General features: G+C 40.6%; 3 protein-coding genes across 6 annotated transcripts; 1 reads left to right on the top strand and 2 right to left on the bottom strand.

Annotated features, from left to right (window-relative positions):
- Nucleotides 1-20,012: 20,012 nt before the first annotated feature.
- LOC134418951 (uncharacterized) lies at nucleotides 20,013-27,433 on the bottom strand. The gene is made up of 11 exons (XM_063157979.1): nucleotides 27,194-27,433; nucleotides 26,212-26,353; nucleotides 25,333-25,457; nucleotides 24,383-24,486; nucleotides 23,911-23,965; nucleotides 23,288-23,391; nucleotides 22,722-22,886; nucleotides 22,249-22,318; nucleotides 21,647-21,750; nucleotides 21,095-21,149; nucleotides 20,013-20,063 (listed from the first exon to the last, which is right to left on the bottom strand). Exons 1-11 carry the CDS (start codon nucleotides 27,431-27,433, stop codon nucleotides 20,013-20,015), a joined length of 1,215 nt encoding a protein of 404 aa, XP_063014049.1.
- A 6,517-nt stretch (nucleotides 27,434-33,950) lies between these two features.
- GSTCD (glutathione S-transferase C-terminal domain containing) lies at nucleotides 33,951-78,346 on the bottom strand. 2 transcript variants are annotated; one of them, XM_063156444.1, is made up of 12 exons: nucleotides 78,322-78,346; nucleotides 75,080-75,511; nucleotides 73,448-73,909; nucleotides 70,312-70,566; nucleotides 69,537-69,630; nucleotides 45,935-46,050; nucleotides 45,668-45,712; nucleotides 45,153-45,281; nucleotides 42,543-42,676; nucleotides 40,796-40,826; nucleotides 36,858-36,927; nucleotides 33,951-34,629 (listed from the first exon to the last, which is right to left on the bottom strand). In XM_063156444.1, the coding sequence occupies exons 2-12, from the start codon at nucleotides 75,488-75,490 to the stop codon at nucleotides 34,493-34,495; spliced, it is 1,884 nt and encodes a 627-aa protein (XP_063012514.1). In that variant the 5' UTR covers nucleotides 75,491-75,511; nucleotides 78,322-78,346; the 3' UTR covers nucleotides 33,951-34,492. The 2 variants fall into 2 exon arrangements, with proteins under 2 accessions (XP_063012514.1, XP_063012515.1); XM_063156445.1 differs by lacking the exon at nucleotides 78,322-78,346 and adding an exon at nucleotides 76,852-77,106.
- Nucleotides 78,347-78,436: 90 nt separating this feature from the next.
- INTS12 (integrator complex subunit 12) lies at nucleotides 78,437-95,280 on the top strand. 3 transcript variants are annotated; one of them, XM_063156446.1, is made up of 8 exons: nucleotides 78,455-78,522; nucleotides 79,768-79,921; nucleotides 84,445-84,608; nucleotides 86,445-86,591; nucleotides 87,117-87,304; nucleotides 91,074-91,233; nucleotides 92,499-92,651; nucleotides 94,332-95,280. In XM_063156446.1, exons 3-8 carry the CDS (start codon nucleotides 84,453-84,455, stop codon nucleotides 94,908-94,910), a joined length of 1,383 nt encoding a protein of 460 aa, XP_063012516.1. In that variant the 5' UTR covers nucleotides 78,455-78,522; nucleotides 79,768-79,921; nucleotides 84,445-84,452; the 3' UTR covers nucleotides 94,911-95,280. The 3 variants fall into 3 exon arrangements, with proteins under 3 accessions (XP_063012518.1, XP_063012516.1, XP_063012517.1); XM_063156448.1 differs by lacking the exon at nucleotides 79,768-79,921 and having other exon boundaries at nucleotides 78,437-78,522; XM_063156447.1 differs by lacking the exon at nucleotides 78,455-78,522 and having other exon boundaries at nucleotides 79,068-79,921.
- Nucleotides 95,281-119,103: the final 23,823 nt, after the last annotated feature.

The following is a 119,103-nucleotide window of genomic DNA, read 5'->3' as shown; positions in this document are numbered from 1 at the left end:
TATCAGAAAAGGAGAGGGGAGATTGTCTATTTAGAATTCCAGTTTTCTTGAACACCCCCATGCCCCAAGACTCCCATTCCTGAGTCCACAGTTCCTGTCCAAAGACAGAGGGGAATCTGTGACTCTGGTACTTGAGCCCACCTGCAGCCCATCCACCCATCCTGCAGCCCAGCCCAGCCCCTGAGCATCAGAAGCCTTGCCAAGAATCGCCTGCCCTCACCTGTACAGTCAGTGCAGAGTTTGGCTCGCAAATGTCAGCAAATCGCTCTCTATTCCCAGCCGGGATGGAGAAGACGGATGCTCCACGTCTGCTGCGCAGCAGAGAATCCGTCAACTGGCTCAACAGAGTCCATGCCAACAGAACCTTGGAAGTGGGAGTGCCCCTGGCAACCAGGGGCAACATTCCATGCCCGGGTAACGGGTGTCTGCTCTGCCCACCCGTGGAGTTCCAGAGCGCCATGGAGGCACCTCAACCATCACCTGCTGCTGCTGCCACCCACCAGATCAGGGTGCTCAGGGCCCTGCCCAGCCTGGCCTGGAAAGTTCCAGGGCATCCACAGCTTCTCTGGGCAGCCTGTTCCAATATCTCACTGAACATCTGATTCCAATCTCCCCCTTCTAATCTAAAACCCTTCCCTTCCCCATCACTCTCTGCCCACTTTGGACACTGCAAGGCCTCAGTGAGGCCTCCCCGGCCCTGCTCCTCCCCAGGCTGGACAACCCTAGCTCTCCCAGCCTGGCTGCAGAGCATGGCTGCTCCAGGTCTGCACACATCCCCACGGCCTCCTCCAGCCCCACTCCACAGGCACATCCTGCTGCTGGGCACAGCTCCACAGGCACATCCTGCTGCTGCTGCTGGGCACAGCTCCACAGGCACATCCTGCTGCTGGGCACAGCTCCACAGGCACATCCTGCTGCTGGGCACAGCTCCACAGGCACATCCTGCTGCTGCTGCTGGGCACGGCCGGGCACAGCTCCGCACGTGGGGCCTCAGGGGCAGAGCAGGGACAGAGCTGCACCTCCTGCTGCCCTCAGCCTGAGCTACCCGAGCATCACTGGAGCCTTCTGTGGCTAAAGAAACCCCAACAAACCACACATCCCTAAATCAGAAATAAATTTAAACCCTTCCTTAATCTTCCTCCTCCAGGTTTATTAGTCTGTTGCTGTTTTAACTCTAATCAGAGTGTTTTAACTTTAACCCCAGTAAACAGCAATTAAAACAAAATCCAAGTTTGTTGGGTTTTTTCATAAGTGAGGAAAAGATCTAAGCATTCAGATCTTTATTTCAAGTCTCTGAAGTCTTGACATTTACAGGTCTTCAACTACTCCTCTAACCAGAATTTCCCAGGAGGGCTGAGGAGTTTTGCTCTGCTCCCGGGGACAGCACCTTCCTCCTGAGGCCCTGCTCTGCTATGGAAGGTGACACAGCAGAAGAAGCAGAATTACTGCTCACTTTTCCTTCCAGCCACTCTGCCATGGGACCTGTGTTCAGAAGGATGGGCTGGGGCTCCGGAGAGCAGCAGGGAACCCATCTCAGCCCTGCCAGGTGCAGGGCTGCTCCTCAGGCCCTGGTCCTGCTGGGTGCTCTGTGCTGTGGGGAGAATGGTGGGAATTGACCAAGTGCTGTGGAGAGCACAAGGATTTGTTCAGCTCATGCTATACCTGAGGAGGCTCATTTCTTACAAAAGTTTCTCTGTTATTACAATCCCTTTGTAATATCCTTTTGGGTAATTATCCTTTTTTTAATCCAAAATTATCCTTTTTGGGTAATTGACTACATGGTGAGTGGTGAAGAATGGGAGGGATGACTTTTCCATTTTTTGAAAAATCCCAAAGGAGAGTTAACTCTTTATATAAAAATGCTAAGATGCTAAAGCAATTCCAAACATACATTTAATATATCAATAATTAAGCACCTTGTATGACTCCCAAAGCACTGGTTATGAGAAATGAACCATGCAAATGTACTCTCTCTCTGGTCCGGGCTTTTAAAGCTCAAAAACCCCACTTCTCCTATGCCTACAGATCAATGAAGAAATGAGCTGAAAATGTGCTACTCCTTCTGGTCACATCTGAGCTCCAAGACTGATACCAATCCTTTGACTCTTCAGTTACTTTCTGCTATTCGGTGCATTCCTAGATCAATCCTTTCTAAAAATTATATCTATATTTTTACACAAGGAAAGGGTTAATTATTACCCATATACCAAAATGTTCAAAGAAAATTGCCTCAGTTTATGCTGTTGAGCCATACTAACATCTGTTTAAACCTATTGTAAAATCAGCTCAGTGCCATTTCATTGCAGGTTAACTTAAGATCCAACTTACTTTACTATGAATGGTTTTCTGAAATGCTCCTTTTACTGACAATACCTGGCCTTGCATGTCACCTAGGAATACAGCTTTGAGAAGGACAATTTAGACAATTAAGAAAGACATTTCTGCTTACTGTCGTTGCATCCACCAAGTAGCTAAAAGTCTAGCAAAAGTGAGGAACAGAAAACATTGCTCTAAACTTTGTGGCCATCCTGTAAGTACATGATTTTATTTGTGTCTGTTGAAGGAATATCTTTGAGTAATTTTGACAACTCAAGTAGTTTTTCTTAAAAACAAAAATCAAAAGATCACTTTATCAGGCTAATACTAATGCTTTCATTTTTTTATTAAGGTCAAGCCACACAGAAATTAAGGGGTACAATGAACCTTGTTTATTACTACCTCTGCCTAAATATGCTGATATTTAGGCATCTTGAGATATGACTGAGGAAGCAGATCAATAGCGCACTAAAGACCAAAATTTAAAAAAAACAAAATAAAGGATACATGTCCACACAGATGACCAACTTTTAACACACAGAGGACCTCAGTTCAGTTTGGTCATCTGAGTTTTCTGTTTCATGGTACAATGAAATTACTGTTGCATTTTTTAGCTGAGATCTGCCTTTGCCTCTTTATTACTTTTGCATAACAGAATAAATTTTTTCCCTCTCTTACGTCCCGTTCATTTATCTCTGGACAATTGCATTTCTCTTCAGTGGAACTTAGGATGGTACAGCTGTAATTGAAGGAACTGGAGCTACAACTCACTTGTACTGCCAGCAGCTCAAAGTCAGTAACCAAGTACATGCATTCAAAAACACGTTCCTTCAAAAGCCTCCAGATTCTAATTCTAATGAAACCTTACAACACTCAAAGCAGCAATTTGTTAATATACCAGTTATTCTCAAAGAACCTTGCTCTCTTTGGATGTGTGTACAACCTGCTACTCTTTCTATCTTCTGAGCAATGAAATCAGGACACGTTCACCAAAGCGTGCACCAGAGTCTGCCCTGAGCAATCGGATCCCTCTCACCTCAAGCAGGCCCTGTTTCTTTTTCCCCGTACAACACACGCTGGCCACAAGAACTACAAAGCTTGTGGCTTTAGCACATTGCCCCCAAATCAATGACTACAGGGAGAGGAAAAGAAGGAGCTTCTGACTGCTCCAACCAAGAGCCTTATTCCCACCTGTTAGACAACATCTTTAGACAACATCTCTGCCTATCAGCACAGTCCAACACAGAAGAGCAGACAGACTATATTTAAATCAGTCAAAATTTTATTTAACATTGAATTAATAAAAAATGAAACTATAAACCAGAAGAACTATATACATAAAGAAACAAGTCTCTACACTGCTTATAGTCCAAGGTCCATCTGAGTCGGTCCTGAGAAGCACTCATAAAAAAATGGTAATATATTCATCTGGATATACTGCCACCCTGCATATTGGACACACATGAGCATTCTCCACGGCAAGAGGGAGGCACTCGCTGCAGAAGACATGGCCACACAGGGTTGCCACAAGCTGTCGTCCACTTTGCATAATCTGGAAGAAAGAAAATCACAACATGTATTGAGAGGAAAGAATTTGACTTTGCTGCTCTATTGGCACCAGAGGCTCTATTTAGAGACTAATGAGGGACCCACAGATGTTCCAGTGCCATCTTGGCAAAGGCTTCTCCCTCTACATTCACCATCAAGAAGTGACTTGCGGAGCTTCACAGCAAGGGCTGTGCTTCCAGCCAGCTGACCACAGCACCCCACATCACCCAACTGACTTGTGCAGCTCCCCTTCTGGCTTTCTCCTCATCACAGGTGGATCCATACCTGTGAGTAAAATTCCATGCAAATGGGACACCTAATGACAATTCCTTGTTGTGCACTAGAGGGAACAGAAGTAGAAAGAAAGTACAGCTGTTAATATCACCACACTTCAATGGTTATTGATACAGAAAATCTCACACAATCATGCAACTGCACTGACTAGCCATGACACATCTCCTCTGAAGACCCCTGCTGTCTTTAAGTCTCTGTGTGCTGCATTTAATGAGGATTTGGGGTCTCCCTGTCCTGAGGGAAAGGGTGTCCTGCTTGTCACCAGGAGAAAGGTGCAGTCAGTCACCCTGCCCTGAGATTTGAAGTAACAGCAGTCTCTAGCACTGGCCAGTTTCTGTATGGCAACTTTGACTTCCAGCAGGTCATCAGTAAGAGCCTTGTAACTACAGCATCCAGCTGTCCTCTGGGAACTCTTCACCCCAGAATATTCATTCCAGGACCCAGTTCTAAACTACAGAGTAACACGGCTCTGGCAAGATCCAGCCCTGGGAAGGAGCTTTTGGACAATTTTAAATGCTGCAGCACTGAGCTCTTTTAGCCTTACCTAAACAGAGCAGTTACATTCAGTCACTGAGAGGCTTGAGACGGAAGGAACAAAATATTCCTTTTGTTATATTAACCAAGTGGTGGGATTTGTTCTCCAACAGATTTAACAACCAAAACTTAAACATCTACAAATTCATTGGCAAAATGCATGATGGTTTAGAATAGTCAGAAGCCCTTTAGTGGCACATTTAAGGCCTGACACCTAAAAGTTCCATACTCAAGTTCTCTCCTATATTGCCTTCCCAAAACGTTCAAAGCACACCAATTACATTAAAAGCTGTGCATTTCCTTCCACCCCAAAACACCACTTTAGAAAAGCTTATAGATAATTCTCATGTTCTTTGTCTTCCCTAGCGACACAGAGAGCTGGTTTTATTTAATCAGCCTAATGAATTGCATCTTTCTTGTCCTGATGGAGTGCTCCTACAGCAGGACTTCCCAGTTTCTCTGCAGAATGGGGATTTTACTGTGAAGGCATCCAACTTCAACTGCAAGATCTCCACCACAGGAGGAAACAAATCAGGGCTTGTGGCATCCAGCACTGGCCATAAAAGCATGACCTCCACAGATGCCTGTGTACAAGTCTACTTTGGGAAGAAGGGCTCCAGCTCCAGAAGAAGGCACCAAGCTGGCACCATTCCAGCAGGGAATTTCTGCTGGAATTTGCCCAGCTGCTGCCTGCCAGTTCCATGATGCCAAGCTCAATTGATAACAATGGAAGCATTTCCATATCTAACATCACTACCAGAGCTTGCCAGAAAAAGCAAATATTGAGCTATGGCCTGTGACCAATCTCCCTTCCTTTCCATACCCCCACACTCATCTCTCAGGTTCTGTGCAAAGTTGTACATCTGCTCTGGGATGCCTTTTTCTCCCAAAATGCAAATGGAATCATTTGATCATCATACAACACGGGAGAAGGAGGGAAATCCATAGAGTGTGGGAAGGCCTCAAAGAGAAACCAGGCACAGCAGAATAACTTAGTGCTACACAGAAAAGAAAGAAAGGCACAGAAAGGCTCTGTGTTTGGTAGGGCAAGAGCCATACATACTCTGAACTTTCAGTGTCCTCCTCCTCTGCTCCCTGTTCTGCAGGGGCTGAGTCAGCCTCAGGTGCATCATTAGCTCCTGTTCCATTACCAGAGCCATCCACCTGTTCCTGGCTGTTCAGTGTAACATTTCTCCTTTCTTGTTCATGCGCTGTAATTTTCAGAAGTTAGATCTATTAGTCTCTCTCTCCCTGGAGCTACCCTTGAAATGAGTTATATAAATAGTCAGCAATGGTTCCAATTTTAAATGGACCCTATTCAGCTGGGTTAAAAACAATCCTAAACAAGCTTCTTTCCCAAATACTAAGGCTGGACTTGTCCAGACATTGTGACCCCTCTGCTACAATACAAGACAACACAAAATATTTGCTCTGTTCAGCCCAAACACAGCTAAAAAAGGTGACATAAGAGATACTCCAGGACAATCCACGGAAACTATAAAATTACTTGAAGCAGCATGCACTTAGAAATTGTCATCATCTTCCTCCTTCATTAAGATAATTTGAGAATGGAGTTATATGTGATGCAAAATGCAGAATATGTAAAAGATTTCTGAAGGTAGGATGCTCTTTGTGTTCATATGTTGTTAGATCATTGTATCCTTTAGAGCCAAATTAGCTGGAAGGGAGATTTATTCCATTAAATAGACAACAACTCACAAACAAGATCTAAGTGATGCCCATCGGCAAATTCCTTGTTGGTAGAATTGCCTTGTTAAGGTTCAGGGCTTGACATGCTTCAAGGAGCTCAGACCCAGGGAAGGATTAACAAAGCCTGGGGAGAAGGATGCCCACTGAAAGTGGACACAAAGAATGCAGAATTGAGGGGCCACTTGGACATCTGGCACAACTCCCAAGATAAGGAAGAAACTAAGAAACCCAACTCTCCTGACATCAGCTCTGACTGGTAAAAAGTATTTCCTGCAGGGGGAGATTGTGACCACCAACTGATGGAGCAGCAACTCAAGAAACTCCCCAGCCCAAAAGAAGAGGGAGACTGAGCAATGCACTGAGTGGACTAATTATAGTGAGAAGTGAGACAATCACTAACCAAAAGAAGACAGAAGACTAGCTAAGAGGATAACCTTGTCACTTGCAACCAATTACAGCTAGTTTCTTGTTTGTTTAAATTTATGAATAATAGAAGTTATGTTGATAGTGGGTGTGTCTGATCTGTGAAATATCACTGAGCACCCAGACTGGTGAAACACTGAAACAAACAACCAATGTCTCTCTCAAGTGTATCATTATTTACCTGTTGCACCCCAGCAACAAGTCCATTTTTTGTGCACAACATATTGACCAAGTTACAGGGAGACCCATTTCTAATGGCCTGGCCTGTAACAGCCAAAGGGTGAAGAAATCCTGTTTGCTCTTTCAGTCTCAGAAACTGCAGGCAACGATCACCTCTGACACTCCAGTGTCCATGTCACACTAATCAAACACCAATCAGTTAAAATTGCAGAAAGTGTTACCACAATAAAGTTCCTTCTGCATAAGTCTTCAGCTACCACTTTTCTTGCAGGGATTTCCCACTGTGACTGACAGAGGCCATCACACGCACATTGCATCCGTTCTCTGAGACACTGGCCAGAGGCTTTAGCCCTGTGCTTTGCCTTTTGCCAAAATGCAGTTTCAATCCCTGCTGCTCGACTTTCTTAGAAGAGAACACCAAAAATAACTATTACCTTTTAGATAAAAGTACATTACCAACTGTAAAACATCAACTCACCTTCAGGAAGCTTCAGTCAATGCACATGGGAAGGGAGAGAAAAGAAGATACAATTAGATTTGGTGAGGCCACTGGTGCTTCACACAAGCCTCAGCTCAGAAAGCAGTTACAGCAGGGGAGGTGAGCAAGGGTAAGGTACCACCCTCTATGTTTGGCTAAGAGCATTCAAAGCAGTAGCACAAAGAGCTGCTGCCCTGAAAAACAAAGTGAATGCTGCTGATTCTGCTCTCATTGCTGCATCAAGGTAGAAATAGAGGCAGCTTAGGAACCCCCTGAACACCCTCCTCCCTGGTCCCCTGTTCCTGTTCCCTATTCAGATTTGACCTGGATCTGTTTCTTTCCCTTGTTCTCCCCAAAACTGGCAAATTCTGCTATGATCACCTTAACACTTCATGTTAGCTGTATGGCTGCTGAACAGGCAGGCATTGGGAGTAAAGAATTCCAGTTTGCTGCTCTATTGGCACCAGGCAAACTGGACTTGGAGTATGTGCAATCTGTTATTTTATGCTAGAACTACAAAGGACACACAGGTCTGCCGGTGCCTCCTGGAAAGGGCTTCTCCCTCTATGGACACCACCAAGGAGACACTTGGACGGATGTTCAAGTTGGAGCCTCCCAGCAAGGGCTGTGCTTCCAGCCAGCTGCCCACCTCAAAGAACTGAGTTATGCAGCTCCCCTTTTGTCCCTTCTTCTCCCACAAATCAGAAATTACAACAATATGAGGATCCTCACCTCTGCATTGTCATCCTCCCAATGTGGAGGACTAACAAGACTTCTTAGTCGTTCACTAGAGGGAACAGAAGCAGGAAAACATGCAGCTGTCAATTTCACAGACCACACAGGGTTACCAACAAAATACATAAGTGAAAAAATTTAAAGAACCCCTCGTTCTGATTTAGTAACATCCCAGCCCAGAAACACAATCAAGTGCAAGAGCTTTTATGTACTGCAAGCATTTCAGGGTATGAGAACCCATAATGTAAGAAACATTTCATAATGATTTCCTGAATGGAGAAGAAAGGTTTGTCCAGGATTTTGCTTTGTTTTTTGGGGTTTTGTTCCCATTAGTTCCCTTCCAGACAGGCCACTATGGTACAAATCAGATCCCATTACAAAGATTCAAGCAGAATCCAACAGTTTAGCAAAAATCCTGTGTCTACCATATATCAGAAATTACACTTTGGAGAGACTCTCCATCAGTCACATACTCATTGCTATCTCTTGGTTCCTCTTCGTTGTCACTCGCCCGCAGCTCAGCTGAACTCTCTGCCTCTCTGGAGCCAAGTGGGTGCTGCTGGCTCTGCTCCCTGTCCTGCACCTGAGAGTTGTCACCCTCCCTCATTGGAAGACTAGCAGGACCAGCTGTCTGTGCACTAGAGGGAACCAGAAAGAGCATGCAGCCATTTGAGCACAGAACCAATAATTTCACTGCAGACAGAGAGAGAGATAGCAACACATAACACTTATTCAGATTTAGCAACATCCTAGCCTGGCTCCACAAGTGTTCCCCAAGCTGCTATGAGCTGCAAGCATTTCAGCATATATCAAGCCACACTGTAACAAATATTCCACCATGACTTCATGAAAAGAAAAGAAAGGTTGAAGCAAGATTTTGATTTTTTTTTTTTTTTTGATCCTTTTACTTTCTTCTCTGCCACACAGGCAACTATATTCCAGGTCTGAAGCTTCTGCACAGACTTCAGCAGAACCCAGAAGCTTGGAAAAATGTCTTCCCACCATGTATCAGAAATTGGAATTTAGAGAGACATTTTACTCTCACATACCCATCATTATCTCTTGGTTCCTCTTCGTCACGAGTTGCCACTGGACCAGCTGAATTCTCTGCTGCTCTGGACAGCTGTGAGTGCTGCTGGTTCTGCTCCCTGGCCTGCAGTGGGGTAAAAATTAAGAGAGAGTAGGAACCGCTCAAAACAACTCCATCCTACTTCCCTTTATCAGTTCCCTGACTGGATTTGGGCTGGAAGCTTTTCTTTCCCTTGTTAGCCCCAAGAAGGGCAACTTCTGCAGTCAAAGCCCTAAACACTTCATGTTGGAGGAATGGCCACTGAGAATAGGAACCACAACAGGCATTGGGAGTAAAGAATTCCAGTTTGCTGCTCTATTGGCACCAGGCAAACTGGACTTGGAGTATGTGCAATCTGCTACTTAATGTTAGAACTACAAAGGACACACAGATCTGCCGGTGACATCCTGGAAAGGGCTTCTCCCTCTGTGGACACCACCAAGGAGACACTTGGAGGGATGTTCAAGCTGGAGCCTCCCAGCAAGGGCTGTGCTTCCAGCCAGCTGCCCGTGGCACCCACCTCAAACAACTGAGTTGTGCAGCTCCCCTTTTGTCCCTTCCCCTCCCAAAGACCAGAAAGGACAAGAACATGTGGATCCTCACCTCTGAGTCCTCACCTGACCGAAATGGACGTTCATTAGTAAATCGCAGCCAATCACTAGAGAGAGCAGAACCAGGAGAACATGCAGCCATTTATTTCACTGGGCACCAAAGGTTACCAACAAAGAAAACGTTGGCACTTAAAACATCCCCTATTCTGATTCAGCAACATGCCAGCCCAGAAACACAATCATTCCAAGAATTTTGATGGACGGCAAGCATTTCAGTGTGGCCAGCCAGTCTCTTACATTCAATGTTAGATGGACAGCTTCTAAGAAGCCAAGGCTTCACAAACACAGAAGAAAGGCTTCTGCTGGATTTTGCTGGGTTTATTTCAATTCTCTTCCAGGCAGGCCACTACATTCCAGGTCTGAAGTACTTGCACAGAGCCGGGCAGAACCCAAAAGCTTGGCAAAAACCTCTTTCAAAAAACCACTTATCTGAAATTACTGTTTGGATAGACACTTTCACATACCCATCATCTTCTATTGGTTCCTCTTCATCATTCCTTGCCAGTGGCTCAACAGAATTCTCTGATGCTCTGGAAAGATGAGGCTGCTGCTGGCTCTGCTCCCTGTCCTGAAATGGGGTAGAAATGGAGGCACTTAAGGGACCGCCTGAACACTCTGCTCCCTGCTTCCCTTTTTCAGTTCCCTAATTGGATTTTGGCTGCAGCCATTTCTTCCTCTCTTTCTCCCCCAAACTGGCAATTTCACCTGTAATAGCCTAAACACTTCTTAGCATGTGAACAACTACTGAGGAGGAAAAACCCCATACCCAAACGTGCTCTTGTGTTTGGTGCACGTGGAGCTGGGTCTTGAAAATTGGGTTGTAAAATTTGAGGCCTTTTCTTTGCAAAGGTTCAGGAACAGCCCGGTCGGGATAAAACTGCCATGCTGTTTGCTGCATGTTTCTGTTTTGCACAGCAGCAGTGGCATCCCACATTTGGGATGATACACTGCACTGTGGGCTGGATCCAAGCATGTTCTTTTAAGATAGTAGCAGAAAAATGAAAAAAGACCAAATGTGAACCTTTTACAGACTTCTTGGAATAAGAAACCAAATTAATGCATAGCAACCAGTCAGCTGCAGTTGCCTTTTACAGCTCAATGAATGAGATTCCTTATACTGATGTTGCAGGTAAAACAACTGCTTACTTGGGAAGTCAAAGACTTCCTGTGCTCTCCTTTAAATCACGGAAGCAACAACCTCTTTTAGGATGTTCACCCACACTCTGCAAGCACTTCTCAGGCATGCTGATGTGTTCAGGAGTGTGTTTGGGGCTGACTGGGAACGGTGTCTAAAGTGATAAATCAGAGCCTTCTTTCAACCTTTGAGGCCAGAGTACTCAGTAATGTTCCAGAAGACAGGCAAGCAAACTAATTTGAAAGGAAGATGGAGAGAAGTGTGCCCTTCACTACTTACCACAGGAGACTCATTGTCACTGAGAGTGATGACTTCTGACTCTGAAGATTCATCTGTGAGATCTATGAATCCTCCACCAGCTGAAAAGAGAGAACATTAGAACCAAGGTCAGAGATTGCAAAGGAATGAAAAGGGCAGCCACTGTAGAACAGGCTGTGGTGGGATTCATTATGCCCTCGGTCTCTTTTTTTAAGAATCTGTGTAACATTCCACTCAAGCTTTTGCCCTCAACAGACCACAGGGAGCATTGCCAGCACTGTTCCTCTGAAGGGACAAAAAAGGAGGAAGAGCAGCTGAGCTCCTCCAAACTTCTGATGAATGACAACAGCTTACAGGATGTTCACATCAACAGATTAGTCATTTCATATAGGGATTTGTTTAGCACACAGGGCAAAAAAATAACCCCAACCAACACTAGAGGGGATACCAATTCCATGGTACAATCCTGTAGGTTGGTTCCTTGAAGGATGGGGCACACCTAATGACAGGCTTCCCTCATCTTCATCCAGCTTGGAAGATCCCAAACTCAGCGTGCCACCCTCCGCTGTGGCAGCTGCAGTGACTGCCAGCTCATCAGAACACACAGTCAGGGCTTTGAGCAGTACTTGAGCACCTTTGCTACACAGATCCTCTCCCACTAGCTGCCAGTGTATCGAGCTCAGTAACACCAAAACAGTTGTCAGAAGGCTTGCTGTTTAGGGATGCCATTCCAGGTGTTCCTCAATCCCAAGGTTTCCCTTCCTCCCCAGTAAAGGGCCTAGAAACTGGCAAAAGCACATGGCCAGATTGTCTTCAACCCTCCAGAAGCAGTTTCTGTTCTCACCAGGCTCAAAGGCAGGTGCACCACTTTCCTCAAGGTCTCTTGGCTCGGTCTGCAAAGTTCCACCTGCGCTGGAGGGCAGCAGCCTGCTCCGTTTCCGAGCTGGTCTGGAACCACCTGCTCCTCCAGGGCGCTTTCGCTGACGCTGACAGGGAACAAAGCCTGAGCACTTTCTGTGGCACAAATCTTAACACGGCCCCCGGGTTTGCAACACCAATGACAGCATACAAGGATACAGAAAACTCTCCTGCAAAGGCTGGAATACACACCAAATGGTGCTATGGGCCATTCCCACCTGAGCACATCACATCAGGGAAAAGACATCACCCCTGATCTCCCACAAGCCACCTCCCCAAGAGCAAGCCTGTCCCAATGGCTTGAGAATGAAGAGACCAGTTCCCAATTCCAGCAGCTTGCTGCTCACACCGTAAGCATTTCTGAACTACTGCTAACACCCACAGAGATTCAAAACCTTCACTATTCCAGAATGTCAAGTTACATGAAGTTTTCAAAGGCTTCTGATCCTCTGCATTTGCTACAAACTCCTGAAATGTTTTCTAGAAGTACCCAAGAAAATGTTTTAAGAATCAGGTTTCAATCGAGTAGCAAAGTACTTACTGAGCTCATGGTGGTTTCTGATCAAAAACCACCAGCAGAATCAGTGGGGCAAACACCAAAAAAGGAACGTCAGGGATGTGATCAATCCCTTTGGTTCCTTCAGGCAGCCCACTGCAGATTTGTAGGAGTGAGAGAAAACTGCTCTTCCAAACCTATCAGAAAAGCAGAGGGGAGATTATCTATTTGGAATGGCAGTTTTCTTGAACACCCTCATGCCTCAAGACTCCCATTCCTGAGTCCACAGTTCCTGTCCAAAGACAGAGGGGAATCTGTGACTCTGGTACTTGAGCCCACCTGCAGCCCATCCACCCATCCTGCAGCCCAGCCCAGCCCCTGAGCATCAGAAGCCTTGCCAAGAATCGCCTGCCCTCACCTGTACAGTCAGTGCAGAGTTTGGCTCGCAAATGTCAGCAAATCGCTCTCTATTCCCAGCCGGGATGGAGAAGACGGATGCTCCACGTCTGCTGCGCAGCAGAGAATCCGTCAACTGGCTCAACAGAGTCCATGCCAACAGAACCTTGGAAGTGGGAGTGCCCCTGGCAACCAGGGGCAACATTCCATGCCCGGGTAACGGGTGTCTGCTCTGCCCACCCGTGGAGTTCCAGAGCGCCATGGAGGCACCTCAACCATCACCTGCTGCTGCTGCCACCCACCAGATCAGGGTGCTCAGGGCCCTGCCCAGCCTGGCCTGGAAAGTTCCAGGGCATCCACAGCTTCTCTGGGCAGCCTGTTCCAATGCCTCACTGAACATCTGATCCCAATCTCCCCCTTCTAATCTAAAACCCTTCCCTTCCCCATCACTCTCTGCCCACTTTGGACACTGCAAGGCCTCAGTGAGGCCTCCCTGGCCCTGCTCCTCCCCAGGCTGGACAGCCCCAGCTCTCCCAGCCTGGCTGCAGAGCATGGCTGCTCCAGGCCTGCACACATCCCCACGGCCTCCTCCAGCCCCACTCCACAGGCACATCCTGCTGCTGGGCACAGCTCCACTGGCCCATCCTGCTGCTGGGCACAGCTCCACAGGCACATCCTGCTGCTGCTGCTGGGCACAGCTCCACAGGCACATCCTGCTGCTGCTGCTGGGCATGGCCGGGCACAGCGCTGCACGTGGGGCCTCAGGGGCAGAGCAGGGACAGAGCTGCACCTCCCGCTGCCCTCAGCTTGAGATACCCAAGCATCACTGGAGCCTTCTGTGGCTAAAGAAACCCCAACAAACCACACAGCCCCAAATCAGAAATAAATTTAAACCATTCCTTAACCCTCCTCCTCCAGGTTTATTAGTCTGTTGCTGTTTTAACTCTAATCAGAGTGTTTTAACTTTAACCCCAGTAAACAGCAATTAAAACAAAATCCAAGTTTGTTGGGTTTTTTCATAAGTGAGGAAAAGATCTAAGCACTCAGATCCTTATTTCAAGTCTCTGAAGTCTTGACATTTACAGGTCTTCAACTACTCCTCTAACCAGAATTTCCCAGGAGGGCTGAGGAGTTTTGCTCTGCTCCCGGGGACAGCACCTTCCTCCTGAGGCCCTGCTCTGCTATGGAAGGTGACACAGCAGAAGAAGCAGAATTACTGTTCACTTTTCCTTCCAGCCACTCTGCCATGGGACCTGTGTTCAGAAGGATGGGCTGGGGCTCCGGAGAGCAGCAGGGAACCCATCTCAGCCCTGCCAGGTGCAGGGCTGCTCCTCAGGCCCTGGTCCTGCTGGGTGCTCTGTGCTGTGGGGAGAATGGTGGGAATTGACCCAGTGCTGTGGAGAGCACAAGGATTTGTTCAGCTCATGCTATACCTGAGGAGGCTCATTTCTTACAAAAGTTTCTCTGTTATTACAATCCCTTTGTAATATCCTTTTGGGTAATTATCCTTTTTTTAATCCAAAATTATCCTTTTTGGGTAATTGACTACATGGTGATTGGTGAAGAATGGGAGGGATGACTTTTCCATTTTTTGAAAAATCCCAAAGGAGAGTTAACACTTTATATAAAAATGCTAAGATGCTAAAGCAATTCCAAACATACATTTAATATATCAATAATTAAGCACCTTGTATGACTCTCAAAGCACTGGTTATGAGAAATGAACCATGCAAATGTACTCTCTCTCTGGTCCGGGCTTTTAAAGCTCAAAACCCCCACTTCTCCTATGCCTACAGATCAATGAAGAAATGAGCTGAAAATGTGCTACTCCTTCTGGTCACATCTGAGCTCCAAGACTGATACCAATCCTTCGACTCTTCAGTTACTTTCTGCCATTCGGTGCATTCCTAGATCAATCCTTTCTAAAAATTATATCTATATTTTTACACAAGGAAAGGGTTAATTATTACCCATATACCAAAATGTTCAAAGAAAAGTTTATGCTGTTGAGTCATACTAACATCTGTTTAAACCTATTGTAAAATCAGCTCAGTGCCATTTCATTGCAGGTTAACTTAAGATCCAACTTACTTTACCATGAATGGTTTTCTGAAATGCTCCTTTTACTGACAATACCTGGCCTTGCATGTCACCTAGGAATACAGCTTTGAGAAGGACAATTTAGACAATTTAGAAAGACATTTCTGCTTACTGTCGTTGCATCCACCAAGTAGCTAAAAGTCTAGCAAAAGTGAGGAACAGAAAACATTGCTCTAAACTTTGTGGCCATCCTGTAAGTACATGATTTTATTTGTGTCTGTTGAAGGAATATCTTTGAGTAATTTTGACAACTCAAGTAGTTTTTCTTAAAAACAAGAACCAAAAGATCACTTTATCAGGCTAATACTAATGCTTTCATTTTTTTATTAAGGTCAAGCCACACAGAAATTAAGGGGTACAATGAACCTTGTTTATTACTACCCCTGCCTAAATATGCTGATATTTAGGCATCTTGAGATATGACTGAGGAAGCAGATCAATAGCGCACTAAAGACCAAAATTTAAAAAAAACAAAATAAAGGATACATGTCCACACAGATGACCAACTTTTAACACACAGAGGACCTCAGTTCAGTTTGGTCATCTGAGTTTTCTGTTTCATGGTACAATGAAATTACTGTTGCATTTTTTAGCTGAGATCTGCCTTTGCCTCTTTATTAATTTTGCATAACAGAATAAATTTTTTCCCTCTCTTACGTCCCGTTCATTTATCTCTGGACAATTGCATTTCTCTTCAGTGGAACTTAGGATGGTACAGCTGTAATTGAAGGAACTGGAGCTACAACTCACTTGTACTGCCAGCAGCTCAAAGTCAGTAACCAAGTACATGCATTCAAAAACACGTTCCTTCAAAAGCCTCCAGATTCTAATTCTAATGAAACCTTACAACACAAAGCAGCAGTTTGTTAATGTACCAGTTATTCTCAAAGAACCTTGCTCTCTTTAGGTGTGTGTACAACCTGCTACTCTTTCTATCTTCTGAGGAATGAAATCAGGACACGTTCACCAAAGCGTGCACCAGAGTCTGCCCTGAGCAATCGGATCCCTCTCACCTCAAGCAGGCCCTGTTTCTTTTTCCCCGTACAACACACGCTGGCCACAAGAACTACAAAGCTTGTGGCTTTAGCACATTGCCCCCAAATCAATGACTACAGGGAGAGGAAAAGAAGGAGCTTCTAACTGCTCCAACCAAGAGCCTTATTCCCACCTGTTAGACAACATCTTTAGACAACATCTCTGCCTATCAGCACAGTCCAACACAGAAGAGCAGACAGACTATATTTAAATCAGTCAAAATTTTATTTAACATTGAATTAATAAAAAATGAAACTATAAACCAGAAGAACTATATACATAAAGAAACAAGTCTCTACACTGCCTATAGTCCAAGGTCCATCTGAGTCGGTCCTGAGAAGCACTCATAAATAAATCTTAATATGTTCTCCTGCAAAATGTTCCAGCCTGCAGATTGGGCACACGTGACCAGTCTTCAGGGCAATAGGGAGGCACCTACTGCAGAAGACATGGCCACACAGGGTTGCCACAAGCTGTCGTCCACTTTGCATAATCTGGAGGAAAGAAAATCACAACATGTATTGAGAGGAAAGAATTTGACTTTGCTGCTCTATTGGCACCAGAGGCTCTATTTAGAGACTAATGAGGGACCCACAGATGTGCCAGTGCCATCTTGGCAAAGGCTTCTCCCTCTACATTCACCATCAAGAAGTGACTTGCGGAGCTTCACAGCAAGGGCTGTGCTTCCAGCCAGCTGACCACAGCACCCCACATCACCCAACTGACTTGTGCAGCTCCCCTTCTGGCTTTCTCCTCATCACAGGTGGATCCTTACCTCTGAGTAAAATTCCAGGCAAATGGGACACTTAATGACAACTCTTTGCTGTGCACTGGAGGAAATAGAAGTAGAAAGAACACAGAGCTTTTAAGATCAGCACATTTCAATGGTTATTGATACAGAAAATCTCATACAATCATGCAACTGCACTGACTAGCCATGACACATCTCCTCTGAAGACCCCTGCTGTCTTTAAGTCTCTGTGTGCTGCATTTAATGAGGATTTGGGGTCTCCCTGTCCTGAGGGAAAGGGTGTCCTGCTTGTCACCAGGAGAAAGGTGCAGTCAGTCACCCTGCCCTGGGATTTGAAGTAACAGCAGTCTCTAGCACTGGCCAGTTTCTGTATGGCAACTTTGACTTCCAGCAGGTCATCAGTAAGAGCCTTGTAACTACAGCATCCAGCTGTCCTCTGGGAACTCTTCACCCCAGAATATTCATTCCAGGACCCAGTTCTAAACTACAGAGTAACACGGCTCTGGCAAGATCCAGCCCTGGGAAGGAGCTTTTGGACAATTTTAAATGCTGCAGCACTGAGCTCTTTTAGCCTTACCTAAACAGAGCAGTTACATTCAGTAACTGAGAGGCTTGAGACGGAAGGAAGAAAATATTCCTTTTGTTATATTAACCAAGTGGTGGGATTTGTTCTCCAACAGATTTAACAACCAAAACTTAAACATCTACAAATTCATTGGCAAAATGCATGATGATGGTTCAGAACAGTAGAAGCCCTTTAGTGGCACATTTAAGGCCTGACACCTAAAAGTTCCATACTCAAGTTTTCTTCTCTATTGCCTTCCCAAAACGTTCAAAGCACACCAATTACATTAAAAGCTGTGCATTTCCTTCCACCCCAAAACACCACTTTAGAAAAGCTTATAGATAATTCTCATGTTCTTTGTCTTCCCTAGTGACACAGAGAGCTGGTTTCATTTAATCTGTCTAATGAATTGCACCTTACTTATCCTGATGGAGTGCTCCTACAGCAGGACTTCCCTATTTCTCTGCAGAATGGGGATTTTACTGTGAAGGCATCCAACTTCAACTGCAAGATCTCCACCACAGGAGGAAACAAATCAGGGCTTGTGACATCCAGCACTGGCCATAAAAGCATGACCTCCACAGATGCCTGTGTACAAGTCTACTTTGGGAAGAAGGGCTCCAGCTCCAGAAGAAAGGCACCAAGCTGGCACCATTCCAGCAGGGAATTTCTGCTGGAATTTGCCCAGCTGCTGCCTGCCAGTTCCATGATGCCAAGCTCAATTGATAACAACGGAAGCATTTCCACACCTAACATCACTACCAGAGCTTGCCAGAAAAAGCAAATGCAATTCTGAGCTATGGCCTGTGACCAATCCCCCTTCCTTGCCATACCCCCACACTCATCTCTCAGGTTCTGTGCAAAGTTGTACATCTGCTCTGGGCTGCCTTTTTCTCCCAAAATGCAAATGGAATCATTTGATCATCATACAACACAGGAGAAGGAGGGAAATCCATAGAGTGTGGGAAGGCCTCAAAGAGAAACCAGGCACAGCAGAATAACTTAGTGCTACACAGAAAAGAAAGAAAGGCACAGAAAGGCTCTGTGTTTGGTAGGGCAGGAGCCATACATACTCTGAACTTTCAGTGTCCTCCTCCTCTGCTCCCTGTTCTGCAGGGGCTGAGTCAGCCTCAGGTGCATCATTAGCTCCTGTTCCATTACCAGAGCCATCCACCTGTTCCTGGCTGTTCAGTGTAACATTTCTCCTTTCTTGTTCATGCACTGTAATGTAATTTTCAGAAGTTAGATCTATTAGTCTCTCTCTCCCTGGAGCTACCCTTGAAATGAGTTATATAAATAGTCAGCAATGGTTCCAATTTTAAATGGACCCTATTCAGCTGGGTTAAAAACAATCCTAAACAAGCTTCTTTCCCAAATACTAAGGCTGGACTTGTCCAGACATTGTGACCCCTCTGCTACAATACAAGACAACACAAAATATTTGCTCTGTTCAGCCCAAACACAGCTAAAAAAGGTGACACAAGAGATACTCCAGGACAATCCACGGAAACTATAAAATTACTTGAAGCAGCATGCCCTTAGAAATTGTCATCATCTTCCTCCTTCATTAAGATAATTTGAGAATGGAGTTATATGTGATGCAAAATGCAGAATATGTAAAGGATTTCTGAAGGAAGGATGCTCTTTGTGTTCATATGTTGTTAGATCATTGTATCCTTTAGAGCCAAATTAGCTGGAAGGGAGATTTATTCCATTAAATAGACAACAACTCACAAACAAGATCTAAGTGATGCCCATCGGCAAATTCCTTGTTGGTAGAATTGCCTTGTTAAGGTTCAGGGCTTGACATGCTTCAAGGAGCTCAGACCCAGGGAAGAATTAACAAAGCTTGGGGAGAAGGATGCCCACTGAAAGTGGACACAAAGAATGCAGAATTGAGGGGCCACTTGGACATCTGGCACAACTCCCAAGATAAGGAAGAAACTAAGAAACCCAACTCTCCTGACATCAGCTCTGACTGGTAAAAAGTATTTCCTGCAGGGCGAGATTGTGACCACCAACTGATGGAGCAGCAACTCAAGAAACTCCCCAGCCCAAAAGAAGAGGGAGACTGAGCAATGCACTGAGTGGACTAATTACAGTGAGAAGTGAGACAATCACTAACCAAAAGAAGACAGAAGACTAGCTAAGAGGATAACCTTGTCACTTGCAACCAATTACAGCTAGTTTCTTGTTTGTTTAAATTTATGAATAATAGAAGTTATTTTGATAGTGGGTGTGTCTGATCTGTGAAATATCACTGAGCACCCAGACTGGTGAAACACTGAAACAAACAACCAATGTCTCTCTCAAGTGTATCATTATTTACCTGTTGCAACACCCCAGTAACAAGTCCATTTTTTGTGCACAACATATTGACCAAGTTACAGGGAGACCCATTTCTAATGGCCTGGCCTGTAACAGCCAAAGGGTGAAGAAATCCTGTTTGCTCTTTCAGTCTCAGAAACCGCAGGCAACAATCACCTCTGACACTCCAGTGTCCATGTCACACTAATCAAACACCAATCAGTTAAAATTGCAGAAAGTGTTACCACAATAAAGTACCTTCTGCATAAGTGTTCAGCTACCACTTTTCTTGCAGGGATTTCCCACTGTGACTGACAGAGGCCATCACACACACATTGCATCCGTTCTCTGAGACACTGGCCAGAGGCTTTAGCCCTGTGCTTTGCCTTTTGCCAAAATGCAGTTTCAATCCCTGCTGCTCGACTTTCTTAGAAGAGAACACCAAAAATAACTATTACCTTTTAGATAAAAGTACATTACCAACTGTAAAACATCAACTCACCTTCAGGAAGCTTCAGTCAATGCACATGGGAAGGGAGAGAAAAGAAGATACAATTAGATTTGGTGAGGCCACTGGTGCTTCACACAAGCCTCAGCTCAGAAAGCAGTTACAGCAGGGGAGGTGAGCAAGGGTAGGGTACCACCCTCTATGTTTGGCTAAGAGCATTCAAAGCAGTAGCCCAAAGAGCTGCTGCCCTGAAAAACAAAGTGAATGCTGCTGATTCTGCTCTCATTGCTGCATCAAGGTAGAAATAGAGGCAGCTTAGGAACCCCCTGAACACCCTCCTCCCTGGTCCCCTGTTCCTGTTCCCTATTCAGATTTGATCTGGATCTGTTTCTTTCCCTTGTTCTCCCCAAAACTGGCAAATTCTGCTATGATCACCTTAACACTTCATGTTAGCTGTATGGCTGCTGAACAGGCAGGCATTGGGAGTAAAGAATTCCAGTTTGCTGCTCTATTGGCACCAGGCAAACTGGACTTGGAGTATGTGCAATCTGCTACTTAATGTTAGAACTACAAAGGACACACAGATCTGCCGGTGACATCCTGGAAAGGGCTTCTCCCTCTGTGGACACCACCAAGGAGACACTTGGAGGGATGTTCAAGCTGGAGCCTCCCAGCAAGGGCTGTGCTTCCAGCCAGCTGCCCACCTCAAAGAACTGAGTTATGCAGCTCCCCTTTTGTCCCTTCTTCTCCCACAAATCAGAAATTACAACAATATGAGGATCCTCACCTCTGCATTGTCATCCTCCCAATGTGGAGGACTAACAAGACTTCTTAGTCGTTCACTAGAGGGAACAGAAGCAGGAAAACATGCAGCTGTCAATTTCACAGACCACACAGGGTTACCAACAAAATATATAAGTGAAGAAATTTAAAGAACCCCTTGTTCTGATTTAGTAACATCCCAGCCCAGAAACACAATCAAGTGGAAGAACTTTTATGTACTGCAAGCATTTCAGGGTATCACAATCCATAATGCACGAAACATTTAATAATGACTTCCTGACAGAGAGGAAATGTTTCTTCAGGATTTTACTGGTTTTTATGTTTGTTTTGTTTTTTTGTTTTTTGGGCTTTTTTTTTTTTTGCTATTTGTTGCTGCTGTTGTTGTTGTTGGTTGGTTGGTTGGGTTTTTTTTCTTACTTCTTTTCCAGACAGGCCACTTTGTTTCAAGCCAGAATTCTCCAAACAGAACCAAGGAGAACCCAAAAGATTGGCAAAAACCTCAGTCTACCGTGCATCAGAAATTACACTTTGGAGAGGCTCTTTATCTGTCACGTACAATTCAATATCTCGTGGTTCCATTAGAAGGTTGAACGGCACTAATTCGACCGAATCCTCTGTTGATGTGGAATGAAGTGAGTACTGCTGGCTCCCTTCCCAGTCCTGCAGTGGGGTAAAAATGGAGACAGAGTAGGAACCGCTTGAAGCCACTCCATCCTGCCTCCCTGTTTCAGTTCCCTGACTAGATTTGAGCTAGAACCTTTTCTTTCCCTTGCTAGCCTAAACATTTCATGTTGCAAGAACAGCTGACGAGAAACAGAAACCACAAGCACAGGAATTTGGGACAGAAAGGTTCGTTGCTCTATTGGCACCAGCAAACTGGATTTCGGGTATCTGCAGTCTGTCAGTCAAAGAATAGAACTACAAGGAACACACAGATCTGCCAGTGCCATCCTGACAAAGGCTTCTCCTTCTATGGACACCACCAAGAAAGGACTTGGATGAATGAGCAAGTTGGAGCTTCCCAGCAAGGGCTGTGCTTACAGTCAGCTGCTTGTGGCATCCCACCTCAAACAACTGACTTGTGCAGCTCCCCCTCTGTCTCCTGCCCTCCCACAAAGCAGACAGGACAAGAACGGGTGATAAGAACATAATGCTTACATCTGTAATGTCATCCTGCCATGTCGGAGGACTCTCAAAACGGTCTGGCCATTCATCAGAGTTAATAGAACTAGAAGAACATGCAGCTGTCAATTTCACAGGCCACACAGGGCTTCCAAGACATACAATTTCAAAAACAGAAATAACCCCTTGTTCTGATTTAGTAACATCCCAGCCCAGAAACAAAATCAAGTGCAAGAGCTTTAATGTACTGCAAGCATTTCAGGGTATGGCAACCCATAATGTGAGAAACATTTCATAATGATTTCCTGAATGGAGAAGAAAGGTTTCTCCAGGATTTTGCTTTGTTTTTTGGGGTTTTGTTCCCATTAGTTCCCTTCCAGACAGGCCACTATGGTACAAATCATTTCCCATTACAAAGAGTCAAGCAGAATCCAACAGTTTAGCAAAAATCCTGTGTCTACCATATATCAGAAATTACACTTTGGAGAGACTCTCCATCAGTCACATACTCATTGCTATCTCTTGGTTCCTCTTCGTTGTCACTCGCCCGCAGCTCAGCTGAACTCTCTGCCTCTCTGGAGCCAAGTGGGTGCTGCTGGCTCTGCTCCCTGTCCTGCACCTGAGAGTTGTCACCCTCCCTCATTGGAAGACTAGCAGGACCAGCTGTCTGTGCACTAGAGGGAACCAGAAAGAGCATGCAGCCATTTGAGCACAGAACCAATAATTTCACTGCAGACAGAGAGATAGCAACACGTAACACTTATTCAGATTTAGCAACATCCCAGCCCAGCTCCAAAAGTGTTCCCCAAGTTGCTATGAGCTGCAAGCATTTCAGCATATATCAAGCCACACTGTAACAAATATTCCACCATGACTTCATGAAAAGAAAGGTTGAAGCAAGATTTTGATTTTTATTTTTTTTTGATCCTTTTACTTACTTCTCTGCCAGACAGGCCACTATATTCCAGGTCTGAAGCTTCTGCACAGACTTCAGCAGAACCCAGAAGCTTGGAAAAATGTCTTCCCACCATGTATCAGAAATTGGAATTTAGAGAGACATTTTACTCTCACATACCCATCATTATCTCTTGGTTCCTCTTCGTCACGAGTTGCCACTGGACCAGCTGAATTCTCCGCTGCTCTGGACAGCTGTGAGTGCTGCTGGTTCTGCTCCCTGGCCTGCAGTGGGGTAAAAATTAAGAGAGAGTAGGAACTGCTCAAAACAACTCCATCCTACTTCCCTTTATCAGTTCCCTGACTGGATTTGGGCTGGAAGCTTTTCTTTCCCTTGTTAGCCCCAAGAAGGGCAACTTCTGCAGTCAAAGCCCTAAACACTTCATGTTGGAGGAATGGCCACTGAGAATAGGAACCACAACAGGCATTGGGAGTAAAGAATTCCAGTTTGCTGCTCTATTGGCACCAGGCAAACTGGACTTGGAGTATGTGCAATCTGCTACTTAATGTTAGAACTACAAAGGACACACAGATCTGCCGGTGACATCCTGGAAAGGGCTTCTCCCTCTGTGGACACCACCAAGGAGACACTTGGAGGGATGTTCAAGCTGGAGCCTCCCAGCAAGGGCTGTGCTTCCAGCCAGCTGCCCGTGGCACCCACCTCAAACAACTGAGTTGTGCAGCTCCCCTTTTGTCCCTTCCCCTCCCAAAGACCAGAAGGGACAACAACATGTGGATCCTCACCTCTGAGTCCTCACCTGACCGAAATGGACGTTCATTAGTAAATCGCAGCCAATCACTAGAGAGAGCAGAACCAGGAGAACATGCAGCCATTTATTTCACTGGGCACCAAAGGTTACCAACAAAGAAAACGTTGGCACTTAAAACATCCCCTATTCTGATTCAGCAACATGCCAGCCCAGAAACACAATCATTCCAAGAATTTTGATGGACGGCAAGCATTTCAGTGTGGCCAGCCAGTCTCTTACATTCAATGTTAGATGGACAGCTTCTAAGAAGCCAAGGCTTCACAAACACAGAAGAAAGGCTTCTGCTGGATTTTGCTGGGTTTATTTCAATTCTCTTCCAGGCAGGCCACTACATTCCAGGTCTGAAGTACTTGCACAGAGCTAGGCAGAACCCAAAAGCTTGGCAAAAACCTCTTTCAAAAAACCACTTATCTGAAATTACTGTTTGGATAGACACTTTCACATACCCATCATCTTCTATTGGTTCCTCTTCATCATTCCTTGCCAGTGGCTCAACAGAATTCTCTGATGCTCTGGAAAGATGAGGCTGCTGCTGGCTCTGCTCCCTGTCCTGAAATGGGGTAGAAATGGAGGCACTTAAGGGACCGCCTGAACACTCTGCTCCCTGCTTCCCTTTTTCAGTTCCCTAATTGGATTTTGGCTGCAGCCATTTCTTCCTCTCTTTCTCCCCCAAACTGGCAATTTCACCTGTAATAGCCTAAACACTTCTTAGCATGTGAACAACTACTGAGGAGGAAAAACCCCATACCCAAACGTGCTCTTGTGTTTGGTGCACGTGGAGCTGGGTCTTGAAAATTGGGTTGTAAAATTTGAGGCCTTTTCTTTGCAAAGGTTCAGGAACAGCCCGGTCGGGATAAAACTGCCATGCTGTTTGCTGCATGTTTCTGTTTTGCACAGCAGCAGTGGCATCCCACATTTGAGCTGATACACTGCACTGTGGGCTGGATCCAAGCATGTTCTTTTAAGATAGTAGCAGAAAAATGAAAAAAGACCAAATGTGAACCTTTTAAAGACTTCTTGGAATAAGAAACCAAATAAATGCATAGCAACCAGTCAGCTGCAGTTGCCTTTTACAGCTCAGTGAATGAGATTCCTTATACTGATGTTGCAGGTAAAACAACTGCTTACTTGGGAAGTCAAAGACTTCCTGTGCTCTCCTTTAAATCACGGAAGCAACAACCTCTTTTAGGATGTTCACCCACACTCTGCAAGCACGACTCAGGCATGCTGATGTGTTCAGGAGTGTGTTTGGGGCTGACTGGGAACGGTGTCTAAAGTGATAAATCAGAGCCTTCTTTCAACCTTTGAGGCCAGAGTACTCAGTAATGTTCCAGAAGACAGGCAAGCAAACTAATTTGAAAGGAAGATGGAGAGGAGTGTGCCCTTCACTACTTACCACAGGAGACTCATTGTCACTAAGAGTGATGACTTCAGGCTCAGAAGATCCTCCTGGGAGATCTATAACGTCTTCACCTGTGAGATCTATCACTTCTTCACCTGTGAGATCTATCACTTCTTCACCTGTTCAAAAAGAAAAAAGAGTCGAGATCAGAGATTACGAAGGAAATAGGTAGGCTGCCACTCTAGAACAGGCTGTGGTTGGATTCATTGTGCCCTCGGTCTCTTTTTTTAGGAATGTGTGTAACATTCCACTCAAGCTTTGCCCTCAACTGTCCACAGGGAGCATTGCCAGCCCTGTTCCTCTGAAGGGACAAAAAAGGAGGAAGAGCAGCTGAGCTCCTCCAAACTTCTGTTGGATAACAACAGCATCTGTTGGATGACAACAGGATGTTCACATCAACAGATTAGTCATTTCATATAGGGGAATGTTTAGCACACAGGGCAAAAAAATAACCCCAACCAACACTAGAGGGGATACCAATTTCATGGTACAATCCTGTAGGTTGGTTCCTTGAAGGATGGGGCACACCTAATGACAGGCTTCCCTCATCTTCATCCAGCTTGGGAGATCCCAAACTCAGCGTGCCACCCTCCGCTGTGGCAGCTGCAGTGACTGCCAGCTCATCAGAACACACAGTCAGGGCTTTGAGCATCACTTGAGCACCTTTGCCACACAGATCCTCTCCCACTAGCTGCCAGTGTATCGAGCTCAGTAACACCAAAACAGTTGTCAGAAGGCTTGCTGTTTAGGGATGCCATTCCAGGTGTTCCTCAATCCCAAGGTTTCCCTTCCTCCCCAGTAAAGGGCCTAGAAACTGGCAAAAGCACATGGCCAGATTGTCTTCAACCCTCCAGAAGCAGTTTCTGTTCTCACCAGGCTCAAAGGCAGGTGCACCACTTTCCTCAAGGTCTCTTGGCTCGGTCTGCAAAGTTCCACCTGCGCTGGAGGGCAGCAGCCTGCTCCGTTTCCGAGCTGGTCTGGAACCAACTGCTCCTCCAGGGCGCTTTCGCTGACGCTGACAGGGAACAAAGCCTGAGCACTTTCTGTGGCACAAATCTTAACACGGCCCCCGGGTTCGCAACACCAATGACAGCACACAAGGATACAGAAAACTCTCCTGCAAAGGCTGGAATACACACCAAATGGTGGTATGGGCCATTCCCACCTGAGCACATCACATCAGGGAAAAGACATCACCCCTGATCTCCCACAAGCCACCTCCCCAAGAGCAAGCCTGTCCCAATGGCTTGAGAATGAGGAGACCAGTTCCCAATTCCAGCAGCTTGCTGCTCACACTGTAAGCATTTCTGAACTACTGCTAACACCCACAGAGATTCAAAACCTTCACTATTCCAGAATGTCAAGTTACATGAAGTTTTCAAAGATTCCTCAGCATTTGCTACAAACTCCTGAAATGTTTTCTAGAAGTACCCTGGAAAATGTTTTAAGAATCAGATTTCCATCGAGTAGCAAAGTACTTACTGAGCTCATGGTGGTTTCTGATCAAAAACCACCAGCAGAATCAGTGGGGCAAACACCAAAAAAGGAACGTCAGGGATGTGATCAATCCCTTTGGTTCCTTCAGGCAGCCCACTGCAGATTTGTAGGAGTGAGAGAAAACTGCTCTTCCAAACCTATCAGAAAAGCAGAGGGGAGATTATCTATTTGGAATGGCAGTTTTCTTGAACACCCTCATGCCTCAAGACTCCCATTCCTGAGTCCACAGTTCCTGTCCAAAGACAGAGGGGAATCTGTGACTCTGGTACTTGAGCCCACCTGCAGCCCATCCACCCATCCTGCAGCCCAGCCCAGCCCCTGAGCATCAGAAGCCTTGCCAAGAATCGCCTGCCCTCACCTGTACAGTCAGTGCAGAGTTTGGCTCGCAAATGTCAGCAAATCGCTCTCTATTCCCAGCCGGGATGGAGAAGACGGATGCTCCACGTCTGCTGCGCAGCAGAGAATCCGTCAACTGGCTCAACAGAGTCCATGCCAACAGAACCTTGGAAGTGGGAGTGCCCCTGGCAACCAGGGGCAACATTCCATGCCCGGGTAACGGGTGTCTGCTCTGCCCACCCGTGGAGTTCCAGAGCGCCATGGAGGCACCTCAACCATCACCTGCTGCTGCTGCCACCCACCAGATCAGGGTGCTCAGGGCCCTGCCCAGCCTGGCCTGGAAAGTTCCAGGGCATCCACAGCTTCTCTGGGCAGCCTGTTCCAATATCTCACTGCCCTCACAGCTTTTCTGAACATCTGATCCCAATCTCCCCTTTCTGATCTAAAACCCTTCCCTTCCCCATCACTCTCTGCCCCCTTAAGGCACTGCAAGGCCTCAGTGAGGCCTCCCTGGCCCTGCTCCTCCCCAGGCTGGACAGCCCCAGCTCTCCCAGCCTGGCTGCAGAGCATGGCTGCTCCAGGCCTGCACACATCCCCACGGCCTCCTCCAGCCCCACTCCACAGGCCCATCCTGCTGCTGGGCACAGCTCCACAGGCCCATCCTGCTGCTGCTGCTGGGCACAGCTCCACAGGCCCATCCTGCTGCTGGGCACAGCTCCACAGGCACATCCTGCTGCTGCTGCTGGGCACAGCTCCACAGGCCCATCCTGCTGCTGCTGCTGGGCACGGCCGGGCACAGCTCCGCACGTGGGGCCTCAGGGGCAGAGCAGGGACAGAGCTGCACCTCCCGCTGCCCTCAGCCTGAGCTACCGGAGCATCACTGGAGCCTTCTGTGGCTAAAGAAACCCCAACAAACCACACATCCCCAAATCAGAAATAAATTTAAACCCTTCCTTAATCTTCCTCCTCCAGGTTTATTAGTCTGTTGCTGTTTTAACTCTTATCAGAGTGTTTTAACTTTAACCCTGGTAAATAGCAATTAAAACAAAATCCAAGTTTGTTGGCTGAGGAAAAGATCTAAGCATTCAGATCCTTATTTCAAGTCTCTGAAGTCTTGACATTTTCAGGTCTTCAACTACTCCTCTAACCAGAATTTCCCAGGAGGGCTGAGGAGTTTTGCTCTGCTCCCGGGGACAGCACCTTCCTCCTGAGGCCCTGCTCTGCTATGGAAGGTGACACAGCAGAAGAAGCAGAATTACTGTTCACTTTTCCTTCCAGCCACTCTGCCATGGGACCTGTGTTCAGAAGGATGGGCTGGGGCTCCTGAGAGCAGCAGGGAACCCATCTCAGCCCTGCCAGGTGCAGGGCTGCTCCTCAGGCCCTGGTCCTGCTGGGTGCTCTGTGCTGTGGGGAGAATGGTGGGAATTGACCCAGTGCTGTGGAGAGCACAAGGATTTGTTCAGCTCATGCTATACCTGAGGAGGCTCATTTCTTACAAAAGTTTCTCTGTTATTACAATCCCTCCTTTTGGGTAATTGACTACATGGTGAGTGTTGAAGAATGGGAGGGGTGACTTTTCCATTTTTTGAAAAATCCCAAAGGAGACTTAACACTTCATATAAAAATGCTAAGATGCTAAAGCAATTCCAAACATATATTTAATATATCAATAATTAAGCACCTTGTATGACTCCCAAAGCACTGGTTATGAGAAATGAACCATGCAAATGTACTCTCTCTCTGGGCTGGGCTTTTAAAGCTCAAAAACCCCATGTCTATGCCTACAGATCAATAATGAAATTATGTGTTTGGCAATTTCCCCAAATTCCCAAATTCCCTTTGTGGGTGTGCACCATATACTCCTTGGAGGAATTTGCACAGGAGTCATTGCTGTGCCATCTGTAATTGATAACACATCCCTGCCTTTTTCCACGTGGCTTTACTAAAAACTGCCCTGTTCAACACAGCAGGGCTGGGTCAGCTGTGGTGGTGCTTTGTGCACACATTCAGCTTTCCACCTCCACACAGGTCTTAAATTGAGTCCAAAGTATATGAAGGAAGAATCCTGACTCTGAAAATGCCAGTGGGGTTCCTGCATCCCTGGGGTAAGCAGGTGTGACTTTCTGTACTCGTCCTTCCTCCAGGAGAATAAAATTAAAATGTGTCACCCTATATTTTCCTGAACTGCACCAGGTGATCTGATAATAGACCTGATAATACTGCAGCTGACATAGGTGTGTGTCAGAAGAGGAGAGAAAGATCTTTGTTTTGCACTTGGAAACAAAGTTGTCTGAATGCAGCTTTCCAAACCTTGCTGTGGATTGCAGAAATAAGGTGACATCTAGATCCAGAAACATCTGATTAAAAATATTCCAGACTCTTTCCCCATCTATTAAATGAGGACACCTTAAACTGGTTTACTGTGCCAGTTTTGGACACTGTCATTAGGATTCAGCTGTAGTGCAAAGACAATGCACTAAACTTAGTTGAGCTGCAGTCATTAAGCCCATATTTCTATTTCCCATAGCTGTATCTGACATAAAAAATTAGTTATCTTGCCCCTGTGTGTCGGAAGTAGCAGTAATTAATGTATAGACAGCATACTTGGTAAAGCAAAATAAGGAAAAGGTAAGGGCTAAAATTACTACAGGAAAAATTTCAGGTATTTAATGTTGGGAAGAAACCCTAACATTTTATAATTATGGGTCAAATAATCTCACAGCTATCAGAGGTCTCTTTCCAACAGAGCACATGAATACTTGGAGTCTGTGTTTTGTAAGAGAAAACAGGAGACATTATTCCCACATTACCAAGGGGGAAAAACAAGACTGAAAGAACTTCACCTTGCCAAGGGATGGCACGTGCCTGTGATGGGGACAGGGACAGCAGCCATCCAAGGCACACTCCTGTTTTGCTCTGCAGGTTTCATGCCCAGGAAAACACATTTCAGGCCTGAAGTCCTGCAGGTGAGACAGAAAACGGGGGAAATTGTAACAGCTGATCATCTTTTTAGAGGCTAATACTGGGATAATGTTAACTCCTCTCCTTTTATTGTTTAAATTGCAATTTATTATAAAACTATCCTCAGCACCCTCGTCTATTTTGAAAATTCAAGTATTTTCTTAAATTCACTATGAGAAGACTGCAGAGAAGAGTACTTCTTTACTCATGCAATTTCTAATTAAATAAAAGCTACAAATAAAGAAAATTAAGCTGCTTTCAGTTTTTCAGTCTTTGTATAGAATCTTAATATATTATTGACTTAGAAAATTGAATTTCTTTTAATGATAGTTGTAGTAAGCTGAAATTTGCTAAGCACAAGCTACTGAACTGAAACCTTGGTAGCCACATAGTTAAAGTGCAGGTCTGAGCATGGAAAGTTCAGAGGTTTTCTTCTTTTTTATTTGGGGCATGTAAGTAGCACTAGACATATCGACAGGTAAATTTATTTCAATTTTGTTTAAAAAATGGTAATAAAACCACAGGAACTTAGACTGAGATTGTACATGAGGAGTTTGTTACGACAAGCAAATGGTCCAAGGAAAGAGCACTGAAAGTAGTACTTGATTATGCTTAAAGGAAAATGTGCTTTTTCTTCAGCTGACAACTGGGCACCAAGACCAAAACTAATGCTTCACCTCTTCAGTTACTTTTTGGTAATCAGTGCTTTTCTAGGCCAATAATTTCTAAAAATTATACACACACACACACACACATTTAAAGGGTTAATTACTAACCCTATGCCAAAATTTTAAAAGAAAATCACCTCAGCTTATGGTGTTGAGCCATACTAACATCTGTTTAAACCTATTGTAAAATCAACTCAGTGTCATTTCATTGCAGGTTACTTAAACTTACTTGACCATAAATGATTTCTTTAAATGCTTTTTTCAATGAGAACACCTGGCATTGCATGTCACCTAGCAATACAGCTTTTAGAAAGACATTTCTGCTTACTGCCATTGCATCCACCAAGTAGCTAAAAGTCTAGAAAAGATGACCAGAAAACATTGGCCTAAAATTTATGGCCACCCTATAAGTAAATAATTTTATGTGTATTTGTCTAAGGATTATCTTTGAGTAATTTTGACCACTAGAGTAGGTTCCATCAACAGCAAAAATCAAAAGATGACTTTATCAGAATAATAGTAACATTCTACCTTTTTTTGTTTAGGTCAAGCCACATAAAAATTAGGCAGCACAATGAACCTACTAGGAATGATCTCTCGAAAAATGGCTGAAGAAGCAGATTAATAACAGAATGAAGAATAAAATGAAAAACCAAAAGTAAGGATACATGTCCACACAGATGACTAACTTTTAACATGGCTTGGTCATCTGTTCCCTGTTATAAGGTTACTTTTGCCAGCAATACAGGCTACAAGGGAAACATAAAAGAAAACTTTCAAGATAATGGAAAATCATGACTATGCTAGGACAGCAATTTTTTCACTCTATAGCTGGTCCCAATGGGCCAGACAAATGAAAAACACAAACAGTATTTGGAGATGCACCTTGGACATCAAGATAGCTCCTTGAATAACTAGCTGCTAGAAGACCAGTTGTTCACTCACAGGACCACACTGTCTACTCACCTTGTTTAGGCTATTTTAGGCTCTATTAATTCCATACCATTTATGTATACAGAAACATAGGGCAAAGTAACATACCTAAAAATTAATATAATTGAGTTCATCTTTCAGAAAGTACATGCCACAGTTTAGCCATTTAATCTGTGGTGAATTACGTATTATCTCTTGCTGCAAATCTTGATTTTTATGCTTTTTTTCATCTGCTTCTCTTCAGTTTTCAATAAACATCAGTTCATCTGAAGAATAGTTCAGGCTTTACTAGTCATAGTAACATAACTCCATCCTTGGACATGAGAAAGATTCTGTTCTCCTGAGAAGAAACCAGAGCCCATTGATGCCAACAGCAACAAGCTCACACCAGTATCACAAATGGAATGCAGCCTCACTAATCCTGTAACCCATTAAGATGATAGATATTGTGAGATGCCATTAAAATATTCCTGATTTTGGGAAGGACAAAAATTCGTCATAAACTCACTTTGTATAGTTTGGCTCATCCAAGAAAAAATGGGATGTCATCATGCATATAAACACAGCACTACTTCTGCTGGTTTTTTCCCTTGCTTCTATAAATTTTTTCTTCCTGTGAAGCCTATTTCTTTGTGGGGTAGCAGATACAAAATAATTTACTTAAGTCACAAGTAAAGCAACACCTGTGGGAAGCTGTCATTAAGATGAAAGCAGGTACTTTAATGAAATAGGAAACAGAGATTGGTATTTGGATTCTTGTTTGACTTTACCTGTTTTTCTAGACCATCTGAAGCACCTAATAAACACTTGGTCATCTGTCCAAATAAGGTTCCTTTTCCACCTCTCTTTTTAAGAAATCCTGGTTTTGCCTGTTAAAAAAACCATTTTTATCTTTTATCCAGTAGCACACATGTTCTCTGCTGTAGACCCTAAATGTATTCCTTCTTTTCAGGTAGATCAAAAAACTATTACAGACTATTGACACAGATATTGCAAAAGATGTGAAGCACGTAAGAGCAAAGAATTCTGCTCTACTGAAAGCTCTGTTTTATTGCATAGTATCAAACCAAGCCAAATGTTCAACACCACCATAATTAAAGCACTGATATTGCTACTTCTCTGGAGCAGAGAAGTGTGAAAACTCTTACTGTAAACAGTATCAGTTTCCAACTGCCTCACCTTGACGAGTTCTTCCTTCAGCACAAGAAAGTCATAAAGAGACATTTGCTCACTCGAGAAAAGCAATTTAACATGACTAATGTTCAGATTGACATACCACTAATTTAGAAACTGAATTCCCATTGGGCAAGTATTGCAGAAAACTCTGAAGACAACTGGTATCGCCATGTATTTTGTATTTGCCATACATTCTTCAAAACTCAAGTTCCTCCTGTAACCACAAACAGTTGCAGAAAAAGTATTTCATCATTATCTATGGAAGAACTCATGCTAAAGGTAGGATTTCACTCCTACTTGCTCATTTGTGTGCTTTTTAAATAAGGGGGTAGCATTCCATGTGTTCACATTAAAAAAAACCCAGGTATTTCGATCTTTAAGATATCTACATTTCATGAATAATAAAATACTTCTGGATTCTTTTTTTGCTCCAATACCTATTGTTTGTAATTCAGTTAGCCATGTCTGGAAGCTATGTTCATAGTTTTCAAACTTCAGATTAAATAAACTGAATCATGGCAGAAATCACAGATGTGTAAAATCCCTAAACATGCAGTAAAAATCTCATTAGGAGCTACCTTCCATTGTGTTTGTGTCAACTGGTGATTTTAAATTAGGGGGGAAATGGAGCACAGGAGAATACTTATTTTCATTTTAGAGCAGCATAACCACGATTATCTTTTCAAATGGTTCCACACAGCAACTTTTGTCAAATTTTAAACTGAATATAAAATCAATGAAGATGGTCTATGTAGACACATGAACTGTTCATAATTATTTCTTCAGGACGGCAAGTTTCTTATGAATAGGAATCAACACACTTCTGTTACCAATGCAACAGTGAAGGATCCATTCACTATCATCATGTCTAGCTCCCACTTTCTGGTCAATGGATAATGAGAAGTTTGGTTTCTTTAAACCAAGTGTCAACTGCCTGGTTACAGAATCCTTGCATAATATTTAAAGGTAATTCTGAAGTCTTTTAAAAGAATTATTGGCAAGGTAGAATACATTTTTAATAAGCAGATTGAGGCCCAAAACTATTCTGATGAACTTTTATTAAAAATCATCTGCTACAGTAGCATGGAATTCTTCAGCAAAGTCAGGCCACCACCTGTTGCACAGCCATCTTCAGTAACACAATAAACTTGATCTTCTCTGTTCCTCTGGTGATCAGTACTGCTGGCTGATAACTGCTCGGCTCAGGAACACAAATGCTGTTTTGACCACAAACGCAATTTCCAAGCAGCCAAGACACAGCTTTACTGAAAAGGAAATCACCTTTCCTTCAATAAAGCCAGTTTTTCCCAAACTTTTGCAGATGGATATAATTCCATGCACAGTCATTAGATCCAGAAACTTCTCAGTATGAGAACCAAAAGTTGCTTAATGACATATTGCAAGTTGATTTGTGATGCTCTGCATGCAGTTTGCTTTTCAGGACTTTGGGGGCTGCTTCCCTTTCCGAAGGCAATGCGTTCAAGATGCAGGATGTCTGCTTCCCAGCGCTGCCTCTATCTGCTGGATGTCATTATGCACTGAAGATTTATGCTCAGCTTCAAATCAAATGCAAGTTTCACACTCTAAGTAGGGATGCCCACAAACATATTGTTCTTTGGAGAGCAACTCTCTGGCTCCATAGATATAACTTGGACAGAGTAGTTATGCTCTTCTGCAGCCCATGCCCGATCCAGATCCACAAGTCCCATACACTGCTTTCCTAAAATGACAGCAAGGGAGAACACAGAAACTCAAAATGTAGAAATATTATAAGAAATGTGCATGTAATGTTAGGAAAACACATCAGTAAGTCATCTAAAAAAAGTTCCAAATCTACTTTAAAAAACATCTTAATCTGGTTTATGTTCCAAATCACATCTGTAACTTGTAATCCTCATTTAGCAAAGACCTTGAAGAGATTATTAACTCTTTAATATGAAGAAAGGCACAACTATTTAAAAGTATTCTCAAAACTTACAGGAAAAAAACATGCTTTAATGTAAATGGGAAGAAGAAAAATGTCTAGTTTACCCCTTAGCCCTCTGAATTGCCAGACTTCTAGTCCCTTTAAAACCATAGCTGTTTCCTTCCTGTACTTTCACGTAAAATCTGAAAATCTCTTTTTATTGAACAATAGACTAAAATACCAAAAAGTGTAATTGATTTGAGACATATTACTGTAACTACTTATAAATAAACATACTAAATTGGCAATGAAATAAATAAACATACTAAATTGGCAATGCAAAACAAGCTTATTTCAGATTTACCTGCAGCAAAAAACCCAGGAAGGATAGAGGGGTTTTTTCTGCTTAGAATTTTTTTGTTATGATACAGCCATGACAAGATGATGGGACCATTCTTTACTTATTCACTCATTATAATTGATTATTATGTTCTGAAAAACAGAATTGACTTGTCAGATTGTATTTTCAGCAGCTTGAAACTCTACTGAAAGGAAAATTTAATGCTACTTTGAAATGTTTTATCACTAGTAGTTACAGTCTCAAGTCAACAGGGCACAATCCTGCTTCAGTCTCAAACACGATGATCCTGCCTCTTCCCTTGTTTCTGACAGAATTATACAGCTAAATGTATTTGGGGTCTGAGATGAAGAGACAGAGCACATCCTGTTTGCCTTTGGAATAGGAGTCTGGCATTCCAAACCACCCTCTGGAACAGCTTACCTCTCTTTCCTGAATATATAATCAGCTTTTGTGCCTGTATCATTACCAGCCCTGCTAGGCACCCTGGTCAGGAGCCTTTAGAAGTTCTGGGCAGGTGGCACCAACACACCCTGCAGTATCCTTGTATTTCAGAGCAGTTGGTGCACATCACAGTTGAATGCAGGGCTCAGTCCAACCTACTCTGTCCACCCACAGTGAGCCCCCAGACAGAACTATCTTCTCCTTCTCAGCTTAGTTACAGAAGAATTTCACTGCTTTGAATTCACTATTATGACATTTGGCCTCAATTATGTTGGTGGTTTGAGATTTGAGAGAGGTAGTAATTGGGCTGGAGACAATTTAAAGATACAATAATAAGGGAGAGCCTGAAAAAGATCGTTCCAACTCAGTCCTGCATGGATTTGTATGTTGCAGGGAGAAATCACTAGTTTGTATAACCAACCAGACAGAACTCTGCAAATCACCTTTTGTAGCCCTATCCTCCCACATCTGTGGTTTCATAGAAAACCACCTACTCGGGTTGGTTGAACAAAATGGCCACTGACTCCAATATTATTATTACAATAGTACTCACTGTCAGGGCAAAACACTTAAAAGTTACATTTGTGGAAAAAAAACCCTGCAGTTTCAGACATTGAGAACAGATAAGAGTTACAATCCTTCAAAAAAAATTTTTGATCCTATTTCAATTTTCAGTCTACAGCATGGGGTCCAACACTAGTAATGAATATTGACCTTTTTAAAATTTGTTTTTCAAATATTGTGATGATGACAAAAGAAACTGACAAATTTACTGTCAGCTTTTATACAGGATCTCTATTATTTTATTTTTGGGCAGCGAATATAAGAAATACTTTCAATTGTTCAAATTAAGCTTCTTAAAAACATTATGCTTATTAGCTAGTACTGCTTTCATATACTTTGTAAATATTTCTTCTAAGCCAAAAAAGCAGACTTATCTCTAAGCAGCCTTAGAGTTCCTAGGCCCTTCTGTCTTTTCTGACCTGGAAGCTAGTTACAGCTTCCATCAAAACAACAATACCAAACTGTCACTTTAATATTGATGATTTTGGATGAAGAAAAACATTTCTATAGCAAGAAGAGAACAGCAAGATGTGAAATGTGACGAAACTTAAATTTTCAACTGTTATCTGGAGACATCTACTTAATGCCCCATTCATAAATGTCCTACTTCTTCCTTTCTGTATCAAGGTAAAACCATTACTGGGATGGTTTACACAACAGCTGCAGAAATTCATACCGATTTGCCTGCGTTCAGGTGGAAGCTGAACAGCTGTCTGATCTGCAAATCTGCAAAGGATCATGTGCTCCTATAAAAAAGACAAAAAAAATCATTAAGAAAAATCTGATTAAATGCTTAAAAGTATCAGAAATGATACCACATTGAAGACAGTACTTCTAAAAAAAATTCACCTGTGTGGAAATCCCAATTTTTATACTGCAAATACTTGTGTAGGTCAAGTGTTTGTAATCACTGCCTCATTTCTCCTCATTAGTATTTATTTCTTGCTAAACTTCCTAATTCTTTGCAGCAGTTGAATGGGATGCAATGTATACAAGACAGCATCCTTCAAAGACATCCTGCAGACTAATTTTGCCTTCAATAACTGATGAGCAACACAGCCATCGTTTAGCACAGTCGTAATAGGGCAGCCTCCCTGCATCAATAAGCAGCCGAGACAAAATTCTTTAACAGTTGATTTGAACATTTCTCCCAAGCAGTGATTTTGAATCCCAGGATAAGCTGATGGGTCAAATTTCCCCTGCCCCACCAAATCCAATCAGATCCTGAGGGCAAAAAATACCTGGTTGTGAATAGGAAAGTCTCCAGCAAAATGAGCACAATTTACTTTCAAACTACCCCTGTTCCATTAAAAGTTTCTGCAGACACTTCTACAGAAGACTTTCTCCCTGCCCACTCAGCCAGGGGGATGGTGCAGGGGAGGGGGCAGCAGCAGAGCCCCATCCTCACTTGCCTTCAATGCCAGCACAGTGGCACCTCAAAGGTCAGGCAAGGCAAGGAAGACAGGTTAGCCAGGGGAGAGAGCAAACCCTTGCAGGTGTGGCAGTGGAATTACTGCTCTGATGACAGCTGTGCCTGTGGGACAGCTGCAATGCTCAGTACAGGGCAGAGTTAATCAGAACCTTCTTAGAATCCCACAACGTTGCCAAGTCTCCCACAATGTCATGGGGAGAAAACAGAAATGGGCAACAGCACAAAGCGCTCTCCCAAGCAAAGCTTCCAGAGCTATAGTTCTGAAACAAGGATATGTGTCTTGCATCAAAAAGATTTTGTTTTTTATTCTTACCTGATATAAAATTACAATTTTAAAGATTTGGTTCTTATAACAGGTGGAGAGAGCTAAGGACACTTAGCTAAGTGTCTCACCTAAGGACACTTCAGGTTCTTTCATTATTCTGAAGTAAGGAGACTTACTCCAGCTTTTTTTAGAATGCCATAAACATCTAAGTCTTCACTCCACAAGAAATCTTCATATTAAAACAAGATGGCGATTCCCCCACTGCACTCCACCCAATTCATAAACAAGACACCTGACTGCAAAAAATTTTCCCATATATTATAAAATAAAATATGATCATCTCTTGATACACAAATATTACTCATTTAAATATATTTATAATATCTTGATGCAAGGATATTTGTTCCCTAGTACAGCACAAAGACATGAAGGTTTCCAGCTCACAGCTTCATAAAAAATACAGAAGTAAAATAAGAACATGTTATAACACATTTAGGCCTTAAACATGTTACACCCAGGCAGTTCAGCTCAAATGTGGCTACTCCTGTAGTACAAAAGAGGTAAAAATGTTAAACCCAGATGTGACCACTGAAGAACGGAGAAGAAGGGGTGCCACAGACAATGTGGCCACTGTTGGAGAGAAGCAGGAGTGACAGGCAGCTTGGGGAGAAAAAGAGGGATTTAGAGGAGAGGGAGAAGACCCATGTTAGCACACAACTCTTCACCAGTCTTCAGGCACCTGACAGAACTTGGCTCTTTGCAACAGTAAGTTCCCAGCTCTTTGGACCAGACCAGAGCCAAGGTAAGTCTTGTCACTTGACCTGAATATCTGGACTGACTCCAATCCTTGGCTTCTTACAGTGTGATCCAAAAAGATAAACTAGAGGCTGTTATGACTACATTGTTTCCCCCTGACACAATGATTAAATTGTCATATTTCCCGTTGGCTGAAATTTTAAAAAAGCATTTCTAAAGTAAGGATGAGAAACTTCCCAAAGTGTGCATAAACAATTAACATGTTTACTAGAACATCTACCTGTTCCATTTCTATTAAATTTCCAAAGCTGTATTTGCAAATTCATACAGTTCTACTTTCCAATTCTCCTTGTGTCTTGACAGAGTCTCAAAATGTATCAACAGAAATCTACAGCTATCATAACCTTATTCCTTGCAACTATAAACAAATGAATTACAGCATAATGTTCTCATCAAGAAAGTTTTGGAAATGCCAGACTTCTGGATGTCTTTTTAGATCTCACTAAAATAAAAGATAAGAGAAATTAATTTAAAATGGGAACTGGAGTGGATGACACAGACAATGTCTGGCTAACATATGGCAACTTTGGCTGCTAGCCAATAACTTGTAAGAATTTATTAATATGAAATATAAAAACACATACAGCTAGCTGCATAGCAGAAGTTATTTATAACTAGGATTATTTGAGGCACCAACCAGCCTAGACCAATTGTATAGACTCTCATGTTACTAAGAGTAGCAATATTTTTTAGCCTTATCTTTGACTCCTGTGCCCTTCTGCAACACAATTAATAAAATTCTGGAGCTTCTACAGTATTGACGAACCCTGTGATTTAAATCTTCATGGTTTAACAGATTAGGAAGAAATCCACTGAGTTGCAATGAGATTATACACACTACCCTAATCTAGGAATCTTAGGCTTTATAACTGACACCATCCCTCTCTGTACTGTCAGCAGGTTTAATAATGCTAGTAAATAATTTTTTTCTGAACTGAAACCCAACTTCTTGGAGATTATGTCACAGAGATGCTGAAAGGAACATTAATCATGGGAAAAAATAATGGCGGCTCCACATCCATCATGTGGCTTTTGGCACCTCAGTCTTTGGGCATTTATTACCTGGTAACTGAACTATTCCCTTATAAGATGGCTGGAGATTTTCTGAATTTTTAAAACTCATTCTAAATTAGGGATTAAAAAGGATAATCTCTATTTTCCTGCCACATACATTATCTTTGCACTGCCCACTGTTTCCAAAAGCATTTGGATATTGAAATACCCTCCTTCATTTCCATATTTCTGTTACAAAGAATTATTTTGAACCTCCAAAAATCACTTCTATATTGTAAAAGCCAAGAGTCCTGTCTAGGATTTGAGCTGAAAATTTAGTAAAGTTCCTGCATAACCCTGCTTCTCTCAAAAGGAAACATGTTTTTTTCCATGCCACATTAAGTACCTCTAACCTTCAAATTTCAGGTTGCTCATCATTAACTAGTTTAAACTCACAAGACAAAACTTAGCAGATCAGTACCAGTTTTCTGCTGCCCACCTCTCTGCTCTTGTCCTTTTCCACTCTCCTGTTAACCTTCAATTTGTCAGTATGCTTCAGTGAAAATTTCTACTGTGCTTCTCTCAGATTATCTCCACAGACCCCAACTGCTTAGGGTCAAAACACACTTCAATATTTTAAAAGTAATTTTGAACAACATTTTAAAGACTGTATAAAATATAAGTACTGTATTAAAATCTTGCTGATCTGTTTAAGCTCTTCCCACTTACAACATCCAACGTTCTAGACATAAATTAGGGGGAGGCATCTAATGGTTATTACAACAGTTGTATTCAACATCTAAACAAATTGCTATCCTGTAATTTTTAACTGATACACATTGAAGTACCTTAGGAATGGCTCACTTATACATTATGACAAAAAGGTGGTTTTTTTGTGGAGAAACTACTTAATTTTGTTGAAGAAAAAAGCCTTTAAAATGGATGGTGGAGAGAAAACACAATGGCACCTGCACTAATAATGAACATTTCACATAACACATGCCCCTCCTATTTCTAGAAGATAACCACCTATATTCCATTTGATAAGAAGACCCAGTGAAATGCAGGAAACTGCAAATAAATATTTTCCCTCTGTCCTTTTACATACCTTGTAGGACAAAATTTCTTTGAACTGATGACTGAAAAAAAAAAAACAAATATATCAATTCAATTCACATCTGAAAACAGCAAAGGTGGAAAACAGAAGCAATCATTATATACTTGAACACATTTTAAAAAAACCCAGCAATATCTTTATCATACAGAAAGGCTTTAAAAAATACCAAAGCCCATTACAGTTCCAGTTCACTAGAAAAGTGTATTTAGTGGGATTTTTTTCCCTCATATTAATAAAAACTCCCTCTTATAAATACTAACATACTTACAGTGGTTTTCTCATTGTCACACAAACTCTTTACATACATTTAATAGTACACACATATATTTTGTTTATATCACAAAGCTAAAGGGTCTTTACAGTGGAATTGAGTACAGAACACAGCCACTATGGGGATACGGCCAGGTTATCATGCTCTATGATCATACAACATAAGGAAAAAAAGAAAAGGCAAACCCTAAAATGTAGCTCAAGATCAGGCTGATAGTTTTTCATAGACTTATGAGGTTAGATTGAAAATTTCAGCAAACACAAATATTCTTGCAACATCCACAGTAAAAAGTTTTCTAAGCGATCATTTCCAGTCTTTGTGGTCTAAAAATGTAGCTGGTGAAAAGTTAAACATTAACCAGCCAATTTTAAAACAAATATACTGACAAAAATTATATGCCTGTTCATTTTAGAAGGCTTGGAATTTTATTGTCTCTTCATTAGAAGACTTAATGTATTATTGTGTCACAAGAGAAAACAAAAGAGATGGAAGTACCAAATTGACTAAGAAAGAACAGTTAAAGGCAAAGGTTATCAAACTGACAAGTTATAAAGAATTGCTTTCTATGCACTTTTGTGGCAGAACACTTTGATATTATATAAAAGTACGAAAAATATTTCATATGAATGCATAATATCTCTCTAGATTTGTTGATACCTTTTAAGATTGCATGTTTCAGTTTCTTATTTTAGCAAATACATACTTAAGTCATTGATGTAATTCCTGGTAGAATTAAATCTATTTCATCTTGGATATCCAAAATGCAAAGTTCAGTTTTATGAACCAAAAAAATAAAGCCAACCAAAACACGACCCTTTTCCCCCACCTAGTTCTGACTCAGAAGGCTGTTTAACCTCTTATCTTCTGCCACTATATGCATATCCTTTAAATTTCATTTATATCAAAGGCCTTAAAATTCTTAAGCATATGATATATTAGTACCTCCCACAAGGCAGATTTGAAGACAAAATATGTACACAATCCATTGAAAAAGTATTAAAAATATGAACTGAAACACAGGAGAGTTTATCTGCTTGGGAATAAATCAAAGGAGTTGTACAAGCAGTAAACTGTGGTATAAAGCAGACCCATTTCTTTAAACTGACTGCTTACATCTTCCTCCAACATTAAAATGTCAATTCCCCTTCTTAGAGTAATTTTCATGGGTTTTCTATTAACTTTGTGATTTTAAGGTAGAAGGTCTGCATATAAGACACTGTATCTACTATGTTGATTGTATAAAGTCTGAACCATGAATAGATAAATCCAGAAAAAAAATAGTCCAGGAATTACCAATCTGCCCATGAGGATGGATTAAACAGGAGGAAACAGTTTCATTGTAAGTGTGAACCAGCTTAGCCTGGTCACTCTCAATGACCCTCAAATGATTAATTCTATAGTCTTTTAGGATTTTATTCCTTCACTTAAATTGATATTTTAGGGCTTATCTGGCAAGCTTCAGTTTACCTTCGTGGATATTTGAACTTGACTGTATTTTGAATGAAGCCGTAGCAGCAGGGGGAGATGACAAAGGCAGCCCGTGCCCTGAGGCAGTGCTCAATCACCATGTCTGTGGCCACCCCACAGGCGTGCAGGGCCACCTAGAGCAGGAAAACAACCAAGGAAACAGGAAAATTCATCACAGTCTAAATATAATCCAGCATTTTTTTTGGTTGACTTAGTTAGTTAAATGCATGAGGAAATTTTTGCAATTAAAGCTGTTACACCAAAGGCCTGGTCCTTAATTCTCCAGTTTTTCATTCCCTCCTTCATATCTATGTTGATGAAAATTTAGGGTTTATTTCACTAGAAGAAACAAAGAATCAACACTGAAGAAGGGTCGCTCACCAAAAGCACTCAAAAGGCAGATGCACTTCATTGTGATATCCAATAAACTAAACACGAATCTCCAGAAAAATAGTAGTTGTGGAATACATAGTAACAGAAAAACTATATGGTGATTTGTAAAAAATTTTTGTCAAGCAAAATGAACTCAAAAATACAAAGAACTACATCAAAACTGGATTTCAACTAAGCAGTATGAGAAGAAATAGATATACCTGAAGGTCACATCTAAAGGAAAAAATGATGCTATTATGCTAAAATTATGCTAATATTATTTAAATTTAGATAATTTGGTTTTCAAGTACTGAGTAAAACCTATAGGAAACAAACACTGGAGCTGGGGGAGGCATCAAATACAACTTGCCCTCCTTTAATTTTCTTTCCTCTCCTAATTCTTTTATTTCTTTTCCTTAGTGAGGGGCTCTTCAACTAAAACTAAAATAACATTTGATTACAACTACCTGTGAGCACTGACGTGTTTGGGCAACACAGAGGTTGCACCCAAATTCTTTCTGCTCTCCTATAGAAAAACAAATGACTGCAGTACTCAATATCCTGCAAGGAAACACAGGCAGCTCTCTCCTGTGTCCACGTGGCATGTCAAATGCACCACTGAAATGGGGTATTACCTCCTCTGCCTCCTCCCAGGTGCTCAGCACCTCAAAGAGTAGGTCTGGTGCATATTTAAACTAAGGACATTTTGGAGGCACATTTCTGATTTTATGCAGCAGTGTGGATTTATAAAACTACATTATTTGCTTTGCTTTTTGTTCACTGTATGTTTAGAGAAGAGGTTTAAGACTGCACAGCTCAGATTTCAGGGTTCAAAGCTGCTTTTCAAGGTAGAGCAACTGGAAGATAAAAACTTTGCTCTCAGATATAGATTAAAACAAAGTCTTTTTTGTTTCCAGTCTGCTTGCTGTAAGCTCAGCTGAGGAGATCATTAATCATCAACTGAACTGTAATTGCATACAGATGGAAACAAATATTCTAGTCTCAGGCAGAACACTAAAAAATTAACAAGAAAATAATTGCACAATGAAATTTTCTGCTCATATGAATTTAACAAAAAAAAATAAAATTAGTTTAACATCAGAAATAGAATCTTAATATCACAGCTATCAGATTATCATGGAATGCAATTATAGTTACTTCCTCATCTATCCAAGTAGAAAACAAAGCTAGCTCTCTGCTTTGCTTGCAGAAAAAGAGATCTTAAAACAGCAGTAGATAAGCCAGTAGCTTTGCTGAGCCTGTGTGACCTGTTAGAGCAAATGATTTCTTCTTTGGCTTTCTAAAAACCCATTTAGTTAAGAAAAAATCCCAAATAAAATTAAAGATGAAGCTTTTGCAGTAAACCCTATATATTGAACTCACTATCTGAAACAAAATAAAATGTGAAGACTTATGCAGATATTTGGTAATGAAGAGCAGGTAAAGAAGAATTTCCAAGTGAACTCTGCTGACATATACTTCAATATCTCCCTTGTCACAAAACTTGAAAAAGAGAATATAATACTTTTTTTATTAAATAAACACTCCACAGGGTTAACATTGTATTAACCTTTAAAATGGGCCCCCAGAAATCAAGACAGGAATTCCAATGACCACAAAATTGGAGACTCACTTCATAAAACAACTATTGAGCATTTCACACACACAAATCAGTGTATTATTCATGAGATCCTGGCACTTTGAAATAGCTCTCTAGTTCACCCACTGAGATTTATATGACAATGTAGCACAGAAAATAAAGCTAGAGAATTAGAAATTTACACTTGGAAGGACTGGGCTAAAACCATTTATTCTCTCCTCTTTCTCCTGCCCTGAATTTCTTTTCCTTTCTAAAATAAACCAACCAAACAGTTAAACAGCACTGTTCATGTACCATAAACTTCCAGCATTACCCATCCTCTGCTACAGTCAAAACAGGCTTTTAGATGGATGATTTAAAGAACAGTCAGTCTTGCATGGAAAGCTTGCATCTTGCCACAGAGGTTCATATTCTATTAACAGCATAAAAAATGGATGATAGGAATATTTACAGGGCTACAAAATACTATTTATGCATTATTCTTCGCTAGGGCTGCAAAATTCTAGTCAGGACATTAATCTCATTTACTTTCAGTCTGTAAGGACATACAGAATTTTATTCTCTCATGTATATCAGTTGTTTTAAGAATAATTAATCAGACACTGAAGTTTTGAAGTGGAAAAGTTATCATCACTTACCCCAATGTTAAAAGTCCCATTAAAATAGTCCAAATTTGCTTGAATGAACCAAATGTTGTTTAAACCCAGTTCATCACTTCTGTCTTTAGCACGGATCAGAGACAACTCCTTATTTTCTATGAGTACCACCTAAATTTCACACATAGGAGAAAGTAAGGCAAAATAATACTGAGAAATCAAAGTACAACACTACTAAGCAGAAAACTTTGTAGTTTGTTGAGAAAACCTCTGAATCACTTGTAGCAGAGTCTTAGATCTACAAAATGATTAGCTGGAAACCCAGGAACAACCAAAGGCATTTAATACTTGCCAATATTAATCAGCTTGAAAATATTTTATATTTTCCTACAATTTTTGTCTTCTCTCGAAAGCACCACACACATTTGGGGATCATGCTAAAAAAGTTGCATGTTTCAAACTGAAGTCCTCTGCTGAGACAACTGTGATTTCTATGTCCTCCCTACATACATATCTTTTTAAGATGACTACCAGAAATCTTTTTATTGAGGATTTACCTGACATGATGGCATCATATAAGCAAGAACAATTCCAACATGGCCCTGTGAAAACAAACAACAAACAACAAAATATGAGTCACTTTTCAGCGTTCCCTGTTGCTCACTCATTATGTGATGAGCATCCACATACCAATGAGAGGACCTTTGAAAACAGCTAAAATTTCAGCATCTGCACATCTGCTTTTCTTTGTAGCAACAACCACCTAGCACTGCAAAGATGAAAGGTGAAAGACATTGCACCACATAAACAAAAACAGACATTACCCCTCCACTGCAAAAATCCACAATTAAATCTCCAGGTTTCGCGAGCTTTGTCACTGCTGCTACCAAATTGTTCAGCTGCTGCTGCTTCCTGAGAGCCCGGTCTCGAGACATCTTTCCTGGGGATGACAGAGAAAATGCCTAAGTAGTGATCAGCAGCTCTCAACACCGACAATTTTACATGGGTAACTGCAAAGCGCTGCAAATGCAATTGATAGCTGAGATTGAAAATGACAGGAACACTTGCACATCTTAATCCACTTCAAGTGAAATTCATATTTAACATATTAAATATTTGGTAGAACTTTCTCCAAAATGAACTTTCTGGTTGATGCTGTTAATGTATCTTTAGGAACAAACTCATATAAACTTAATGTAAAGCAATCAAACTCGTGTAAGCTCTGGCCTAATTCTCCTCCAATCCTGTGATTCATGCCCAGAGGCAGAGTTCAAACACATTCACAGTAAGGTTGCCAAAATAAATCCTCATTTACTGTATCTATATACACTATTCTTAAGCATTTTGGTTTTAATACTTGTACTCTTTATACTGTCAATTTTTACTTTTCATATTAGCTGGCCCTATTTATTTAAACGACTGCATGTGCAAGGAGGTACTTCTCAAAGTGACTATTTCCACATAGCAAAGACTGGCTTCCATCACATCTGTAACAACCAGAACTGGAAAAACTATTAATTTCTTTCAAATGTGCTTGGAAAAGTCCAACAGAGAGTTGTTTCAGATACAATGAGTTGTTGAGTCAGCACTTATGTATTTGTAAGGCTGTGTTTTGTCTCAGTGGGGCTGAGTGCTGACAGAGCTATTAAAGACTCCTTTTGCTTGTTCAGAAAGCAGAGTTTGACACAGATATTGACAGCTCACCTTCACAATAAGAAAAAAGTACTGAAACAACTCTTTACTATTAAGTACAACTCCTGAAAACACCATCAAATTTTCATACTGTGCAAAATTAGCAAATAGATTCTAGGATCCCTAAAAATCAGAAGTAAAATAGCAAAAATTTTCATCAGCAAAACCATATCCAGTACTTAATACTCAGTTAGTTGATCTCATTAGTATTAAATTAATAAGAAAAATAATTTTTAAAGAATTAACCTACAGTCTTCAAAAACTCTAGCAATTAACTCTTAATGGTCATCAACTAACAAGGTTCATCCTCCTTTACTGTGCAGGCAATAAGTAGTAAATACTCCCTTGAAAGATGGATAAAATCAAGCTTGAATCAATAGGACTTTTGCCTGTTCTACCTCTGTATTTTGAGCTTGGTAGCCAGAGCTACAGAAACACAGCAAGCTGTGATGTAGCCTGCAGAGAATGTTAGTTAGCATGGCTAATGAGTCCTTCGTTGCAGCCAACAGGAAACAAATTCAACCAAAATTTCTGCATTGAAAAATACTACAGTTCACTTTGCATTTCACAAGCTCCGTGATTGCAAACAATGTCAATTGCTGTCTTCAAGAACAGTAAGGAAAAAAAATAGCTTGGAATTTTGCCCTACAAGGCAAAACCTTGAAGAACTTGACGTTTTTTATACAATACATGGAAGGCCCCCGCAAAATTATTTGCTTCCTTCATGAGAACCCAACTAATAGACTGCCAGAGTCCCAGAAAAATTAATTTTCAATAAACGGTCACAACAAAATATTTTATTTGGTTTCACAAATCAAACATTACTGTTAATTCAGCCCATGTCAAGCAGAACTTTAAAGTTTCTGTGGCATTCAGAGGTCTTGCACTTTAGTACAAATAAATATCAACTTTTCAGAAGGCAAACCCCCCTTTATTTTTGTATTACCTCGGTCAGCATTCAAGTTTGTATAATCCTTTAGTCCTCAAATAATTATTTCATGTTTCTCAAGTTGAACTTGAAAAGTCATTAAAGTACCCTTAAAAAAACCATACCCCATATATCACCTTTAAGAATTTAACCCTATCCACCTTCCAAGTCCTGCCACAGTACATCTGCACATGCAGCTACCAACACGTACACATAACACAGCATGTGCATTTTCTCTGTATTGCATACTTCTATTGTTTCAGCACAAGTGTCTTCTTCATTTTACATAAGCCTTGCTTAACTAATTCAAATGACAACATGATGCTACTTTTCATGGAAATTCAGGGGAAGTGTATTCATTGCTATACTGTTTAAGTACAGCAAAAAGATTCAGTAACTACAAAACAACAGATACTGTTTTATTCTGAGCTGAACACGTTTTTCTGAAACCAATGGGTTTTTTAATGGTAGATCCTTATAATAAATCAGGATATTCTAATTATTTCCTAACACCCACAATATCTTCTGCTAAACTCTTTTTGATATCTGTTGGCAGGTAGGGGGTCTTATTTGCTTCTTTGTTGTGGGGGTTGTTGTACTTTTGTGTTATGGGCTAGCGTTTCATGTCTACACAGAGTATTAGTCACATTAATACAGTGGTACAGTGGTTCCCATGCAACCAGTAGAAAAAGCAGAACTCAAAAAAGATGTAAGGAATCCAGCTCAGCTGACTTCCATTTACAAACAAATACTCTCAACAGTCAAAAATAACACCACCTTCAATGAACTCTGCCAAATGCTGAAATAAATACAATTAGCAAAGTCAATAATTTTGCTGAGGTTCATTGGTCACCTTGGTTACTTGGACAATGTTCTTCTTTGAATTCATCTGCTTTTATTAAATCTGTGTGGGCCAGTGCTGAAAGCTCAAGATCTGCCCTCCCCTTCTCCAGCCTGGGACTACATTCCAGTGGTTCCCTTCTCCTCCTCCCAAGCAGCAACCTGTCAGCTTTCAGCAACATCTGTTCCCTACTTGTTGCATGACCACACCAGAGGAGAGAGGAGAGGTATCAGGAGATGGGCCAGCCAGCCTCAGCATCATCTCCAAGGATGCCCTGGCAAAGACCCAGTGGAATCACAGTCTGAAATACTTACTACATCAAAAGGCCAAGAGGCATGCAGGAGGTAGATGTGTCTCAGTTCTTCTCTATCTTTTGTAATAGTGGAGGGAGACAACTTTGATTGGGAAAAAAGGATTATTATATTTTTTGAGCACTACTTGAATCCAATACAGCAAATAGTGTGTCTGTGGCTTGTTTACTTGGGCATAACTCAAATAAGGGACCCAGCAAGCGGGGCTGTTGAGAGAGAAGTTGGACCACATCCTGTATTGGGACTTGAATACCTCCCCATTGACATAAATCTGTCCATTTATGAACAAAAAGTTACATTCTTATGGCTTCAGCTTTGGAGATAAAGCAGACTTTCACTCCAGAGTAGCCATAAAACAATTAACACCACAAAATGTCTCTATTCCTCAACACAATCTAGATTGTAGAATGACACTGACCTTGGCTCTCCACTTGTCAGGCTCAGTGTAAATTTTTTTCCTTACGTTCAACTCCCTTACAGTTGTGAATTCAGTCTGGCTCTTTGAGTGATACTGGACTAAAAAGTATCTGTCACTGGAAGTCTGCCTCTTAGTTACAAAGAATATACTGCTTTACCATGTGTGTTAAGCCTAAGGGTCAGACTTTGAGCTCTGACCTGAATGTAGAATTCAAAGGCTGGCCTCTAAAAGAGCAGTTGTAAAAAACCTGTTGAATTTGATCATTAAAGTCTCTTATTATGTGGGATACCTAATCTGCTGGAGTTCACAAAGAAAACGTCATCAAATTATCAAAAAAGTTTCACAGCTTTTACATTTTCCACTCCATCAGAGTCCCCAAAATCCAATGCAACTAACTTACACAATAGGTGAAATTTCAAAAATCACACTCATTGAAAAGTAAAAAAAAAAAAAAAAAAAAAAAAAAAAAAAAAAAAAATTTAACTCTGAACAGCTTCATGAAATTTTACAGTAGGTATTTAATCATCATTTTCATTATGTTGAGATAATATTTCTGTGTTATCCTCCCTTCTGCAATGTAAAAGTTTAATTCACATTTTGGAAGGCCAGGGGGAAAAAATCATCAGAAAGAAAAGAAAACCCACTTTGAAGCATCATGAAGTACCAACTATCCTAGCAGCCAAAGCTCTATGCTGGACTTTTTTTTTATTTAGAGAAAACTACACCAAACCTTAATTTTTTTTCTTTTTCCATTCTCTTGATCTTGTTGCTTTACCAAGACTTTATTCCCAAGGTATACCCAAAAGGAACCTGTAGGTGGAAAAGTATGTGCTTTCTGGCTCTGCAGAGAATCTCAGAGTTACAATGTGCTGTGAAGAAAAGGGGCCAGAGACCTCTGCACACCACCAGGAAAACTAAATGCCCACACCTTTCCAAAAGGCACATCTACAAGCTGCAGCAGAAAAATACAGTTAACACAAGATGATGTGGCAACTCTGTTGGATTTCTGAGCAGTTTGAGCCCTGTTACTGCAGAGGTAACCAAAGAAATCCTTTCTCGACCATTCCCTTGTCTGTACTACTGCTTCTAGAGATGCCCAGGCTCTCTGTGGAGTGCTACACCACTCCATATGGCATGGTCTCTCACTGCTTGTTGAGCTCTCTGCCAGTGCTGCACTCCATATGTTCACAGCATATGTACAGTTCAGCTTCCTCACTGGCCTTCTCCAGGAACTGTGACACTGGCCCAGAAAGCCAAACAGCTTTTGGCACCAACAGAAATCTTCTATACTTACAAAAAGAGATTGTCATAATTCTTGTAGGGTTTTTAATGCACATGGTCATGAGTGAAGTAACTCACTTCTTCTCTTTAACCAGGTATAAACTCTTATAGCAAGGACTAAAGGATATGTTTTATTATTTGTGTCACCAAGAGACAACATTTACCAATCTTTTTCCCTAAATTTGGATATTATATTAAAACAATTGCAAGGTACAAAAGGAAGCTTGTTCACTGAACAATTCTCAAGAGAAATCATAGTGTAAAGCAGAATAGCACCTATGGTCATTGCCTGCTTCCTAACTCTGCTAACACAGATGACTCACAACAATCTATCATTACAGTTAAGCTCTCAATGAAATAGAAGTCTATTATATTATAACTAAATTGATGTGTTTGTTTACAAAGGCTAAAGCATTTGTTCAATCAGATACAAGATCAGACAGTTTAGGGTTATTATTCATTCATTTGCTCTTTCTTTACATTTGAAAATTGCTATTCTGATTTCTCTTTTAACACAGTTGAATATGAAAATATCAATTTCCTCTTAAAACACTTTTCTGATCTAAGTTTAAAAGTAATAGAGTTGGGGCAAACTAAAAAAACCAAACCATCTAGTTCTGAATGTATAAGTATTTCCTTACTTCTGCATCAGAGTTTTAAAGCATTAGTCCTATCATGAAATATACCACTTTATCACAGACATTAAAAAAAACAGCCAGCAACACTAACCAAAGGGCTGTGCTTTTATTGCTGTCCTCCAGACCTCACCACCTCCCATTTTTAAGTTCTCTCTCCATTCTCTCTTAGAGAACTAAAATATGAGCTAGAGATTCAGTGAAAATGCTGTTTTATAGATGAGGTTGCAATACAGAAAACCTAATTTTCCTTTCTTTTTAATACTAACTTCTTTTACTATTATAAAACTAGCTTGTTTTATAATATGCCTGTTTGAAGCAGAAGCAAACATATCCTGAAGGCCAGAGTGTATTTTTATGAATAAAAGCAATCAGCAGTCACGTTTATGCACTCAGTTCTGATGTAGGTGGTGGGGTTTTTTTTTTTGTTGTTTTTGTAAGCTTTTTTCCACCCTACTGGAAGTTTATCAAAACATACTTGGGAACAATGAGTTTGGAATCATCCCACAAGCTATTACTAGTTGGTAAAAGGGCAAGCAAAAGCTTACTTTTTAAAGAGGTAAAAGGCACACACGCCAACTCTGCAGCTTCACATATTTCTAAAAGCAGCAATCTCTATTAAACGAACAAAATTGCTATTCAGTTGTTTTGGCATAGTTGGAATGTCTATTTACCATTTCCTATCAGAGCACTGCAATAATTTACGTCATCCCAACAATTATTAGACTTTCAGGAAAGTTGTGTTTTGTTTTTTAACTAACCTCTGAGAAGCTTGGGACTAACCAATGGCCAACATTTTTTGCCTGGAGCCCCCTTACAGCTGAGAACACATGGCTACTCTGCACTTGGCAGCTCAGAAGGCATCAGTTCCATTCTGCAAAGACCAGACTTGGAACACTTGAATGTTCCTGAGAAGCCTCAGAGAATGAGCAGCATTTCTAAAGTCACTCATGTGCACATATTGCAAAAATGGCCTTAGCATTCACTGGGCTGGGGGAAAACAAACAAAACCTCCTAAACATCACAAATGAAGGCCATAAACTACCCCTCTGGAGAATGTGCAGCATGCACTTTGAGTCAACAGGTAAGGCCAGAAAAGAAAATCCCAGAGGCCACATTACTTTTTATTACATAAAGTTTTTTATGATGAAATGTGATGATGCTTTAGCTACAGCCAAGGGAGTAGGAGAAGAGAATGCTACAATGCATGATTTAAAATACATTGGGCAATAATCAAAAGGACAGGAAAGACAACTGCACTCCATGAGAGCATTTTATTGGGTTTTTTGAGATAGGAGTCCCTCCTGATGTTACTAACCAATCTGCTCTTTATTAAAGCAAGCTGTGCAAAATAGTTTTATCACTTCAGGCACAAAAACCCCCTACATCTCACACACACTATCTTGGTGTAGTTTAAAAAGGTCAGACAGCTATGAAAACTGACCCCTGACAACCTAAGCAGGAACTTCAGGAACTTGGCCTGCTCTCTTTTTTTTTTTTTTTTTTTGCAGTAAAGTCTTTTAAGCAAGAAAAGAGTAAGGCACCTTTAAAAACCATAAAGACATACAGCCACTAGTAAAAATAAATTAAAATGAATGTTGAGGTCTCCCTGAATGTAATTATGTTCTACTTTAAAAAGACTTGTGGTTTGGTATTTTCCCAATTAATTATCTTCAAAACTTTTCTTCTAAATATTCAGCAAAAAGCAAGCTAGAAAACAAAGACCTAACATAAGTTTAGCACATTAATCTAATCTACTGTTTACACTATTTTAAACTATTTCGTACTAGATTATGAAGCCTGTATATGTACTTAAATTAATGAGTGCTACCAACATTTAGTATGTTTTTTCTAGCCATACTCTTCCAAGTTTTTCACATTATAATAATGCCAACAGCAATCTTCACAAAAACATGTGTCAACACCTTTCCCAAAACATTAGATTAGTTCCAAAGTTCTCAGCTCCTACACATTTAAGCTAAATGACAATGTCTGGTCACCCTTCTCATTCTGAAGCCTTTGAAAGATTCATACTTTCAAGCTATTTTTCTAGGATCCCAAAGATTAGGGAATTAATTTCTTTTGAAATGTCATGACAGAATTATGGCCAGAAACAAAAGACTCTGCAGTCACTCTTCTTCCACTTCTTTGCTCATGTATTCATACACTCTCTCCCACTCCTCTTCCTTCACCTTTCTGCCTTACCTTCACTCCTTTAGGGTTAAGATTCCATCAAGGCAGCTATTTTGCCTATATCTTAGGCTCCTTAGGTGCCCAAACCCACCTATTACTTATGGTGAAGTGTTTAAGATGTGAGGAAGAAGGCACAGCAAAGAAAAACTTAAAAGTGAAAGATGATAAAACATTTGGGGATGAGTAAAGGAAAGGGAAAAGCAGCCTGTGCTGTACTGAATGTGGGGAAAGGTCTATAACCCCAAAAGGAGTGCTGTTCTAGCTAGGCACAGTATTATACCACATGTCAGCAACACCCAGCCTTGGGAGGCAGGGCTTGCTCACTTTCTGCAAATATCTTCAAATGAAGATGTCACTGCCCAACAAGGAAACCAGAATCAAATGTTTTGCTTACCTCTCACAAGCCTAATATCCTGATTGCCAGCTACTGTCTTGCTGAGAAAGGGCAACTGAGCCAGTTCTCACCGGGGCCTAAGAGTGCTTGTCCCTGTGAAAACAGGAGAGCTCCTTCCCCAGCAGAGGTCACTGCAAGGGCCAGAAGCCGCAGCCATTCCCACTCCCAGCTGGCCAGCAGCAGCTTGCCTGCAGGGCACCAGCTCTCAGCAGTGAACAGGCAGCAGGAACAGAGATTTCCCTTGCTGAGCTCCTTAGGCTGAATTGTTTATAACTGATTGGTAAGGAAAAGGTAAGGACTGAATTGCCTCTGTACAGGAAGCCATGAATTGCAGAATTAAAGGAAAGCCCAAAAGACTCCTTCTCATATATTGCATATACACCAACTCATGAATTCCCATCACCACCTCTAATTAAGAAAAAAAAAACATATTAGCTATATTGATAATTTGGATGATTCCTGTCTTTGATTTGCTTATCAAAAAGAGTGAGAGAGCCTGAAATAATAAGTCAGAAACAAAAAAAAGCTGCTTGGAAGACAGACACGCTTCATTTAGCCCTTATGTGTCAAGCAATTGGACAACTGGCTGCAGGACAAACAGCAGGACTTTCAGCTGAACTTCACACATTAGGCCTGTTTACTTTAAAAGATGAATGGCTGGAGGAAATCCCTCTGAACATCCTGATGAAAAGGAACCTCATCCTTGAAACTTCATCCTGAATTTCAGTCATTACAAAAATTAAATCTCACACTGCTAAGGTCTGATGACATTTCAACATGCAAATAACTGGCTGTGTATAACTTCCAAACAAAGGCATCCAAGTTGCACATGGAAGGCCAAGTTCACACATTTCTCCATTCTCTGAATTCTGTCTGATCTACACACTGCAATTATTACAGCACTTACAGCTTGATCCTGTATAAATCTGGAGTTTATGAAAATTTTAGGAAATTTGATTGAATTTGCTGTATGAAATGAGGGTCTTTGGTATTCATGTGCTTTACGTTACCTAAAAGAGCTGAAAAAACATTCAAGAGTTCAGAGGAAATACAGGAATTACTGAACTCCATCATAAGGTTTTAATTCAGTAACAGTAACTGCTTGACCACTCAACTTTTTTCCTTTCATTTATTTTTTTTTTCTAATTAATTATTGAAGCAAAGTTGGGGCAGAGGGGAATCAAAATGGACTGCAGTTTAGATAGCAAACACAATTATTTCCTTTGAATTCATAGCTAAGTAGAATATTTCCTATACAATTTAAGTGAGCTTTGTGTAAGTGTTCTATTAATCTCTGATGTTGAATATCAGCATCTGCTTTGCCAAGTTACCAGTTTACCACTGTGAACACTGATGATCAACATTAAAGTTTGTTTAACCTCCAGAATAAATACACTTTCGCCATTAGTAGTTTGCATAACAGACTTTAGAAAAGCAAACAAACAAAACCAGCACTAACAAAAAATTTCAACCAGCATTTCTCTTTCCACAGTGTTTTCCCTCCAGTGTTTTCTCAGACTATGAGGACACAATGAGTAAGCCCCAAGCTGCTGAGATGGCAGTCCTTCAGCCACAATTAAGTGCCTGTCACAGAATGCCTGCTGGGCAACTTTGCAGGTAGCAGGCCACAGCCAAGTACAGCTCCTAAACTGCCCTTTAAAATGTCTATGGGGCTCTTAGTAACCACTTTGGGTTGAAACCAACATGCATCTCAGCATTCTCAGCTTGGAGAACTGCTGTAACTATGTAGAAAGAATCAGACCACTGGCTAATCAAGACTGACTTTTACTATCAGAGAAAATAACCCAGGCTTTGTAACAAATATATTCCTAAAGACAGCCAGGCCATTGGTACCCTCACCATCTTTAAAGCTGTAACAGATATTTATCCACACTAACAGAATCAGAGCATTTTGCAGAATGCTTCTGTTCAAAGTGCTCCTTTTCACTGTTGTCAGTAATCCAAATGACCCATTCAAATCCTGTCAAGTTAGGTAAAGCACAGATTGACAACAATCAGCTCAAACAAATTATGATGGAGTGGACGACAAACCAATGAAATAAACAAAATAAATATCCACTCCTTTCCTTTTAATATATAAAAATGATGGTGTGGTCATCTGGATCATATTACATAGCAATAATCACTCATTACCAACTAATGCTACTTTACTGCACCCTTTATGTCAGAAAGATTGTGAAATTAAACAATCCTGGCATAAATAGAAATTCTTCATGACAAGTCAAAAACATGCAACATGAAGACAGTAACATTTTACATCAAGTTTAGAATATGAAATTTAAATAAAATTTCAATGTGTTTTAATGCATTTGTGAAGGACTACACACTAAAAGAAGGAGGAAATGCCTCTCAAATAACACAGAACTGGTCAGCTTATGCTACACAACCCGTCACAAATACATTCCTAGACAGTTTTCAGAGCATGTATAAAATACCAGTTAAGAGACAAGTTGATTATATCAATTCAAAAGCTGCCTAATGGTGAATTTTTAAAAAAATTCTGGTTAATCCAATGAAAGATAACCTTGGAAACACTGATGAAAAGATAGCTGTGCACACAGTTCTCCACTATCTACATACATGCTTGACAAAAGAGCAGAAGGGAGTGTTCTGTTATTATAAGGAATAAAAAGTACCCAAGCTTGAAAATACTGTCACAGGTTAATTCATTTTCCTGAAACCCAAAGCAGAGGCAAAAGTGAGTTTCTAAGACAACAAATACATAAAATTGGCGCTTGTTGCCTAATCAATGGTTCCAATAATAAAAGGCTCCTTCTTGTGCTGTAAGCAGCTTTGTGCCAGGTGGCCTTTTGTATTATTCTTACATAGTTTATGAAAGCAAATAATCAAGAAAATCCATAAATCCCTTAAACCATCTTTGAAACAGAGACTTGGATTTCAATGGGGGGCAAAAAAGTTAATGAAACTGTGGGCACCAGCCCAGTAGTGCACTCCAGCTCCCTGGGCTTTTCAAGTGGGAGCATTAGGAAATAAAGTCATGACTTCATCTGGCCCCTCCACAGAGAGGGACTTGGAGCAGCTGGCTGCAGACAAAGGGCAGCACCTTCTGCTTTACACATCACTTCTGTTTACTCTACAAACTACCAGCATACTTAAGGCCACCTAACTAAACAGAAAGGTCACCCACAAATTTATCTCCCACACAAATCCTCTGTGCTAATTAGCAAGGGGAGAAAATGAACAACAGTATCCCCTTCATGTACTCATTTTGTTACTTTATAACAGTTTTGAGGGGATGGAGACTGAAAAACTGTGCAGCATGAACCGAAGTGAATTCAAACAGCTTGTTGAATTTCTGTAAATTGAAGCCAACAGAAATGAAAAATTATGAACTCTTTTCCAACAGAAATTAATCAGCTCTGTCAACTAAACAAAGACTCAGACTAAAGAAATATCTGCCTTCAGAAACTTAAAAAGAAAATATATCTCCCACTAACTGCCAGAAGGCATGTTCATCAAACATCTGCCTTAATGAAAAAATACAACTAAACATAGACTTATAAACCTAAGATATTCAAACAACAGATAATTATTTGTAGCTTGTTGTGTAGCAAATGAGCTTTGACACAAACTTTATGTGCCAATATAATGTCAAAGGAGCCAAAAGCTGGAAAACAAACAAAAAAGCCCAGCACAAAAAAGTCATCCCAGCAATGTTTTTTGGGTAAGACCTCTGGAGGCCCTACTGTCCTTCTAGTGCAAAAACCATCTCAGAACTCCTTTTCCCTCACCACCACCAAATGTGGATAGAGCTGTGGTACTGGAGGTCATACAGACACATTTACTCTGTCATCATCTTCCAATGCTGATGCAGAAATTGATCTGATAGGTCACCAAGTATCTGCAGCTACAAACCCCATCATCATCTAATAAACTGTAAGAGAGGATATCTAGCATCGAAACAAATTAATAGTTTGTAGACTTTATAGCAGTACCTGCTAAAGAAATGTTTCAGAAGTGCATCTGCTAGGCACTGCCTCAGCTAGCTGCTCTTAAACATAAAATCTGTTCTAATATATATAAGCATATATTTCTGACAAATGACTATAGGAATGCTTTGCATCATTTAAAAATGAGGACATTCTAAAATCACTACATAAAGAGGAAAATAAAACCTCTATACTGTAAGGATTATCTGGTGTATTTGAACAAATTTGGCCTGTCACATGTACACACACAAAGTGGGCTCAAGCAAATGCATATCAAGCTCAGACAGCAATAGTCACCTTCAGAATGGGGTTAACAGTTTGCATGTTCTGTTACCCCACTGCCTTCCTACTGACAAACTCCACACAGAAGACTTTGCAAGATTCCTACTGCATCCCACTCTACGTAAAATGTACACACTGCCAGCCAGCACTCTTTCTCTGGACTTATAGCTGTGCAGGGAATTGAGAAGGAAAGATCCCAGTGATACTGGTCTCCAGGAAATAAAAGCTCCCCTAAGTAGGTGAAAGGAACTGAGAAACACAGGGATCCTTCACCTTTGCATGGACCCCTCCTCTGAGAGCAGGGACACCCACACTCCTGTTGGGAGCTCCGAGACAGATGTTCTGCAGATGCCCCAGCCCTTGTTTACCCAGAGAGCAGGGGAAGCATTTGGAGAACAGTAAGCCAATGGGGTATGGATGTTGTGTGCAAATTCTCCTCAAGCCAAAGGGACAAAACTGTTCCGACAGTAACAAATGCAGCACAGCACAAAGGCTAACCCACAGTGAGAAGGTTCATCAGTCAAATCAATAGTGTTATACAAATAAAATCCTTAAAATTGGTGTTTCTGCTTTAAGAGTGCAATTATTTTGAGGCACTTTGATGGGATTATTTTACTTACATTAAACCACTTCTGGAGTAAATCAAGCTGAGAAGATCCAAAGTCAGAATAAGCATATCTATAATAAAAATTATATTGCAATTACATGGAAAAGTGTTTATTACAATGGAGGAAAAATACTGTATGGGACTACAGAAGTATCCTTAACAGTGTATTCAGCAATTTTAAGAGGCATTTTTAATTCAAAAAGCCATGAAAACCTGATAGTAATAGTAATCACAACCTCCATTGTGTACCTATGCAAGATAGTCTACAGGCATTGAAATTTGAGGATGGAAGAGAATCACTGGTTTTCCATTCAATTCCCCCCTTTAGTACAAAGGAATTCAAGATCCTTTGATAAATCAAAGTCTGTAAAGCCCATTTCTTCTCTTGTATTGCAGCTTTATACAAAAAAATATAATAAAGTATGCTTGTAATTTTACTCATGCAGCAGCCACTGGATGTCTTACAAATGGACAACTGACCACATTCTATCAGATTTAAATTTCCATAAAGCTGTATTGAGTTAGTAACTAAAACATTACAGTGCTGGAGTTTTTCTTTTAATTAATTAATTAGTACTGAAAATAATTCAGAAGAATTAGTTGAGCACTGTGCTCTGTCCCTCTCTGCCACACAACAAAATTAAATTAAATATAAAATTCCTGCAGTAGGCAGCACTCACCTATGTATCATAGTTCTGATACAAAAGAAATAACTAATCTTAATGCTCATTTCTTTGGTATTGTATATACTGCACAGTAGCAAATTTGAGTCATCTTAATGAACAACATAAAATTAAAAAGTTACGATTCTACTGAAGCTCTTTTGCTCCATTTTTACATTACCTCAGCAGGACTATTTCTACTCTGAAACAAAGTACACATATGGTTGCAGTGAGGAAGAGTAAGCTCTACAAGCCACTGCAGAAATTAAATTTACTAAATAAAAAAAAAAATCAGAAGTTTCCTTATATCTGTTTAGCTAGCTTAAGAAACAGACAGTTTCTAAGCAGCTATTTCCATATTTATTAAAATTATCAACAACTTATTCAAAAAAAGCTCCTCATAAAGAGTCTTGAACTAGATATGAGATACTACCTAATTATTCAAAATTCATATATCCTTGCAGGACTTTCAGGAAAAAAATATACCACAAAATCTGCTAATCTTTCCAACAGCACAATCATGAACAAGTGTGTCCACCTAAACCAGCACGTTTTGAATGTGACACAAACCCAGGCAAAGCGCAATTTACAAGCAACTCAAATGCTCTGCAGAACGTTATTCCTGTGATTTTCAGCCCCACTGCTTGTCATTGCAACAACCTACCAACCTGATCTCTACATGAAATTTCTGACCTTGTGGCTCAAATAGGAGTTCAATGTCGATAATCTCTGCCATGTGTTCTACTTGCTCCCTACAAGTGGGAATCAGCTGTGACCATGATCTTCATGGCACAGTTAAAAACATACAGAGGTGCAAAATGCATGTATTAACCACAAAAAAAAAAAAAAAAAAAAAAAAAAAAAGGGAATTGGGTAATACAAACAAGAACAAACTAACCTGGGTTTACAAAACAATTAAGAACCAAAATGTCAAGAAAGCTTGACTGAAGGTATGACTTATTTTCTGCATTTTGCCTTACCTAACATCATCCAACTAAGTTACAGAGAGCTTATAATGCCAATATCCATCAAGTGAGATCACAAGTGGGCCAAAGCATCCGGTAACAAGCGCAAGCAGAGGAATGTCAAATCCGTGCTGCAGATAAGCTGGAAAGCAATCCATTTGGCAGATGTTTTTGAGTAGCATAAAATAGAGGATTAAGAAGTGTTTTGTCTCAGTTCAGGTTGGGTTTTTGGGGGTTTGTTTTGTTTTTAGAGAAGCAGATTATTTTAATGAAGAAATCATTTTCAGGCTTTCGAAAATGATGAGAGCATACTGAAGAAATAATGGCAGTGCTTCACAAAAGTTGTCAAGTAATAAACTGTGCTCAAAAAAATACATTACAGAATACTAAAAATTTTGAAAGATAGCTATATATCCATTTATGTTGGCTTTCATAATCATATTCCTCAATATTCAGCATTAGCACACATAGAAAAGCTATACTTGATGGGTAAAGAACCAAATTACTACAAGAATAAATTCAGAAGCTGTTCAAGAGTAAACATCCTTTCTTAACCTTTGATTCTAAAAGTTACATACAAAAAAAAATAAACCTCCTGGTTACAAGACTTTTCACAATTCTTACTTACAGTTTTGTAATAGAAGTATGAGGCATGATTCAAGATATTACATCTACAAATTGACTTATTTCTTGCACAAAACTAGCAAATATTGTGCAAGTAAAAGCACTGTCTTGTTTGCTAAAGACACTGGTTAATTAAATCCCCCTGAACTTGTGCCTAAACTCATGACCCCATCCAGGATGCAGCATGAAATGCTAGCTCATGTCAGTCCATGACGTGCATCCACATTTCTCCCTGTCTCAAGCTATGAAGGGCAGAGAAGGAAAACCAGTTTCCGTATGGAGACCTTGAAAATTATGTATCCAGCCTAGAACCATTTACCACCTGAGCTGATGTTCAGTGCAGTCTTAAAGATATCAGGTACAAAGTTTAGGACAGCAAGGAGTGTTTGTATAAAACAGCAGAGTTTTAGAGCCCATTTTTACTATCGTCCAGTATACTCTGGTTCCTAACAAATGAAATTCTGCAGAAAACAGGCAATGCAACCACAAGATGAAAAGTTTGTCCAGTTGAGTTTCATGGAAGCACTCAGAAGTACCTTAAACGTTGAGGTGAGAAGATGTTCTTTTGTTTCTTAATTCTTGTCACTAAAACCACAAGAACACAAGGAAGATCTGCAAGTGGGATATTCAAGAGCATTTAAGCAGATTTGAGAGTCCTTCACCAATCAGATACATCAGAAAATTCCAGGGAAAGTGTGCTGATGGAATGACTACATTGATGATACCTCAACTGGTCTACTCACACTACTTACATGAGCCATTCAAACACCAACACAAAGATCAACACCTCCGTGACAGACCTGCCAAACTTTTAAAGCCCAAGCTGAAACACAGGCACCATGTCTCTCCCCATTATCTCTGGATGCTTAGACCAATATTCCACATTAGGAGGGGACAAATTTTATTGCTTCAGATTAGGTTTGACTCATTTTAATGTTGAGATTATTCTCCTGCACTTAGAAAATAATTCTACAAAAAAATGAACTTCCTACTTGACTTTGCTCTTCAATGCTTTAAAAGTTTCTAAAGGATGTGAACTCCTTTTGATATTGCTATGGTAAGATGCCAGAAATTTGACATGAGACATGAGCCAAAAATTAACTTTTCAGAAGCATTTCCAAACCATCTGGAGAAGAGGCATTTAGAGCACAAAATAATTAATACCACCTTCAATAAAACACTAAGCATACAGTAGTCTGGCCTTTCGTTTGTGTAATTAAAATTTTTGAAAGAATCAAACTACTCAGAACAGATTATGAATCATTCAAAGTAATTTTATGGTTTCTTAACACTATGGGGTTTGGCTTTTTTTTCTTAAACACAGCAGTACTGACTTCCTTGAAATTGCTGATTAGAACTTTAAATGAACAACTGTGCACAAAAAGTTGCCTTCAGGAAAAGCCAAAATCAAACTCATGACCTTATCCAATGTAAAACTGCATCCAAATCAAATAATGCATTCATGGCTCTTAACACGAATATCCAAAACCAATGAAAGTGCAGATGGAATCCATAAGCAACTCCAAGAGACAGAAAAATTCCTCCTTAACTCACACTTTGTCACAGCTGATTTATGGTTTGGAAATGAATTCCGTACCTCAGCTCTGCAACACAGCAAGCCTGGGGGAGGGAAGAAGGTGAATGCAGCCTCTCACACAGTGCTCACCTTTGGGCACAAACATCATGTTCAAGGTACATCTTATGGGATGAAATATCCTTCCTGTGATTCATCAACTCCTTATAAAATGTCAGTGAAGAGCTCCCAGAAATCCACTAATGCTGCACAAAACTTGACAATACCTTGGTAATGATTCTTTTGTACTCTACTGTACTTGTTCTGTACTTGCAGCATAGAAAATCGTGACATTGGAAAATAAGTTGTTCAAAACATGCTTGCCTACATTTCTGCAGGAAACTGTTTACTTTAATAACCACAAAATAAAACTCCATTTTATTTACTATGATAATTTATGAATGCATATTAAATCTGGGCAACCTGGAAACTACTCTGTAGCCTTAGAAATAACTTAAGGATATTAAATACTAAGTAGGAGAGATTAATAGAGTTTCAGTAATCAGGTAAAATCAAAACTGCAAATTGATAACACAGTTTGAACTATCTATTCACCAATAATCTACAAATAATCTAATGGGTTCTCCAAAGATCATTACCAAAAAAAAAGAGAATTAAATAATCTATGAAATATTTCAACTTCCAGCAAGTCCTACTTTCCCCCCAAAGAAACAACAAGTAATGTTTTTAAAGGACTTAGCCCCAGAACAAAATATGAGTGTCAAAAAACTTGAGGGAGAACATAACTTAAATTCTTTTGAAGTCTTTGCACTATTTTGTCACTGAGAAAGAGAAGGAGACACACTTGGGCTCAGTTTCATTCGCTTTCTAGGTTGTAATATTTTCTGTGCATAAGCTCAGAGATTATACCTTCCTTGTCACACTTAGTCAATCTGATCTTATCCTCTGTGTAATTTCCCAGTGCCTTTATTTCTGAAAGCAAGATTATATCAGGAAGAGAATTCATAAGAGGTTCAATTAAGAGAGAGAATATTTTTTTGTCTTGTTTCTGGGGCTCATTTTCAACATTTTGCTCCTGTGCAAAGTTTAGGCCACACAGCTCTTCACATTCTGACTTTTCTTTCCTTCTGACTTCCATTTCTACTTTCCTCCCATCCTAATGAGGATAGTCACATATTTTCATGTGCTCAGAGTGTTGCTACAAAATAAAAAATTAGTGAGTTACTGGTTAGTTCCTTTGCATCCTTTCATTTGTCTATTTTTTTTTCTAACATATTCAATAAGTTATTTCCCTTTCCTTTGAATTCCAGCCATAACCTAGCCTACGATGCCACCATGTTTTTTAATTCCAAAACATTGGCTCTTGAACTATTGCAGTATTTATTGAGCAATTAAAAACAATAAATCTCTTGCATAAATATCTGTATGTTGTCACTTGTAAGCCAGAAAAAAATTTCCAGAAATTTTCATTAAGCTCCTCATTTCCTTAGAAATGTCTTCCCAGAATTACTCCTTTTTCCCAAAGAACATAAAACTCCAGCAGAAGTTGAGCTGATCAACTTTTCTTCTCCTTCACTCCCTGCTCAGCTGTTACCTCTTTTCTCAGACTTGAAAACTTTCAAGGCAGAAGTTGTTACTCTGCTATGTGTTTATACAGCAATTATTGCTTTCAGGTGTAATCCAGCACAATGAATGAGTCAACTGTTAAATTACCAACTCTAATTCAAGGAGGGGAAAAATTGTTTTATGTCACCTTTTACAAAAGGTGGTCCCATATTTTGGGACTAGAGATTACTGAGCTGAAAACTGCCACATACAAAGCATCTTTCTGCAGGATGACTCCTTAGTCCAGGGCACAGCTCCACATCCACAGAGATTGTGCTGCCCTCCTGTGGTTTGTGAAGATTTTAAGCTCCAGAAGTCACACATACAGCTGAGAAAAACTCTGATTCTGCTCTTGAAAGACAGATTGCACAGCTAAACATTACACTTTGAAGAAAGTAAAAAAGCCAAAGTGCTGTTGCAGGGGTACCAAAGGTCTCCTGATGCCTCTGCCTGAAAGGACAGCTCAGGCTTTGCACAGGAAACACAGAACAGCCATGTTAAAACTCACCTGTCCCTCAGCCACAATGTGCAGAAAACAGCAGCCTAAGTGACCTACAAAAATACTGCAAAAACGGGTAAAATCCCCATAAGTTTAAATCCCTGTGTTGATTATGCCACATAGGTGAGTGGATGATGAATCCCCACACTCTGGGATATGGTGTGACACAAAAGAGCTGAAGCACACAAGCTGTACACCCCCATCATTGATGTAACTGGGATTGAAGTCTAATGACAAAACATAAAGAACAATCTTCAAATAAGCAGTGAAGACATTTTACAGCAAAAAATACCAGAACACTGAAGCAGATCAAATATCCCTTTTAAAGTCAAGATTGGTGCTACAGAAAACCAATTTAAATTTTACAGTAATTGCAAATACTAAGATATTAGTATATTCTGGAAAAATATTATGAAGAGTAATGTCAACAACAATTTAACATTTTATCCAATAGCATATCTAGAATATTTGGAGACAGAAAAGTGTTAACTCCTCCTCCTCGTAAATCTTTCTAATTATTACAAATAAAATAAATATGTCATCACCCCCTTCTCTACAAAGTGACACTTTGTAGCACCACATCACTCTTAAGTACACCTTATTGACCACTAAAGGATATTAATTTCTACATTTCTATTCCCCAAAAATACCTCTGATGATGATTTTGAGCCACGTTCAAAAGAAAATGTCTTTTGAATTCTATTAATCATAACATGCTGGACATTGTTCCACACCGTAACTGCTAGAATGGGTCAGCATTCCTTCACCCCTCAACAGTAATCTTCCACAAAAAATGACCTGCTTCTCCATGCTGTGGAGCACTTAGTACACATGTAACCTCTAAACTTCTGGTTTAAGAGATGAATAATGTAACTTTGGGGCTCTGTGATCCCATGAATAAGAAATACAGAAATATAAAAGGAGAAGGAAAGTAGTAAACTCTACTACAATTATATCAGGAGTAAAAGAAAGACCAAATAGTTTAAATGAAACAAAAGGCAGAGTTAATTAGCAGGCTACTTAACATTTATTAAAGATTTCTGATTAAGATATGAAAAACTAATTTAACAACCTTGTTTAAAAATATCTGCTAGGCACCTATGAGTTAATGTTTTTGGGGTTTATGCCCTTCCACCTGCCTAATAACTTCAGAGACAAAAGAGAAAAAACCTCACAATCTAACAAATAAAACTTATTTTTCTGTCTAGGGCAGATCACACTCTAATTCCACACAGGTAAAGTCAGTTTAGGCCACTGACTATCAAGTGCAGACATTGTGTCAAAGTTAATTGTGGATTAATCAAGAACATGCTTCAACCATCAGAACCAAAACAACTGTGAATTTACAAAACCAAATCATTATGAATTGTCTTCAGTGCTCAAGCCATAAATCTGTAAAACATTTCAACTGGAAAACTGCAGTATTTAATTTTAATTCTTTAATACGTTCAGTAAACAAACACAAACCACAACAGGACTAAAAAAGCCTACACTGAAGTTTATGTACAGTACTCTACAAAACAAAGCTCTCCAGAGCCTAATAAACACCCAATTAACAAGGACTCGTGAACTGTAAAAATCATACCTCCAGCAATTAGACCTCATCAAAACCTGAACTTTCTTGTAGGAGATATTCAATATGAAGCATTAAAGCTTCAGTAATTCTCTGAGGGCTTACACTTACTCCACAAAGCAAGGCACTGAAACAAAGGTGACACCTTGCAGTATGACTGTCAGCCACATGAAAGTCCATCAATCACCCATCACAACAGGGTTTTACAGAGCAGGCCTAACACCAAGGAGAACGCGTTCCCAACTGAATCAAAATGCAGCTGTTAGAACTTGGAATCTTTCTTTTAGTATGATTTTTAATAAGATACATTAGCAACTGTTGTTTTTTTCCTGCAGATTTTGAATATGTCAGAGGCTGTAGGCTTGTCATCTAGATCAAAACATCACTTAAGAAAATGCAACAGACTTCAAGCAAACATAAGTATACTGAACTTGTATTGCTTACAATGCATATGCATTGATTTCTTGAGGCATGGAAACTAGCTATGTTTTCAAAGAGTATTCATTTTAGTAAATCATTGTGCCTAAAAATCATTACTACATACTAATTTAACATGTAAAATAGCTTTGCCTCCTGTCTCCAAATAGACATTATAAAAATATAAAATAATTAATTCCCTTCCCTTGTTTTGCTTGGTAGCCCAAGACAATCACAAAAGAAAAAGGGAGAAAGAGTACAGTAACAGTAGGAACAGTGTACGTTGTCATCCATGAGTTATCTGGTTTGGTGATGTGCCTAAGTTATTATTTCCAGTTAAACCTGAAGAATTTTTTGTCTAAAAATTAGTAATTGCATACAAACTTCCATGAAAATTGTCCACAGGCCAACTACACAATGTTATTTATCTCTGAACATTCAAAAGATCCTAAGAAGTCAAATATGAAATACAAAGTTTTGCAAGAATACTCTTTTTAAGGCAAGCCAGTAAAAGAAGATATACCAGTATTACCTATATTATAAAAATGAGTATTTTTGCTTTCTCTTTGTTACTGAAAATTATTTACTTCTCAAGTATATATCAAGAATGTGAAGCAACCTGGCTGTATTGCCATGATAGGTTTTTCAAATCTTGAACTGCAAAATAGAATGCACACACAAATATGGTTTAAACTTATTTAAATGAATGCAGCAAAACTGTTACTCAAGGAGAAGTTAATGAGAAGCAGCTTCAGTTGAACTTCCCTTGGATTGCTACACCCATGTGGCTTGCAGGCAAAGAGCGCTCTGATATGGAAAGATCAGCTGAAGAAGAAGGATGAGTTCCTGCTTCAGGATGCCTGAGTCACTGAAAGAGGCTAAAACACTATTAAAAAAATCTTCAAAGTCTTTCAAAGAGTTCTGACAGGCTTGAAAGGGAAATAGAAAACTTTAAAGTGTCTCTTTAAACTCTCTTTGTTTTACAGAATAAATGACTGTCTGGATTTAATTTTAAAAATACAGTTGCTTTTAACTTTCAAAATAAAATACACAATTTGCATATCTTGATTAGCAAAGTTTTCATAAAACATCAGATTCCCTAAACCATCTTTGATTTTTAAGCATAATGTATTCTCAACTCAGAAAGCATCTTTCAAGTCAAAATATTCAAAAGGTAATACCAGTACAAAAAGCAGAACAAAAATAAGAGTGACCTAGCCTCACAAAAAAATCCCAGAAACAACCTGGATATACTGAATCAATTTTGACCGTTTCAAATCAAATAGCCCTGCATCTAATACACCATTTATTCCACAATTATTATATTATTCAGTTCTATGAGCAATTACAAACAACTTTAACATGGACACTAAGTCACAGACTTTTATATTGCTTAGAAGACAATTACATCATTAAGTGCTGCTCCTTTCATTAAAACTAATTTTGCTTATGATGAGGGTTAGAAAATTTTCAAAATTTTCTTTTCTCTGTTGAGAGGCCACACTACAATAAAGTACCCTTTACTTAATAACAGTGCTGGAAGCTGAAGCTAATACTGATCCTTCAGGATTGTTGTGTGAGAGACTTTAATCAAAGCATCAGTTAATTCCACAGAACTGGAACACCATGCTCTGTGTTACCATCCTAGCCTGTGTTATTCAAAGGTACTTAAATTTCAAAGATGTTTCTAGACTACAGATGTAAACACTGTTTTACTCTGTATGTAAATACCATCTCATGCATACTGTTACTGCAATGATGGTTCATTTCAAATGAAATACCACAAATAAAGCACTTCTTTTAAGTTCTTTGACTTCCTGCTTAACAAGTATTTCAACTCATGAGAAAAGTCATAAGGCTTTGTAAGACTGTAGGTCAGTTACCTCTCATTCTTGAATTGCACAGTTGGATAAGAAAAGTTAATTAATAAAAAGCCGTTTTAAAGAAAAAAATCCTCTTTTAAAAAATGTCTTTTTTTGTTTCACAAGTGAACACAATGTTTGATGAAAAATTCCAACAGTACCAAAAGCTTCAATCTCCATATATCCTCAGAGTAATAAAGCAGCAGCAAAAAGGGTTATCACCATCCAACCCCACATCCACACACTTTCCCCTTCCCTTTAATGTGCTTTGGATTAGCCTAAAGGAAGGACCTCTAATCATATCCAGCCAAACTGATCTTAATACTCACAAAGCCTTTGCAGCAAGTAGGAAATGAACCTGAAGACAATGAATCCATTGACACACACAGGACCAGGAACACAAGCAAAAACTCCATGACTGACTGAAGTTCCAAAAAGGAACAAAACCCCTTTCAAATGCTGCCTAATAAACCACAGTAAAGATGTTGCATTTCTTTGTTGGTCACAAATTAAATATAATCTCCTCTTTTCTAAACCTCAGCAGCTGCATAGTATATCCATTCAACAGTCTTATGTCAACAAGCCCCTCTTCCCAAAATTTTCAGCTTCTGCCTTGCTAGGGAAAAAATTAAAACATTTCCTTTGATGACATACATCAGTACAGGGAAATAATCACACTATGTATCTGATTTTCCTTCTGTCTCACATTGTGACCACCTACACTTTTATATACACTTTTCTTCTGATCTGTCACCCTCTTTTTACCATCTGTACATACTAAAAAACCACAGTAACTCTACTCCTATGGAAGGTATCTATGGATGCCTTTACTTCCATGGAAAATTAAACACAACCAAGCACTGAGCTTGGTTAGGAATTTTGGGTTGTGTCAACTGCTGACTGAAATCAAGGCCAATATTTTGCTCCCAGTTTGTTCCTCAGCTGCTGATGACCCGAGGGAGGTTATATCACCATGTGTCACAAACAGACTGAATTTTAATACAGATTTGAAATTGCTTACCTGTCTTAGCTCTGAAACATACTGAAAACTAGCATATTTTCTTACAAAACAGTTAAATAGCTTCATCAGAAGAAGACCCTGTTAAATACACACACAGACACAAACTCTCACCTTCCCCAGGACTGACTGCAGGTGGAAGACTGGTCCAGTCTAGGGTCCAGCTGGGGCATGGATGAGGAGAAAACTTTGCTTCAATTCCATTTTCCTGCATGAAAGAAGGAAAAACATAAGTTAAGACCCTTTACCCACTTAAGACAGTATCAAAATTCTCACTAAATTTAACAGCACCAGATCAAACTGCAACACTGTCAGTTTAAGTGAAACTCAACAGGCAGATGACTCTACATTATACAACATTCAAATTATGTACTTCCCTCATTCTCACAAAAAAACTCTCCTAAGTTTTTTTAGGAAATGCTGTCAGCTTCTATGCAAAAAATATTGAATTATAGAATATGATGGACAGCTTTCTTTAACAAAACTCATTAGGGTTCCCAGATGTTAAAAAAAACCCAACCCAATTGAAAAGGTTGGATAATGAACTCAAACATAAAAGCAAGAGTTTTTTGTCATTCTTTATGTAAATATCTTTGAAAGAAAAATACAAAATTGCAATTCAAACAAAAAAGTTACTTTGATTATTCAGAATTATTGATAGGGCTCCAGCAGTCCTATCTTTGCCCAATTCCTGAATGAATCAAATATCAGAAGAGAAGAAAAAAAGTAGAATCACTTCTAAATCAATGCATATCAGATTTCAGACAAACAAAGGGCATTAAACTGCTCAAGACTATCAAAATTATCTCATACAATTCTAATAAATTCTACCTACTCCAAATTAAGCAAATGTGGCTATAAAAATAACTCATTAATAAGCTTAAATTACCATTAACTTAGTCATGGTTGGCCTTGGACCACCTATAAAATGACTGTCTTCATGATCCTCTTCTAACTCATCAGGAACTGGAGCAGAGTCCTGTAGCTGCTCCTCAGGAGCAGACACCAACTCTGGAAGCTGGAGAAGCTCCATGTTGCATTTGCCAGCAGCCTGCTTTACCCCAGGTACTTCTTGAACCCTTCGATACCAGCTGGATATCAGTGGCAAGTTTACCAGATTTTTGCCTTGTTTCTTGCTGGAAGCCTAAAATAATAAGATGATAAAGTTAGTGGCTACTGCAAATTTCTTACTACAAGCCACCAAAAGGCACAAACTACAGGAGTAAACTCAGCTCCATGCTGAGCACAAGCACTCACAGCATGATGACAATACAAAAATCAGCTGGTTCAGAGCTCCATGTGGAACTGCCAGCTGGCCATTTAGACTTTACCTGCAGTTCCCATTTGCTTAATAGGATGAAAAGGTTTACATGACCAACTTTAATCATAATTTCAGTCAGTAACAGGAAAAATCCATATAAATAATACTCTAAATATGGGCTATTTCCCCACATAGGAACAATTAGGTTTTGTTGCTTGTTAGACAAAAAACTCCAAAGCAGTAACGTGGCCTCCAATAGAAACTAGCATTTTTAGTGTAAAAATGAAATAAAAACATTTCCTAAGTAAGAATATGTTGCACATATTTTAAAAAAATATACCCAAATAACTTTTTAAGATGAAGTCCAGCTACTTTTAAAAACTATGCATTTGATGACATTAAATAACTTTTGTTTAGATTCCCAAATGCTCTAGAACAATGGAAATCATCCTCTTACAGCAGAGGCTGTGAAGTCTCCTTAGAGACACTCAAAATACAACTGGACATGATCCTGAGCAACTGGCTCTAGCTGACCCTGCTCTGAGCAGGGTACTTAGACAAGATGAGCTCCAGATGTGACTTCCAACCTCAATTATTCCAACTTCAACTATTCTGTGGTGCTGTACCTGCTTTAAACAGAAAATTAAAAAACACAATTACAGGAACAGGCAGGAAAGGCCACACAAAACCAACATTCTTCCCCACAGCTGTCCGAAGAATGGAAATAGAAATTGGTAAAGAAAACTTGAAATTACACTAAATTTCCTACTCTCCTGCATGCTGTGTTTATAATATGCTTAAGGTAATCACAAGTAATTAGCAATAGCTAAAGGAGCAAAAGGATGAACTGTGCAACTTTAGTATCTAATTTAATAACCTAATAGTAACACGGGCAAAACCACATGAATTCAGTCAAGGACAAAGTCTTTTGGAAAGCAATTCTAAGAGGCACTGTTACACTTGTTATCAAGTGTTCTAAATTGTATTTTAAAAAGTGAATAGTGTTTTTCCCAAATGAGGATCTGAGCTTTTGTTATACTTCTATTAATTTTCAACAGTTACAACTAATAGAAGGCATAACAAAGGTAACCTCAGAATGATAACAGCATTGAAATGAGGTAATGAAAAACAACCCTTCAGCTTCATTATCCTACTTTTGGTAATTATAATTACAATCAGCTAGTCAGGTCTCCTCATATTTATAGGATGATATTTTCCAGACACATCCTCACTTAAGACTTCATTAGTATTCACACCCTTAATTCAAAGTGGAACTGCAACTACAGTGATTTTTTTAAACATTATCCAGGAAGTCCAGCTATACAAGTGACAAATAACACTTGAATACAGAATTGAACTCTGGGACTTTGATCAACAATAACAGTTTCAACTCATGGCCTGCAAGAAGCTTTCAGATGCACATTTTTCAGTTTTGATGACAACTGCAGGCATCAAGGTATAATTGCTTAGAAAATGATCATTTACCAGAGAACAGAAATAAACAAGCATTATCCCGGAGCTCTTGTAAATTAGGTAAAAACTAAACTGAAAGCCAGGTTTTCAGGGCAATCCTTGGTGTCAGCTAACACAAGGGTATTGTAAAATACCTAGTTTGTGAGCTGCAGAAACTAAGGGCTCAAGGGCAACATATAAAAAGTCAATAAATACAAAATTCTTGGCTGCTCACAGAACATCCACAGAATGATCCCAACTACGTTGCTGAAATCAATTAAGCACCTGATGCAAAAATCTTCTCATGCCTAGCACCAGTAAATCAAATATTACTCTAAAAAGTTATGCTCTTATTTAAAAAGGTCTTGGAAAAACAAAAGCTGAAATACATTAAAGTTTTTTAAATAGCAAGAAAGCATTTTGTCTTAATAGTTTTGTTTAGTGTCATCCATACAGAAGTTGCTGCTCACCTCCAATTATGTGATTTGCAAAACAAAGCAGATGTGAATTAGGAGGAATTTCTGTAAAATAAGTCATCCTCTCAATTCAAAGTCAGCATATTGCTATCATCATACAGAACTCCATTGAGGATGATGATAATGGTTACAGAAGTTATAAAGTGGACATTTGTCACATTATTGATATTTGATAGTCATTATCTTTATTTCCGAAATTGTTATCCTCAATCTGACTAACAGCATCTTCCCCAGGAATTCCATTTGTTTCCAAACACCGTAAGGGAAATTTGGCAAACCAACTTGCAAAATCAAAATGCAATTGCTCCTGGAATAGACAGCAGCTTAGCTGTAAATCTCATAGAGTAATTGCAGGAATAGAACTGTAGGAGGCAAACTCATTCTATCATTTTACTGTGATGGGAAATAAAGACATAGTTGTAATTTCCTTAAATCTCTCCTATGCATCTATCCTTATTAAACTGAACACACAGATTGTGCTGAGCAAGACTCTTGCACAGTCTTGCCACAGAAACTTTTTCCCACTGTAGAACTAGTTTTTAAGTTGAGCTCAGGTCACCTGTACTAGTATTTTTAAATTATTGGTGCCAAAATAATATTTTAACAGTTAATAGAGTTCACTAACCATTGGTATGCTCTGTATCTAGAAGTAACTTAAGTGACCTCACCAATTCCTGGTTTTTGTGTTTGTACCAAAACAAGACAAATCTTTGATTTTGGGTTAAAGTCACTTTGGAAACACCACAATATGTTTAAATTAACATATTTTACAACTTTTAGCTTCTTAAAAAACATACATGTAGACTAATTGATATTTGCAGAATTTGTCAGCTTACCAAGAACTGATGGATGCATGGCAAAAGCACTATATCTGCCACAGTAAAATAAAGCCCTTCTGCAAAAACATGGTCTAGGAGAGGAAGGTCAGAGGTTTTTGTCCTCCTGATGTAAGGGGCCTCCCTGCTGATTGCATCTGGTGCTTCCTGGGCAAGTAGTTTGGAGAAAGCTACACTCAGTTCCAAACTTGAGGGTGGTTGTTCATGGACTTCTCCTGGTTTTAATTCCTCTGTGGATTCTTCACCAAGCACGGGCACTGCAGCCTTGGCACCTGCCTTCTGTTGTTGAAGTTTCTGCCTTCGAATTTTGTCATCATTATGTACTCGGACAGGTTCTCCAAGCTTCCTTTCCAGCAGTAAAATGTCAGGAGGAATAGCCTGGCAGTGCTCAGGAGAGGCTGTCAAAAATCTTTCCACAGCCAGAGGTATGCTGATCTCACAGAGCCTGGTCCACTGGCTAACCTGTCAAATACATTTACATAATTAATGTCTCTACAGAAAGAGAAACAAAATCTAGGGTTACTTTGGTCACTTAATCACTTCAAGCAAAGGAATTCTAGCTGTAAATACATTCTTTGTTAATCTTAGAAACTGAGATATTTCTGTATTACAAGAGCAGAACTGGGAAGCTAAATCTTATATATAACAGAACGGTTATCCAGTACAGCATATTTTTATTTCCTTATTATTGACATAAAATCAGGGTGGCTGTGTCACTCATAAGAAACAAAGCTGTGGCATGGTGATCAATGGCAACCATGGAAACAGCAATCATGCCAGGGTGGAGTTCTGCCTCTGAGAGGCATGAGGAAGGCAAGGCTAGATGGATGAGCTGCCAGATGAGCAAACTGCTGTGTGATAAATGGACTGACACCTCAACTCAAAGGGCAGTGCTGGTTAACAGCTCACACTCTACCTGAAGGCCAGTCACGAGTGGAAATCTTTAAGGGTCTATGCTGAGGCCTGTCCCATTTCATCATCTTTACCTGGAGGGGGAGATGGAATACACTCCCATCAAGGATGACAGGGAATTGAGAAGAGCAGACAACAAATTCCCAACAAACTCCAAGGTAGAGCTGCTATTCACATGAGTCTGCACAGACTAGAGAATGAGCTGAGAGGAACTGATGTGAAACTCAGAATATCCCACATCTAGGAGGGATTTATCCCCTGGAATGGTACAGGCTAGGGACTGACCACCTGGCCAGGTAGCCACTCTGCTGAAAAGACAGTGGACAACCTGGTGAGGATAAACTAAACAAAAGCCACCTTGACAGTGAAGAGAAACAATATATCATGCTCTTGAAATCAAAATCAGCGAGAAATTAGGTATTTCTTAGTTTACTTCAAATTTTATAACTCATTTATACTGCTAGACATGAAACAAAGATCTGACCTACTTTTTAACATTAGGGTTCTTTTTGTGCTGCTAAAAAGTAGTATCTTCAAAATAATTATTTTTTCATCTTTATGCCAAAATACAAGTACTTCTCCATAGAGAAAATTGCATTTTCTAAGCAAATAATACTTTACTAAAAGAACTTACTTAACATCAATATTAAGAGTCTACTTCAGAGCATTTAATGCCTATTAAAAAACCAATCAATGTATCTAAGAGAGAGACACACTCACTTCAGCACAGGCTTTTAAGCAGGTCTTCTTAAAGCCCAAGAGTTCCAAAACCTCCTTTCTAGATGGATCTGCCTCAAATGTTTTCTGTATTATATGTCTTAAGACCACAGAAAGCCCAGCTCGGCAGAATTTGTCATCTTTCACGACAACAGCAGGCAAACTGCAGCTCTGCACAACCACTGGAAGCTGACACCTGGAGATTAAGTGGATCTCAAGGTCCCCAGCGAGGTTTTTTGTCACACACTGATCACCCACATCTTCGCCAGTCGGCACCAGGAAAACTTTAAATAGTTTGCAGTCACAGTAGGACAGCAAAAACAGTGAGATAGATGTATGAAGAGGGAAGATACTATCTCTGTACTGATGAGAAAAAGCCAAATATAAATGTTCTTCAGCGACATTATCTTTCATCTTCTTCCTGAGATGAAGTTCCTGAAATAGAAATCAGAGTATGACATCCATAAAAGAATATAGAATAAAAAAAAAAGTTTTAAAAAAATTTAAATCACTGGTTCTTTCACTATCTACTACAACTGATTTTAACATAAGTCACTACTAAAGACATCCAGCCCAAATAACTGGAAGGCCCTTTCTGAGAGAAAAGAATGATTTCACATCTACACTGTCTCTTCACACACAAGATCATGGATAGGAAAACTACCTCTGTAAATATTTTTTTACATTTGAGCATATTTCTAACATCAAACAAAACCTAAAGAAAATGCTTAATTTTCAATTTTTAAGTGCATAAACATTTTAGACCAAGGCTTCCTTTTTTTTTTACGTTAAAACCTCCCACAATATTAACCACGCATTATTAAAAAAAGTTCCTGAGCACATATCCACAACAGTCAGTTCCCCAATACAACCATCTGTCTTTTTGTGACTGCTAAAAGGCATTTATAGCAGATGTTTAGGCCATGGGAAATAATGTTGGTTTCTGTATTAAAAATTAATCTAGAGTTGGGTGAGATAATGACTGAAGGACTCATAAGCAAATAAACATTCATCCCATGATACTACATGAACACCTCAAACACACAACTACTTTAAAGCAGTCCAATTCATCAGTAGCAGAGCTGAAGTATCTTCTCAGTATATTAAAAACTCAAATTAATTTTCCTTAAAGTGGGATGGAAGCTACATTTTTCCTACTAAGTATTCCATAGGAGTTTAACATAAGGCACTGATGCAGTAATTTTTCTGCTCCATCACTCAGCAGAATTGCCCATTACCTGAGAGATGACAGGTGGCACTGAAAAGCCACAGACACTAGATGGCCCTCTTAGCACAAGTGACACAGAGCACAGCTCGAGCAGCGAGGAACAGAAATTTAAATGCTGCTGAGAGAGGCCAGAATAGGGTTTTATATACATATACATAAAGCACGAGTGACACTGGAACAGCATCACTCTTTCACATTACTGTCCAGATTAATGAAGCCTTTGCACAATTACAATTGCTTACATTTTTACAAATGCAAGCATTTTAAAATAAACACCTTGATTATTCAAATTTTTTTTCATGTAGATGTGTACATCACACTTACTACTTTGTATTACCTACCATAGGACCAAAACAAATTGCCCAAAAAGGGAGTGGAAGAATAAAATCAAGTCCACCTGACAGTAAGAATACTAACGTCTGTTACAGTGACACATTTTTAAACCATTAAATGACAAGAACAGTGGCTCTGCTATGAGTACTGTTGCTTTTCTTTAATTAATACACTGCCACACAAAGAACAGGCCAGTACACAATGCCATACCTACTTTACCAAAAGATATTTTATTTGGGTGAATCTTGACACCATGGAAGTTGAGACAGACTCTATATGCTAAGTACACCTCTGTGGTAGAAATCATCCACAGAAGGCACTGCCAGAGAGGTAAATCAAGAAGAGTTACTGCCACCATAGTCACACCCATAGCTTGTAGCATTTAAACTCCTATTCTTGACTGCAGTATCTCTTTCAATACTAAAAAGTACTCTTATATGCATTTGGGTTAATATTTTTGTTCTCCATGTGAACTCAAAGAACTCACAAGTCCATCTTTTGCTGGGCATGCAAACCACTCAGACATACACATTCATTCCTCACTCAATTTTTTTTTCTAGTTGATGTTCCTGCACTCAATGAGGTATTTTGGTCATTTTCATGCTATGCAAAATGGCTAAATATTTTGGTAAAAAGCAAAAGCAGATGCAGACATACACAATAAAATAAAATGTGCAATACAGAACTAACCAAATCTAATAAGACATTGCACTATTCGCTCACAGTATTTTTCTCAGCACTTTTTTCTCTAATTAGACCATAAATTCTGCAAGAAGAGATAGATTTTTATTCTATTTGCCATATTTACAGTAGCCACTGTTTGAAAGAGGGAAAGTGAAAAACAATGATCAATACAGGATTTACACCAAAACTTAAAAGACAAACATAAATAATGTTGCCTACCTTTGGTATAAATGACACCTACTTAAAAATTACAAATATTATGTAAGTGTAACTTTCACTAGCAGGGCTGTTTTTTACCATTTTCTTTTCCCTTTCAACATGCACTAAACAATAGTTAACTAAGTTTCACTCAGCTGCCGTTAACAAGGTAATAAAGAAAAACATTGCTTTAAAAACAAGCGTTGCCCATAAAAACTACAGACAAATAAATAACTACATAAACATCCTCTTCCTTTTAGTCCCTGAAAAAGATCCTATTAATTGATTACTATACAGTAAAACGAAACTTCTGTTAAGCAGGCGCGTTAGAATTCGAGAAATGTTTAACACAACGCCACTTCAAAACGCGACAAATATTTAACTTAGTGCAAAGCATTATTTGTGCTTTAAGGCACACAACTTGAGAGCCTAGAGTTATATTTCTATCCAAGACGATTCATTTACTGGATGCGTCCCCCTGCATAGAAGGGGGATGCACAGAAGAGCTTCGGACCCGAGCTTCAGGCAGTTCTAGGAATGAAGTGGAAGCTGGGGACGGCTCTGGAGAGCCAGACGCGGACGGGACCCGGGGGATGGAGCCGGGACCCCGGGGGACTGCACCACACGCCTGAGCTCGGCTGAGAGCGACAGCACCGAACCAGGGCTCCCTCGCAGCCCCGCTCGCTAAAGGCTCTGCTCCCAGCTGCTCTCGGTACCCAGGCAGCGCTGCCAAACCATTCCCGGGACTTTGCCATCACCACTTTCCCTAGATCCTGCCCTTTCTCCCGCTCCTTTTCCTTACCCCGGCCCGGCCGCTTCCGCCCCAGCTCCGCCCCTTCCTGCGCCGCCCCGGCCCGCACGCACCGCCCGGAACTGCCGCCCGCCGCCCGCGCTGCGCGGGGACTGCGGTGCCGGCGGACCTGCCGGGGCGCCTTCCTCCTCCTCCTCCTCCTCCTCCTCCTCCTCCTCCTCCTCCTCCTCCTCCTCCTCGTTCTCGTCTCCGGTGAGACACCAGCGGGCGGGAAGAGGGGACTTGAGAGGAGGAAGAGAGAGGATCGGGAAGAGGAAATTTGGGGGAAGGAAGAGGGCGATTGGGAGGAGGCAGAGAGCGACTGGGAGGATGAAGGAAGAGGGGAGCTGAGAGAGGGAAGAGGGGGTTTGGCCACAGGAAGAGGGAATTTTGGTGTTGGGAGGGGAAGAGGGGCTTGGGAGGAGGCAAAGGGGATTTGGGAGCGGGAGGAGGCGTTAGGGACAAGAAAAAAGGGGCTGGGAGAGGACAGTAAGGGTGAGTTCGGGTGGGAGAAATTGTGTGTTTGGCAGGAGGGAGGAAGGGGGAGCCCTCAGGCACCCCTGGCCGCTCTTCCCCTCGGGCCGGGTGAGCTCTGGGGGGCCCGGAGGGAGCGGCGGCCGCGCTGTCCCTGTGGGACACGGCGGTGCCAAGGGACGGCCCCTCCTGGGCACACGTCTCTGTGGGGCGATAATGGTTGTAGCAGGGTGGTATTTTATTCTTTTGAGCATTCTGAAGTGTTGCTCTCAGGTGAGGGGCCTTTCCTTCGCTGGTAAAAGGAAATCCCAGGGAGAAATTTGCAGCGAATAGGTTGCGGAGGGTCACGTCGTGGCTTTGGCGTAGCTGTTTCAGAAATTTAACTAAAGTTTGCTTCTCTCTCTGAGAAATTACCAGGAGGATGATATCTAGGAATTTGTACACTTGATAGGTTTCAGTGTGGACGTTGAGTATTGCAAAGGTGAAAACAGTCGTGGGGGTGTACTGAATTAACCAGTGGCTTAAGCCAGTGAGTAGTGATGTGTTGAAACACCTTCAGGTCCATTTTCTGCAGGATGTTGAAGCTCAGTGGTAGCAGGGCTTAACAAATCTCAGTGGTGCAGGTACAGTGATCACAAAATATCCTGAGTTGAAAGGCACTCACAAGGATCATGCCATTTATCAGGAAGAGGATTCACAAGGAAAATACGTCGCCACTGCTGCATGGAACAAGTGTGTTAGTGACAGCAGAAACAGATAAGGGTCAAATAGTTGATGTCTTCTTTGCCACAAACTTGACCTGTAAGGTATCCCAAGGCCTTTTACCACAAGGCAGAGCTTAAGGAGAGGAGGAACTACAAGTTGTGGAAGAGGATTAAAGCAGGATTGTTTCCCTGATAAGTCCATGGGCCAGGGTAGACTGCGTTCAAGGGTGCCAGCAACTGACAGTGTCTTCACAAAGCTGCTTTCTATCATCTATTAAAGGCCATGAAACTGAGGGAGATCCCAAAGACTGGAGAAAGGCAAATATTTTCTTCATAAGGGGCAAGAAGGACAAGCAAGAGAACTACAGACTGATCAGACTCATTCCTTCCTGCTGAGGAGGTATTGTGGAGGAAGCCATTTGTGGCATAAGAAGGTAAAAACTGGGCATAGCCAGATCTACCAAGCATAAATAATGCCTGATCAATTTGCACGTCCTCTGTGATTAATAGCTAGATCTGGAGGTGGAGGGATGTTGGATACCATCTGCTGATGGCTTAGGGGGATATAGTGGGAGCTTTAATTTTCCTGAAGATATTGTTGGAAAGATAGAACCAGTCTTTGTACTCCCATGCACAATGGGAGAAGGAGAGACAGCGCAACTTAAAACCTCCAGTTCAAAGCAAGGAAATGAGGACGGTGAGGCAATGGGACAGGTTGCCCAGAAAGATTTGTGCATTCCTGTCTTTGGAGATTTGCAGGATCCAGGTAGAAAAGTCCTGAGCAAGCTGGTCTGAATTCGGTGTTGACTTTGCATTGAACAGGAGGTTGCAGAGGGTGACCTTGTGGGTTCCTTCCACAAGGCATGATTCTGTAATCCTGAAATAATTTGCTGTTTTTGTGGAGAAAACAGCAAATATAGGGCATTAGTGTATTTTTTAAAATATTGGATAAGCTGGTTACAGTGATATTGATTGGAATACTAATTTAAAAGAACACTATAAAATATGTTGTAGAATAGAATGTAAAATTAAGGATGCCAGTACTAGTAACTCCATAGCAGGAGATCTTATACGTGTCTTAAAAGATTCTTTGAAGATGATGACAAGGAAATTAGAACTGATTAATACAATTGTTCTCATTAATACAGTTATCCAGACTACTGAAGTGCGTGAGTTTTGAAATGTCCCTTGTGGAAAGTTACTGAGAAATTATCCTGTCATAAATCAAGTGCTGATTAAGATACTTAAGTAGCAAAAACTGAAAAGAGAAGTTCATTTTTTTCTTCTTTTAAGATTTTCCTTGATCTACTTTGTTAAGACTCATCAGGTCTGAAAGTGACCTGTAAGAGGCATTATTGGTAAATAAGCAAAATCTGCCACTGTCACTTGTTAATAGATGTAGTCAGAAGGGAGGTAAATTCTGAGGAACAAAAGGATCCAAAGTGACAGGAAAAAGTGAATTTATTATATGGTAGTAAATGAAAAGCAGTGCAGTGAGTGTGTTGGAAGGAACTATAAGCTGTTGATTCATGTGACTGTGTTTTAAAGTAACTGCTACAGATTTTGAAGGTAGCTGAAAAGGATATGTGAGTGAAAGGCCTTTTAATCATAAGTGACAGTGAAAAATAAAAATATTGATGAGTCTATAAAAGGATGACATAATAGCAGAAGTCCGTAATAGCGTTGCAATGTAAATAGAAGAGGTGTACTTTCTTGGAAAAACATCTTTAATAGTACACCTGCCTCAGAAAATAATAGGAATAGGAGCTCAGAAACAAATGGTTGAAAATATGACCATATCTGAAAATATAATGGAAGTAGATCCATTTGGCTGCAAGTTATGGTGAATAAGATAACACGTGGGCAGGTATGCAAAACAGTAGATGGCAAATGAATGAAAAAAAGAAGAAGGCTCCTACACCCTATAAATCTAGTAAGTTTTAAATTGGAAGACCATGTATTCTGTAGAGTGCACAGTTAAGATTGATTGTTTTTGGCAGAAGACAATAGTATACTTGAAAAATGAAAGAATCCTAAACTTCTTGGGTGTTTTAAGAATAACAACTCACTGAATGACATCTATGTTTCCCCATAGATTTAAATCACTTAGAATAGCCCACCTTGGGAGGTGACAGAAACCTACGGTGAGAAAGGTGCTTTTAGGGTTAGGCTGAAGGATGTGCTTGCTTGGTGCAAAACCTGTTCTGCTCAGGGTTCAAGGGTTTTAACACAGCCCTCTGATCTCACAGCTCATTATCAATCTAATGCAGAAAAGACAGTGTCATACTCACTCTTTTCTAAATAGCATTTTAATTTTTATTTCCTATACGAAGGTTCCACTTCAAGGAGGTCTGTCTTACAGAATAGCCTGTGGCATCATCAGTGAAACACTCTGCTGTCCTTGTCTCAAGGCTGTCACATTGCTGTATGCTGATGTGACTGGCAGAGGAGCAGTTTGTGCATGAAAACATGAATGACTGAAATTGGATCTTAGGTTTATAAGTGTCAGTCCACTGTTTGATACTTGAAAACAGTTTGAGCTGTGAACATCTGGAAAGGGCCACTACCAAAAGCAATAATTTGCCTTTTGGACCAGGGCAAACATTGTTAGTAACCTGTTTGACAACAGTGTTATTATGGTCCCATAAGGAGAGCATAATTAGCAATTTGCTTTTTTCAGATGATGCTGTTTTTAAGAGAGTTAGTGATGTGTTAATTTTTCCATTGAATATACTTCCCTTCTCTAACTCAGTAATAGGTTTTTAAAATTTGGAAATGCATTCCTAAACTGAGCTTACTTTAACTGTTTACTAAGCCCACTTTCCTCTCTTCTCATGAGAAATTTCTTGTGATATCTTGGTCGTAAGTGTAGTAGCCTGGGACATTATAATTGTCCTCAAGAACAGAGAAAGAACTGCTGTAATTACATAGCAAATAAAGAAATAAGTATGGAGAACCCTTTTGAAATTTGGGCTCTAACAGTTCCTTTCAATATATGTCTTTAAAAAGCTAGAGCTAGAAACAAATCTGGGAAGTGTTACCTTCAGAGAGATGAAAATTGAATTATGTTTACATTTATTCTCAAAATATTAGAGAATGGCTGTGAATGTCTGCCTGTTTCTCATGTACACAAGTATATATTCCTACTAGAATTCTTCTTTTGCTCAGAGAAGAACTTGAAGGATTTTTTAACAGGGAGTTCTACAAAATTTCTGAAATTAGTGTTTCGATTCTGAGGTTTTCATTCAACAGAGGGTTTAGCAGAGTCCCAATTTAAGTGTGTGGTGCTGACACTTGGAAGGCATGTTCACAGAACAAAGAAGTGTGGGACATAATCTACCCACAGATCTCAAGAGCAGCCTGAACGTTATCAGAGGTAGATGAATAAAGAAAAGAGGGTATGTGCTCCCTGTGCTCTGTGAATTCACTTTTTGTCACCATCAGACAGAGACGGAATTGCCGGGACAGGGCTTGCGGTGCAGTCTGTGCTTGATCAGTGGCACAGCCAAGTAGCTGGTGGGTAGCACTGCCTGGCAGAAGTTCTGTGGCCACCAGAAAATGATTTGTCAAGTAGCAAAGATTAAGGAGGAGAGAGGAAGCTCTTGAAGAGGTTTCTTAACTCTCTGCTGGGTCCATTGATAAAATGCCTATGAAGTTCTGTATGTTGAACTCCTTGATGATCTCAGTCAAGCGATTCTCTGGTGTCTCGTGAAAGCTCAGCATGAGATAAAGGTTCCTGGGGACTTGTAGGCAGGTGTGGAGGGAGCAGCCTGCCAGTGCTGGTGTTTTGGCCAGAGAGGTAACAGTTCACTGCCATGAATATCAAAAGGAATTAATCAGACAGAACCTTAGAAGCTTCAGCTGAAAAAGCTGTCCAGACAGTGCTTTTGATGAAAGAACTCATGAAAGGTTTTTCAAGAATGTCTTCTAGATTATTGTAGGTAAAAACCCAAACCCACAAACATCTTGATGTGTTTTAAATGAGACCTAAAGGGATTCATAACAATAACACTTCTCATACATTTTTAGAAAAGATCAGGAAACTTCCCATGTTATTTCTTAAATTATTGTTATTTACTGATTTAAGTTAGCTATCAATCTTTGTAGGAACAATTTCTGATGTAAATTCCTTAGAGCTTTTTAAAGAAATTAATACAGTGCTCCAGAGTGCAGGAATATATTGCTATGAGGCAAAGAGTTTTTTAAAGTCATTTTAACATTTTCCTCAGTTTATTCTATTTCCATGGACACTGTGGCATCTCACAGCTCTGGATAGTCATTTTATGACATTACACTTAGACTGTCACATGAGTATGTGAATAGGTCACAATCTGAATAACAAATCTTTTCACTGTTTCAGCTAAATTTAAGAATGTATTTTTCAGCTATTTTTTTATATATATATATATATAATAATACACTAGCTGTTTCTATCTTACATGCTACAATGAGCTGTTCTTTTCAGAAGTTTCAAAAGTTAATTTTTCTACAAGTAAGATTTTTCCTAGTTGCTCTTAAGTGATCAGCGAGTTAGAAATCACTGTATGTGCAAAAAGTGTTAAGGAGAAGGGTGGTGATTGCTTTTTTGAAGGCAATATTTATTTTTAATACTTTTCAATATTTTTATATATTAAATATCAATAATATATTATAAGTATCATTATATGATAAATTTTTTTTCATTTATGTAAGTATGATGAGTTTCATTTCTGAATATCATATATGCCAGAGAATGAATTTGACATTTCAGATGTCCAGTCATATTCTAAGTTCTGCAGCACTGAAGTTCACAGCCATCTTTAATGATAATTAATTCACATATAATCCTTGCTGTGGTTTAATATAATTACATTTTAAAAAGAAATGAAATCTTCTATTTGCCATATACTGTTTGAATTATGCTCCATGTGAATAAAGTTGTCATTGTTTTTCGTTTTCCTTTTAACTCACATTGAAGACGCAACTATGGCTGCTACAGTGAACTTGGAGCTGGATCCCATTTTTCTGAAGGCCCTGGGCTTTTTGCACTCCAAGAGTAAGGACTCTGCTGAGAAGCTGAAAGCACTCCTCGACGAGTCGTTGGCCAGAGGAACCGACTCCAGCTATCGTCCCTCTCAGAAGGTACTGGCGTTGGGCAGCATGGCTCCTTTCTGTGAGCCTTCATAAAGCTCCTGCTGGGCTTGGTCCCTCTCCTACAGCTGGGAAGTTAAAAGAGAAACAGAAGTTGAGGAAAAAGTAATCATGGAGTGTTCATATTCATCATTCCCCTTTTCCATACAACATAATCCTTTCAATTAATGGAAGTTAATGGGAAAAAAAATCTCTTTACCTTGTTGATCCACCAAGACTTAAAAGAGATATTCAGCATTATATCAGACATGCTGTGTCAGGTGCACTCAAATTTACATATTTCTGCAGTTACATTTCAGAGCTAAAAGTTCTTTAAGATATAGATTACATTTGCCACAGAGAAATAAGAAACAAAATACGCTATTTACCGATAAAGCTGTATCTCTTTCCTTGAAATTCTGTTGATGAAGTCATAGGAGAAAACCACCAAATGGTTCAAAGCAGAAACTATTTGCAGGCTGAAACCATTGCTGTCCAATGGACAAACATTACTTTTCATCTACTGAAAATCACTGAACACCTGCTAGAGAGAATATTTGACGTGAGATGAGCGTATGGAAATAGCCAAGCGGGGACATCCTCGTGCTGCTGTGTATTGCCATATGGATAATGAGCTCTTGTTCTCCCCTAGGATGCCTGCATGTCAGCCTGCTGTGTTCTAGTGATGGGCTGTATGCTGATACATTTGCAATATTTCATTTCTACGTGTCTCCAAATATCTGAAAGGCACTAGTACTGCTCAGCATACATCACGCTTTACTGTGTGGTCTAACTCCTTTCTGTTAACTCCCTGAAACCTAACACACGTCTCAAAACTCTCAGGTGCCCTTCATCTCAGAGTTCAAAAAAGAAACATGTGGTTTGAGGAGGAAGCAGGGAACAGAATAACAGTGCAGAGAGGTTTGGGAAGCCAATTCTAATAACAACTTGGCTGGAAGTCACCTGCCCTCAGGTGAAACTGAAGCTCAGGCCAGAGGAAGAAGTCTTTCGTTCTCTTGACAGTATATATCCAATATCAGCAGGACTGCAAAGGTCAGAAATGAAAAAAAGTACAAGCATTCTTTTCCTTGCATTTTCAGGCTACAGGGTGAATTTGTGGTTGACCATGAAATCCAAGAAGAGAGTAGGGAGCACAGGATTACCACAGTCAAAGCAAGGAACTTTGAGGGGCTGAAGCTCAGGGCTGAGGACCTGTTCCAGTATACAGCAGAGAATTGCTCCCATCTTACCAGCTGGGAGGGGTACCTTGTTCATGCTCATCAGTGTGACTGTCACTCATTTACAGGCTCTCCTGATTATTATCCATTTGCTGACACTAATGTGTCTTTAATGAGAACAATTGATTTCTGTTGATATCTAAATGTATTAATCTGATAGACAAATATGGACTGAGATTAAGAGGAGATCAATATTTCTCTCAATGAAGGAATGAATTATTGATGTCTGATTATATCAGCTGTTAGCTTGTGTTTTTAGCTTATATTGAATTTTGTCCCTAGAACTATCTGAAAATTCATGTTCATTACCTCTTTGAATTTTAAAAGCAGAAATGTCTCCTTTTTAATTAATGTTCCAAAGAGGATCTGTCTTTGGAAAAGGAGCACCTTTTCCTCAGAAAGGTGAGTGGTCAGGGAAGATTTTATTAATTCTCTGCAATTGTTGATGTAATATGAAAATATTTTAAGAAATGGGTTTTTTATATGGAAAGTGTATATGTAGATCAGTGTTGTATGGCATATTGTTTGCCTGTCCTGTTATCTCACTAATTGCAAATTAGGTAGGAACTGAACAGCAGAATTTGGCTTCACGTTTTGTTTCTGTTTCCAGGAAGTAGAGCAACCAAAAGTATCTGTCACCAAACCCATTAAGCAAGAACCTAAAGCTTCATCCAGTTTGCCTTCTGGCAACAACAATGGCAAGCCCACTGCATCAGAAAAGGTGAAAAAAGAAACAGAAAAGAGATCTGCAGATAAAGTAAGTTATTTTTGTTCTCTAATGAATAATGAACTCAAAGGTGTTTTAGACAAAAGCTCCCCTTTTCAACTCCTCTTCAGCTCATCTAGCCTGTGAGTTACATTAGCCAGTCATGTTGCCATTTAGGCAATCTAATAAACGTCTTCTTGTAATTATTCTGTGATTATTTTTCCTGCTCGTTGTGGGGAGGTTGGACTTAAAGGATGCCTTCCAAACCATTCTGTGTTTTAAATCCTAGGAGATTATCTCATAAAAGATTACTAAACTGTAGCAAGTTGAAATGTGATATTCCCAAAGCTTTTTCAAGGATTTTGAGGTGAAGTACAAAAAGGGAACTTGAGCTTCTAGTTCATAAATATTTTGAAGAAAATGTGTAATTAAAGAAAATACATTGTGTGTATGCTGCATAAAGTACACCTTCTTATACTGCTAATAGAACTGTTCCATTTTAACTCATTTTAATAATCTGCTAGCTTGTTGCATTTTCACATTCTGTGTGTGTGTGTGTGTGTGTGTGTTTAACAGACGAAAGGGGATCCTGCTGAAGGAGCTGATGCACCAAAGAAGCCCAGGGTGGAGAAGCAGGAGGCTCGTTCCTCTCCTATTACAGTTCAGACAAGCAAGGATTTATCTATGCCTGATTTATCCAGCTTTGAGGAAACCAGTGCTGATGATTTTGCCATGGAAATGGGATTAGCCTGTGTTGTTTGCAGGTAAGTCAACATTGCTTCTTTCTAGCTAGGTGTAGTTACCTTTTTTTTTTTAATCAAGTTAATGCTTCTCTAAGTTTTTATTCTGGAAACAACTTAATTGCTTAATATCCATAATTGATAATGCATTTAAGGCTCTGTCATGAATAAGAATGGTTTCTTGAAAATGGAACTTTTAGAGACTGAACCAGCTTTTCTTCTGCAGGAAAGGACAAGTGAAAATAAAACTAGATAAGATGCAAAACCTATCATGACAAATACATTTTTCAATTATCGCAAAACAAAATATTAATGGCTAGGGATAAGTGTTTTTTTAAAAATCAGTTCTCATCTGAAAGTACTTTTAGATGGTATTAATATGAGATCTGTATGTGTTGCTCTTCTTTTCCTAATCATTTGACATTAGTTTACACATAGCCATGTTTTATCAGCAAATATATCAGCAGTGAAGACAGGTTGTTTTTAGGTTCCAGTAAGGGCTCTAATTCTGGACTTATTAACATGGTACTAGCAGTTCATTTATTGTTAACAGATATGCAAAATACTTTTGAATAACTATCCCAGGATCAAATCACTCACACCAGGATTTTGTTTGACAGATCATTTATATCCTTGTTAGGCCCCAATGCTGCCAAAAGAAACAGTTTGGCTCTCCCAATTTTACCTCCCTCCCTGGACTGTTTAGGGGGGTATATTGCCAGTACAGTTTGTGATCAGCTGAATCAGCCCCTGGATCAGCTCTCCACGTGGGTTTTTCTGTAGGTTTGGGTTTCAGTCAGCTCAGTCAGAGTAAATGCTTATGCTGGCATGTGTGTGTAGAGCAAGGACAGAGAAGAGGCTCAGGCCTTTTGGCAGCAGTATGTGTTTTAGCTCAGCTTGAGTCGGTTGGGAAGCGTGTGCAATAATATTATTCTTTCATCATTTCCATGGTTATTCCTGTTGTGAAGATAGGGAGGTGCTGTCAGTGTACAGAGGATAAATGTCTGTAGTTACAGATGATTATACTGCTGACCATTTGGGGTCCAATGGGATTTCATGTTACTCCCATGTGTTAGCTCAAATATTTAGTTTCTTGTTAGAGACATTGAAAAAGGAAGAAGTATCTGAACTTTACCTTTTTTAAATATCTGAACTTTACCTTTTTTCCTGCAAATTCCATTTTGGCTGTCTCCTAAAAGGGGCAAAGCCCCCTTCAGTGGTATGTTAAAATGCTACTAAAAATAGTAAGGTATTACTTTGTTTGGCAGGAGGGGATAATGAAGTTTCATTTATACAGTCTTGACTGCTGTGAATGATTAATTCTGTGTCTTCCCCGGCAAAGAAAAACACTTGCAGGCATAATGAGAAATGCCTGCAAAGTAAAGAAACAGAAGAAAGGAAATGCAACTCCTGTGCCCAGTGTAGCCAAGACTTTGAAAGGCACAGGCCAGAGACATGGCTCCATTAGCTGTTCCACAGTCCATGTTTATTTAACCTGGCTGCTGAAGCTTTGCTTCTATCCCTTCATGGTCACCAACTTGAGTGTTCCTGTAAAAGATGTATCTACCCTGGCTAACTAAAATATTTCTGATGCCAGACAGAGGGAGAAGCACTGCTGGGGAAGGAACAACTCATTAGAGAGAGAGTGGCAACAGTCACCCCAACACTGGATTGTTTTCATTTTACATGGAACCTGCTGAAACAGATGTCATGTGGTTGTCTGTCTCCAGCTCACACTGGACTGGATGTTTTTCAGAGGACTTGTGCTTTAAAGTTCTGAGTCCAGCACATTGGTCAGACAGTATTCCTCTATTTATTGCACCCTTTTTGGGGTGAGCCAAAATAATAACATCCTGGTATGTTTTTAAAATTTTTATCTTGAGCCAAAATAATAACATCCCTGTACATTTTTAAAATGACATCTTTTAATAACTCAATCAGTCAAACAGTTGTGAATGAAAACATGTCAAATTGCAGAGTAGGTGAAGTTCATAGCAAAAGAGTGTATATTTATATTCTTAAGAAGGCAAGCTAACAAGAACCCAACTGTGGGTTCACAGATCCAAAAAAGTGCTTTTGAATATTAACTATTCCTTTTTAGAGATGTAAAAACTAAAGCAGAGGCATGAAATATTTCTTCAAGATTTTCCAAATGTCAAATGTATTTTCATAGTGATTAGGAGTAATTAGTGTTGATGCCTGTGGTGTTTTTCTTCTTGTTCTTTTATATCAAGTTAGTTGTTCTTTTTTTACTGAGTTAGGCATAAGGAGGGGAGGAAAATTAAAATAACTTCATCCTCTCCAGTACTTGTAGGCTGGGAAAAACAGGACAACTCACCAATTATGGAGGCTCCTCACTGGCTCCTCAGTTGTACAAAGAAATACTACAGGAAATGCCACATGAAATTTGTAGATGATAGCGAAGTTTTCCTCCTAAAAAAATACTCTTAAAAGACTGGTTTGGAAACAACCACCTAATTTTCTATGAATACTTGTTTGTTTGGTTGGTTTTTGAAGGAAAAAATCATTAGGTTTATTTCTTAGTAATCTAATAATTTAAAAGTAACTTGTTTCTGAGCATGAAGAGTTCATGGGCTTTTAATTAGTTGGGGGTTGGGTTTTGTATTTTTAAAGTAGGGTGAGTCTCCCTCCTTGAGACTATTTGTTTTGATCCAGTTTATTGAGGAACAGAAACCAAACAAAACATCTTTTCAATATCCTGAATGTAAAATAATGGACCCTAGGATTTCAGAAAGGTTTCCCTTTCTGTTTTTAAGTAGCCTGTTTAAAAGAGAAATCTTTCTTAGAAAATGTTCCAGTACTTATATGGACAATACCTTCAGACTTTGTTTTTCTGTTATATAAAGAAATAAGGGATTACCTTTCCCCATGTATCTACAAATAGAGTTTCCATGGTTACCTGGGTACCTGCTCCTCGGGGATATGAGCAAAAGCAGCTTAGCAATTAAATAGCTTGATTTGTCATCTGAAAGGAGGAATCGTTAGGAAAATGGTATTTGGGTAATTCACAGGCAGACTCCCAGCCATGTATATATCACTAATGTGTCATTTGTACAGCGTGATTACTTTCAGCAAGGCCCACGCAAAATGAAGCCCTCATCACCAGCTTGCATGTTTGCTTCAAGGCAGGACTGCACAATTAATCCTTTCTATTCCATCTCTCCATGATTCTGGTATTATCTCAAATTCCACGTGTCTGTTTATGGGGTAGAGACCAAAGGGATGGCTAATAAAACATCTTCAAAGTAGCGTAGAGCTTGGGTGATGAGGCTTTTAAATTCTGCAGCAGAAAGCACTCCTACATGCTTGTCATTGAGAAATTATTTGTTCTTGAACTGTATTGCTCTGCAGCTGACAGCAAAATTACCCAAATGGAGACTGCCCCTCACATGCTATTATAATGAGGAAGTAATTGGTGTTCTGTGATGTATCCACAAGATGCCCAGGTGAACCAAAGTGGGCAAGACTTACATCTCTGCTCTAAAAATCAAACAGAGAAATCAAGACTGTCATATACACATGTTTAATAGAATGGAAGTCTTCAAATCTCTTGAAAAAAATTACCTTTAAAAAATACCAAATTTCTGAAATGTTAGTTAGGAAGAACTGATACAGGAGGAAAAGGAAGACATTTGATTTGCCACAGGTAGAAAATATATGCGAAAGGAAAAATATTTTTATTTTTTATCTTAAGCCTTGCAAAATTTTCAACAATTGGATAATCCTTTAAGTGCTTTCTCCCATAATCTGTTCTTAACTATTTGCTCTGCAGGCAAATGACAGTTACTTTTGTGAATCAGCTAGTGGAGTGTCAGGAGTGCCATAATCTGTACCACCAGGATTGCCATAAACCTCAGGTGACAGACAAGGAAGTGAATGATCCTCGGCTTGTCTGGTACTGTGCCCGCTGTACCAGGCAGATGAAGAGAATGGTAGGAGTCACTTTTTTGTCTCGTGTGAGCACTGTTTGAATACAGCAGGCTATTTCTACTGTGTGAGAATATTTCCTGGGTTAGACAAGTCTTAGGAAGCATGTTAGAGAACCATTTTTGTCAGCAAAGCTTCCCTTGCTGCAGCTGTGGTTTTTAATGTAGCATCTCAAAGAGTATTCTGTAATGCACTTCTTAAACAAAGCTTTTTAAAAATCATGTGGCTGACGAAAAGTGAAATAGGATTGTTTCCTGCTTGGCAAGCAGAAGTTAAAACCTCTTTTTTTTATTTCAGGTGATACTCAGCTTGTAGTAATAGCTCTACAGTTTGTTTTCTTCTGAGCTTTGGATATGAATGGTTCTTTTCCTGTAGGACAAGACTGCCAATTCCAGTCTGACATATTGAATGTTCTCAGGATCAAAAATAAGCTGAGGGTAGCACATTCCAGTTTAAAAAAAAATCTAAAAAAAGCCTTTATTTTGATTTATCTGCATGACTGAACAGTATCCTACCAGATTCCCCCTCATCTCCTTATGAGAAAGAAACATAAGAGCTTTGGGTGCATGGAACACTAGTGACTTTAGTTCTGATGTTTTAAAATCACACCCAGAATACAGAAAAATACAGCAGAAAATGTGTTTTGAAACTGTTCTTTGATAATTGAGCAAGTGTTATCTGTTGAAATGGCTCCACTTAGAAACAAGGAAAGAGGGCAAAGTAAGATCCTGGCCTAGGATGTACCAGCACTGACTGAAATATATGATTATTGTGATGATCTCCAGGCCTTTGAACTCAGAGATGTGTTTGCTTGTGGTCAGTTCCTGCACAGGGTAGCCAGTTTAGCCATTGAGCAGTTGCCTTCAGTATGACCTTTCCTTTTTTTGTTTTGGCATGAATTCTGCCATTTTGCTTGCCACTTCTTAGCAGGCTCTTGCAGCCTGCATCCCAGTACTGCTCACCTGTCTGTGCCTTGTTCCTGTAAAGGCCCAGTGCTTTCCTGCTCTCCAAGTGTCAACACTGCCACTCTTTCCACACTGAAATAGCAAGCTCTGTTCAGGATGCTTTTTGGCTGGGCCCTGGCCTCAGTACCATATCCAGCACATCTCCACATCCCCTGTTGCCTCAGTTCTCAGGGACCATTAAACCTGAGATTGTAAAGGCTAGATTGCAGTCTTCAAATGCTCATGCTTTTTGTTAACAGTCAAAACAGTCCATGTTATGTGGCCCATAACTTATTCAGGGTATTTTTATCCTACCACTTACACAGGCTCAGAAGACACAAAAACCACCTCAAAAACCAGCTCCTGCAGTGGTTTCAGTTGCACCAGCTTTGAAGGATCCATTGGTCAAGAAACCAGAAATCAAGTTAAAACCTGAGACCCCACCAGCTTTTCTGGCATTCAAGAGAACAGAAGTCAAGGTAATGTAGTTAAAATTTACCAGAGGAAGAGTTTGTTGCACTGCACAGATTAATAGGGTTTTTTCCCAATTAGACCAATCTTTCACGTAAGATCCATAATTGAAAATAGTCATCAGTACCAGAGCATAGTGGGTTTGGATGAACATTGAAAGAATGGGGGGAAAAAAACCTCACTTCATGTGTGGATGCCCCGTCCCTGGAGGTGTTCCAGATCAGGCTGGGTGGGGCTCTGAACAACCTGGTCTGGGGGAAGGCGTCCCTGCCTATGGCAGGGAGATTGGAACTAGATGATTTCAAAATCCTTTCCACAACCTGAACCATTCTGTCATTTGTGGATCATATAAAATGTGTCATTTGCTCTCTGTAGCCAAGTAACTTATGTGTATTTTGACACTTGGAAGGCTTTTTCTCATGGCAATAGTGGCACTGACAGTGCTGGGTTTACACTTGAATTTGATGATCTTGAAGGTCTTTTCTAGCCTAGATGGTTCTGTGATTCCATTGTAGTGAAAGTGTTGCTGACTCTGTGAGATTTAATTTGGGAGCTTCTTAAATATGGGCTTTCCTGCCCAAACCATTCTGTGATTCTGTTCTTTGATTCTTTGTTGCTTCATGTTTCTGGTTTTCCTAGTTAAAATATTGTCAAAAAGTCAAAATGGTCAAAGGTGGTAAACCAGAAGCAGTGTAATAAATAACAGAGTAGTCTCATAAAGCATGACCCTTTCTTAGGAAAACACAGTTTTATCTGAAAATCAAAGCAATTATTAATGTGCTCAAAGCTCTGCCTGGATGCAAGCCGTCATGAATACTAGGATGGGTATTGCTCTAGTACTCATGCTTGTGAATGACTTTTTTCATGTCAGCAGAGTTATTTATGTGCCTAAACAGGTTATAAGACCCTGGGACCTGATTTCTTCCATCAACTTTACTGTTTAGAAGTTGTCTGGGTATACCATAAAAGAAGTGTTACTTGAATAGAGAGGTTTAGTTTTTGTTTTGACTCTGCCATTTGGTCTAACACTGATTTAACATTTAACAACATATCATCCTCACCTGAAGCCTGAGGATTGTAGGATTTAAGGTGTGGGAAGTCAGAGCAGATAGCACAGTGCTTCACAGGCAAAGGGAACCCATGTTTGCAGAGTTTGTCTTTTGCAGTACCTGAATGGGAAAAGACTATAGGATAGTATTTCTTTTTTAATTCGGAGAAAGGAAACAGTTTAGATACTGCTATTTGGACGGTAAGACTGTAGTAAATGCAATACTTAATTGTTCAGTGTCTGATTTTTGTCTGAGCTTCTGTCAGCTTGTTGAAAAGTGACACCTGGTAACAACAGTAAGCAAATTAAAAAGAAGCCAAGCCACCACCTTTTATATAGTTCACAAATTTGGGCTTTTATTGCTTATGGAGGGATCCCAGTGCTGTGTGGTAGTCTGCTAAGTGTACAGAAGAGAGGGGAGAAGGGATACCGTGTTCTGTGTGCCTGGAAGATTGAAAGTTGGCTGCACCTGGCATCCTTTCCTGTTCTTGTTAGTACTTTTCAGCTGTGGTGACCAGTGATGAAATATTGTCCACTGGGTGTTCCTGGGAAGAGAACCGAATCAGAGGCTCAGTGTATTCCTGCTGTGATGTGTTACACAAATAGATGCTGCTATAATAAGAATGTTTATTTATTTTAGACCTCAGCAGCAGTTTCGGGGAACTCTGCCAGTACAAGCGTTTCCTCTTCAGCAACGAGTGGCCTTACAGGATGGGCTGCATTTGCAGCCAAAACCTCCTCTGCCAACCCATCCACTGCCAAGCTGGGATCGACAGCACAGAGTACCGGCGGGAAGCCTGCAGCTTCTTCAAATAACCAGAAACCCGTGGGTTTGTCAGGGCTGGCGACTTCCAAGACGGGACTGGGGGCCAAAATAGCTTCTGCCAACAACAGCGCGAACCCCGTGCAGCTGAAGCCTCCCCCGCCGCTGACCCTGGGCAAGACGACGCTGAGCCGCTCGGTGAGCAGCGACAACGTGAGCAAGGCGGGGCTGCCCAGCCCCAGCGGCGCCGCCCCCGGCACCGGCGGCGCGGCCGGCGGCGGCAACGGCAGCGGCGGCTCCGGCTCCGCGGGCAGCAGCGCCGGCAAGGCCGCGGCCGACACGGGCAGCCAGCCCGCGCCCCTCAAGGGCCCCACCTCGCAGGAGTCCCAGCTCAACGCCATGAAGCGGCTACAAATGGTTAAAAAGAAGGCTGCTCAAAAGAAGCTCAAGAAGTAGTCTGGCTGCTCGCTGATGATGTTGTGTTCCGTGAGACAGCCCCTTGGTGTTGTTCTTAAAGGAAATCCCGCGGGTACTGGACTGAAAGAGGTTAAATCAGGGAAGCCCAAACCTTATGTAATACAGAAGGTCAAACCTTTATAATTCTGGTATTCCTTCTGCCTTTCCAAATCTGTGAATTGGATATGTTAGAGGAATTCGTTATTACATGTTCCTGGTTTTGTAGCTCAAAGCACTGAAACTTGAAACTGAAGATGTTGGGTATTTTTTAATATTAGAACTCCCACATTTGTGTAGATACTTAATAAACTGAACTTGCTGAAACCATCATTCTTAAATGCTAATAATAAAATTATTATTAATCTGGGAAGTCATTGCCACTCTTCTTTCACCCCATATTCCAATACTTAAAATGCTTCAGATGTTCAATATTGTGCAGAACTTATTGCCTCAAATTATAAAGCTTGTTGGAGGAAAAAATACTTTAATTTCAAAATTTAACTGTTTGACAACAGTATATTTAGACTGAGATTTTTGGTTTGGCAGTTTGCTAAATTGACCTGTTTTGGTTTTATACAGTGAGAAACTTCAACTAAAAAAACAGAAGAAATTCAAAACTGTCTTCAAGTTTTCTTAAAATGTAGAGAACCGTCCTGCATTTGAGAAGTATCAGCTACTCCAGCTCTCCACTGTTACCCTGATCTGTTCTTCATGGTTTGTGCTCCCTCTCTGCATCCCAGCTGCTCCAGGTTGTGTTCAGCTTAGAATTGGCTCAAGGTGGGCACTGGAAAATGACCTTGAGTCTTGCTCTCTGTGTCTAGCACATGGCAATTTCCCTCCAGTCCTTCTGTGATGAGGGGAGCATCTCTAAACATGGAAACATTTTGGACTGTATTAGGTTTGCATGGCCAGTGTTATTTTCTCCTTATCATACTCTGATTTGATGGGTAGTAAGTCACATTAATCTTCCATTATGGTAATTAGTGAATGATCTCTCACTTCCCTTATCTTGACCTATGTCCCTTCCATCTTAGTTTCTGTTCCCCCCCACCCAGCTGAGGAGGGGAGTGAATGACAGAGTGGCTGGGGTGGGCACCTGACATCTGTCCATGGTCTGTGATGACACAGACTGGCATAGGTGAAAGCAACTGTTTCTCTTTTCAGCTATTTCCCATACTTCATTTCCTTTCTCCACAATTCAGATTTAGGCTATAGTTCCTTGAACAGCCAAAGGAATAGTTTAATTTACTCAGGATTGCCTCAGCTGCCTGGAAAATTTGCATATTTTTTCAGCTATTATTTCCTGTGGAGGGAAAAAAAGCAAGGTTTTATCTTTGTAGTGCCTGCAGCTTCCAGGGCTGTTTAAAAATAACAGCATGAGGAGGAGGAATCCAGAACTTTTACTGCTTTTTGATCAGCCCATCTTTCCTCCTTTCCAGCACAGAGGGTTTTTAGTGGTAGCATAGTAGGAAAAGACACTGATGCAGTTTCCATTAGCAAACAGAAGGCATATTTTCTTCCTAAGTGTTAATCAGAGGACTGATGCCTACACTAAGAAGTAGTGTGAAGATAGATTCTTTACATGGCCAAGTGCTCCTATGTGAAGTGTTCATTCCAGTAGTAAAACCTGCTCCCAGAGGAGTGTTCAAGGTGCTAGGTGCCTGTCTTGTCTCTGAACAGACATAAAGCTGTGCTGGTGAGAGTGCAGGAGCTTACATTTCTCCTGTGCCCTTACTTAAGGCACCACCAATGGGGTGAACACAGGCAGAGGAATGATCCTCGTTTTCAAATTGTGGTAGCTAATGCCATTTAGAATATTCCTGAGATCTGATCCAAGTGTTCCCTGATGTCTCTGCATGTATAATTCTGGCCTGGATTGACTGTAGGGTCCCTCCATTCAGAATGAAACAAGTGATGCTGTGCTTTTTGTGCTTCTCTTTTCCCTCTAATAAGGCCAAAGTCTGGCTGCACTCATCGATAGCACTGCATTAGCAAAATCTGCAATACAGGTACGGTTTGCAGCAGCAGAAGACATTCTTCCACTGTAACTTTGCCAGCTTCCTAAATGAAATACAAAGTCATCTTCTGTTGGTATAAAAATGTCAGTTAGGATTGTGATTCTTTGAAGTATTATATCAGAAAGGATTTACAGCACAGACCAGGTCTTTTAAATCGAGTGTTTGGCTTGAATATGTTAGATAGGCACTGCTGAAAAACAGAGAAGATTGAAGGGAACAGTTGCTTTCTGCTTTGATGTTATAGTTAGGATGGAATTAACAACTGTATTTTCAGGAAAGGAGTCTGTTCTACAGGCTTGTTTGACTGAAGTTGTGTGTCAGGTTGAGGAATGTAGTGTAGGGCAGGAAGAAGGAATGCCCATCTGAAATTTGAGAAGCATGCCTCCTGTTTAGTAAAAATAACTGGAAAATAGTCCTGTGATTTTTCCCCAAACCAAATTGCTCTGTGATTTACTGTAAAAATAGCTACCTGATTTTCTTAAATGTTTTAGAAATTGGTGTGGTAGTATTTTACTTCCACTTAAATAGGATGGTTTGTTTCATAGATGCCCAACTTCTGATACCCTCAGTAATGTGAAATTATAGGTTACTGTGGTTCCATGAGTGCTCCTTCTGGCTGGACTAGGGGATGCTGGTGATACCTGTGTCTAAAAATGAAGGTCTAACACAAGGCTCTGTGATTTACAAACTTTTATCTACTACAGCTCATAGTGGTTACAATCTCTGGAGCAGCTGGAAAAGAACAGAGCTATGCTGACATTTGGAACCTTGAAGTGTATTTTTAAACTTTCTTAGTATTTTTGATAGTGCTTGAAAAGTTTTAATGTATTTATCAATAAGCAAGGATGCACCCTGGAAATGCAGCATTTTATCTGAGGCAGCTATTTTGCAGGCAGCTCTTGGATAGCATATAAAGCTCTTTGCTTCTGGAAAACATCATGTTTCAAAAAATAAGAAGAAACATCTTTACAAAAATAGATTTTATTATTACAATAATTTAAAAGAAGATTTCTTTTTTTACTATTTCTCAACAAACAATATTGTAATAGGAATTATCAGTAACAGATCTATGGGAACAAGGATTATCATGGCTGTGTTCCTAGTGCAGGTGGTAGGTCCACTTCATCTATCTTCATTTTTAAAAGCTATCTTAAAATGACAGCAAAAGCATACTTGAGTGCTTGAAGGAGGTAATTACTCAGTGAAGCTTCCAGAGATAAGAAGTCAGAAGGAATAATTCTTCAATCTGTGTTTGCATTGAAAAGCTGAACCCCTGCTGGAAGATCACCCAGCCAAAGGGAAGATGGTGAAGCGCAGAGGTGCCAGAGGTCAGAGCCTGGGACTCTGCTGTGTACTGCCTTGGTTATCAATGGCAACACATAAAAATATTCCCTGAATGGAGAAGCACTTCAGTTTGAATGAACCCAATCTTGGAAGTAGTTGTACATATTTATTGTCACCACAGCTCAAGTAAAACACACATTGGAACAAATGCAGGATCAATCCAGTAAACTGCAGCCTATCCCTGCTTCAATCAAAATTAATTAGTGTTGTCATTAATGAGAATAAGAAAGCTCTTAAAATACTGTAACCTTCCCTATATTAAAAAAAAATGCAGTGGCAAAACCATTGCATATTCTTACAAATTTCTGGAGCCCTAACACAGCTCAGTTTCTGGTATTTAAAGCACTGTCTTAACAAAAGTGTGACTGAGCAAGTCTAATATGAATTGTTGTAAATCCTTAATTTGGAAGGCTTTAGATTCAAGGAGTATCTCTTAATTTTCTGTGATTGCTGTTTGCATTCATCTGTTTTAAACAAAAAAAAAATTTTCTATATATTCATAGTATCAAATGAGAATGGCTGACATTTTGAATTTCTGAAATGGACTAAGCCAATCCACCTGGGTACATAATTACATACTTTTACTGGATCCCAAGTTACAAGGCTACAATAAAGTCATATAATTATCCCACAATATAAAAATTAATATGGATCCTAATCCTACAGGGATTTCATTTGGCCTACTAGGAGTTTCCAGGTCCCCCAGAAATTCAGGTGGTCAACTCCAGTATATTCATCCTTCATTCCTTGTTACTTCAGGATCAGGATATCTATATTTTGGAGAGCAGCATTTGAGTACTCTTTGAGACACCTTCACAGAGTCTGATTCTTCATGGGGAATATACCTAACACTCAAAATCTGAGCTCTCCTGTGACTCAAGCTGAGTTCTCAGTGCTAAGACTTCAGAAATCTTTTTTTTCCTCTTTCCCTTGATTAATTTCACTGTCTGAGATACAAAACTTCATCATTGTGCTTACATGACTCCATTAAGCCTATTAAGTACAATTCAGCCATTTCTAAAACTGTTTCAACTATTGCAAAGCATAGATCTTCTCCAAGTAAAATATTCTAAATTGTAAGACAGACCTGAAAACTTTCTTGTGTGTATCTTCCCCATAATCTCAAAATATAAGTGCCAAAGCAGTAAAAGGGTAGCAATAAGTCTTTCAGTCCATTCTTCCAAGCTGATACTCCCTGCACTTTTATGTTCTTCATTTAACTAAAGGTGAATCTTTCCATAAAAGCAGCTAAATCCATTAAGTGATTGATAATCCTTTTTGCTTGCTATGGGAACAGCAAGATTTAAGTGCCTGAGGTGATGTACAATAAGGCAAAATAATGCTCATTGGATAGCAGCAGTACACAGAGATTGACACACCAGATTCTGGATATCTATCTCTGAGAACTCTAAAACTTTCTCTATCATATGATTTAATCCAGCACAAATTTCAGGTTTAATGTCTGTGATCCCCTGCTGCATTCAGTCTCTGAGCAAGACTGACAACTTTTTCTACCCTTCTATAAAAATAATCTGAAAATTGAGGACATTAAAGAAAATGAAACCAGGTTCATTAGCATAGCAGAAACTATTGTGTGCAGCAACTGCCCTAACTTCTGTTATCCTTTTTCTGCTGACAGGTTATTTTCTATTACATCTCACTAAGCATTTTGAATAATTTCATCTTCAAACCCCACTCTTCAAACTATGGGAAGTAGAAACTCAGACAAAAGCTTTAGAACAATTTCTGTTTGCCCTCGATCAGCAACACTACCTGCTTTCCCACCCTTGACTGTAACAGTGTTGCCATTTTTGTCATCAGCGCAAGCAATTATGCAAACCAGAAAATACCTGACAGGAGTGTACTTTCAGTTCCACCATTGGCAGCAGGCACAATCACATTTTTGTTTCCTTTTTGCAGTGCTTTGCACCATGTCTTTGCTAATCACTAGAGGACCTCAGCATTGCTGTGGTGAAACACCTTGTGTTGAGCACTCAGATACCCATGAGAATCACAAGGAGGGATTTTCTGTTTGCTGTCACTGTTCAGTCTGTCTTAAGTGCTGGGTACCAGCCTGACCTAGGAATCACTGCAGTCAGTGAGCCTAAAGAAACTTATTGACTAGATATTATGATCTCTGCATCTGACTTAAGGAATCAGAGAGGCACTAAATATTCATTGAAAGGCACCACTTGACTTTTCTTCTTTTTTTTTTTTTTTTTTTTTTAACCAGTAAATTTCCCAAGACTAATAACACAGGTTTCATTTCACTACACAGATCTTGCACTAAAGCAGTTAGTGTGGAGACATATGTGGATTTCAAACCTGGGGCACTTCCATATTGCTACAAACTGTTTCTACCATATGAAGCAGTTGTGTAATTCATTTGAAAATTATAACTTCTTCATGTCACAGTACCTGTTTTTAGTGCCTCCTCTTTTCCTTCCTGCATTTCCATATTTAACTAAACATACCTTCTTCCCTGGGACTAGTCACTGGTACCACCACACCTGGTATGTCTTAAATGTTGAAATGTTTCCTTAAAATTAAAGCCCTTTTTCTTTTCCCAATCCAATAATCTCCACTGAGAAAAAATGTTCTTCACAAAAGCGGCTGAGGATAAAAACAGACAATCAAAAAAGCTCAAGTTTTAAGATGTGTCTGTGTGCACTGAGATAACAGTTCAGGAACAACTCAGCCTACAATATCCCTGATGACTGAATTTGTCCTTTTTCAAGGCTAATTCTCTTCATCTTGAATATTATTTGCTAAATATCATGGAAGAAAAATGTAATTTCATCTGTGATTTGTACTTGTAGGTTGAGTCTTGATGCACGACGCTTTGACAAAAGAGAAAATTATGGGGTAATAGAAAAGCAAGCTCTTCAGCATGTTAATCAGAATCAGTCTTCCTGTTAAATGTTTCCTCCCTCAGGTCTTGACAAGGTGATGGCTTTTGGAGAATGGAAGTTCTCAATATCATCTGTGTGCTGGATACCATGGCTTCTGTCAATCACTTGTGAGCTTGCTTTGCTTGCAGCAAACCTAACAGATGATTATTCTGTCTGCTTCAGAGAGCCTGGCTCAACAGGCCCTTCCCCTCCTAAGCATATGTCATCTTCCCTAGATAATTAGATGGTACATATCCCTTCTGACCTTTTGCTTCAGCTAGCCACCATTCCTTATTGCCACTCAGGTCGGAAAAGCGAAGTATCCTCACCCTCTGGTACTCCTGAAGGCTGAGTTCTTGATCACTTCTAGCTTGAAATGCAAAAACAGCATAGAAGATCTGAAAAAGGAAAGCCACATAAACAAAAATCAGAATTGAAAAATGTAGCCATATGTTACTGTGTAGCTGTGTATCAGTAGCAGTTCTGTATACAGAAATGTAATAATATGTACAAACCAGCGTTCAACTTCGTGGCCTGCAATTTATAGACAGGGCCAAAATAAAAGGTAAAATTGAAGCATCTGGGGAGTTCTGCATGACAAACAAAGCAATCTCCAAGACCTCATCACCTTACAACACTGGTAAGGTTTTCAGCTCACACCAAGTAGCCATGGATTGCATGAAGAATTTTTCAGCAAGGTTTCCTCATGGGGAATCACCTCTCCTAAAGCTCCTGTGCTAAAATGTGGCACATGGGTCACTTCTGTGCCTTGCTGATCAGCATTCTTGTCACAGCTTTCTTGTCACCAGTAAGTTGAAAAATCCCCCAAACTGAGCTATTTTGCAAGTTCCTGCTCCGTATGAGAACCTTGGGGTGGGATACATGGGGTGGGATAATGCAAGTGTGTTTTCTGCAACACAGGACTGCAATTCACAGTTTAACTGATTCTCATTTCCTACCTCACAGCTATTTAAGCGCAGAGAATAAAGAATTCCTATGTCACACTGACAGATTGGTGCCACTCTTTTCTGGTGTGAGAGGAAACCATTTAAATTACTAACAGTATCATTTTAGATTTTAAATAGGAACAACAAGAAGACAGGTACAGTGTGTATCATACTTACCTGCTGCTCATCCATACCCTGAAGAGCACCAGTGCCATTAATTGCAGGATTTTCACAGAAGTGGAAAGGTGAGCAGCTCTTACTCTTCTGGTACCCTGGACTGCTTGTGCTGCTGTCAGCTGAGGGCCGTGAAGAGACAAAGAGGCTGATGTCATCAAAATCATCATCACCAAAGCCATTTTCTGCTGCATCCTTCTGTGCTTTGCCAGGATTGTATGGCTTCAGGAAGGAGGAATACACATAGCCTGTGAGGACTAGAAACCAGAATAAAGAGACAGAAAATAAATAAACAGCAAAACGCTGCTAAAATAATTTCAAAACCAACTGCTTTATGCAGCTGTCAGCATGACAGAGGCAAACAGATGGGGCCAGAATGAAAGGAAATCAATATCCCAAAGGGAAGCTGTTATTGGGATATTTGTGCAGAGAACTCACTTCCTGTGTCAACAAGCCATCTGCTTGTGCTTCCAAAGGGGTCCTTTTTCTCCACAACAGCCACCACGTCTCCTTCCTGCACGTCAATATCGAATTCCTGCACGGCGTTGCACTTGCGCTTAGCCTGGTACAGCGACTCGGTGCTGTTGGTGGCCAGCAGCTTGGACCTGTGCTCCTCTGTCTGCCGTGGGGACTCCAGCTGGAAACAAATCATATTCATCCTCAGTAATGCTGGGGCCATTTCCAGGTAAAAATCTGGATAAAAATGCTGCATGTGGCAACTGACCTAGCATTTTCACACACAAACCAAGGAGTTACACCGGGACCAAATCTCTCCTGCGAATGCAGGAAGAACTTGTCCCACTGCTATATTAACAGGTGAGCAGTAAAGGGCAGATTTCAAAGAAATGTAGGAATTTCACTAATTGAAGACCTCTTAGTCTGTCCTCTGCTCTCAAAGAGGTGCTGTTCTGTATGTGAACTCTCTACTGCTTAATTGGTTTTCCATAGCCATGACCTTTGTATTCCGTTGTAATATCACAGAAAAAGCATAATCCAACAATGGGCTGAGGTGTGCTAAGGCCACATAAAAGCTTGCATGATAAGGCATTAGGCAAAAAAAAAAAAAAAAAAAAAAAAAAATCAGTGGTACCCAAAATGGCTGCTTTTTGTGTGAAATTACCTCTCTAAATGAGGGCAAGATGCCATTACCTGCTGGAAGCATATTCATTTCAGGGTTTGGTTAGAGGGCAGGGAGGGGGGTGCAGCACATCAATGGGATCTTAACATACCACAGAAGCAAGAGCACCTGTGCCTTCACTGATGCTGAAAGGAATTCTACAACTGCCCCAGCTTCTCCTGTAAACCTGCACCCAAGTCCTTATTTTTCTGTAAATCAAACTTCTAAAACCTCCAGAAACATCTGATGAGATTGGGAACACAGGTTTCCTGGTGGATTTTCTGAATGTTCTGCTGTGGGTGTGTATGTTTGTGTATATATGGGTAAACACCAGTGCACATAACCACAGCTGAGCACAAGGAAAAAACGATTTCTGGATTAGAAGACTAAGATGCACTGTAAGAGCATTTAACAAAACAAGTTACCAAAAATATACCTAATCCTTACCATGTATTTAAAGGGCTAAGAGCAATTTGAGGTAATTTCAAGTGGATTTTCAAGATATTAACATGAAAAAAGTGAAAAATCTTCAGAGGTTACTGGTCAATGAAAACTTTACTCCAACAACCTGATTCAGAGTCACAGTGGGGAGACAAAGCCCAAACCTTTAGGTAGCATAAAAATGGATTTTTTTCAACAGTGATTGAAAGAGGATGCTTCATACACAATTGGGATGTATGGTACTCACCAGAGAAGGAACAGGTTTCTTTTTTTCCAGGCTCAATTTTCCCTCAATAAAGATTGTACTGATGTTTTCTTTTACAAAATTCAGCTTGTGAACCTCCTCTATCAATTGATTATGCACTTCCCAGATGCTTGAGGAGGACAGCTGCAAACACAAATGTGGGTTAGATCTCATGTACAAAATGGGAGGGAGATTGGAGAGAGCAGATTTAATTTAATTTGCTGAGTGCTAGGAGTCAGGAAATCTGACAAGTTATGACTGTTTTCTGCAGAGCCCATAAGCAGTGCAATCTCTACATATGAGATGTAAAGAGAAGCAAGGTCTTTGCTTAAAGAAATTCTCTACTGGATACTATTACATTTAAATGGCATAGAAATTGAAGTTAAATCATTAAAAATATTCTAAACGGTGATGAAGATTAAGAGCCTTGCATTTATGCTACTGAACCACCTGCTTTCACATGCAAATGGGCATCTCAGCAGCTATCAGAGTGGCCAATGTGCTACAAGGTTTGGAGCAGTTTATCCCACAGCTGTGTGTTTGTGCAACTGAGAGCTGCAAACAGGTTAAAAAATTGTTGGGTAACTGAGTCTCTGTCTGTGGCACTGAATAAGTGATTTTCGTATATGCCTAATACCAAATGGATTTGCTGATGTAAACAGGAAAAAAAGAAAAATAAGGTAATATTGTAGCCAGACCCTCCCAGAAAACAATGCCCAATACAACAGCTTTCAACACATGAAAAACATCAAATTACAGGGATGAAATTTCTTCATGCAGAAAAATCCTTAATTTTCCCATTAAACACCATAGCTCTATGTTTTGATCCTGACCTTGCTTGCTTAATTTTTCAGCTGCCCCTTACTATAATGTGCTCTGTTCCAGCCTTGATGGAAAAAAATACTCCAGAATTGCCTTTCTACAGTGTGTTTCCCAAGCAGCCTTGCTCTGTCCAGGTGAGTGGATTTGTAGGTGTGAAAGGCATTGTTGTAGCTGTGTTTCTCAGGGGGTTCGAGTCCTCCAGGTGAGGCTATTCATTACTGCTGAGAGATATCTGCAGGAGCTTCTGCATCATATTTGGGGTTTAAAGCACCTTGATTTTCATAAACACTATTTCATCGGATCTCCTAACTTGTTTCTCTTTTGCAGTCATCTGTAACTCTGCAGTCTAGCAGCAAATGAGGTGTTCATGTACTTTCTTATAATTTCCTGTGTTTTCTAGGCTAGTCAGAGTACATGCTAAGATGTGCTAGCAGCTGCCTTCTTTTTGTCTCCCTGTAATACTGTTGCCATTACTGTCCTTGCAACAGCAGGAACAGTTCCATTAGGATCATTCTCAATGAAAAACCCATGTCTGACAAGAGCTCAGAACAGAAGTTCCTCAAAATTCACTCCAGGCTGACCTTACTGTGGCCTTCAGTACATAAAGGGTGCCTACAGGAAAGCTGGAAGGGGGCATTTTACAAGGGCATGTAGTGGCAGGACAAGGGGGATGGCTTTAAACTGAGAGAGGACAGGTTTAGATTGGTTGCTGTGACCCTGGTGAGGCACTGAAATGGCTTCTGCAAGGAAGCTGTGGGTTCCTTATCCCTTGAAGCTTTAAAGGCCAGGTTGGATGGGGCTTTGAGCAACCTGGTCTAGTGGAAAGTGTCCTTGTTAATGGCAGGGGAATTGGAACTAGATGGTCTTTAAGATCCCTTCCAACCAAACCACTTTGATTCTAAGAACTTAATCTGTACTGAGCTTGCAAAGGAAAAAAAAAAAAACAATCTAACTGCGCTCAGCAGAACAAACGAAGTCACAAAATCAGTAAATCAGTGTAGCTTTGTAGATATGTGTCCTACATAACTTTAGCCAAAGCATACAGAAAGAAGAAAAGAGAAATTAAGACACAGCCACACCCGTTTCTAATGTACTTACTGGAACAGGCACCATGACAGCAGAGTTTGACTGAAGTGCTGCAAACATAATATTCCTGAGGAGGGTGATGAAGCAATGTAGACAGTTCAACACGATCTTTTTGGCTGCTCTGTTGAATACCTGAAGTTCTTCCACTAGCTGTGCATTTAGAGCCTCATATTCTTTCTTTGCCAGCTCCAGCTCTTCTCCAGCTGACCTCTGAATGTAGCTGTTGTAGTCCAACAACTTGTCATAGCGCTTCTGGATGAGCTTCTGGGGGCCTGGAAACAGGGCTTGCAGTGCTGAGAGAGGAGTCAAGACAAGCTTGTCCAGCTGAGCCATCTGGAAAGTACAAACCAAACCTACTCATTACCTTATTCACACAGTCCATCAGATGCCATAAGGGGCTGAGCCTGATGGCAGCCCATCAAGAGTGCTAATCACTCTTCACAAAGCTTTGCTGCCAGAGGCAGTTTCAAGCAGGGTCCAGCATGACTTAGAATCTCCTTCATAATGAGAGATGTTCAATTTTTAGATGTTAGTTTTTCAGTTTTCAGTCTCTGCAAATGGCAGCGGTCCCTTGGAGCATGCAGCCTCAAGTACTGCCCCTAGGGAGCTGCCACTGGGGGAAAACAGCAAGGATTGGTCAAGTGGTCAAATGAAACTGGGATTTCCTTGGCTGGAAGGCCCACATCAATATACACTCTAAAGCCAATGAGGTCTTATTAAGTGGGAGACTTGAATTCTCTCAAAGCTGCTTTTTTTTTTTTCCTTTTCCCTCTCCTGGAAACAGCTGTAACTCAATTCCTGTTTAAGCAAACACAAACAATCTCTTGATTTGATTAAATTAGGTTATGCTTGTTGGTTTTATCTCTAGTAATCAACAAAATTAGACACCTGGTAAAAAAACCAGTCTTCCTCAGACTTTTCCATTAGTCTCTAATTGTCTCATGGGATTAATATTGCATGAAATAAAAATTTATTTTTGTAAGTAATTTGTTCAAATACAGCACAGGCTGGTAGTGAGTGAAATTCATCATCAGATTAAAGCCCTTGGACATTCTGTGTGAATTAAGTTGTTGGGTTGGATGTGAGAATAAAAAAGCAGCTGCCTCTGCATTCTCAAAAACATAGCAGAGTTGAGGACAGATCCATTTTAGCCCCAGAGCTGCTCTCCAAGGCCAAGATGATGTACACTGGCTAAATAGCTCCTATTTTATTTCCACCTGAAAAACTGGGCTGTGTTTAGTGAACCAGTTTTTGATGCATTAAGAAAACAATTCTTCCAAACTGCTGGACTTGATTTCTTAAAAAGAGGCTACTGGGAATTTCTGCCCTGAAAATTTTCCAAAAATCTAATGAGAGAGGAAGGTATACATTATTGACAAATGCACCTCCACCTCTGAATTTTTCCAGCTTGAGCAGCTGTTTAAATAAGCAGCCTGTCCCATTTTAAAAAGACATTTAAGTACCTTATTAGGGCCAGGCATTAGAGTTCATTTTAATTCTGAAAGCAGAAGACTAGTTGAAAAACTATTACTATTTTTAAAATTGCTTTATTAATTACTATGGGCTATATTTGGATTTTTCGTGGTTTCCCTATATGAAGGATTTGACAGTTCTATGTTAATATCTGGACTTGATGATCCAAGAGGCTTTTTTCCAGTTAATAAATCTGAGATTTTTACAGATCTGTGATTCCAGGAGCTAACAGTACATAAGCACAATATCAATCACAAAAGTCACTCAAACTGAAAGTGCTAGTAACAAAAATATCAAGGCAACAATCTGCTGCTCTTTGCTGAAGTTCAGATGAAACAAATACAGAATTGTTCAGGTGATACAAATTTAACACAAATAAACCCAGGAATTTGGCTTGACAGGTTTTCTTCCATTCTTCTAAGGAAAATACAATTCATTTATATTGTATTTTATCTTAAGTTTCTACATAAATTCAACCAAAACCCCCACTTATCTTTCCCAACAGATTCCTGAGCTGTTTTTTTTTTTCCTCTTTTCTGTGCTAGTCTTCCTCACATACAGCTGTTTTCTCAGACATACAGACAGCTGTGTAACAGTGGGCATTGCATTTACTTACAAAGTCTTCACACAGATTTGCAGTGTTGGTCTGTTTTTCCGAACAGTCATTGACTTTGTCATCTTTATCTTGCAGGATTTCCTGAAGCTCAATTATATTCTGGGCAGCCAGATGTATAGAATCCTAAATGAAAACATGGTAGGAAGGTGAAACTATTACAATCTGTTTTAATATGCTGCATTCACTCATGCAGCTTCTCAGTAATACTTCTGGAATCAGAAATATTTTCCATCTCCAACACCTGTGCAGTTGCTGTGCAGTTTCCAGTCATTGTGAGGTTGTTTACTGTGATAATATTTTCCTCTGCTTTGTCTATTTTCAGTGTAAACTATTTAAGAATCAAGCTGTTAATGTTCAACTGAAAAAATCATGCCCTAAACTAATGAATATCCCACTGGAATTCAGCTACTCCTCACCAAGAAGCCAGCTTACCACGCATCCTCAAAAATCTCCTTTGGGGGACAAAGTAGGACTAAGTGGTATATTTCAGTTACTCAGAATTTAAATCTCAATGAAGTGTGGATCCATTTGGATAAGGAGCTGTCAGCACCACTGCAGGCAGCAGCCCTCCTTGGCTGAGCTCCCTGGCCTTTCCCTGTGTGCGGAACCAAGCACCATAAGCCCTGGCCAGCTGGCTATTGATCTTGCCTATCTCCCAAACAGCCTCCCTGCCTGGCTAGGGCACTCTTACTCTTGGACAGGCTTCATGCCATCCACAAAGCTGGCAAGTGGTCCATGGGAGGGGCAGGCTGATAAATCACAAGCCAACCCTCATTTCTGGAGAGGAGGGTTGAAGCACAGACATTTTAGAGAACTCAAGCACTCTGCACATCTAATGCTAACCCTCATGGGAAAAGAGAAGGAGTCCTTCCATCCACAATATGTATTTTAGGATGTTTTAATTTATGGGGCTGCAGCTCAGTTCTTCAATCTTTAATGAGAAGATTGGTTCAATCCCAGTTTGTCCTTCACTGCAGCAGATGGGAGTGACAGCTTCACGCAGAGATTGAAAGTCCTGACTGTGCCACCAGACAGAACCTTCTTCTCTGCACCTGTGGATCTCCACAGAACCTGCCTCTGTCAGGGGGAAAATGCAAAACTGTAGACTTCAAAATTTCTTTCCATCGGCTCAGTAAGGCAGTGGCAGCAAAGCTTATTTATTTAATATTCTGTAGACGGCCCTGCTAATAAATAATTTGGTGTTGCCCAGCCAGTAGAAATGTGTGTCAAACTGGTTATGGACAGGGTTTGTGACCACAGATTGCAGAAAGGCCTGTACCCACCTGGAGATGTTGTGAATAGAGCGAAATGTTCTTCACACACAATTTCACAGTCTTCTCTAGACTTTGGAACAACTTTTCTTCCTTATCAAAAGTTCCATCTTTCACCTAAAATAGACATTTGCACTGTTATTTTGGCAGCCCAAAGGAGCCTGGCTAACGAAATAAACATCTAGAGCGCTGCTAGAAAAATCCCTGAACTCCTCCCTTTGAAAACAGATCAACCCCTAATTCTCCCAAGCTCCAGCTGTAATTCAAGAAAAGTCAAAACCACTGGGCAACACGGCAGAGAATTCCATTTTTAATCCTTGTGGGAGCAGGGAGTTGCTTTACTACAAGGCCGACAAAACGCTTCGTTTTCCTGTGTGCTGTTGTTCCACCTGAGGAAAGGACAGGGGGGAAAGGTGGGATGGGTACTTGGGAGGAGAAGGTGGGATGGATACTTGGGAGGAGAAGGTAGGGTGGGTATTTGGGAGTTAAAGGTGGGATGGGTATTTGGGAGGAGAAGGTGGAATGGGTATTGCAGAGGAAAAGGTGGGATGGGTATTTGGGAGAAAAAGGTGGGATGGGTATTCAGGAGGAGAAGGTGGGATGGATATTCGGCAGGAGAAGGCGGGATGGCTATTCCGGAGGAGAAGGCAGGGTGGCTATTTGGGAGGAGAAGGCAGGATGTGATGGCTATTCGGGAGGAGAAGGAGGGATGGCTATTCCGGAGGAGAAGGTGGGATGGATATTCGGGAGGAGAAGGAGGGATGGCTCTTCCGGAGGAGAAGGTGGGATGGATATTCGGGAGGAGAAGGAGGGATGGATATTCGGGAGGAGAAGGAGGGATGGCTATCCCGGAGGGGGGCCGCAGCCGCTCTCCCGCACGCCGGCTGCAGGTGGAGCTGTTATCCCAGAGCTGCTATCCCAGAGCTGTCATCCCAGAGCTGCTATCCCAGAGCTGTCATCCCAGAGCCGGGCCAGCCTCTCCTCAGGAAACGCCGGCAGCCGCCGAAGGCCTCGGGAAACTTCTTAATCCCGCCCTGAAAACGCGGTCAGTTCTGCCCCTCTTTTCCTGCAGGGGCTTCAGAAATCTCAAGTCACGTCTCAGTGTTTTTGCCGTGGGGGTGTCGGCGTGTTTCAAGACGTGAGTCGGAACTTTCTCAGTCTAATTAAGCAGGAGAGGCGACTGAATCTCTAACAGATGCATTCTGATACTAAAATGATCCTCAAACGTTTAAAGCTTAATTAGAAACAAAACCAAAATAACATAAACCAGAAGTTTCTAAAGAAGAAAAAAAAGGGAAAAGAAAAATCACATATCCTCTTAATCAAATTTAATTCCCTTTTTCTCTGATTTTATAGTCTTGCTGGTGTCTGTCACATTTTGAATACAAAAATTTCCACTGTATAAATAAATGAACAGGAAAAAATATATGTGAGTGATTTGGATCAGAGGAAAAGAAGAAACACTGATAAAAAACAAACCAGGAAAAAATGGCATGTATCTTGTGAAGTCACATCTAGAAAGGCAAGTGACCTTGTATAATCAGCCATCTCATGCAGTGAGGTGCACTGGATATCACTTTCAAGGTCGTTTGTAATTGATTTTCTTTGAGATTTCAATTTAAGCTTTCCTGAAAATGTTTATCCTGCTAGGTTTTGAATTACAACTTTGAAATTATGAAGGAGGATTTTACTTTTGGCCAGCCAACACCCATCAGACTCATCACAGAGTTCTTTCTCTCTGTAGTTTTGAGGGTTCCAGGTCTTTGCACGTGTAGAGGCAAACCCTGTGGCCCTTTCCTAATTAGAGGTATTGCTCATCTTCCTTGGTGGATTCCAAACCTTTAATGCTACAACAGGAGCAAGATGGACTGAACACCTTCTCAGCCCTGACAATAATTATTGCCAGGGTATCTGCAAAATGCTGACCTCAGGCTGAGTTTCACAAAACTACCTCTCACTTCCTCTCTGCTGAAGACCAGAAGTTTGAGAAACTCTTGTGTAAAAAAGGAAAAGGTGGAGAACACATTACATTATTTTCTGTTTCAATCACAATGATCTTTCCTGTCCTCTGTGACAGTCAGAAAATCACGTTATAAATTAGGTAGGAAAAAAAGCAGCACCACAAACTCCATTTCCAACACGTTTTGAAAAACACCCTGTGCAAAAGCAGAACTGAAGCTGTCAATGCAAATCTGCAGTTGGATGAGTAAGTACCTGAGGTTCTCCCCTCGTCAGTATTTTCAGATGGCTGGTGACCCTCTTGGATTTCTTGCTAATGGAGTGAATATTCAGTCGGGAAAACTTTTCTTTAAGGGTTTCATCATCATCATTCTTCCTATACTTCAGCACTGCAGACAGGGAATTTCATTACATCAATAGTCTGTATTCACAGGACTTTTCACCAGAACAGGCACACAAATATGAAACTATTTGAAAGCAGACACTTTGATGTAATTTGGGGTAATGTTGTGTGAAAATGCTCAAGAGGATGAAAACCCCATTATCAACAGTAACCCTGGGGAGAGTGAAGTTAGGGCTTCAACCTGGCAAATCTAAAAAAATATTGCTATTACTGCATCTTAATTATTATCAGTGTTTGCAACTGCATTACAGACACTATAACATTAATTCTTTCTCTGTTTTCATACTGGAGTTATCAGTCAGGTAACATAGTTGGCTGAGGACAAGGGACATTATGGCATTGTTACCCTCTTGAAACTCAATGTATTACACACCTTGTGTGGCACCAGCTAAAATTTATATAGTGAAATATCTGAGCTGAAATACATCTTGTAATGGCCAGCCCAAACCTACAAAGAACTTTCTGTGCTTTCTTACCTAAATCTTTCCTCCTTTTAAGTTCATTGATGTTCCAATTAATGGTTCTCATAGTAAAAAGGGCATGTTGTAGAGCCTCGTGGTCAGGGTGAGTAGCAGGAGTTGAGTTCAAGAGCTCCCGGAGTAACAAGGGATATTTCATCAGCCGTTGCACTGGTTTGATCAACAGGGATCCCAGGTCCATTAGATTTGGCTTTCCTCTGTAATTTACACAAAATTAATTGTCACAAAATTAGAAATTCCTTGAATTGCAATTACTACTCAAGTCAAAAAACTTGAGAAAAACTTGAGTGGTAATTGCATAAAAAATTGCGTAAATAAAAATAAGATAGATCTGTGGGGGAACAGGGGTGTTGTAAACGAAACCCTGCTGTCGCCCCCTCAATGAGAAATACACCCCAGCTCTTTGAATTTTCTGTTTTCAGAACTTAGCAGACATCAGCTCTGAAACCATCCCACTCAGTCTAAAGGTGCATGTGCTATAACTCTCACATCACAACACCCAGGAAGGGAGATGTAGGTGGAAGAACAAATAACAGGAAGTTTGAGAAATGCGTGTGAGAGCAGGGCTGTTACATCCTGCTCTGGGCCCTCAGGCTTAAAACTGCAACATTTCCATGCTGTGGGTAACTGGGATGCCTGTTCACAGTGCACCCCTGGCTTGGCACAGAGACTCCTAAGCTTTACAGCCTTTCACCTGGGGCTTTACTTTGCTGGCTGCCAGTCAGTTATTTCTAATGATGCCTTGGCTTCCAAAGGGTACCAAATCTGGCCTGGGAAATGTTGAACACACAGGATATTCACACAGGCTTGATCCAGCCTGCTGGAAGACTCCCTTACATAAAGGCAAAGCAGGCAGCTGGCCAGGGTGGCAGAAGGGTGAGAGCAGGACAGTGCCAGCTCCCAGCATGGGCACGGGGATGCTCTGTGGCTCTAGGCTCAATCCCCGCTGGCTGGGCTGGGGCAGCAGAGCAGCATCCCCAGGCGTTCAAGTGGCTCCGGCCATGAAGGGCCCCCTGAGCTCTTGGGCCAGCTGAACTCACACTCCAGCCCTGCTCCAGACTTTGCTTACACTCTCCAGGCTGGAATGGGAGAGGCTGTGCAGTTTGTGGGCTGCCACAACAGCCTCAAAGGAAACAGGAAAGCACTGAGCCACATGTGCCTTCATCACCTTCCATGTGGGTCTCCCCAGAAACATGGGGTCCCCCCAGAACAGGTAACACCAACCACCAGGTGGCCAAGAGCAGGGCCAGCCACTGCTGAGGCTCCAGCAGCAGGACAGACATGTCCATGGCCTCCCCTCATGACAGCACCCTCCTCAGCAAACCAGGCACAGCTCCAGCACCAGCTACCTGGCACCTCCCCATTGAAACTGAGCGTGAGCTCCTGGTGACAGTGTGGAGGGCAGTAAAGCAGAGCAAGCTTTACATTTGCATGCCCAGAAAGGCTCTTTTGGAGCAGAAAAGGTTTTCTGACATTAACTATGCAAGAGTTAAGGGTAGACAAAGAAGGATTTCTGCATATGGAAAGATGAAATGACACAATGTAGAAGGAAAGTACAAAAAATAGGGAACAGCCACATGGTTTTGCAGGCTGACATCTATTGTTTTGTGCAACAGAAAGCATAAAAGAAAAAAAACCCCTTCATTCCTACTTTTATATGTGTAAAAAGTACAAGAGCCAATCCTTACTTGCTGACTAATTAACAACAATTTGAATGCCTTTGAGAAGAGACATCTGCATATTTAAACCATCTCTCTCAAACAGGCATTATCTGTAAAAAAGTACTGCATGAAAAAAATTTAACAGTAGATGCCTTTTAAGGCTTCCTCATGTCCTGAAACATTCTCATCATTTCAATTCCCCTCATTTCCCCTGTATCTTACATTAAATAGAAAGCTGTTTTTCCTTCTTTCAGCTTCTGGCAGCAATAATGAAAAAAAAAATCTTAAATTGTTATTGTTTTCTCTGAAAAGCTCTATGAATGCAAATCTATAAAAGCTGCCTCATGAATGGAAAAATCTTCAAGTGTCTTCTCTTTATATAGTTGCACTTTGGACAGCTGCCCAAGTGATAAACAGCCCTCTGTTCGGTATCTGCATGACACAGTCTTGCAATATGGTGTGAGAGATAGCAGGTTTGTTAGGAGATAATGACTCCCTGGGGCACTAAATGCCACAAAGTTTGACTCATCTAATTCTCCCCAGCAAGATTAGCTGAGATAGCCACTCTCCCTGGACAGTCCCATTTGCAGTGCACCCTGTTAGGACCCAGGGGCTGCTGGGCAGGACGTGGCCTTGCCACACGACTCAAGCAGGAGAGTAACCTTGTGACATCTATTGTGCAGAAAATTAAGTTGGTAATTCATTTGTGATGCTACTTCAGCCTTCCCCCACGTTATTTTGAATTTAGCAAGTACTCTAAGCCACATCTAACTGTACCAATCTCACAGCAAATTATTGCCATAGCTCTGCAGCAAATGCAGCTGGCAAACTGCAGTACTGGCAAACTGAGCTCCAGGGCACAGCCTCCCTCCTGCCTCCCAGCAAAACAAAGTCACTAGCACAGACACATTCCCACTTGTTTAAAAAGCCCATGGTGGTGAGCCACACAAAGGCAGGGGAGGCAGGATTTAGTTTCATTTGCTCTCGCTGCAAGGCAGCTTGGTCCAGTGGCAAACATGACAGCCAGCATGGTCCAGCCGGGCTGAGGCTGGTGTGATGAACTGGCATCTCAGCTGCCAGTTCTGAGATGGTGAGCAGGAATCAGGCTGCAGCAGGACTCAGGATCTTGGGCTTCATGGTCTACTATGCATGCCTTGATTTTAGTACCAGACATGGAGGGCAAATTCACTGTGCCATAAGTCTCTCGAGCAAACCCAGGGAACTCACTGAGGCTGCACAGTTGTTAAGCCAAGCAGAATTTAACCTACTGAGCTGCTAGTAAAGGGCAGCACTGTCTGGTATTTATGTAATTGTTTTCTTGATCATGCTTGAATGAAAAGCAGTCTGGGAGCAGCAACATCACAGACCATTTGGGGGGAGTTACGCTGTATTTTCCAGTTCAAGAGTAATCAGATTTTTGGGTGCAGTCCTGCCCAAGGGCTGTTGCAACTCTGCAACCTCTGATTTGCAGGTGATGGGACTTCCTGAGTGCCCTGCCTGTGAGGCAGCCAAGCTCAGGGATTTTCCTATCTGTTAGGGCTACACAAGGCAGAACAGCGAGTCTTGGGTGATTTCAGCATGTGTTGCTGCCTCACATGATCATACTGCGACCTTCTGGATATTTTGTATCTCTTGGAGCCACACTCCTTGTGGAACAGGGGTACACAGGAATATCCCTTATCAAAACAAACTGCAGAGAAACTATTTCCTAGCACAAAAACTTGAAACCTCCAAAAGTAGAGTTTCAACATGCAAGTGTTTCAAAGTGCATTTTATGCAGATCATAGTTACAACATCCAATTAACTGACTGATTAACAAATTCCCTGACTTGACTTGAGTTCTGTTCCTCTCCTGCCAGCACAGACCACACTTGCTCCTCCTTTCTCCTAACACTTTGTCTGGGGTTGTAATCTTTCTCTTCAGTTCAGACAGCCCCTCCTCTGACCTCTCACTGCAGGTTGCTACAGGCATTGCTGCATTTCAATGCAGCCAACATGCTGGATGTCCAGAAGCTGCAGCTGTGATGAATTCTCCTTTACAGCTTTTCAAAGATGTCACATTTGGCACAGAAGTCCCTTAACCACAACTCATTAGTGGCTGGGGGACTTTCCTGGCTAAGTTGCAATGAGCTTGTTCTTTTCTGATATTCTTCCAGCCACTGTTGGGGGAAGATCCTAAAGAGGGCTTCTCACATAGGGCTACTGAAGGGGTTGTCAGCTTAGAAACAGCTTTACCTGCAGGCCTGCCTGAATTGTAGCAGGAAATTGGATTTCAAAGACTGACACTATGCTGTTGACAAACACTCAGAGCATTCTGCATATGTCCTGGAAAATTCTCCAGGTTATACTGACACAAAAGTGTTCTTAAAATTACTACCTGTACAGCTCTAAACATACTAAAGATAAATCAAAGATACTATAAAGCTTATTTTACATGTAAAAAAAGGCATAGTACTTACTCTTCTTCATATCTCTTTCTGCAAAAGAGAAGAAAACAAAACATGCATTAGATTCCTCCTAAAAGGATTTATACAGACCAGGAGATTCTCAGATACACTTCAGTACACAGGGTAGCCATAACTGGCAAGGTAACTTAGGTTTATGGCTGCTGTGTGTCAGCAGAACTGCACAAAGCAGCCAGAGGGTACTGGTGAATCTGACCCTGTAACTTTTTGAATGGACAGCCCCAAATGCAAAAGGATTGTAAGAAACCTGCTTTGGCTGCGAGACCCAGCCTTGTCCTCACACTGTTAGAGAAGGAAGTTTGGATCACTCTGCTAACAATTGTAGGTAACATCAAGCCATTAATATAAAAAGTAAAACTAAACATCATTCTTACACTTTACATACATCTCTGTCTACTCTCTTTAAACAGAAATGCAGTTTTAAAAGAAAAAGAATACATTTCAGGCTTTTAGGGTGTAGAGTCAATGAAGCTGTGAAGCTTTTTGTAGACCACACATCAACTGAAACCTTTCTGGATTAGGATGGTGTTGATGCATATACCAAAAGCATCAGGGACTTAAAATTGTAGTTTGCAAACTTGTGCATAGAATGTTTTCTTATGGTATGAATACACTCAAATGCAAGAGACCCAAACGTGTCAGCACCATCTCTGCATCAGGCTTTCCTGACATCACATCCTCAGCCACACTTTTTTGACTGCCTGCACTCTCATCTCCTGGCCCCCAGCGCCTAGCTGAGCATCTGGAAGCTGCTGCTGCTTTCATGCTTCTGCACTGTCAGCATTTTGTGTGCTTGTGACGTCCCTCTGCCCCTCGGTGATAGTTGACCGAGCTACTTCAGGCTGAAAGCTGAGCAGGTAGCTGCCAGCATCCTTTCATTTTTACCAGCTGCATTTCTTTGGCTCGGCTAGCAAACAACATCCCCAGTTTGCATAATCACTGCTGAAACACGGGACTCTACAGAAATTGGATTTGCACATGTCTCCAATGCAGACACCTACATTTTGGGATGGATATTTTCCTCTTTAGTCAAAAGGAACAGGAATCTCAACATAGCTAATTAAATCTGATTTGTCTGTACAGATGTGCACAGTGCCACTCTCAAATTGCTCCTGATATAGAACTTGTTTTTCACATGTCAGATATTACTCAGTGGAGGCACAGAAGCCCCCACTCATGTCAGCTCATTTAAGATTTTTAAAGTGGAACAATATTCTTTCCAAGGGAAAAGAAAACTCTTTATCAAGTAAACATTTCTCAAAGATAGCACCAGCCCTCACATTTGTTATGTCTCACAATGGAAAACAGCTTGTAACTTATTTGGTAACAATCTTGCATAGTTTTCTTCCTAGGGCAAATATTCTCCACTGGGTAGAAAGAGTTTTAGATGACCACAGTTCTGAATCTCAGCATGCACTTTCAGGTCTTAATAGTTGAATTGACTGCAATCTTTAGGCACTGGGAAAGATCACAACACACCAGTGTTTTTATGGTTGGCTCCTGTTTAAAGGCTAATCAGGAAAGAATAAGGCAAAAGAAGGGTTCATTGTAAAGAAGTCCTTGTCACTTCCTGCTAGCAAAGGTTACAGTGGCTCAGCACAAAATATCCTTTCTCTTCACAAAGCCCAGCTGTGATTTTGGAGCAGAAGCACCTCTTGCTGGCTCTGGGATACAAGTGGCAACATCCACCCTAGGATGTATACGGACATTATTTTTTATCTGTATTTCCTTCCATGTCCCCTGGCCTCAGCAGCATGGATAAATGAATGACAGTAGTGGCTTCTCTTGATTAGTCAAGAAAGATTATTGTAGGCATCAGCGCCAAAATACCCACTTAGGAGAAATACCTGGCCATCCATTAGCCTGAAGGCATGAGTTTATATGAAAATTTGTTTATTCCAACTTCCAGGGTAGTTAAAACTTGAGAACCCTATACATATACTTTGTTATATATTTAAGAGCCAAACATGTTGCACAAGATAAGCTTCATTTTCAACAAAACCTATCTTCAAAGCAAGCACTTCTCTTTTAATGTTATTAATATTTTCCTTCACCACTCTTTCCAGATTTCACTTGGACATAGCTCCCATCTCCTAAGTCTTAACAGATCTCTGAAGACCAATCACAAATTAGGGTGTGGCTGAAATATCTGTTGCTGATGTACACTTCTTTATTTGTGATAACTTCACATCTCTCCTACAAGAGTGCAGCATGGGCCTTTCCTGGAGCTGGAGCCAGACCTCTGGTCTGAATCTGCGGCATGTTCCCTCCTGACAGCTCTGTGTGATGCTTTTGGGAAAGTGAGGGGCAAGGGGATTTATGGGTGGGAAGAGAAGCACTCTCCATGGAGTGGATGAGCTGATGCTTGCCACTAGCTGCAGGAGGAAGCTGTGCTGGAAGACAGATGGATCCATTACTTGGCAACATCCCCAGCTCTCTACACATTTTCCCAAGGGTCTGGCATTGGAGCCAATGGCACAAGCACCTGCCTCTGGTGGGAACTGGCAGCTTGCTGCACCACTGTTCCCTCTCAGACACCCCCATTATGAGGACTTGGGAACTACACAGCAGCTCCAGACCCTGGGGCCTCGTAGCAGCAGCCCAGAACTGCCAGTGCACTCGAGTAGCTCCATAACAGCCTGCTCCAATTCAAGGAGCAGACTTGCTGAAGACAGGGGGCAGCAAGTTTCCTGGGATTGGAAAAGGTGTTCCTAATAGCCCATGATATGATGCAGCAATTTTTAATTTTTTTTTTTTTTTTTTTTTTTTGCCAGTATGGGGC

The sequence above is a fragment of the Melospiza melodia genome, chromosome 5 (genome assembly GCF_035770615.1).
Source record: "Melospiza melodia melodia isolate bMelMel2 chromosome 5, bMelMel2.pri, whole genome shotgun sequence".
In the NCBI taxonomy this organism is placed as follows: Eukaryota; Metazoa; Chordata; class Aves; order Passeriformes; family Passerellidae; genus Melospiza; species Melospiza melodia.
This window is presented reverse-complemented; position numbering and strand designations above follow the sequence as displayed.

Coding starts and splice junctions, on each gene's coding strand:
- LOC134418951 (XM_063157979.1), bottom strand. CDS start 27,433: ATGGCGCTCTGGAACTCCACGGGTGGGCAGAGCAGACACCCGTTACCC. Junction 26,354..27,193: donor ACTCTGCACTGACTGTACAG/GTGAGGGCAGGC, acceptor GTTCCCTGTCAG/CGTCAGCGAAAGCGCCCTGG. Junction 25,458..26,211: donor TGCACCTGCCTTTGAGCCTG/GTGAGAACAGAA, acceptor CTTTTTGAACAG/GTGAAGAAGTGATAGATCTC.
- INTS12 (XM_063156448.1), top strand. CDS start 84,453: ATGGCTGCTACAGTGAACTTGGAGCTGGATCCCATTTTTCTGAAGGCC. Junction 87,305..91,073: donor TTAGCCTGTGTTGTTTGCAG/GTAAGTCAACAT, acceptor TTTGCTCTGCAG/GCAAATGACAGTTACTTTTG. Junction 91,234..92,498: donor CCAGGCAGATGAAGAGAATG/GTAGGAGTCACT, acceptor CCACTTACACAG/GCTCAGAAGACACAAAAACC.
- GSTCD (XM_063156445.1), bottom strand. CDS start 77,019: ATGCTACAAGCTATGGGTGTGACTATGGTGGCAGTAACTCTTCTTGAT. Junction 45,282..45,667: donor ATATGATGCCATCATGTCAG/GTAAATCCTCAA, acceptor TGTGAAATTTAG/GTGGTACTCATAGAAAATAA. Junction 40,827..42,542: donor AAGTTCAAATATCCACGAAG/GTAAACTGAAGC, acceptor TTTTTTTTTCAG/TCATCAGTTCAAAGAAATTT.